Below are 123,313 nucleotides of genomic sequence, written 5' to 3'. Positions count from 1 at the left end.
TATTTAATATATACTTTTATTATTTATTGGTAAATAGTAAAAAATTTTATAAATATATTATATAAAATTAATTAAATTTTTATTTTAATTTAATAATATTATTATATAATATATAATAATTAATTAAAATTTACAATATAACTTTTATAAATATAATTTAATTAAATTATATATTTTTTATTTATATTATAATTTATTAAAAATCTTTTAATAATTTTATTAATATTTATATTAGTTATAATTTATATAATATTAAGGCTATTTTTAATTGGTTTTATATTTTATTTAATTTATTAAATATATAATTATTTGTTTATATTAGTTTTAAGTTAAATAATAAAATAATTTTATTTTTTACTTTATATTTTATAAATATTTTATTTTTGGTTTTAAAAATTACTTTTAATTATATTAATTTTACCTTATATTTTTAAATATTATATATAATATTATATATATTTATTTGGTAAAAATTAATTTTACCATTTAATAATTTTTATTTATTTATTAAATTTTTAAATACCAATTTAAATATATTTAATTTAATAACATTAAAATTTTTGGTATTTAAGTTTATTATAAATTTTTAAAATAGTATTATTAATAATAATAATAATAATAATAATATTTTTATTAATAAAAAATTTTATTATATTTACTAGAAAACATTATTTAATAATTATATATATTTTTATATTTTATATAATATATTTATTATTATTATATACTTTTTTTTTATATTTTTATTTATATTATTAAATTTTATATTTATTTTACCGCCTATTTTTATTATACGTTTATAAATATTTATTATAATATTATTATAGTTTATAAAAAATCTTATAATAGTTTTTATATTTTTTTAAATTTTAAATTATTTTTTATTTTTAAATATTTTAGTTAATAATAATACGTTAATATAAATATAGTAAATTTTTACCGTTTATTTTTATTTATATATTAACGTTTTATTTATAAAAATAATTATTTATACGTTTTTATATATTAATATAAAAATTTATAATATTATTATTATAAAAAATAATAATATTTAAATAAATTTTATAATATTTATTAATATTTAGAATAATTATATAAGGTTTTGGGGATTATATTTATATTTATATTATTTAGTGGGTTAGGTTGCCTTGTTAGGTGTGGCCTGTACGTTTCGTGGCAACGGATCCATACCGGGTGAAGTTAGGACCTAACATCCTGGCAGCACGTACATGTACCTAGAGCATGTACCTAGAGCATGCTGCATGCCGCATGCCGCGAACCGCGACCGCTCCATCTTTGAGATACCTTCGACTTTCATACCATTTATGAGTTTCGACAATACCCGATAGACTCGATTTTTTATGCAGGGAAACACCAGCGGTTAATAGAATGTTTGCGAAACATTGAATAAAGAGTATAAAAGTCACCCTTAAAATTATCATCTACATAGCAATCAAGCACTTTTGTTGTAGACCCCCTTGTTCTTTCAACTTGTCGGAAACCTCCAAAATGTTTAGGTTTGTCGACGGGGAACCTCAAAAGAGATAGCATATTACCTATTAGATCCTTTAAAGTGTTCTTTGGTATGCGAGAAGATATATTGATAAGGCCGATGCCATGGGCACGATGAAGGACAATAGTGGCGATTCGTTTGCCACCTACCAAAGCCGATTACCGACGGCAAGGTCCTCACATAGTCGTGGTAGTTACGAGGTCGGCGAATCTAGCGCGGCTGCAAGCCTTAATGAGCCTTTAACAGGTACAACGACCCTATCCTATTCTTCTCGCATAGACCCCGACGAATCGAACTCGAGCTCCCATGCGCCGGATCAAGGAGGTAGGGACCTGAATCATGAGGTGCATAGACGGCGCCGGTCACATAAGCCCCGGTCGAGTGGAGGCTTTTTACTCGCCAATCCCGTTATCAACGAACCGCCTAAACCAAGGTCGAAGAGTCGGGATGATGGTCGTAGGCAATCACGTTTACCGGTAGATAGCCGCAAGGGAAAGGGGTCTCTTGCTGTACCGGATAAGTTGAATGCAACGGGTATCCCTCGGATGGGAGTGGGTATTGATGGGCAGGAAATGAGGAGATCAAGCGATAGTCAAACACGGCGAACGATAAGTCCAATCTCTGATGAAGAGAGACGGCATAGTCATAGTGGACGAGGAATCTCAAGGATCCCAACTCCAACTCCGCGACCAAGCACAGCTCCCCTTGATGTCGATTCTACTCAGATTGTGAACATGGCTCTCAACTTGAGTGAATCGAGGCGTATGTCAGAAAGGAGAAATATGTCGAGTCCTATCCCTCCTCGACTTGCTCAAATTCCTGACAGTCTGGCTGGGGGTAGTCTTAAGCAGCACTTACAGCAACAGAGAAGGACTTCTCGCAACATTTCGCCAAGACCTGACAAAGGTCTGTCCCCGAGGATTATATCGGCATCGACAATGGCTAGCCCGTTGCAGTCTTTTGATCATGATGGTAGCTATCAGTACCATTTCTCGTCTTCAACTCTTAATCGGGCTCAGAAGGCGAAGGAATATCTTGAATTAATGGCTCAATACAGAAGGTTACTACAATTTCTCCCACCACTTAAACAGGATGTCCGCTCCCGACCTTCGTCTTCTAATCTTTCAACTCCCTCCGCATCTCTTGGATCACCCCTGAACCCTCTTACTGGCGCACCACAAATCTCACTAGGTCGGGCTTATAACCCCCTTCAATATATTCGGAACCGAAAGGTTCGAGCCCGGGAACGCAAAGCTATTGATGGAGAGGCGCAAGGCTTCTCAGATATTTCAAGGGTGACGGATTGGATCGACGAAGCAGCAACATCCGCAGCGACGTCGGCCCTATCACTTGGGTCTACTTCACTTCCTCATTTCCCGGGAGCACACGAACGTCCTGATCAAGACCTCCCCCCTTCTAATATCCCGAGACCGATCTCAACAATAGCGAAACCTAAACGGCTAAGAATCGATTGGACTATCGATCCTGCAGATATGCTTGCGGATGCCTACTGGCTAGAACAAGTAGATAACAAATATCTCCTTGAAGACCGTCACTATTCCAAGATTTTCCCGCGAAAGCCGGAAGCACAAGTTCCAACATCTTACCAGGCAAATGAACCTGGTACATCTGCTCTTTCGGCATCCTCTACTAAGGAAGGTGACATAGGCGATATAGCTGCTGCTTCAGAGACAGACCATACAAGTCCAACCAAAGTGGAGTTCGAGATGCCTTCTTTAAGCGCACGGGAGCGTGCCCGTCAAAAGCTTCAAGATCTAAGAGGAATGCACCACAAACCGAATAATGCCTCCCATAGCCATGACTTCCTAAGATTTAGAAAGGGTTCATTGTCAGATACGTCGGATAGTGAGAGTGATCGCAAGAGACGAAACCGTACCGGTACTATTAGTGCTAACGGCACGGATCTACTTGAAAAACAGATGATGGAGATGTTGGCAAAGGAAGTCAACGAGGAGCAGAAAATCTCGGATGAGGTTGATATTGGACGCCTCAAGCAGCTGCCTGCAAACATGGCGATTCCTGAGAAGACATCCAATACTCCGGAGCAGATGCATAGTCGCAGGGATTCACGAGTTGAGATCATTGATAACTACGATAAAGTCAGCCGTGGGAGAGCATTACAAGGGTCTCCGGCAGGATCGGGGCGTGCCAGTCTTGAGGTCCCCGGTCAGAATTATAGATTATCGGTGGACTTGGACTCTTCTCGGCCAGAGTCGCCAGAGATAAGACCGCGAGGCCGTAATATTTATATGCCAACTATTGGCATGGATATTTCCCCGCCTGATAGCCGACCAGGGTCTCCCGGCCGAAAGCCTTTCTCAAGGGTTAAGAGTATCTTCCGCGATCGTAGTAAGGAGCGAGAGCGTGGTGCTGATAATTTAGTCCGTGATAAGGGTGACAAGGTGGATAGTCCTACCGAGCAGCCTGAGCTACTAAGCCCTTCTACTGGGACTACGGAGCGATTTGGTTCGCCTGATCGGCGTAGGTCTAAGAGCCTCACACGCAAGCTCAACCCACGAAATACCAACGAGAGCCATAAATCACACCGTAGCATGGGAAGTATTAAACTAAAACCTGATGAGCAGGTCGGTCTTCGAACTATTTTTAAAGGAGGCGCCAAATTAGATGGCATGATACGGGGTGGCGTTTCTAAGGTCACTGATTTCTTATGGAAGAAGGATTCTGATGATTCGGACGATTCGTCATCCTCGTCGAGCGAAGATTCAGAGGAGGACTCTAAGAGAGGTAGAATTAGGAATTCTTTTACCTTGTCTCGTAGTAACTCGCGACGTCGGGATGAGAGTAACCGCCAGAAGAATTACCTGGAGGTCATGCCTCCTTTCAAATCGGCGTCAATATCCTACGATAAGCCGATCTCTAGAGAGCTGGAACCCCTTGCTCTAACGCACACTACATCACGACCTACTAGATCGCCTAGATTTGATCGACTGAAACCGCCTCGTATCGACATCCGCAAGGCTTCACCTCCGTCGGAACTGGAATATACTAAGCCTCATCTGCTCCGCGACTCAGATGTCTCCGATACGGAATCACGTCCACGCGACTCGAGCGATAAGCCGCGGGATATCTTAATAGACTTGACTGATATACCCTCTCTTCCGGCTTCGCAGAACCGATACCGACCCCGACTCGGTTCTCGGACGTTCTCGGAGAGTGCCCGCCACTGGTCAATCTCGAACGGTAGCCAAGTACCCCAAGGCACACATATTTCTAGGCGCGAGATCGCACGTACCCGCGCGCTGATCCTGTGTTCCGGCATCAAGGCGATGGAAATTTCACGGCGTGCGCACGAGCCATGTATGCTTTCTACGCTTGACGACAAGACCGTCGGGTTACCGTGGACAGGCATTCGCCAGTTCCTACCGGACAAATCATCTAGCATCGTTGTGTCGGAGGCGCAGCTATACCCGGCTACAGCGCAGATACTCTCGGAGAGCATCGCCCGCTCGATCCAGGCCTCGGAGACCAGCAGAGCGCGGTTTGCGGGTGAGACCGTACCGGCGCTGTACCGGCGCGTGGATGTCTTACACGACCGCGTAGGCGGCGACTTGATGGAGATGACGCGACGTGCGGCGGACGAAGCGGACGAGGTCAACCGCGACCTGGTGGATGCGCAGCGACTTAAGGCGAAGCGTGTGACGGACACTATGGACAAGATGCTGCGACGCCGAAGACGTCGGTTCCGGTGGGCTCGCCGCGCAGGTTGGCTCGCCGTCGAATGGGTGCTCGTCGGGTTCATGTGGTACGTCTGGTTCGTAGTCATGCTGGCCCGTATAGTGCTAGGTGTAGGAAAGGGTATCGTGAGCGTCGTGAGGTGGCTTCTCTGGCTATAGCCTCGAGAGAGAGAATATCCAGACGGCGAGATACCACGTTATTCTTGGGTTTTGATGCGTTGAGCACCGAGTATAAGAGAAGGATTTGTTTGGACGATGATCTTTTGGTGATGATACCCCCTTTTGTGGTTGTGTTGCGTTTTTTTCCTTTTCTTTTCTGTCTAACTCCCTTTTCTCTTATGACTCTTTATTACTACTTATTACACTACACTACTACCGACTTAGCCCACACGGGCGAATTTTTTACTTTTACTTGTCTATTTTATGTATCTCATGTAAAACATACATGTCCAACTGTTATCAGTACTACCTACCTACCTACCTACGTTTCCTTACAGTGTTATCGTTTCTTTTAGCGTGGTTTATTCAGTCTTTGGAGTAGAGAGTAGAGCAGAGCACGGCAGAGTGTGCCTGCGAGAAAGAAGAGAAGAGAAGAGAGGTATACTACCTATGTTGTGCGTAGAGGAAGAATCACAGTTTTGTGGTGTGGATGGAGTCGGCATGAGCTCGGAGTACTACTAATAATTATGCATTGCGCGGATTGGGAAAAAAATGGGATCAGAAGACCAGTTGTACGCACGTGTACGATATACGCACTTCTATTACCGGGTGTTTTTTTAGCTGTAGGATTGTGTAATAATAATATTAAGTTTCTGCTCATGGCTGCGTTCCTTAATCTAGAATTACATATGTATTTGGAGCTCATGGCTTAAAGAGAAATACGTCATGCAGATATACCTGAGCAGCGAGAGTGAAATAGGGGCAAGCTACCTAGTTAGGAGGTAGGTAGATAATAGAATCGGGACTTGGGCCATATTACCATTAATGCTTTGTTTCCTGTACAGTGACACCTCGGATGACAAACTACCAAATGCAAACTCCAAACGAATATGTAAATACACGACATGCAGACAACAACAAGGTGAAGACAAATTATGCAATTATGCTAGAGCGTAATGTCGAATGGGCCAACCGGGTCGAAGGGACAATATAAAGTAAAAATACACAAGACCCTTCGGCATATCCTCCTTTATCCGTTTACTCGATCCTCTTCTTTCCCTCTTCAGCGTTGAGATAGCGCGCAGTGCTTAATCCGCGCTCGTGTCGAGCTACGAACGGGCCGAGCAGCGCGTCGTTGTGGATCTTGGTGATGGTGTTCTGGTAGCCCTCAGTGGCCCAGGGTCGCGGGTTGAGCTTGGGCCAGTTGACCTGTAGTATTCTGTCAGTACTATATTTGGGATACAGATATTTTTATAGAACTAAAAAGACAAAGCAGAGGGGGAAAGGAACTTACGTAGAGCATCCCGTTATTAATAACGAAGTTGAAACTCCAGGCGGCGACCAACAACCAGAATAAGATGAAGAGCCTAATAGTCCACACGGTCGAGCCCGGAAGACGCCTTGTGAAGAGGCCTACGAATACGAAAAATATGCTGAAGGCGAGAATGTAGGGGATGCTCTGGATGAGGACAGGTCTGCGGTCCGCAAATATAAACGAGGAGCCGATGTTAGCGGCAGCAGGCTCGTAGGCACCTAGGAAGAGGTCGAAGGCGTCCTGTCTGGGGCCGTCTCGGAAATTGTTTAGGTAGAATCTCGTAACGGCAATGTTGCCATCTTGCATGATACCCGCCTTTGTACGCTTGCCTGTACGGGTAATATCCGTCTTCATAGCACCAGTGCCCGCATACGATTTGGACACAGTATCGGCGTTATCAGCCCAAATGTTTCGGAAGAGGAATTCAAAAGCTGTGTCTGCAGTGGCGAAAGTCTCGCCTCGCTGGAGCAGACCAAGGTCGACAAACATGCGGTCTAGTGTCCATCGCGCTAGCATGCTCTGAACAACATTTGTGCGGTCGAGAGAGTCCATGCAGTTCGTCCGAACAACGCTGGTCTGGAAGTTTCTAGTTTCAAGACCACCATTAGCAGGCATATCTACACCGCGGAAGTACTGCTGCTTTATGAGAGCATCTTGAAGCTGCTCGACGAGTAACATGGCCTTATGCATCTGCATGCCCTTGGTCTCGTGGTGATAGTCGAAGTAGACATAATGTAGACGATCGTATTCCTGTTTCGAGGAACTGGGCTCGATAATGTGGAACTTCTCGTCAGTGATCGCGTCACCTTTGACTTTGTCTGCTGCCGACGAAACAAGCATCTGCACCATCTGTTCGTAGGCTTCCTTTATTCGCTTTTCGCGCCCACCCTGGTTGACTAGGTTGACTAAGTAATTGTCTCCATAAATCCGAATCTGCTCGTCAAAGTGCTTTTTAGCTGCTGGAAGGGCTGTTTCGATACCCCTGACCTGAAGCTTAGGGGTATATTTGAGTGCATTTATTTCAGCCCAGTATACAGGCACGCTGCCTCGTGTTTGCACGTAAGATAATACCTGCGTCTCTGCCCCTTCCGAAGTACGGTATTTGCCGCTTTGCATATCGGTGCTCCCAGCATATCCACCCAGACCTCGACCTGTGTCATTTAAAACGACAATCTGTTCGGTTTCATTGTAATTGGCGGCATGTCCCTCTTCATCAAGACCTCGGGTGAAGTATCTGGTTCCGGCTCGGTGTCTTGCTTTACGAGTGATAAGGACAAGAGTCAGGGGGGTGTTCTTAAATGTAGTTGGTCGGATCTCGAGTGTTCCCCATATAACTGGTAAGATATAAGGGTCAGCACCCGGTTGGGGTCCTGGTTGCGATCGGTTGCCGGTTCTTCGATAGTTGATGAGGTCTGATTGCACAAATCTATTCCAGAAGAAACGATCGTCGGCTCGCATCCAGAGTGGGCTCGAGTTGTCCATGGTAGCTTGTCTCTGGAAACTGTTTGTGAGGTCGAGAGAATAGGAGAAGTACATAGGACCCTTCATGATATAAGTCTTGAGAAGCGATAGGAACTGGTCCTCATCTGGGTCGCGGATCTGTCGCTCGCGCATAGGGAGAAACTCGGTCGAGATAATCTTATAAACCATGTGGCCCTTAAGACGGCCCATAGGCTGGCTCTTTGTAATGACGATAACATACTTGTCTGCGCTGTGTTAGTCTTGAATAGATAGGTATATATATATATATATCCATAAGGAGTTAATCGGAGAAATACCAAGTCTAAGTCTAAGAAAGCCTAGTATACCAGGTATACTAGAAACACGAGATACACGCTTGCTAGGGAAGTGAGAAGATTCGCTTAATCTCACATCACCCGTAGGACGGTCAACGATAAGAGCCGGGGCATTAGGGGAGGAGGGTGATGTAAAAGTATAGGAGTCTGCTGCGACGTGGACATTAATGTCCCGGTAGGGGAGCGTCATGATGGGCTAGCTGTATGATGGTGATGCTCAGCACGCACTTATAACAGAATGGGAAGAATAGAGGGAGAAATCAACATGTAAGGACAACAAGGTGTGTAAAGAGGGTGAGACGACTGTGAGAACACGTCGTTTTGGTAGTTGAAGCGAAGTTTGCGCAGCTTTCTTTAATCCCTATGGGTTTGCCGCTGATGAAATAGTGTACATCTATATTTCCCGAAAGGGGATTTCGACAGCTGGACCGGTCGCAAAGATGCCAAGATGTTAGATGCCAAGAAGGGTAACAAGGTCTATGTATTTCCAGGATGTGCACGGTCCATATACATTTGATAAGGATCCCTTTCCCCTGTCTTATCGAACTTAGTATTACATACGGATCTGTACATAGTAACTTTAAATCACCTAAGGAAATACCGTATAAGTGAATCATTGTAGTTAAAGAGCACTACAAATCACTACCGTAAGGTTAATCACGTGCTATTTAACCAACTAAACGATAAGGGGCAGCTCACCGTATATCATTCACTTGATGCATGTGCTTTCCACTGTAGCCACCTGCAACGCACCGACTACCCGAGCCTGACGACGTGTTGCTCCACCGCCGCTCACCTGCTCAGCCACTCATCATTCAGAGCGCAATGGACTCTTGAACAACCTTTAGCTTCCTTCAACATCGCAACGTAGTCAAGGCAGTAATCAATCAACACACTTTACACTTTAACCCATCTTATTCCGAACAACCTCTCGTTTATCTACGAAACTAATTTCATACCCAAACGTCTTTTTCTTTCTCGTATGAACATTTAGAGTCAGATTACTACTTTACGACCTGTCTTCCATTACCCCCCGGTTACTACGTTGTCGATTCTATACCGTTAGGATTGACGATAATAATTCCCTTCCGATAAGACAGACCCCATAAAGTCTCCATTATCAATCGCCGACTCTGTCTCCCCTTAATCCCTGTCCGTTTCGACTTCCATCTCTTCCGAAAGACTCGAGATATCTTCAGATCCCGTTCACTGTCTGTCATGGCTTCTCGACCAGGGCCCGCAGCTAGGGGTGGTGTGACCGGCCGCTTCGCGCAGTTTAAGTTAGTACTATTAGGTATGTATTACGGCTTTCGATATTTGCAGCATCGTATGCTAATTAGGACACAGGAGAATCTGCGGTCGGAAAGGTACCTAATTATTTTACCAGCAAGCCCATTTTAGGCAGCATCGTTTGCTAACTCTTCCAAAAAAAAAAACAGAGCTCCATAGTCTTGAGATTTGTGAAGGTAAATGGCTTCTTCATGTGCTCTATAAAATGCATTTGTCTAATTTCTACCTAGGATCAATTCGACTCGTATCGCGAATCCACCATCGGCGCTGCTTTCCTAACACAAACCATTTCCTTAGATGAGAACACTACCGTTAAGTTTGAGATCTGGGATACTGCTGGCCAGGAGCGGTACAAGTCCCTTGCGCCCATGTACTACCGTAATGCGAACTGCGCCGTCGTTGTCTATGATATCACCCAATCTGTACGCCCCCTAGAAACAAAGAAATAATGATTAGGTGGACTGACAATAAATATAGGCATCCCTCGATAAGGCAAAGGCTTGGGTAAAGGAATTGCAAAGACAAGCGAACGAGAACATTATCATTGCCCTTGCCGGAAACAAACTAGATTTAGTTAACGAACAACCCGATAAGCGAGCTGTCTCGACTGCTGATGCTGAGGCGTATGCAAACGAGGCAGGATTATTGTTCTTCGAAACTTCAGCCAAAACTGCGGAGAATGTCCGGGAACTATTTACTGCCATCGCGAAGAAGTTACCGCTCGACCAGGTCGGTCCCCGACATACCAGACCTGGACAGCGACCGGGAGGTGTTAGCTTGGCTCCGGAAGGTGCAAATACACAATCGGGAGGGCCTTGCGCATGTTAGAGGCAGTTCTTGGAGCTACTGGATACTATCGATACCTGGAACAGCAAATCCACTCGTAGCCTACTGATCTATGTGGTACTGGCCCACCTGTTCACTACTATGATTGGGTTTTCAAGCATTATGTTATTGATGTCATGCAAAGCTCGAGCAAGGGCACTCTATCAGGCTCTGCAGGACTGTTCAGGTCAAACTACTATCCAGACTCGACTTTAAATAGAGACTGGATGCATTTCAGAAGCATGAAGACAGGCGTGAGATACTCAAGTGTATATTTCATTGGGAGTTTCTTGGCAGGAGGGCATACATCGTTTTTTTAATACCTGGATTTTTTGTTAATCGAGTTCTCAAGGTACAGGCTTGGCTGCTGGATGCATTGCAGTCAGTCATGAGCTAGAGGTACGTATGCGTATGCGTGTGGTTTGAGACGAACTTAGGACTGAGACTGAACGTTGCCGGGCTACTACGTATATAGCTCGACGAATAATGCAATAGAGTAACATTTCTTCATGACGAGATGAGATATACTACTATATCAACTTTGATAAGATATTTGTACTGTGATTTGTATATGACGTAGATACCTATAATTTGTATGTACTATGTATAGTTTCTTGTAAAACTTGGGAGTGTGATGCTGTAATGCTGCATGTGGTGATGCTGGAAGGAATTAATGATTACATAATATTAATATTAAAAAATCGTACCTAGGTACCTATGTACATACCAGGTCCCACTAGACCGAGTACTTTGCGCTTGCCGGGATTGTCCTATGCCCAACTCAACTTACCTCGAAAACGACGTGCAGCTTAAAAAAAGCTTCCCGAGGTTTTTACATCATATAATCCCTCGCCAACCACAACAATCCTAGTCACAACGTAGTAACGGCAATCGCATTTTGAAGGCCCACTCGATGCCCTCATGTTGCGGATATCGTTGCGATCTGTCAGGGCCGTAGGCAGTAGGCCTGTTGCTGCTGCTATCGGCCATCAATGGCAGCCCGCGATCGCACGATCGGCTGGTGCAGCTGGGAGGGTATGAAGTCACCAAATATGGCATAACGCCGACATAACCTTTATAATACTCCAAGCTAACATCAATTGAAACCAGAGATACTATGCCGATAATAAGAAACCCTCAATAAACGATCCTACACCTGCGAAACTGCCTACTTCTGAGACCACCACTGCGGCGTCGAGCGACCCCCCCGCGCTGAAAACTGAATCTAGGATTGCTTCTTCAACAATCGACTCTAAGGAAATTCCCCAGACGCCCCCTCCACCTCCGCCTGTATCAGAATCTTTGATAGAAAAAGCCAGCCCTAAACCTACCCCGCCCCCGCCGGCGCCCGTGAGAAAGAAGAAGGGATTCTTCCGTCGATTGTATAATTATGTCGTGACTTTAATACTCCTAGGAGCCATAACCTTCGGTGGTGGAGTATGGTATTCACGCATAAGCGACAACTTCCACGACTTTTTCACCGAATATATACCATTTGGTGAACAAGCCGTGCTTTACTTTGAAGAGCTCGACTATAAGAAGAGATATCCCGGAGGTCTGACAATTGGTGGCCGGGGTAAAGATACCGGGGCTCAAGTTAAAATATCGCCGCAAAGTGGCGCATCTTGGAGAGTTGCAGACGCCGGCGAACCGGCAGGCAGACAGTCAAGTGCCATGCGGGATATTACTGCTAGTAAAAATGCTGCCGCTTCAAACCCTGAGAAGAAAAATGCCCCTGCCGAAGCGAAGCCTGCGGCAAAACCCGCCGAGCCAAAGGCTGCAGTTCCGGAGCCTACTCCATCTGTGGCTTCTAAGGTCGTAGAGAAAGCTGAAGCGCCGAAGAAGGAAACCGTCGGCTTCGTAGCCCCCGAAGTCGACGAGCCTTCTCGATTCCCCCCTCCTGCTCCCATTGACCCTCTAAAGGTCAATGACGCCGACGAGCCTGTAGTCCAGGACCTAGTCAAGATGCTTAACGATATCATCACTGTCGTTAACGCTGATAATGCCGATGACCGCTTTGCGTCCACTATCGGAAAGGCTAAGAACGAGCTCAACAAGGTGGGCTCCAAGATCCGTGAGCTAAAGGCCCAGGTTGAAAAAGATGCTGCCTCGCAAGTGGCGAGTAAAGTTAAGGACTTCGAGGGTGCAGCCATCGAGTTGGTTAGCCGTGTTGAGAAGGTTATGAATGCACAAGAGAAACAGTGGAGGGCAGAGTTTGAGGAAGAGATGCAACGCATCCAGGCTGCATATGACTCAAGAATCAAGACAGAAATAGAGCGGGAAAAGCAGATCAATGACGCGAAGCTTAACAACATGCTGCTCGAGCAGGCTGTCGATCTAAAACGCCAGTTCTTGCGGGAAGTCAAAAGCCGTGTCGAGGAAGAGCGAAATAGCAGACTCGGCAAGCTAGAACAATTAAATAACGCTGTCAGGGAACTGGAGCAGCTCACGACTGGATGGAACGATGTTGTCGACACGAACCTCAAGACCCAGCAGCTGCATGTCGCTGTCGAGGCTGTGCGCGCCAGTCTCAGTGACACTGAGCACCCACGACCTTTCGTTCGGGAGCTAGTCGCCCTGAAGGAGATCGCTACGGATGACTCAGTGGTCAACGCAGCCATCGGTTCGATCAACCCGTCAGCGTATCAACGTGGCATTGCTACACCTTCTCAACTGATCGACCGCTTCCGTCGCGTTGCGCTTGAGGTGAGGAAGGCTAGTTTACTACCGGATGATGCAGGCGTAGCTTCTCATGCATCAAGCTGGGTATTGAGCAAGGTCCTCTTCAAGAAGCAAGGCTTAGCAGCTGGTGACGATGTTGAGAGTATTCTCACCCGAACTCAGACGCTTCTTGAGGAGGGCGACCTGGATGCCGCAGCACGCGAGATGAACGGTCTACAAGGGTGGGCCAAGACGTTGAGCCGAGACTGGTTAGCGGAAGTTAGGAAGGTGCTCGAGGTGCAACAGGCATTAGAGGTAAGTTTTCTACATGTTATCAAGTAATTCGTGTATAGGTATACTAACAAACGGGAATTAGGTTATTTCTACCGAAGCTTGGTTACAGAGCTTGAGAGTAGAGTAAGCTGGGGGGACATAAGAGACGGAAGCATATCCTTTTCTTTCCTTTTACTTTGTCACCTGTCCCTTGTACATTCTACCTACTTACCTACCCAACCTACTTTGCCCTTGTCTCTAGAGGAAAGAAAATAAAGGGGGGACGGGAAGGGCGGCTGATTAGCCTGTGTATGAGATAATAACAAGAAATAGACGGCAGGTATATCCTGCTTTTGAACTGTTTCATGTCTTGCGGTGTATAAGTGTGTATGCTAAGAGTGACTTGATGGTTTTGTAAGTGGTCTAGATAGAACTATACTATAAACATGGGATATTTTGCATGCCGTTGTTAAATAAGAAGTACCGTTTACTAGCTTAGAGGGGTAGGATCTTTCGCATTTCTTGTGGTTTTTAAGATATAATCTTGTTCATGTTGAATACAATCAGTCAACCCTTATAGAGACTAGATACTACGTAAGCCACCTTAAAAGCTAAATGACCCTTTGTCTACTTTTGTATCGAGTCTATTGCTGTCGACGTTACATGTAGTCGTCACACACGAAGCCTTATAGTGTACGTAATGGATTAACATTGTAGTCTTGTGTGGTCTTATGGAAAAGGAGGTTGGAACTAAATCGCGAGCATTGTTAACTTCTCCAATATGATAAAGAAACGACTGAGGCTTTAAGACATATAATACCTATCTGATGAGACCGACGCTAGTGTTGACATATTGATATCAGTTTAGTAGTTAGTATGCGTGCATATACTACCCACTCAACTAAGCCAAAATTTAAGGGAAAATGGACTTGTTACGTAACTAGACGTATAACCAACCATATGTTAACCGGGCCTTCGATTGAATAATTCGTTAGGGATACGACCGGGTATATGTGGCCGCTCTTGTTCTATAATTTAGTGTTGCGGTGTAAGTTGTGGAGAGTCATATGCGTACCATATCCAATAGTAAAGTCTCTCAGGGTCTACAATGACGGCTTTGGTAGATTAAAGATATTCGGTTTTATATTAGATCTAGACCAATCGTATTATTTATACATGTTATGTTACGGCTTTATTATAGTCATTCTAATGATTAACCCTGGAGACACGTGCCAAGCTACTGTACGCCCCGTTGGCGCATAGCTGGCGGCAGGCAACTTATTCGAGGCGTATTTGAGTATAGGTAAGGCTGATGTATCCAGAATAGCAATACCCGAGATATTGGCAAGGATCTGCACTACTAGGGCTTATCCTTTGTATGTCACTTCGTATGTGTAACCCCATTTCTATCTCTTACATCGTATTTAATAGACATGATATCTACCATATGTTGACCTCCTGAACTTTATTAAGTTTGTATCAATATAAAACATTTTGATAAGAGCTACAATGGGTATTCTTAACCAGCTTACCCCTGAGTTGGAGGAGGTCGACGTTATCGTCGTAGGAGGCATGGCTAATATTATCCTTGGTAGCCTGAGGGCATAAAAGTCATCTATAAACTAACCGCTCACAGGAGGAACCGCTGGTTGCATTGTTGCTTCGAGGCTTAGCGATGCTGACCGTGACCTGTCGGTTTTGGTGATCGAAAGTGGACAGAATAACTATAATGTGCCCACGATCATCCACCCGATTCTCTTCATGGGCAATTTGGCGCCTACTAGCACGGCAACATTATTTTACCAGGCCGGCAAAGAGGAAAAGGTAGGTAACAGGCAACTGGTTGTGCCAGCCGGCGGCATCCTCGGCGGTGGCTCATCTATAAATTTTATGATGTACAGCCGGGCGCAGCGATCAGACTTTGACTCTTGGAATATGCCTGGCTGGTCTGCAGATGAGATGATACCGTATCTAAAGAAGGTATCTAACAACATAGTATAGTTGTTGTAAATCTTAGCTGATGGGCTTCATAGCTCGAGACGTATCACGGTCCCGGCTCTAAAGATACTCACGGAGAAGATGGACCAGTACAGATCTCAGGCGGCACATACCGTGCTATTACATCCGAGAATAATTTCATCGAGGCTGCTGCAAAGATTGGCTGGCCTGAGATTGAAGACTTTCAAAACCTGGATTCCATCAACGGTACCCAACGGGCTGCACGTTTCATTTCACCAGATGGTAAACGCCAGGATTCTGCCCATGCATATCTGCATCCTCGACTTCAAGACGGCAAGCATCCGAATCTAAATGTCCTGGTGGAGTCTCAGGTCATACGAGTTATTATCGATGACAACAGAAATGCTATTGGGGTTGAGTACCGACCCAATCCTAAATTCCAGAACGATACCTCGGTCCGGAGCATCCGTGCCCGCAAGATGGTGATTATATCGAGCGGCACTATGGGAACTCCCTCCATACTGGAGAGATCTGGCATAGGTAGTCCGGAAATCCTGAACCGAGTTGGTATCCCGGTCATATCTGATCTTCCTGGAGTTGGCAACAATTACCAAGACCACCATCTGCTCGCATACCCATATAGGACAAGCTTGGCACCGGAAGAGACAGCCGACGCAATCATACGGGGTACTCTCAGCGTCGAAGAACTTGTTAAAACCAAGGATCCCAGAGCTGGCTGGAATGCTCAGGATGTCACTTGTAAGATCCGACCAACAGATGCGGAGGTCGCAGAACTTGGCCCTGAGTTTCAAACGGCATGGGAACGAGACTTTAAGGCTAAGCCAGACAAGCCACTAGCATTAATGGCTCTCGTCAGCGGGTAAGAAATCGGCCTCGCCTACCAGAGATGCATATGCTGATTATAAGCAGATTCTCTGGTGATCCGAGTAGCGTACCAGTAGGGCAGTACACTTCTCTGACAGCATTTACTGTATATCCGTATTCTCGTGGCCACGTACATATTACGGGCATAAGTGTAGATGACCCAGTAGACTTCAAGACTGGATTCTTTACTGATGCTCATGACATCGATATTAAAAAGCACATCTGGATTTATAAAAAGCAAAGGGAAATATTGCGTCGAATGGATATGTATCGGGGCGAGGTAGCTACTGCACACCCCCAATTCGCCCCCGACTCCAATGCAGCATGCACCGAGTTGAGTAACAATCCTCTCGCTAACGTAGGATTGATCGAATATAACGCAGAGGACAACGCAGTCATCGAGAAATGGTTGCGTAAAAACATAGGTACCACTTGGCACTCTCTAGGTACATGTAAGATGGCACCTATTGAGGCAGGAGGCGTTGTAAACGAGAACCTGAGCGTTTATAGAGTCAATAGGCTAAAGCTTGTAGACTTAAGTATTCCACCATGTAACGTAGCTGCCAATACGGCAAACACAGCCTTTGCGATAGGCGAGAAAGCAGCCGATATATTTATTAGGGAGCTTGGCCTTAGTGATAGAGATACTCGACAAGAATGTGGCAATCGAGAGGGGCGGCAATAGTTGAGCAGAAAGACGTCAATCGTTTAGCAAATTACGCTCAACATTATATCTCGCATAACTTTGTCGTTCCTTGATAGAAATTTCTCATTTCTTTTAAGAGAATTTATTTTAATTATTTCTCGCTGTGGTTGTTAAGAAACACGTTTATGAAAAAGGTGATGTCGCTTAAACCCTGAAATCCGCACTTTTAATAACGTCTAGTAATCATCTCCACATTAATGAGGCGTAAATACCTATGTATTGGATAAATTAACTAGGTAGGTATTTTCGGGCACTTCGGGCAGCCCTGGGATCTGCTTCTGCGCCTTGCCACTTCGGGTATTGAAAAAACACCAATTATAATAACTCGTATTATATATAACTCAATCAACAGAATTACTGTTATTGTATATAAAACAAGGTGTATGAACTATATTTTCTTGTCGCCCAGTCAACTTAGTACGACAAACCTCTTTCTCAAACATTAGAACCTTCTGATATGTCTTCCAGCCTGGCTGAAGTATGGTATGGTGATTCTATTTGACTGAAGTTTTACTGCATACGTAGAAATATAATTCTTGATGTATGCATCAGACTTTTGTAATCAGCCTAACTATGTACCTTTGACACAATCGATTATACCTATTACGAAGGCAATTAGTGATATAATGAGCTTGCCACGAGGGGTTGCTTACATTCGGATTCTATAATAATTACCCCCTACTCCCCTATCTATTCACTACGCCTAATTACTTATTTCCCCTTACGTTCCACGGCCTCGAGTAAACTGCTCATTCTAAACCATATACATGGATTCCTATATAGATTGTAGAAATCGTGACGTCGAAGCATCCCTTCCAGCGAGTAGAATGCCAAGGCCATTACAAGAGATTATCCGTATCCCCAAAGATGATGCCCTCCTACGACAGCAAATCCAGCAGATTGACGGGGATAAAGTACAAAGAGTTGCTATATTAAGCTTTCGGGGACTACAGCTTTATCGCATTGCAAAACTGCAAGCGGAGCTTGTGAAGAAACAGAATACTATGATGAATCCTAAGAATGAAGAGTTTGAGGTTCAGTCAGATACGGAAGATGATCAGAAAGAGGGGAAGCAGATAGATGAACTGGTCCAGAGATATGGTGAGCTGAAAATGATACTATGCAGAGACTTGGAAGTCACTTGGCTCATTCTCTAGCTGCTAACGATATCTAGCGGATGCTGTTCGGAACTACGAGACGTTATCGCAAACCATCGAGTTTGATGAGAACCTCTCGTATGAATTCCTTGGCGGAATGCAGGAATTTAAGGTGATAAAGAGAACAAACAATACTACCTGGAAAATTCCATCGTGGCTAAATGGGTATAGCGGTCAACCTAGTACTATATTACGATATTCGGTTGGACCCCTAGGATTCCGCGAGCTTGATAAGGGGAGGATGTTCCAAAGGCGAATTCTAGAAAGAATTAGATCACGACTTCATATGGCTATCTTTGGGGGCACAGCTCTGATTGCACCGGTGATATTTATGACTCTTAAGCCGACGATTGCCGGGAATCTGGCTGCGGCATCGATATCTACGGCGATATTTGCGATTATCATGGTGGTATTTGCAACTGACGCAAGTGGAAAGGATGTGCTAGCTTCTACAGCAGCGTATGCGGCAGTTATGGTTGTTTTTGTAGGGACTAGTTTACAAGCACTTTTGTGAGGATATGAGTAAAAGGTGAAAAATGAACTGTCAAATAAGCTAATGATATGGTTACTTCATAAAATACATTAGATATTAGGTATTATAGTTCGTATCTAATTTAAAAAAGAAATATTTACAAAACAAAGATAATTAACACTTAAACACTAACTTACTTCTAACGGGGTTATAGTATTAAACTACATAGGTACTATGGTTCTCGCTTGTCCCTCTTTATCTTGGATAAAGTTGTTTTCTGTCTGCGTGATGACACCCCCATCTATCTGGCCGATTGTGCTCGCAATGTTGGGCTCCGATCCAGGAATTGTCTCCATGTGATGTTTGGAAATGGAGTTATACGCAACAGCTCGCCGATGCCTATCTGTTCCTCTTCATGTTCCTCATATGCTCAAATAGGAATTATGTCTCCTTTAGTTTCTTCAATACGTACCCCTTTAATATTTTTATAAGCCAAAGCATGTTAGCTGTTTCATTGGGTGATTAATGTATTAAAACTTAAAAGTGGCATGGTAACGTACACTTATGACAATGCAGCATTCACTTCACCAATTTAGTCTTGAACGATACTTCAATACATCACTTATTCCTGCCTACAATACATTCTAAAACGTATGAACAGAATGTATCGTTCGAAATTCCCCTATTCAGTAAGAATAGGCCGTTGATAGCAACAGGCGCAGCGAGCGAGAAACTGCATGCATATGCAGTAATTCAAAAGGAGGGTGAATGGTACGCTTTGGGAAAAGGGATGTCGAGGTTGAGAAGCAGGCTCTGAAACAATTTAAAGTCAGCTGAATAGTATCGAAGAGCTATAGTAATATATGGCGTAAATCACCCATTTCCCTATTAGTGTCTCTGGATCACCTGGGTAGCGTTGCAAGGGTATATAAGTACTAATGAATGTCTTTATGAATATCTCCAATTAAGTCTCTTCACAATCTCTCTATATTCTAACAAATATAGAGTAAAATATCAACATATACAATACAACCACTCATGTTTTGAGCGTATATTTCCGTGATCACCAACATGAACCCAACTGAACGAATCAAAGCCCTGCAGCCGGCATGGGCCTTCGGTATAGGTGACCTCAAAAGAATTTGGGATGATTGTCACTTCAAATATGTGGTAGGAGATCATCAATTAACAGATGATGACATCTGCTTTATAACAGAGCACCTGATACGGACCATTTCGTTGTTGTCTTTTATTCGCAGTCCGTCGGATAAAACGCGTGACAATGTTTTTAAATGGGTCAAAGGGAGGAAGGAGATCGACAAGAAACTTTCGACAGTTACAGATGACGATGAAGACCTAGCCTGGCTCAGTGACGAAGATATCATGAACCCATTCATGGCCCTACGCGCGCATTTCACTGCTCCCATTCTTAAAGCAGGTACAGACATAACGTTGGAAAGAAACCAGAGGATGCCATATCATGAAGATGATGGGAAAACGGATGTGGCTGCCTATGATATAGCTAATGGACATCTTATACAGAGTGGCGTAGTAGGTTTTGAGTCCTTATACTGAATTGTAGAAGAAAATTAACTTAAAATACCTAGGTACTAAATCCTGCAGAAACAAGAGTTCGGGTTTGGAGAAAAAGGCTGCGTATCCCAGAGGCTCAAACAGAGATCGACATACTCAAAAAACTACGAAGTGCCCTGGATAAGGAGACCACCGAAATTCAAATTTCAACTTGCATTTGCATGGTAAAATCCAGCGATAATGAACATATACAATCCCTATCACTGGATGCACAGCTCGGAGATTTGGATCGCATACTACTTGATACTGTGCCTGGAGATTGTTCTCTCATGAGGGACTGCTTGGTTCAAATAACGGGGGTTGCTGGTGCGATTGAATTTTTGCATCGAATGTCGGAATCAAATGATCCGACAATGAATGGCATGACCTATTGCCATCTTGACCTGAAACCCCAAAATATCATAGGATTTAGAGGTGGAGAATCACCTTATCCTGTTGGGATTTGGAAAGTTATAGATTTTGGTATCTCAAAAGTCAGGAGAGCAAGAACCTTCTTGTGGGCCCCCGAGCAACGCGTAACACACACAGTATCTACAACGACGAAGCAGCTAGGAGGGACATATCAACCACCTGAAGTTAATGACCAGAATGAGCAGCACATGGGACGCAGGAGTGATATATGGTCCTTAGGTTGCATATTTACTGAGGTGCTCGCCGCCAACCTCGGGAAAATGCAGGAGTTGCGGGCCGATTTGATAGCATGTCACACCGAAAATGACGGTCTCCCACAGAACAATCCATATTTCTTCTATAAGAAAAGCCAACGTTCGAACTGTTTACCCCTTGGCTCGACCTTTGAACTGAATAGAGTTTTCGTTCGCAAGTTGAATGAGATTCCTAACGATGCTATAGAAACGCATCGCGCCGTCTTGTTGCAATGCAAGGATCTGATTGAAAAAATGGTAGTCATCAAGCGAATCAAAAGAATGAAGTCTGGACCGGTATTGGAGAAGCTGAATGGAATAGTAGGAACCTCGACAAACTTCTAGGGATAGTCCCCTACGAAGAGCTCGAAAGGAATTCGCTTTTATGGAAATGGCAAAGATTTCATATAATATTATGTCCGGGTAGATACATTATTTCCTAGATATATTTAGTGAATAGCAATATATAAATTCACTGACAACCACATCAACTATTCCAACACATCTAATAGTATTTAATCAGAGCATTTTAGCTACTTTATTCAGTAATATCATTAGATTAGGTATACACATAATATTATATTTCCTTAGCCCTAAAGGGAGTTGGATCGTTATTTCGGGGTGTTGACGAGAGACGTAGTAAGTGAGAACACCAGGCAATAAAAGGGGGTGGATGGCTTACCTAAGATTGATTTTGCGGCTGATTTTTCTGCGGCTGTTCGTATCTCCCGAAGTGCTGACTTGCATCAGGTATTACGTACGTTATGTAGTAGTATTTACACGCTTATCCACCTTACTCTTTGGGAATGATATAGGAGATTCCACCAATTAACTTCAAATGACTCTAGTGTCCCGAGAGATAAGGGTGCATTGATAAACGCCCGAGTTGTCCGAATTTTGCGCGGGTGAGGTTCTGGAATCGCAACGGGAAAAGAAAAAAAGAATTCCCAAAGGGATCGACCTTATATGATGAGTACATATATGCACAAGGTAACCTGAATAGGAAGACAAATCCGAATGCGCCTTAGTTGCGGCTCACTTTCAACAGCCACATATTTATTTAGAGAAATAAAGTATCTTAATAAGGGTACCTCCTATGTAAGTGCCGACTGAGTGGAACCGTTTTAGAGCGGTACGGAAAACAACCAAATAAAAAACGTAAAAGTCTGTAAAATTAGGTAAAATGTTGCCTTCTACGTAAGAACGTGACTTTGAGGAACTTAAGGCTATCATATCGTACTAGGTACTTTATGAAGTCGTAGCAGATGCTCGTATCAATTTGGTCCCGTTGCTAATACTAACTGGCTAATGGCTTTCTGTTCAACGTCTATTCAACGCCTATCCATAACGTGCTTACTCAAACCTTTACCTCTCATTCTCTTTCCTCTCAACATCACCACAACTACCCGGCGCCTCTCCTCAACTATGGCGCGGACATACGAGGCGGCGCTCGCGCACCTTGACTCCATCCAGTCAAACCGCGCCGTCACATCCCTGTTCACCCCTCCCGTCTCCGCATCATCTCCCGCCCCCTCCGCCAAGGACCTCAATGCCCTTGCCATCCCCGAGATGCTTTCCTGGCTAGGCCGGGCGGGGCTAACACAGGACGATCTCGCCCGGCTCCGCTGCGTCCACGTCGCCGGGACTAAAGGAAAAGGCTCTGTGTGCGCGTACCTAACCTCCATCCTGACGCGGGAGCCTCTCGCTGGTAGGGTTGGCACGTACACGTCGCCGCACCTGGTCTCTGTGCGTGAGCGCATCCAGCTTGATGGGCGGCCGATTAGTCGGGAGTTGTTTGCGAGGTATTTCTTCGAGGTGTGGGATGCGCTTACTAATACCGCGCGGGATGAGGCAGTGCACTCGGGGAAGGATATCTCGATTGCAGAGCTCGAGGGTCCGGCTACAAAGCCTTTCTATTTCCGGTTCTTAACAATTCTAGCCTTTCATGCGTTCTTGCGGGAGGGAGTTAAGAGCGCAGTAGTGGAGTGCGGCATTGGTGGCGAGTACGACTCTACGAACGTGTTGCCGGCTGAGGCCGTGACCGCTTCGGTGATTTCGCAGCTGGGCATCGATCACGTGGGTATGCTCGGTGGCACACTACCGGAGATTGCGTGGAACAAAGCGGGCGTGATGAAGCCAGGACGGAAATGCTTCACTCGGAAACTGCTGTCCGGAGAGGGCGAAGAGACTATGCGTGTGTTACGCGAACGAGCTACGGAGAAGAGCGCCACGTTAGTGGGTGTAGAAGACCAAGAAGTTGAGAAATGGGGAGGTATCCGAGGAGCTGAAGCAAGTAGCCTTGAAGGCGAGTTCCAGAAGTACAACCAGGCGTTAGCAGCGAAGGCTGCAGCCGAGCATCTAAGGGTTCTGGATGGAAACCCAGATACCTCACCAGAGGAGAAGTTGACAGCTCTAACTGAACGCTTCTCCGATGGTTTACGGTTAGCAAGACTCCAAGGACGTTCTGAAACAAGAGAATACGGTGACTTCACATGGCTTATCGACGGAGCACACACCGCTGAAAGCCTGGAGGAAGTAGCCAAGTGGTTTTCGGGGAAACGCAAAGCTTTAGCTGGTGACGCGAAAGTGGTCTTGCTATTCAACCAGCAAGAACGCGATGTAGCAAGTCTTCTAAACAGTCTGCACAGGGGAATTGAAAAAGAGTCAGGGGTTCCCGAGGGCACTATCTTCGACTACGCCATATTCACTCGGAACGATCTACAACGTAGAACAGCCGAGGAGTCCGAGCGGGACTTAGCTGTCCAGCAAGCTGCCGCAGATGCCATGGAGAAGCTGTCTCCACGGACGGAGACTGCTGTCGTAGAAAGCGTTGATGAAGCAGTCGGGAAGATAAAAGCTACAGAACTTTGTGACGGCCTCAAAGTCGTTGTTCTGGCTACCGGGAGCTTCCATCTTGTGGGCGCCTTGCTTAGGACATTAGAACCAGATTTAGAGTTATGAATCACTCATCTAGGCAGGTAAGCTTGATACGTAGGTAGGTAGGTAAGACAGGTTCTGGTGACTTGGACATAATGAAAACGGAGTTTAAGAGGCAATAGATTATGGGTCTCAGGACTAAATCGTAGACGCCGTAACAGCTGTACTTTCAACAATAGGCCATAAATATACATTTTCAGAATTTCAGTTGCTTAAATCTTCGATGTTGCTCAAATAGTTATAACTAGCCGATATAATACTCAATGAAACCTTTGTATGATTCTCCTCTATACGGGTTGAGCCGCCGTAGATCCCGATCTATTTTTCTAGGGTATACCCATCTCTCGTTGAAACTAGAGCCCTTTTACATAACCAACCCATATAGAAAATCGACCGTTGCCGGTCACAAGGCATCAGCGCCTTCTAATATGCCCAAAGCACCGCCCACCAGATGCAAACTACCTGTAATGAAAGCTTGTATTGTTTCATTTTCGCCTAAGGGTGTCTTGCTGAGATCCCGGACATAATCGATCGCCTCTTCTATCGTCGGCACGACAGTTATCTTTGCCGTCGGGTCTAATAAGGACCATTTCTCCGCAAAGGCGCGCTGCGCTGTTAGAGCTTTGATGGCTACGGGGTCATATTGGTGGTTCACAAAGTCCCGCTTATATCCAGTGCTAGCGTAAGTTACGTTTGTGCAAAAGACGACGTGCTCGAACGTCCCTTGCCCCTGGGCTCTGAGAGCAGAGACTATGCCCTCGAGGAAGTGGATGGCTTCGTCACGTCCTTGCTGGTTGAAAATCAAGGCTTTCGGGCCAGTTCGCTTCGCGCACTCACCTGCAAACCATCTTGTCGCCATCTTGAGACTATCTACGGTATGTGCTCCGTCAACATGCCAGATGATTGGCCCCTCGGCCTTGACTTCGCATCTACCCCTCCATACAACTTTTTCAAGACCGTCAACGAATTCTTTACTTAAAGCCGACGAATTTGGTGTGAAGTTAGGGTCGATTTTTTGCAATGCGGCTTCCGCTAGGGCGACTCCCAAGCTGGCATTCTTTTTCTGGAATAGCGCATCTGGTCGGACTTTAACGTCCTTCAGTCTGGGGTCGACATCCAAAACCTTCAGCGGCACGCCTTTTTCTTTGGCTCTTTCCTGAAGTACGATGGAGGCTTCGGGTACTTGCTCAATAGTGAAAGCAGCACTGCCCGGCTTCATGATACCGGCCTTATGCCAAGCAATCTTCTCTATCGTTTCCCCGAGTGCAAAGACGTGATCTATACCCAGAGTGCTAATACCAGATGCCAAAGGGTGTGCTACGATGTTCGTCGCATCGAACTCGCCACCAATACCTGTCTCATATACAGCAACATCAATATTCTCTTGGAGGAATAAATGATAGCTCATTAGTGTTAAATAACGGGAATAGACCGGTCTCGTAGGCATGGGGATGTCAAGCCTCTGGTCTATTACCCTCTGGCCATCGCGTTCTTCAGCTTCCCCAAGCTTGTCCCATACCTCGAAAAAGTAATGAGCGAAGACGTCCTCGCTGACAGGAACGTCGTTGATCCTAATTCGTTCGCGCACAGCAATCAAGTGTGGACTCGTAAATAAGCCAATCCTACGAGGTACTGTATGTGCTCGCTGATAGTGCAAGAGGATGGATGCTGCAAATGCGCACGTACTTCCTTTGCCCTTAGTACCCGCGACGTGCAGAACATTCAACCGGTCGAGGTCGGAGGAAGTGTAGCCAATGCGTCGCAAGTACTCATGCATTTCGGCGATGGAGGCGGCATCTGGGCGGATGCCAGCCTTGCGGCGGGCCTCGACGATAGCATACGGAGTTTGAAGGGAATTCAGCGCATCGATAGCGTCCTGAGGGAATATATGGTCAGCTTTCATCCGTATCCCCACGGGGTTGGACTAGGGTATGGGCTAGTTACGTTGTATGTTCTACCACCTTGTGTAGCCATTGTGCGGCAATAAATCGATATCGCACTCTTTCTTATATGTGGAGAGAAAGAGTATAGACTAATGCGTCGGAACACATAATGCATTCCTAGAGACCTAGGTCTGCACCTGGTCTTTAGTAGGTAAGCTTCTGTATTCCTGCTGTATCCGTATGCCGTATGACAGAGATGACGAAAATTAGATAAAAAGAGGGTCAGCAGCGATATCGCCTACGAACTCCCCCAATTCTTACCCCACCTTCTCCAAATTACACAATAGTTACATTGCACAGGTAAACTCTATGTTAGTTCATGTGGTTGGATCAAACCTCCATAGAAAGTATATTTAACAATCTAAATAGGAATCTTAATATCAAATAGGTATAACCTTTGATGAAACTACCTGCCTTTTTATAAGATCCTTGAATTTTAGAGAAGAGATTGTTTGTTTTTTCTATTATATTCAGACTGCTATTAAGGTAGAGTTGAGAAGGCATGTAAGTAGTAACTTAGAGATTGAAAATACTACCCGGGTTGACCAGTTAAGTCTCATCACAACTTTGTTACCTTCAGGATATCTCCAATAGACAAGTACCTAAGTAATTCGAGAAGAGAAAAATAACTTGCCTAATAACAAGTAAGATATTGCTCTAAATAACCCCTATAGTTTAGATTAGTGCCTATATGTACATACTATTAGGTAATGTCGTTGCTATGAGAAATTGGCTCTCAAACAGATAACCTAGGCAAGTGCAAAGTACAACAGTCGAAGTTGCACTTTCTAAATAAATCATTATGCACCACACCTGGAAACTGCGAAGCAATTTGGGATCTATTTGTTAGGTACTTCCTAGAGTTACTTTTCAAACATAATGTTAGGAAGGCACTTCCTTCTAATTTGTTACAGGTAAACATTAGGTACCTAAACAAACTTTATAAAACAGAGGAGAGGTCATAAGAATTCAATCTCTTTTCCAACCAACCTTTTTCTCCTCTGTATTTCATTTCTCTTCCACATCCTTAAATTCAACAGCCTCTCCAAACTCCAACTTCTACAACTACTTAGTAGCTAATACAACTATTCAATTAACACTTCATCTACATATACGACAGCATTTATTCAAATCCTAAAACGCCGTCGTGGGCGTCTTGAGCGCTTAGTAAAGTCTAGTTTTATCTCAAACTCTACAGTCACGATGGAGCCTGATGATACGAACACGGCATTGTTTCGCGCAGAGAACTATAAACCTATCTGAAGCAATGTCAGGACAGCTGTCTCGAAGTAGCTCCTATTACGCATCTTAGCACCTACACTGTGCGTTGGCGCCAATCTATAATGAGCCTTTTCAATGAAGCGATCTACTTAAGCTAGTAGACCTTCTATCTTAGGAATACAACTTCGTTCAGATCATAGACATGGCCTTACAAGGCAACTACCTAACCGCAAACAATAATACGAGTTGTTGTCAATCAACATGTACGATACCCAGGCAATAATCTTTTAACGGCCAACAACTCCTCAGGAAAAGGGAAATCACGAATGCCACTACTGATTATTTCGAACGTTTACTGAAAAATTCACTACGCGAACAACTGTACGAGCGAAGGAAGACTGTTAAATAAACTGTCCAACCTGTTCATTCATACGACGACCGTTGCACCTTAAATCATTCTTCCTGGTGTCTATTATCCCGCTCGTATTCTACATTCGCCTACTTCGCAACGATCTATGCTTCTATCTCCAAGCAGTTTTGGCATAGCTAAACTTGGCATGAACGGGGAGCTCTCAAAGTTAAAAGGGCTTACAATCTAATAACATAAGCATACGCTGTTTAATACATTTGCAACCACTGCCTGGCTTTCCCCATACAGCGTCGGTAGCGACAGACATAATAGGAGCACTTATGGGCGTGTATAGTCCACGGCTTTAATGTAGCCTCATTCGCCCTTTATCCCCAGTAGCGCTTGATAGAGCCCGGAGCCCTTCGGTACAGGGGAGAAATTGACAACATCGACGGCACTAGCGGTTCTCGTAGCCACGATAGACTCCAGTTAGAGTTCGGTCACATTCTCACAGGTTTGGAAGGATCCCTATGCTGGGGACTCCGACAAAATTTTGAGGCCAATTCGGATTTAAACTGCTGTGAATAGCGTGGTTGATGATCTAGAGAAGTTCCCCGGATATGCGTAAGAAACGATTGTTATAGACCAGCTCAGTCTATCTCACCATTGAAGGAGCGCGAGGCACGGATGTCTTCATTAAGCTGTGCGATATCCTCAAGCAAGACACGTCTCGGGAGAAGTCGCAAGAGATACGCAGAGAGCTAAAATATTTATGAGCACGTACAAGCAGCCGGTGGTGCAGTAGACATGGAGACACTACGCCGTCTATTTACGAGTACCGCAAGTCCTAGATGCGGATGAAGTTTTATATTATTCATTGTTAAGATACCTCGAGATGACACAAGCTTGATGTTATCATGTATGTGATCCGATCCATGTGCGTCTATCACGGGCTCTGCCTTGGTATTCAGCCATCTCTAGTGCCTTGGATGTGTGTCAGGGTATTCAGTGTAAAAATCAGATACCGACAGGAAGATAGCTTTTCTTCTTCCAAACATTCATGGTTATGGGAGAAATCTTTATCATAGTGACGGAGTATGTGGTTAGAAAGTAGCCACTTCATAATATATTGTGTTATGGATAATTGGCATGTTCATGTTTAGAATACAAATATGTAACGTTGAATATCGACGATATATGAAAATTAGATGGGTAGAATGCTTCTTAATGACATTTTCAGCGTGTTATAAATTTCGTTCTATCAGGATTATGGTAGTTGTGGGAGATTGCGTCGAGTGTTACCTCTCTTAGTATGAGTGTATTTTTGATAGGCTTGATTAAACCCTATGCACCCTAATTGATTTGCTTAGCTATGCTAGAAGCTGTCATACATTATATGATATGGCCAATGACCTAAGAACCAGGTGAGAAACGTGGCTCTTAGTATATTATAGTCATTACCGTAGGGCGCTTCGGAGAGGCCAAATTAGCCCACCCGATACTACTTACCGTAGAGAGCGAGGTAACATCCGAAATTATATGCATATCAAAGCTTATGAATAGCGGAAGACTCGTAAATCACGCCCGAGGCTTTTGCATAGCGTTCAAGATGCTCTCCCAGACCCATGGGGCGCGCGTCGCGGTGTTACCCTGGGCGTTGAAATCGCCCACAGCGCGGAACCGGTACCACTTCCTCGCGGCATTCTCAGCAGCAGTGTCCCGGGCGAGGTTAACGATACCGAACCTTCGGGACACAGGGCGCAGGTCCGACAGCTTGACGCGGCTCACGCGCGGCTTGGCGATGAAGCTCATGGTCGTGATGTCGAGCTCCGTGTTTGCGGGGATCGCACGTGCGAAGCGCCGCAGCATGTCCTCCGACTGCCGCGCTACGGGCGGTAGGCGCATGTGGATGAAGGACACGAAGGGGGAGGTGGTGTATGCTACGAAGACTAGGGGGATGATGGCGGAGAGGGTTGCTGTGGTTTGGGGTTAGTAAGGTATGGACGGGATTGAACGGGCATTGGGTAATAAGGGGGCATACTGCGGAGCACGGTGGGCGATAAGCCTTCCCGGTCGAAGTACGCTGGGGTCACGACGAAGCTGAAGAAGGCGAAGATGAAGAGTGTTGAGATCTTCAGGCAGGCTAGGAAGGTTATCCGGCCTGTGCCGGCGTGGTACACGCAGAGGTTCTCTGGGAAAGCTATGGAGTAGTTAGTACATTAGAAAACAGTCTAATATAGAGAGACTGACCGAATCTGGGTGTTGGCGGTTTGGGACTAGCCGTGGCGTTTGCTTTAGCTGCCCTCGTCGTGTTTGTTGCAGTCGTCTCCAATCTCATACCCAGGATCCGAAAATTCTGCCTTACGGGCGAAAGATTACGGGGGGCTACATTTTGGAAGTTGGTAGTACTGCATCTCAATGGAATCCGTTGAGCCCTTCTTATGGCTCCGAGGATTAACATGATTGAGAGGCTTCGATGTGAAGCTGCTCTTATAGCTCTTGGTGGTGTCTAAGTGAAGTGAAGCTCATTAAGATTTACGCGATTTATGCCAGCTGAAGCGGCATTTGGCAGTTGTTGCCAGGTGGCTCTAGCTATAATTTTGGAATTTTCACTGTACTTATTATCGTCGTCGACGCGATACTATTTAAGACTATTTGATATAATGGTGATTCAATTTGACTCATTACTACATACATATGTTACACATCTAATGGAAACTGGGACGTATGATGATATGATTATTATATTCTGCGAGTACCTCGTTATGCTAGGTAGTCCCTAGTTCATACGGAACTCATACTTGTCTGTATTTATGCCATGTATTTATGTTTTCTTCAACCGAGACTCTTAGCCAACCACTCCTGCCACTGCTCCTTAGTCCACGACGAACTAATATCATTTGCGACAATGCCGTCGTAGATAACAGTGGGGCTGACGTGCACTCCTACCAGTCTTCCGTACCGGATCTGCAGTTTCAAATCGTTGGTGACCTTATTTCCGGTATTGCCAATACTACCCTCCGGGACCTTGTCCGGGATGACAAGCAAGTTGTACAGCGCCTGCTCGTCAATGCCGACCGTTGCAGCTAGCTTGGCTAGTCGGCGATAGGTATCGTTGCGGAGCTCATTGACGACGGGCTCATCGAAATACTCTAGTTGCGCCTTAAATAAGGCGTCGCTAAAGTCCCAGTACCGATCGGGTGCGAGTTGTAATACGGCGACGCCTGCCTCATGCACCAACGTCGACGACGGGTGCCAGGGCTGGATCTGCTGCCGGAAGATGATCTGCAGGCTGCTGGCCCACTTGGGGTTTTCCTTGATGAGGGGCACGACCGAATGATAGAATGTCTTGAACTGCTTGGCTGAGAACGGACACACGTAGTCGAGGAACAGCTCGAGGGTGTGGACGGCCGGGGGCACGCCGGTTGTGGTGGAGGAAGGTTGTCCGAAGAGCAATCGTTGACCAGCGAATTTGGGGTTTAATGCCATGGTTGATTTTGTACTTGAGAATTGGCGAAAGCTTGAAGAAGTAAATGTAGCCAGAAGCTGTTTGGAGGGATAGAATTGGGTTTTATTATAAGTAAGAGGGGAGAAACTCCGAGCTAGACGCATCGGAGACTGATAAGTGACGGGGCCGAGTTAAGTAGTTGATGCTTTAGGACGGAGAGATGCCGAATAATAGGAAATGCATTCAGTGACGCCATATGTTGTGATAACTCTAGTATAGCGGGGTAACTGCAGCATAGCTACCCCTATGCAAGACACTTACTAATATTGGTAAAGTAAGGGAGGTGATGTATAAGTTTAGTATTAGAGCTCACCGAGGCATGTGAATGTACAATTTCAAACACTGGCATACGACTGGAGTAAGCTGTAATTTTATCATTTACTCACACCGAACAAAACATAAAAGTTCTTAACCATTTCAATAAAAAGTTGCTATTGGGGCAATCGAAATTTGCTACTTAAACGGTATTCTTCGCTATAATGCCTCTAGCAAATTCTCCAAACGTGATGTGCTGATCCAAGTCAACTTCATCTTCGAGATTTGGCTGTGTGAAGACGGCTAGTGTATTTCGAGCAACACCTTTCGCGTACGCTCCCCTTACTGAGTGCTCCACAGCCTTAAACTTGCCCCGGGTAATTCTTTCAAGTGCCTCGCCGGTCTGAAAGGCGATACAATCCCGAGGGATTTTGACTTGGACCGGCACACCCTTTCTGTCTTTAATCCAGAGTCCAGCTTGTGGATCCGGCGATGCGGGCAATTCCTCCAATGTCGGTAGCAAGTCTGGTACTTTCCCGCTGGAACTGGGGACCTTTGCGTTTGTCTTTAGCTCGTCAACGAACATAGCGGACGTTAGGCCCGTCAAGCAGCCGTGGTCCTTGTGAACTGCACACCAATTATCCTCTTCTTGGCTCTTTACCATGGCCTCTTCAGGCATCGGGTAGTAGTGTAGGAGTCTAGCTTTCGTCGTGGAGGAAGACTTGACTACCTTCTCCAAGTAAGCTGAAGGGTACCCTGGGATTTCTTTTTCGGCAAACCTATCACAAGCCCGCGCAACTAATACAGCTGTGTCGATTATGAGTCTACACATCTGTTCCATCGTAGGCTTGAAACCAGGCAGCATCTCGCTGGGTGGCCATGAGTTTGGCGCCAAATACTCGGGGAACTCTTTTAGAGGAAACTGTTCCGTCGGTTTCGCGGACTCTAAAGACGGGTCTACGTAAAATGCGCAGTTGGCATAAAAGGAGCCCTTGTATTCGTCGGCCCCTCCGTCCTTAAGTTTTTCTCTACCTTTAGACCACCCTACTAAATACTTGGCAGCCTCGTTTGTGAACTTATCTAAAATTCTGTAAGAAACCTTCCGAGCGACTGAGAATACCTACAATCTATTCGTTCCTAACGTACCAAAGTCTGCCTCTGGTAAGTTGCCCATGTACGAGGCATATGACAGCAGCTGGTGTCTTAACCCTGGAAACTCTGCCGGGACATCTTTGACGACAAGAATTCCTAGCGACTCCGGGCCAAAGGCTTCTTGCAGCGTTTCAAAAGAGATGTTTCCTAGATGATGAGCAACGGACACTCTCTCTGGGTAGTTTTATACTGCAACGCTTACCACTCTTGAGATCGGCTAATGATATGACAACCGGTTGTGCTGTCGCCATATTTAGTCGTTAGGGAAGTTTTAAAGAGTATGAAAACCACGGTTAATTTAGGATAACTCTGCAGAAACCGAAGCTGAGCTGGGTAGATTTGTAGACATCCAAGAATATTAAAAGTGTTTCGATATCTTTTTACGGCTTCGCCCTAAGGATACCGTCGGCATTTCACCAATAATACTTGCCTGACCACCGGCGCATTCCGAGCTATCATAGGAGCTTCCCGTTAAATACTTAGCGATAGTTCCTAGAGTATCTGTATTAGGGGATAGTAAACGATTCGACGATTATGCCACAAGAAAATAAACAGAATGTTGGAAATGCTAAAGAGTTGAATTGAGTGTTTAACATTCTGTAATTAATGAAATATAACTCTGGAGAGTTTGGCGGCCGTTTTATTTTAATAAGCCAATGTACTTAGGTACTTTGTACCGAGTGACGCCAGTGCTTTTCTTATCGGAGCTCCCTTTTATCCAAACAATCACATACACCTAAACATCAACAACCTATCTCGTTTTTCCACCTATACATCGCCAATACGCACCAGAAAGTAATTGGAGATCAGGTGATACCAACATGGTCAAACCACTATCTTTTAAGGGCGATAAGAAGCCCAAGAAAAGAAAGCGTACTGAAGCAGACCCGTCAGCTGAAGAAGCAGGTTCTAGCAGTCTTGCAGTCGCCACGACAGCCGAGGGTGCAGAAAACGATGATAGCTGGGTATCAGCTGATGCCGTCGGAGATGTTCAAGGTCCGGTCATGATTGTACTTCCAACAGAACCTCCGACCTGCCTGGCTTGCGATGCCAATGGCAAGATCTTCACCGACCCCATCGTGAACATCATCGACGCGAATCCTACCAGCGCCGAACCCCACGACGTGCGCCAGGTTTGGGTTGCAAATAAGATCTACGGCACCGAGAACTTTAGGTTTAAAGGCCGTTATGGAAAGTATGTGCTTATTCCTGCTGCTTTTGTTTGTTTTTCAATCGCTAATGTAATGTGCTGCTGTCTAGGTACCTCAGCTGCGACAAATATGGCATCCTTAGTGCGATATCCGAAGCTATATCGCCGCTTGAAACGTGGTCCGTGATTCCGACCTCCGAGACGCCGGGTACATTCCAGATCCAGTCGCAAAGTGAAACTTTCTTAACTATCAAGGAGCCTACGAAGGCAAACGGCACACCTGAGGTTCGTGGAGATGCTACAGAAATAAGCTTCGATACTACATTAAGGATTCGCATGCAAGCGCGCTTCAAACCTCGACTTAAGGCAACGAAGGAGGAAAAGGCGAAGGAAAGGATTAGTCGAAAGGAGCTTGAGGATGCTGTGGGTAGGCGACTCAACGAGGATGAAGTTAGAAATCTGAAGAGAGCGAGAAGGGAGGGCGATTACTACGAGCAGCTACTAGATCTAAAGTCCAAGAACAAGCACGACAAATACTCTTGAGAGGGATGGACGAAATTATTGGATTATGCGTTCGGCTTCCATGCTTTGATAAATCCGTCCTCGCCGGCGCTAAAGACCGTCTGCGCCTCGTCGTAGAAGCAGAAACTACGGACAATTTCCGAAGAATGGGCCCCGGGTAGGCTGACACTATTATCTCGATCTAGATTCCACTCTTGGCCTTTTGTCAAGTGGATCAACTGGAATGCTTGTTGGCTGCACATGTCCTAGGGTTAGCGCGGATACAAGAGCCATTTTGGTACAGGCTGAACTTACTCGTGTGCACCAGCGCCAATCACGGCTCCGGCCCCATTCGACTTCGCAGTGACGTTGGCAATATACTGGCAGCCAAGGACCTCTCGCATATCTCCAAAATCAGTTGTTGCTGCTCCATTTTCGTGGGTTTCGGCAACATCATAAAGCGCTAGCTTCTCATCGTGGGACAATGCGTATACTTCAGTATCGTTCAGGAACCCTGCGTGGTGGATGGAGGCATCGTGATTGAAGGTCTGGATTATAACCTCGTCCTCATCAGTGATTCTTGTATCACAGATATTTACAAGACCATCTGTCGATCCTGACAGGAGAATGTTGTGGTCATTAGGATGGAAATTCAACTAAGTTGCGTTAGTGTTGGGTATCGACCATTCGTACCACGTAGAGCAAACCTCTGTCACATCGTCGCTGTGGACTTCCTTATAGTGAAGCTTTGGGGTGGGAGTTGAGCGAACATCCCTAAACATCCAGGTATAAGCATATTACAACAAAGAATTACGACACTCATCCGGCACACTCACCATATTAATATGGATGCTTGGTGATCCTGCAGTTCGGTTCCAGCTGTAACTGAGAAGCCAGCACTTGAGCATGCTAAAGACAATACGGAGACTCGATTATCTATATAAATCCTCAGCATTGCGTCTATAAAATACAAGTACACGGCTACCAATCTACCGCGATGAACGAACCTGTTAGTCTTGCTACCTCAGCCTGTCGCGCATCCTGCCTTAGATCCCACATCGATACGCTGCCATCCTCGCCCGCCGTACACACTATAGCGCTCCCTGCGTCATATGCCTTGGCACAAGTGATGTTGCCGTGTCGCGTTAGAAGATTGAGCTGGGGTCCTGCTTTTAGACTTGTGGGATTAAACAAGGATAGCTTCTGATCCGAGGAGATAGTTGCCGGACCTGCTGTGAGGGGGATGATGTCGAGAACGTAGACTTCCTCACGAAGTGGTATCCTGTATCCGTCTACGCAATTAAGAGGATACATGGCGTTTCTTCTTACCTCTACTAAGAGGTTTTAGTATTTAGTAGACCGCCTAAATTCAGGTTATTTGTTCCTGAAGTACCTAATGATTAATGAGTTGCGGAGGTCAGTTGTATATAATCTAGTGCTAGCAAACTAGATGAAATGCTTTTTGAACCTTGACTTTTGAACCTTGTTTTGCTTTAGCATGCTCATGTCATCTGTGAAATATAGATATTCGCACTAATTCAGCCTTATGAAGATAAGATCCGATACTGAAACTTTTACCTTAGGTAACTAAGTAGCTATAGCTCCACAGGTTGTGGCGCAACATTGACCAATCGGAGGCAAATTCATCTCTTAGCCAAGCTAGACGGAGACCCGTCGCTTCTCAACGTATGCAAGTTGTACCATTGTTTGTACCGATCGATCTGGACAGCTTGTAAGTTCTAAGCCCCGAACGACTTCCTTTCATACGACAACTTATCCACAAACACAACACTTAATGATTACCTCCTTGGAGATCATGATATTAATACAGCATTTAAAACCTTGCTCTTAGCAGAATATCTACCATGAGGCGTTGGTTCGTCTCAGCGCTCCGTAAGTTTTACCTTATAAATCTAATATCTCTGTAAGCTATGTGCGCTAATCCCTGCTTCGAATAGTGCTTTTGCAGGTTATCGCCTTTACATCCGCCGCCGAACAACAAGTATTAGAGGATGATACTACGACCGCAAATCTTCAACAAGCCGCCGATACCGATGTAGTTCAAGGCGAGCAACATGCTTGGACCCCCTACCAAAGCGGTAAGGCGCCGTAACTATATGATTCTGGAACGAGCGGCGGGGATCTAACGTGGAATAGGATGGGAGCTTGTCCATGAGGCGATGACCGAATTTCGAAAGATTAAAACACCTTATTTACACAGAAAAACAAAAAAGCCAACCAGCGTTTTTGGGATAATATTCCATTATTTACCAAAGATCTTACCGAGCCTACGAGTTAGCGCTCCTCCCCAAGAACATGCGCCACCAGTTATCACCGGTCCCCTCCTCGAAGGTGTCAAGCTTCTACAGCAATCGGCCGATCAGAATAACACAGATGCGATTTACCTACTAGCGCAGTTCAACTTCTTCGGAAATTATTCCCACCCGAGAAATTTCAAGACCGCGTTCGATCACTACTACCGACTGGCTTCGTATGGGAACAGTTCCGCGCAGTATATGGTGGGGTTGATATATGCGACAGGACTGGGGGATGCGGTAGATCGGGATCAATCGAAGGCTCTTCTATACCATACATTTGCCGCCGATGCGGGGCATACGAGGTCGGAAATGACCCTCGCGGCCCGTCATGTTAGCGGTGTTGGTGTACCTAAGAGTTGCGAGATGGCTTGCAAGTATTACAAGAGGGTGGCGGACAAGGCCATGGTTTGGTTCCGATCAGGACCACCTGGTGGAATGGCCCTCACACCGGAAGCGCATCGGCTATCTGACGATGTAGGTGGTGTGTATGGCGAGGGGGCCAGCGTTGTAAGTTCCGGCATCAACGCTCTGAAGGCTGACCCCAGTTCTCACGCCTACGCCGCCATCGACGACGTCATTGAATACCTTGATTTAATGTCCCAGAAGGGCGATTTTAAGGCCTCGTTCAATTTAGGGAGACTTTATTATGAAGGGCAGCGGGGTCTCGAAAGAAACGTCGATCTAGCTCGACGATACTTTGCCGCTGTAACAACGATGTATTGGCGCACCAAAGATGGCCGTCCCGTTGACCAACCCAAGCCTCAATTGGAGAAATATGCCAGTAAGTCTGCCGGCTACATCGGTCGGATGTGGTTGCGTGGAGAGGGAGTCAGACAAGATTTTAAGCTGGCCAGGGGATGGTTCGAGCGCGGAATTAAACATGGCGATGCCCAGTCCCAATGGGGCTTGGGTATTATGAATCTTCACGGCCTTGGTATCCCTAAGAATGTTTCTAAGGCCACGGAGCTTTTTAAGGCTTCAGCAGACCAGGACTTTAGCCTTTCTCACGTGGCCCTGGGGGCTCTCCACCTCGACCAGGGCACTCCTGACGACCTGAAAATTGCCAACTCTTACTTCGAAGCGGCTGCTCGGTGGGCCAATATTGAGGCGCAGTACTATCTAGCCGAGATGATGCATCACGGGGTTGGGAGAGACAAAACGTGTGGCATGGCTATGGTATATTATAAGAGCGTCGCCGAGAGGGCAGAGCCTCTAGTATCATCTTGGGCGGAAGCTAACCAGGCTTACGAAGAAGGTGACTACGAGCTTGCCTTCCTCGATTATCTTATTGCTGCGGAGCAAGGATACGAAAAGGCGCAGAACAATGTCGCTTTTATGCTAGACCCGTCCCAGTCACGACTACCCCTACCACCATGGCTACACCGCCAGCCGGCAAAGCCTAACCTGCTTCAGAATTCTGCTCTGGCTCTGATCTACTGGACCAGATCGGCTATACAATCCAACATCGATTCACTTGTTAAAATGGGCGATTATTATCTAGATGGTATCGGTACTGAAACAGCATTTGACAAAGCCGCTCAGTGCTATGGTGGTGCATCGGAGTACTTCCAAAGCGCGCAAGCCCTCTACAACCTTGGCTGGATGCACGAGAACGGAGTTGGTTTAACGCAGGACTTTCACCTTGCTAAGAGATACTACGACCAAGCCCTCGAGGCTAATGAAGAAGCCTACCTGCCGGTGACCTTAAGCCTCCTTAAACTCCGAGCGCGCAGTGCTTGGAATACGTTCACCCATGGCCGGATCAACTCAATACAAGACGAACCTTGTAAGTATTATTCGTTTTCTTACTTCCTCTCTCTCGCCGTCTACATGTAGACTAACACGTATATCCGAACAGCGCCCAGAAAGGACTGGTCTCTCAGCGAGTGGATCGCCAACTTCCTCCAGGAAGATATTTACTACGAGGAGGGGTACGAAGCCTTCGACGAGGGCATGATCACAGGCAGCGATGGGGAACCCCTGAATGACGGCCTCGAGGACGTAGACGCTGTGGTCGAAAGTTTGATCATTCTTGGACTGGTCGGCGCTATAATCATCCTCATGTACTACCGCGCGCGCAGACAGCAGGCGCACGCCGAGGCTGAGGCCGAGGCTGCAAGACAAGGTCAGCAAGGAGGAGGTGGTGTACAACAGCAGCAACAGGCGCAGGGACAGCAAGGAGGTGGTTTGTTTGCGCAGCCGGACGCCCCAGATTTCGGACAGTGGGCTGCGGGGGCTGTAGGTCAATAGGAGAGACGGCTATAGCCTACCTAGGCCCTTAATTATGCGTGTAGTATATAATGAATGAATGAATAGAGTGTTCAATCATAAAGATTTGCTTAGGCCTTATATTTTAGTTCAACGTTAGCGTAGCAGGACGGGGTAGTAAGCTAGTTTAAATTTTACGACCCAGCTCTTGACTCTTACATAGACGTCTACCTTTAAGATGATTTTAGATTTGACATGATCAGGAGACCATCAGATATGCTGGTATGGCAAGTTACACAAGAGGTACAGATCATGTCATTCTTCTTTCCTTTTCCTAAGACCTTCCCCCTGCCAAATCACCGAAACTTCTCTCTTAATCATCCAACCTCATAGGTATGATGGAAGGCACATATGTACACGTACAAGTGAAGAAGGTGCGAGTAATGACTGCTGCATGAAACACATATAATTTAGGTGCGTGACCCAGACTCCAAAACCTTTCCATCTACATCAAGAACCTTCTAGTAAAACCCCTTTCTCATATATTCTACCTTCCTCTTCGACTATCAAGACAATCACTATGTCGAAGCGCAAAATGGACCAGCTAAATAAATTTCCAAACGAAATCTACTGGGCTGATGGACCACAGAAGCGTACGAAACCTGATGCTACTGAAGACGATGTTGAAATGAAAGATGCCACTAGCAACCATGTCGAACTTGAATCTAGAGAAGATAAAGCGACATCTGACGAAATGGATATTTCCCGTACGGATATCGCGGCTGCTTTTCCTCGAGAGATGATCGAAGAACTTGGTATTCCACAGTTATGGGCAAAACGCTGCGATAGCCCCGCCCCGTCACCACTCAGTGACGACCTGTGTGTTGTATATACTGTCACGAATTCCACTATCAACAGATACGAAAATGTTGAAAATCACGAAGAGCTTCATATTGGGGACGTAGAGTTAGAAGTTGAGGGGACGTATAACACTGCAAAATCTGCTAATTCGCGAGTCATGGAAGTATTCTACGATACCTGTATAGCACATGGCTGGAATCTCGATTTTGAGATGAATAGAGTTGAGACAAGCGAGTATCCTAAACCTAGTAAAGTTGAATGGTGGATAGACTCTGATGGGCTCCTGTCGCTGCGGGCTACCCATAAGCATAACCACGAGCTTTGTCTAGTCTGCGCCACTAAAGAGTAGATTAAGATGCAATGGCGTCCCAGGGAGTGGCAGTCTAGCCCTAGCAAAATACACGATATTAGATCCGCTACTACTAACAGGCACTCGACGTCTGGTATTATACAATGGTAGGGGCTGTTTCCTGGGGCTGATCTAGCCAGTCTAAACTCGTACCTATTCTCTCGAAATATCATACACATCCAGTATATAATTTTTAATCCAGATCACTCTGAGAATGGAAATTGAAGTAAGTGACTTGCATGCTCTCTGTAGGCGTAATCTGTGCACCTCGCAACACGTTAAATTTCGGTTTTCACCTAACTGAATCAGGAGATGAATAACTTGGTCTCTACCAATAGATAGATAATCAGATGATACAGGTAATCCTGACACTGATTCTAAATTATCTACCTACCTACGTACCTAATCGTTATTCATAAACCTCACCTGAACTACACTTCACCCCCTTTTCCTGAGAAAGACAAAATAACGGGAAATGACACGTCAATAGCACGTCCCAAAGGATAGACTCTCGGAGTCACTGAAAGGATGGGCATTTTGGAAAATATGGTGGAATAAATCTATATAAAGAGGATATCCCCCGGGCTTCCTAGTTATCTTTATGCCCAAACGACCATAGCCATCATAACCACAATTTCAACACCGTCGAACCCTAAAGCGATACTACTTTCAATCAAGTACTTCACTTTGACCCCGGCCTCCAGGCTGAACATCAGAACCATCTATTAGCTCGCGGCTTTGTCGCATTCCTCCTTCGTTTGGATCTACTCCTTACTGCTTCCGCTGTGCTATATAATAGCACATACACAGCTACAATGTGTATAGAGGAGTGGGCTAGCGTTGTTTGCGTGACCTGCGGACGGTTCACCGGGCCAAAGTTTAAAGCGAAAGTTATTCTCTGCAGCAAGGTGGGCAAGGGAAAGAAAGCCGGTTCGTGTGGTACCTTCACGAAGAAGGACGTTATGCACAGCAAGACTGGTTTGTGCGATGCATGTAAGAGTCAGAGGAAGAAGTGATGAGTATACGATGATGGAGGAGCTGCTAAAAGAACCCAGCGCGAGAGCTTGGGTCGTGGTAAATCTTGGATTTACCATGTAGGCGGTGACTACACGGGAATTTGGGTACGTTTATATGTGTTACGCTTTTTGATTTTGATACGTTAGGAATATATTATTATTACTTGCAACGATGCTATGAGATCTTATCACTGTGCAGTATGTTCTGTTGGTGTTAATTATTTAGATTCGACATGTTTACTAAAAGTTAAATGTACAGATATAGAAGTAGATTTTCTTGATATTGACTTCATGTGAGTAACTTACTTTCTTAGTATAAACATAAGTTACCTATATCTATAGGAACCATCCCAGATATAACTGGCAAGTTGAAATCAAATAATGATATGATATACTGGTAATTGCTGACTATAAGTCCCATAACATGAAGCTGCCTAATAGCTACCTGGGTACGGTAGTAAATTCATACGAAGTGTATAGCCGTAAGAGCTTCTGGTAGCCTATCCCTACCCGAAATAGAGATACTCCGAAACCACCAATAGCTTTCAAAAGTCATAATGCTTGATTCAAGAAGCTACTGTATTTTACACATATTACGAATTAGCAACATCTTTCTGCTTGGTCGTCATCAATTATGTAAGGAATCGCACCTTTAATGTTACCTCATGACGTACAGGTGTTTTAAAGACTGTAACGTGAAGTGTTATCCTGCGTTATTGACGGAATATTGGCCTTTATGAGAGTGCCACGTGGTCGAATCCTGGATTATTGGCTCCAATATATCAGGTAAGTACTGCATAAAGCGCTCTATATTATACATTTGAACCCGGGATTGAATATCTCAACAATGCTACATTAACTCATAAGCTCCTATCATAGGGTTACACCAAGCCTACCTACACCTAAGACAATTTGGTTGTAGTTGTTACTCAACCCCCAACATAAAGAGTGTCGATCCGCTCTCTATTAAACATATAACTACCAACTTTAACTTTTAATTCTTGGTTATAATAATAAGCTGATTGTTTGGAGTTATTGTTGGTTGGTTATTTCTCAAGTCGAAAGATGACGGGAAAGTAAAGGAAGAGTGTGGAGGAACATACAGTTGGCTTCCTGGATCAAGAAAAAGAAAGGGGTAGTTAATGATTAAAATAGTATAGTTTTAATTCTCATGGTTGTAGGTTGCTGCATGAGCACCAACGTTGCCACCAACTGCAGTTAAAGTCATTAAATTGATCGACCAACATTTCTTACATCATTCCTTGAATGCCTCTAAGCTTACTTACGTTGGGTCTTGGTTCAATAGACTTGTTTTAATTGGAGTATATACTGCAGTTGGTTTAAAAAGCAAAGAATATTGTTCAGCTGCAGTACTATAGGTGACCGAAAAAAAAGCCGTCGCGTCAAAGGAGGTTAGGATGAAGTACAGAAACTGGCTCGGCATGACATCAGAGTAAGAGAGCTTACATCAACTATTGTGATCAATCAGATTAATGTCGGCCTTACTCGCTTTGAGATTCGGTCAGCGGAACATGTATTATACACCAAATCGTCTTGAATGCGACTGAACGAGTATTCATATTCACTAAGAATTCGCGTAAAACCACACAGCTTGATACACGCCGCCATGTTAATATCGCGATAGACTGGTACAAGTTAAAAGGGGATAATTCATTTACAGACTAGCTTTATTGTATGCTATCCGTATTCGCTATCCAATAGCGAAGTCGCCAGAGCCAAGTTTGGCCTGCGGCGTAGTATACATATAAGAAAGGCAGCTTGGCTAAATTGAAGCTATTTACAGGGGTTGACCCACGTGGTATCCCTGACCTCCCATTCCCCATCCTATTCCGTATCCCCTTGGCGCTATTCGTCATTATCATGAACCATTAAAACTTCCTCGAGGTTACTCCATCAAAAAATATGTGATCTCGAATCTGAGCGTCTGCATCGTGTTACGTGCATTGCTCTGGAAAGCTCCGCCGGGCTGCGTGGCCTCCATCATCGATGTAACTAACATCTTGACCTGTGTCTAACTATATCACATGTCTGCCCTTTCAATCCACGTCCTTGGTAACAAAGGCTATAGCGTCCTCGACCGAGGCGGTTGCCTCAGCTGTTAAGCCGACCATCCTATGTGATAGGATGAGGTCGTGTGGTGCGTGCTTTATCGTGTGGAATTTCACCTTGTTGCCTTCTATCCCCTCCATTGCCTCTGCGAACTGCTTGTTTTCGTCGTAGAAAACTTCGGCTTCTCCAGACTGGATATATACTGGCACGCTCGTCCTGAATGGGTGCGTCATAGGGGAAAAGTATGGTGCTACTTCGGGTGTCATTCCACCTTCGGGGACGTACTTCTCGTATCCAGTCTGGAGGACGGGGTAGTTGATACAGTCGGTTCGTAGCTTAGGAGACTCTCCGTATTGGCCCTTAGAGTCGTCGGTTACGTGAATCCACGGTGAGTATGCCAGCACACCACCTGGTAGTGGAAGCTTCTGACTTTCTTCTAGGTATCTTAATAATCCCACAGCAACGTTGCCTCCAGCCGAGTCTCCTAGGAAGATGATGTCTTTCGGATCGATGCCGAGGTCTAGTATGTAATTGTAAAAGGTAAGGGCGTCTTGGATTGCGGCTGGAAATCGGCCGGCGGGGGAGGTGGCAAGTCGATATTGAGCTAGGAATACCCTGGCCCCTGGAACACGTCTTACCAGGTCCGATACGATATTGGACCCCTCATAAGGATCAAAAGCAAAAACAAAAGCACCTCCAGGGAAAAGAAGGAGGACTTTCGACTTGTCAATGGTTACCGGACCACCTAGACCCGCATCCCAAAGACCTTTTAGAGGCACCGGCTTGATAGCTGCTGAAGATAAGACGCCGGAGTAAAGCTCGTCCTCACCAGGCTCGACGTAGGCAAATCGTTCTTTAGCCTTCTCTGGAGTTAAGGGTCGGAGGCTTGAAAGACCGATTACAGAGACGAGGTTGAAGAATATGCGTATAATGTAAGTGGCTACACTTGTTCGTATGGTCCATTGTCGTATAGGTCGTAATGAAGGGATAGTATAATATAATATAAGTGAGATTAATACAAATGGAAGTTTTAAGGTAAAGTATATTATATAAAGAGCTTTAAGCGGTTGGGTGGAGCGTGACAATGCCATCGTGGACATACACTATGTAGTACACTATGAAGAGATAGCAGGACGAGTAAGAGTAGAGGTGAAGATGTGAAGATGTCCGATGCACAGAAGAAGGAAAGGTGAGGCAACATTGTCGAATATAAGTAAGTCAATATATGTGCCAAACCGAAGCCACCTACGTACAAGGCAGGCAAGTGATCAATCACCTTTGTTCTACCTCTCACCATGAACAGGAAATCACTCTTGTTTCGGGATTCGGCCTATACACCTAGCATAAGCACGTGTAATACCATGAAGCCATCACTACTACGGAGCATATAACTACTGTGTTGCAATGCAGATGGTTGTTGTGCATGTTTGGACTTTCCCGCATATGTGGGCCACAAGGTAGGATCGTGTTGCGGACGATGCAACCAAGGGTCGTACCGCGCACGCTTGATTTTATTAGAATCCTCTAATTGGTGTTAGCTTGTGGAAAGAGCGGCAGTTATGCCATGTGTATGAAAGTAGGTATGTTGTACGCCTACCAGCCTGCTTCTAACCATGGGCAAAGTACCCAGACAGGTTATTCGGTAATGCTATATAGATTTGATCGACGAAACGGGTTTGTGTTATAGTATTTGCTTTTTTATGATAGTTATAACTACACTAACTATTGAATAGAACGTATACTATTGATGATATTATTACTGATAAACATAATCGATCGTTTTTTTCCCCAGCTCCTCTTACCCCGATCTCTTCACTAATATTACATGGCATCTCGTAACGTTGTCCGTGAGCTCCATGCCATGGTGCCATCAGTATAAACAAAAGGGGTAATAAATTCGGCCCCCCAGAGATAGCCGTTGGTCTGTGTTTCTATAAGCTTAAGTAGTGGAGTTATAGACCCACGTGGAAAGGGTCTCTTAAGCCTTAAGGTGATCCGTACGCTACAAGGCTAACCAGGTTGGTGATACCGCGATCAGGGGGCGGAGATACAAGTGAGAGATACTATAAGAACGAGCAATGATTGGTCTGTTCTCTCGGAGACAAGGATCTTCACGTGGGGGCGTCTGAATGTATGCAACTACATCCCCGATGTGATAAGTCTGTCACAGGACAAATATACCATGTTCTCGTCGCATATTATTGCGACGCAGCATGCATCGTAGCCCTAGATGTAGCTCTCCCCCGATCTAGTGGGGTATCCCCGAAACATAATTCAAAATCGTAATTATTTTATTCACAGTATATATCTAACTGTATTGACAATGCCTGCTTGTCCGAGCTCCCCGTACCCTACCTTTGTTTTGCAGCACAGACCTTATACCCTGCTTATGGTCTGAGATGCCAGGAAACTCAAACAATACGCAAGTGGCTTATGCCTCGGTCTTAATGAGAGGGAGAATACTTTTGGAAATGATAGCCAGGTCTAATATGCGAGATTCAGCTCTGATAAGCGAAAAATTGACATTTTATGTGACTTATCGTATATTGCCATGCGACAAGATGTATCGGATTTCGGATTACGTGGGCGTTGATGCTTGTTTGGTTTACTTTTGGTAGTTTCTTCCGTACGAAGCAATTTCCAATTATGTGAATCCGAATATGCCGATCATCTATGTATAGGAGAGAGACCTCGGCATTAAGCATTTCGGCATCGGCTCTGCTATACATTTACAATAATTATCTCCTATCTTTCGTGATGATGTCGCGAAAAGTGTTCCGCTCCACGCCATGGTTTTTGTTTGGCTCATAAGAAACGAGCCGAGTACGAACTTACGAACTTACGAACCCATGCAGCCAACAAATGTAACTAATAGTGCAACCCTACAACCCTAATATGCTCAGGTCGGTTGAGCGGGTACCCGAATATGTCGATCTCGGTCCGATAGTTGGTCGGGAAATCGTTAATTCATTGTCCCTTTGCCGGCGGCACTCCCGCAAGCTAGAGTCCCTTATATATTCCAAGCCTAGTACGGATTACGGTGGACTAAGATCATATGTGGGGGGTTTTATTAAGTTCCCGTTCTCACCGGCGTTAGTGTCGCCAATCCCGCTTGCGATCTATAGATAGGTACCTAGGTACCTTGTATTATCTTGCCGATCTTGCAGTTGCACGGTGTTAGTGCTGGTTTTTGGCCTCCTCTCCTCGCACTTAGAGGGTATTACGCTTCAATTAAGGAATCGGGCAAGATACCTAGATAAAAATAGCGTATTGGATTCAAAGGACTAATAAAAGATTATTCTAACTTCTGCAATATTTTTAAAATATATAAGGGAAACCCTCCTGATCGAGGTATCTCGAATCAATTCTTACCTACCTAACTACTGCCTGTTTTTTCTTAATTAAAGTGCGGTATCTATTGGGTGCGGGGAGTTGAGTTTACGATGACAGCGCAAGTATTATTTTAATGATCTAATACACACTTCTTCGTAGAAAGACACCAAATGAATGTTGATCTTAGGCTTAAAGCCTTGCTTAAGTAAGTGACATAGACCTTTCATAAACTTATCTTGTTCCAACCCATAAAATAGTAAGAAATCCCCCAAACTTACCTCTTTTTAAATTTAACTAATCGACAGAAGGGTTAAAAATGGCGAAAGTTATGTAAGATACAACACAGAGAGTATCATCCGCTAAAATATTATGAAGGGGTGTATTTATGCCGGCATCTTTCTGCTTGGCCATTTGCCTGTGCCGCTTACATCTTATAATTGACCTATCAGCGAACCTTGTACGTAGACACCGCCGCACCGACAGCACCAGCCTTCTTTTGGAAGCATGACTTTTTATTCATTTATGGACCTTTAGATGAAGATCGAGCAACATGTGATCTTTGTTGTTGTTGTTTTTTGTCTTGCTTTAAGTTTAAATCTATTCAATTCGCTTGAGGCCATCGCGTCCACCCACCGGACCGATGGGTTCTATTATAACTACGACACCGCATTCCACTACCTCCACCGGACAGGAGAATCTGCGTACCTGTGCTGTTTTGATTGGTCTGACTTCTATCGTTGTTCTCCTAAGAATCTGGGTGAGAATCAGTCAGCTTCAATGTCTTAAAGGCCACGACTGGTTATGTATCGTGTCCCTGATTCTTTATTGCGCCCAATGTGGTCTCATAATCGACTGTAGGCGCTTGTTCCTAAATCACTGGTTCCTTTACCAGGACTTAGACTGAATATCAATTTAGTTATCGTCAGACATGGCGCGTTTGAAACCGGTCCCCCTTTAGAGCCTCCCGAGGTGGCCGAACTTCTGAGAGTAAGTTGCGCTCAACCAACACCAATTAGAAAACGATAAGGGACTAAATGGCAAAAAGATGACTTGGATCTGCGAGTTCTTGTTTAGCGGAATCATTACTACTGTGAAATTGAGCATCTTGTGGTTTTACTACTCAATATTCTCAGTAAACAAGACCTGCAAGCGAGCAACCTTAACCACAGCCGTTTTATGTATCATCTGGTTCATTGTCTCTATATCGATCATAACATTTCAATGCGACCCTATCGATGCGTTCTGGACTCAGCTTAACTCGGAACTGTATTGCCTCAATTCAACCGACTTCCTTCTAGGGTATGAAACAACGAATCTACTCCTAGATGTGGTAATCCTCTGCATTCCTTTTGGCATGTTGAAAAAGCTCCAGTTATCTATGACCAGGAGGATCTCTCTTTTGGTTATTTTTGTATTGGGAGGACTGTAAGTTGCTTGAAGTTCCTAGGTCGGCTTAAACTAACAAGCATAGCGTTTGTGTTGCAAGCATCGTTCGCTTGACAGCAATATATCCACTTCCAGACCCAACCAAGAATTGTAAGTTGCTCTTTTAGTTATTACCTACATCTCTCAGACATACTAATAACTTTACAGTTGACTTTAGTGTCCTTATACTATGGGGAGAAATACAGTCAGGTGTAGCTATCCTCTGTGCCTGCCTCCCTACACTTGGGCCCCTCTTTAGCGACGATTCTAAGGCTATAAGGGCAATTCGAAATTGGTACGGGTTATCAGTTGCGAATTCGACTAGAACCCGGGGCGTTAGCGGGAATCAGGCAAGGGGTCCCCATCCGAACATGCCAGTACATGATTGGCCCGAAGTCGAAGATCCACAGGCGTCTAGGAGCTGGATTCGTGTTGACGAGAGCATCTCTGATACATATCCTCTAAAGCCAGTTAAACATTATAGTGACAGCTCGACAGATCGGGACCCGGAACGGCAGTAGCTTAGTGGATCTGAGTCACTTAGATAAGTTTATTACTACTATGTCTAACGACAGGGTCAGAAGGAAAGCTGGTTCTTATAAATCTCCCTGAAGAAATGCGGCGTATAAAACTATCCTACCTTAATTTGCATGTTAGAAAGCCTATGATGTATGAATATGGCGTTCAAGCGGAAATGAAGTTGTGTGCTCATTCTATACCCAAGCAACTGCCTACTTATCTTTTAGTAGATATATCTTCACAACATATTTAAACCAAGTTATTATATCGAAATAAATTCTTGACCAAGGATGGAAACCATGCTAAGTCGAAGCGCGAACGTCAACAACACACAGTCATAGAAAAGCGATTTCATTGGTATTCGGCGAGGCCTAGATTCTCTAGCCATATATGTATTGCAAACATCAATGCCCTGACAATTTAGATAATTACATGACTTTATGAGATTCAAGGCTCAGATCAACTGAACATACCTATGGGGAGACCCCCTCGTGTATTAATATAACATACACACGAAAAAATCGACAAGTGCGTATACACGCATAGATAAGAATAAGTATGTAAACGACTAATAGTAGGACCTTAACACCCCAAAATGAGGCCATTTACAATATTGTTGCCCCTTAATTTCGGGGATAGTAAGGGGGTAGAGTTTGTGGTATAATATCATGTGACATGATGTGATCTTTATGGCCAGTGCACATAGCAACCTCAAAAGTATCTAATTTTTAAGTCTACCACTAGAGTTACTAGTAATTCTTAACAATAAAATTAACGACTCCAAAACCCTTCCTATTACGCCGGTTTAAACCCACCATAGTATGTTTTGGCTGGAGGACCTCTCTTGCTGTGGCCTGAAGAGAGAGCGCTGTCTGCTGCTGCGTCGATCTCTCAGGTGCCCTTTCATCGTTGAAAGGGGACTTGAGAACCAATCTGAGAGAGGATATAGTGCCCTGGAATCTTTAGACTGCGCAAGTTTCTTAAATTGAGTAGTGGTAGCCTACTATAAAAGACCTATGACAGCTACGCCCTCTAAAAGATACACCTCTAGAGGAACCATATTCGTGAGCTTTAATAGCATGATAATATAATGACTACCGATTCATTCGGAACTAGGTGTGTATTACAAAATACTAAGAGTGTGGAAGAAGGATAGGAATATCTAGAATACTAGGCTCTGAAACTAAGGGAGAAGTATCGTTCTAATATCCGGATGAATTCTATCTTCATATATTTATCTGTCTTTTTAAGGCGTATATATGCTTCTTTTTCTTAGGAGTTGTGTGCTCACGAAACTCATAATTTCATAAATTCACTAGAGTACGATATGTGAAAAGGGGGTGAAACAAACTCCTGAATTGAGAACTCTAAATATACATAGGTTAGGTACTCTAGGAGGCACTTATATGGACGTGCACTTGATTGCTAATGTAGTGTCATCGGTACTTGATATGAATAATTCGATAACCTTTACTTGAAGCTTAAGCCTATCGTCTCTAATAATATTTCATATTAAAGTCAACCGTATAACAATGTCTTGAATACCCAAGTGAAAGTTGCTGGCATTGCGATAGGGGATAGGGGATAGGGGCTAGGGGCTATCTGAATATTGAACGGGTTAGCTACTTGAGAGAGGCATTATTTACTTGATAAAATGTATCAAGATTCTGAGTTAGTATACTTGAAATCAGATGAATATCTCTCTTAATTAGAGGATAGTTGTTTAAAAGCTTTAATGCATAGGGGGCAAATCCTCCTATGCAGGTAGGCAGCAATCCCCTGTTACTCCCCTCAGCCCCCTCAATTTTCGATCGGCAAAGAGTCATAACAATCGTCAAGAGAACATCTCTCGCGAATCATGTTGGAATAATTAATATTTTAAAAGGGGTATTACGGAGCGTCAGACTACCTTACAGAGGTACCTACATATCTAAGTTAATATCTTATAAGATCATTGACTTTGTTTTCCAGCAGCAGAGAACCATCATATTCCCCTACTTGGCAGTTGACACTGGCCAATGAAATTGCCACATGCTCTCTACTGCCTATATATAGGGGCGACTACCGTTGCAGGTACCTGGCCAAAGTTTTCTGACTTACCATTCTACTTCCAACAACTTAGCGAACTTCTTCAAAATATAATGGCGAACTCGCTGATCCCCACTTTCATCCTTGATACAGACCACCCATGGCTATCTGAAAACCATGGTTGGCTTGAGTCGTATCCTGATGTCGCCAGTGCTCTATGTGACAAGTCTTCCCCGCTATGGACTGACCCATCCCCTGGGCACGAGATCCCAACTGATCTCTTCAGCCGCATCAACATCGATAATAATAAAGTTGGTATCGACCGGTTGGGATGGGATAATGCTGTTTCGCGTCTTAAAGAGTTGCGCAACTGCACCGCCGCTCTTGAGGACGTTAGATACTTAGATGTATACATTTACGTACATACCGGCAAATTCTCTGACCCGCTCGTTGACCCAGAAATGCCATCCGAACTCCCGGGCTTGTTTGCGGAAGTATTGACATCCATGCCGCATTTAGAGAGACTGAATTGGGGACTCGACACAGACCACACGATAGCTTTCAGAGACGAGTTTTTACAACGGAATTTAACGCTTCCTAGCATTCGACACCTAGTTCCTAGCGCACAGAGCCATTACCTTCTACCCATGTGTCCCGGCCTAGAGACTCTGGAGGCCGGTAATTTCCATCTCGATAGCTGGAATGAGGGGTATCGCGAGGATCGTGAAGACCGCGATTCGAAGTTTGATATAGTGCGCGCCGCCTCTTCCGTGAATAGTCTTAAAGAGTTCTTGATGCTAGGTGACTGGACACCTAAGAGACTTGAAGGTAATTAAACTTCCCCCAATCATTTATATGCGTATTTGGCTGATATAAATACAGAAGTTTTGGAGGCTATGCCTAACCTAGTAAAGTTGACGATACAGGGTCCATTGGAATCTGGTAGACATTGGAGAGAGGACATAAATTCCAAAGAAGAAACTAAGGAGGAAGGGCGACTTTTCAAGGTCAGTTTTAACGTTCTATTGTTAATATAAGCGCATTACATTTTAACCAAGTCATAGGAATACTTGTCCATAATCTCTAGATTTCCCAAGCTCGAGCAGTTACATCTACCCGACTCATCAGATTTACGTCTAGGCTTTAACGGTGGACATTGGTGTGGCCACGCCTATAGAGGACCAGGTGGAAGGCGTTACGGGCGTTCCGTAGTAAAGCAACGCGTCGATACCACTGAACTGGCTGCTGACATGGTGATGAAAGTCCTCCCACACCTCAAAATTCTAAGCATTGGTGAAACTCAAGCAAACTTCACCCAGAATGATAACGGAGACTTGGAAATAGTGTGGCCCTGGACTGGACGGAAGGAAGAGTATGCATATGAGTTCTTCCCCGAGTAAATCATGATGGTTAAAATAGAATAAAATCCATTTTACATGTAAGTATTCTCGACTTAACTTATGTCTCATTTTCTAAGCCCCCTAAATTATTAAGTAGTACATAAATATTATTTAATGTCATCGCTCTTGTCTTATTTCGTCGGTATTTAGTAACTCCATCGAATTGAGAAGTTGTTACAATATAATGCGAAGGTGCTCGTTAGCAGTTACGGTATCGTTTTGCGAGAGAATCTATAGTAAACAAACAAGAAACTAACAAACTTATACTGTCTACATAAACCCAACGCCACCACCCTTCACAAGTATAAGAATGTTATTCGATTGTAAAATTTCAAACTTCGTCGTATCGTTGTAGACTGGAGAATTAGCCACCCCTTAAATAATTACCCAGCCAGCTAACAATACTAATCTACCGATATTCCCCTTTCGCATTCTCTGTGGCCCGTAGAACTGGACCCTTTATGGATTTATCGAAATTGCCCGGGAAGTGTAATTGCAGTGATGGCTCTGACTCGGTGACAAGATCTAAGACATCGAAGACAATAACATTACTATTAGATTTAACGTAATCTAGGTATATATATCTAATAATTCTATATGGAGCCGGTACGGGAGGTAGTGAGCCATTTGCGACTGCATTTTCAATTGTCTAACTGAAAATTAAATCAACCAATCCACGGGCCCGCGCGTTCTTCAAAAATACCAGGATTCAATCCCTCAGAACGTATAACTGCTTGCTATTCCCGAGCAGTCTATCCATATTATATTTGAGCCCCAGTCGCCAGAGGTGGACCGTTGCGACAGTCTCGTTTTCGGGTGTCCCTGACACAGGGACGTCAACGACGGGGTTTAACCGGGGAAGATCAACGTATTGCTCGGCTGGGATAGTAATGTTAGCATAAATACCTCCTGTCATTGCTATGTTGAGGAATAGGAAACCGCATTTTGACACAGCGTTCAAGCTCACCTCCTGCTTTATCTATGGCCTCAAATTTTTGACGATCTAGCGTCACAAGTTTGTGACGCTTCGGATCGAGGACAGCAACACTGTTCTTGACCATTGTTTAATAACAAGAATTCCAAGGTTGATCAGTAAATATAAAAAATAAAAAGAATTGAGGATATCGAGAGGGCACCGATGCGAGAGTCGATGTAATACTGAACAATTGACGGTTGAAAAGTCGACATCATCTAAGTACTTGTAAAATTGGATTCATTTTGTAGGCTGAATAAGTGCTCACTTCGTGTTACCCACCTATTCCATACGAGTCATATGAGCATTCAAAGGCCCGAGATCATAGTGGCGTCCAACTAACGCCACGATAGCATCGATGGACATATGCCTCCAATTTGTACTACCCAAAACTTCTTCGCTCACCATATCCCAGTCCAATCATCCTTTCGCACGTGTGAATAGAAAATTTCAACCTGCAGAACACTGTTTCTACCGAACTAATGGTGTTCTTGAGTGCAAAAGGAACAATAACTAATCGTAGTGATAATATATTGCCATTAATAGGGGAACTAAAAGAAGCAGAAATTGTGCTCTGCTATTATCCAGGCTCATATTTTTATCGGAATCTATCTTGCTGTCATCATTCACGTGCTGTACGTCTGTTATCAGTATGCAGTTGTTATCTCTACCATAGCTGAGCCTCGTTAACTTCTAGTGAAGAAGCACAGGCGTAGCAAGGCGGAGATCATTGTATTGCATTCCTCTTGTGCTGTGCTATTCCCCTAATCCAATCAAACCTCCCCCAAAGCGCCTCAAACATTGGTGTGTTATACAACCATTTTCTAGTGTCCGATCTGCCTACCGCTTTTTCAAAGGAGTTGCTTGGGCTTAGCGAACTTAGCGGACGTTACTCCGTCTTAAATCCTACCAGCCTATGTATGTAATATGCGGCTTACCATGAAGAAAATGAATCAGTTATGACTCTATCTACTTCCTTTGAGCCCCATCAGAAACAATCGTATACATCATGCTCCTATGAGGGCTTCATAGGCTGATATTGAGTCTACTTATTAATCCAGTATTTTATATACCGACCTTAGGTACTTTTTATAGCGGGATTCCGCAGCGCTTCCATGAAGGCGAGACGAAAATAAAAATATGAATATTGGTAGCCATGATTATCACCATAGAAGACGCCTAGAGTAGTATATAGAGATTAAAATGGCCCGGGAATCTCACATAGTACAACCAACCCAGGGGTGGCATCAAGGGCTTCATAATTAGAGGTATCGGGGATATGCCAACCAAAATTCTCAATACACCGATGCAATGCACTGCTCCAATATAAGGCTGTAAATATCAGAAATTTTATTAGCTATGTAGATTCTTGTCGTTTCTTTTCATGCAATTTCTCTGCCCCTCTCTGCACCATCTGGTGGCTGATGTCTATCGCGATTGAGCCAGTGGGCCATACCCCCTCAGCCACAAACGAACCCAGCAGGCCACTACGAAGGTATCAAGATATTTCCGATGAAGTTCTGGATGGACCATGGGCAAAGAAGACGGTTTTGACATTTGGTAAGAGATTTAATTGGAAACGTCTAAACAGTCTCCGTATTGATGCTTCTGTTGTATCATAGATGGAGGAGGCGTGCGTGGTTACTCTAGCCTCTTAGTCCTGAAGACACTGATGTCAAAGATTAAAGAGATTGAAACAGAGGGCTCCAACAGCATTATCTGCTCTAGTAGGGATTACCCATGGATGGGAGCCCGCACCTCTAGTACAACGACCTCCAATGAAAGCACTCTTGACGACTTTTTGCCTTGCCATTATTTTGACTACATAGCAGGCACATCCACAGGAGGGTAAGTGGGGGTTACTACAGGACACCCCTTGGTATGCTAATATAATACCTCTAGTTTATCAGCTATTATGCTCGGTAGGCTCCGCATGACCGTAGACGAAGCTCTCCAGCAGTACAAGATGTTTGGGGACAGCGTATTTGGAAAAGCAAGATGGTGGCACGCGAGGTCTGGTCTTTGGTTTCCCAGAGCCAAGTATCCATCGAAGAAAGCTAGAAATGCATTCAAGCGGATTATTCACAACAAGATAACGGAGCACGACAAAACTCTACCATACTATCAAGCAGAGATGGAATTATTCAAGTATCGTAAAGACCGGACCAGGACGTATGTAACAAATCTCTATTCAATCCTCTCACAAGCTAGACCTAAATCCGTCTACAAATCATACTAACTAATAAAATGTGTAGTATAGTATTTTCTTTCTCGGTCGATAAGAAAGAAGGCATAGATATGGGATACCTATGGAGGAGTTACAGTCATGAGTCTAGGATAAATACGTCTAATGACACATACCGGCCCATGAATCCTTCATTTGCTCACACGATACCAATATGGCAGGTTGCGCGCGCGACATCTGCTGCCCCGTCGTACTTCGAACCTATCAAGATAGGTGATAAAGAACATTTTGACGGTGGTGTCTTCGCCAATAACCCATCTCTCCGAGTTCTTGAAGAGGTCCGGGCTCTTCATGGCTATTCCCCCAGAATATTTATTAGTATAGGCTGTGGCTTAAAGACGAAAGAAAATGAGAACCAAGAAGGAGGAACTTCTCGCCGCCAAAGTTTCAATGATGGAATTGTGGACTCCGGCAGACGGAAAAGAGAAGCTTTGAAGAAATGGTTCGAACTCTTCCATGGCGTCCGGCGTTTCATGACTGATACAGAAGGCCCAAACGGTGTACAAGGATGGAACAACGAATGTGTTACTCTACAGATTAAGCATCGATGGAGGCTCAACGTTGAGGGAGCACTTGCGAAAGTTGCTTTGGATGACTGGGATCCGCCCAATTCAGGCAAATCAACACTTGATAGAATTAAGAGAGAAACAGACGATTATCTATCTCAACCTAGCATTGAGGAGAAAATTCTCAATATGGCAAGGGAACTCGTTACCATCCGACACGAACGAGCAGAAACTGAACGCTGGGAACGATTTGCGTTAGACGTGACGTATCATTGTCCAGAATCTAGCTGTCGGGGACAATATTCCCGAGGATACACAACCCGACATGATTTCCGGGAGCATGTCATGTTCTGTGGCAGACATGATGATATGCCGAATAGTAAACTGGAAGAATATTTGAATAAATGTCGGAAACTACCTACTCACCATAGGAAATAGGGGTTAAAATATAGAAAATGATATTACTAAATAATAACGAGTGACTTTACATAGACTTAGCAAAGTTTCTACCTAACGCAAGAATCATACGCCTTCATACACCTATAAACAAATCAATTCTAACAGTACTTTAGTATTTGAAAAGTATCTAGTTGCATGGTCATCGCAGAGGGGGTCAGAACCGACCCTGTTAGGTTCCAATAGTATAATGTCAAATGTAACATTCGATACTGCTACAACAGATACTACTACTACACACAACTTATATAGGTACGTTTTCGATTTTATGATAAAACGAAAATTGTGACCAACCAAGACAGACCCCGGAGTAAATGTGTCAGAGATACCCCTTGATGGTTGTCATACGTAGAGTGAATGATAGAAGCAGCAGCAAAGCTGCTGTATAGTAGCCGCGTAGTAGTATGAATCTATTAACGCTTAACCTTCTACTCTCTTTCGAGGGGCGCGCAGCGCCCCTTATATATCTATTCTATGGGGATCTATGCCTGATTCATACTAGTGTCACTTATACCCTGACAAAATGCATACTTATTTCAGTCCTTATCTTACTAGAACTATGTCACATATAAGGCGTAATTGCTAGTTGGCAATTACGACGTTGTTTTTGAGATAAATTAGATATACCTAGGTACTCATTACAGGGCATCGTCAAGATTATCGACGAATAGGATAGATATCCTTCAAATCGGAGGTTGTTACGTCTCTAAGATCTGGTTTGCACCAGTAAGATCCTATCATTCATAATAGTTCACGTTGAAGACATAAAGTAGTGGCAATCGATCTCTATATTTCTAGATATCATCCAAAGCAGCATCGTGACATCTCATATACATCGTGACTAGGTATCTAACACTTCCAAGCCCGATTCCTTTCAGCCTTGACTTAGTTCTCCAAGTAGACGGTCTCGTGGCCGATGTGGATGGTGGACCTGGATAGGTCGACGAAGCTGCCTTGGTCCTTGGCGGCCTTGCTCTCCCACTCGGGGTCGGCGAGGAGGTTCTGGATCAAGTAGATGTCGGGCAGGTAGTACTCGATGGTGATGTCGGCGTCGCTGACCTCCCACTCAGGGCGGACCTTGTCCAGCTCAGCTCGGAATGCGGTGCTCAGCTGAGCGTCGCGGAAGTGCTATTATCTTCTGGTTAGTAAACTGAAGGTTGTGTTTGGGTGGTCGATATATATTAGGAGGACTTACAATGGCGTACTTGACGATACCGTGCTTCTTGATCAAGGGAAGGCCGTTGGCGACTTGGACCTCCTTGAACCATTTGACGAAGTCGGCGTCTGAGACGCCAGCCTTCTTGTAGTGCTCGACAGTGTACTTGATAAGTCCAGACATCTTGAAGATTGTATTTGTTGTAAGTTGTTATGAGTGATGAGTGTTGAGTATTGAGTGTTGATTGATAGAAGTGAATGAGGATGCTGTTTTGTAAAATATCACTACTCAGAGGCGGCAGATATCTCTATCTTTATACTTAACGACGACGTGATTGTATTCTATATAATTTCTACTACTTTCCTTGGATACATCATGTTAGTTACATCGTAGTTGCTCCTGTCATCATATTCATGCGCAATATCTGACAGTTCTCTCAAGCTTTCAGCCGATGACCGAACTCGGTCGAGATGTTTGATTCATGCGATTCCCATTATGTGTGTGCTTACGTACATAGAAGTTGTAAGGGGAAAGTAGATCTCGAAGCTTGTCATACAAGACGACGTTGATAGGCTTAACCACTCGTTCCACATTACCTAATAGAAGTCCTATAAGACGAATATATCTATACGTATCTGAGTGCTTAGCTATCAACACTAGATTGATGAGAATAGATAGTACCTACCAATAAATAAAATGACATAGTCCAAATAAAGGAGATCAGGTACCCAAGTACTATTTAATCTATCGAGTTGGAAAGATTCATATGGGAAGGCATAGTAGCCTAAGTCTTCATTCCTTAGGTAATCTACAACGCAACTGGCGTAAGTATACTCTTTTGCAAGTTGGAAGAATTTGGACGTACCATACCGGTCTACTAACCTGAGAACATGGCACCAATAGGCACGTCAATATGTCGAAGCAGCCTAATAGTACAATGTGATGTTACTTTACACAGGGAGTTGGTCAAAGTCGGGCATAATTAGTTTCTGACGTAAGACAACCTTCGAGAGCTCATTTTGAGGTAAAACATTGTTAAGAAGATATACCACTCAACTTCAACTTCATGCGTTCGTAGTTGGGACGAGTAGGTATTACTATATTATACTATATATAGATAGTTTCAAGAGAAAACTATCTTAAAACGAATATATTTATGAATTTCATGTACCTAAATGGATATATTGAGTTAGGTACCTACAGTGATGATCGTTGGTAGATAATGTTGTTTATGATTGATGTTTGTAGATTTCAGGTGCTCGTTGCGATTGGAGGTTTTCTACCCCGCGGGGGCTAAAGCACCCCTGAACTTGGTAAGTTGCACAGCCCTAAGGGACTTTCAGGTACCCCACTATAAGTGACCTGCAGAGCTGCGTTAACGATACCGAGCTGCAGCAGCCTGTAAGCATATCATCTTACTGCCAGGCACAGTTGCATCCAACTACCGATGAGTTCCAAAAAACATTAACTAGAACTACTATCCTTCAGCTTATACGAAAATGGTGAGAATCTACTATGCACCTAGTCATTTAAGTAATACTTATTACCGACACTTATGCATGCAATGCAACGGCAGTCAAATCTCAATAGGGGCTAATGACAGTATCAAGTTCTAGATTGTGGGAGTTTAAGATCGTGAACACTGATGCCCTATTAAATTTCCTTAGCTTGTAAACACATCACTACCACGCCTCAATCCTAATTCTACTATGATATTACGCAACAAGAAGGATTCCATACTTACCCCTAACTTCAGTTTTTAGTTCCATCTAGAATTCGAACCTCGTCATTGTAGGATCAGTATTTATGCAGAAGCTCAGCTACGCTCATAGGACTCTCAAGTTAATGCTACCTACCTACCTTAGGTACCTACCTCGGTAGACATGGGAAACACTTTCACGGAAAGAATAGATAATAGGGAGATGTAGATGAATTATCAACGCTACGGTATTGTAGGATTGTTAGTCTAATTTACTGTCCCTGGAATAGCAACTATTATTAGATGTGAGTTGCGATGTGTTTGAAGACCCCTAGACTTCATTCGAAGCTGACCGCATCGAAAAAAAGATCCTTTGGATATATAGCATCGCATAAAGGTTATGATGTAGCCCATCTAGTCCTCATCGTACCTACACTCAATTATCAAATTCTATCGTAAGCTTACTTATCCTCCAAATCGGTAGTGTCTAGTAAACGACACATACAGCACCTAAACTATACCTTTTTCACAAGACCGAAGTCTCGGCGGCTACGAAAATGGCATCGGGTTTATTCTTCGATCCTATTGCGCTGCTCCGTATCACCCCCGCCATTTCGTCTACCTGCTCGCTATGGTTCGGCTGGGACCAGTACGAGTTTCTACAACTATTCCTCGACCCAAGCAAACGGGACTTGGTCAATCAACTTTTGCCGTCTTACTTCAGCACCTTCTTCGACCGGGGCGCGCCTCGGGTAGTTGGCCTAGTCTTCATCACCATCGTGTCGTCTGCGGCTAACTTATGGTACGCATCGGACAACCTACTACACGAACGCGGCTCGTTCATTTGGTACTCTGGTGCCATCGCGTTCGCGATTGGCCACCAAGTATACTTCCCTTTCGTTCTTCCTCACATCCGAGCCATCACCGGCGACGCCAAGGAGAAGAATGTGAGTGAGCTTAGGAGCTGGCTCTATGTTCATAATTGGAGGACATTGACGGTGGATTTGGCTGGTTGGGTTTGCTGTGTTGTTGCCGCCGTCAAGACTTTCTCCGCATAGACACTATACCGTTCAGGTAGATGTGACAATGTACACAATTAGTTACCATCTCGGAGAATAAATAGATCATTCTCACACCGCTGTTACACGAATAAAATGGAGGGTTGCAATCGAGTAGATATTTGCCATTATAAACTTAACTGTCTTACTTCGAAGCTTAACCTTGACTCTGCGGGGAACCGAGAACCTGGATGCCGCTCGCCGATCAAAAGGACGATACGGAGAGTTAGTCTCACACCTGGCCAAAGAGGTATTCAATGTAGTCGTCCGGGCTGAGTAAGCTGTTCAACGACAACTAGGATATCACTTTAAGACACCGCATGAGTTATCACCGTGCTGCTCATCAAGTACGAAACTACCAACCATCGGTCCTGACTTATATGTGTAACGCCTATTCAGGAAGTCACAATTCCCTTTTCATGCTACCTGCTCCTTGATCCTCGGATTAAGCTCGTCAGCTTACCCGAAAGTCATTATGCGTAAATCTCAGTCCCGATCGATTGCGGGGGATTCGGCCGAAAAGTGTCGGTCGATACGGCTCAACCATCCCTCCGTGAACTAGCTTGACCGACCTTCAGTTGGTATTTTGAGTTTTATTTACCTAATCGTACTGCCACGTCGAAGTCTGTTGGTTGAGATTTAAACAGATTTTTTTTTTCAATAGAACGAAGCATCTACGAATTACACCATATGACGATATGTCAATTTCGTAGATGTATCCGATAAAATGGTAAATATCGATATCGTAATAGCATCATTCCCAAAATAATTCACCATCCATATCACTATATCAGAATAAAGCTTGGGAAAGAAGCGAAATGATATCATCACACATTCGGCCGAGGTTTGCTCCTCGTTCCCTTACATTCTGCTCTCGACGACCCCGACAGGTAATATTGTAAGCGTAACTATTCCCGAGTCAGCCTTATTTCGGCCGTTACATATGTTTTTTTTTTCACTCTAGCGTATCTAGACGACATCAACGATGGCGCCTCGTACTAAAGAAGAGCTCCTCTCTTACGGAATAATGGACCCAGCCATGGTAGACGTGAGTTTCTATCCGAGATAAGCATCTCATATTCTAAGAGGACTTGCCGACATGACAACAGGCACTAGCCCGTAGTCCGGTCCGGGACCCACTGCCTTCCGATCCGTATTACGGAGATGAGTCCCATTCGGCGCAACGCGCACACCGGGCCACTACTCTGCGTGAAAAACACCACCTCCGCTATGTTCCAGGGCCAATACCGGAGCAGGTTAGCGAGGAGGACCGCAAGATACCCGTGCGTGATGGCAGCGAGATCACGGTGCGCATCTATCGCCCTGTTGTGAAGCCCACGCAAGGAAGCCCCTTAGTCGTGATGTATCACGAGGGCGGGTGGAGCATGGGTGATTTGAGCGACGAAGAGACCAATTGCCGGCTTTTCAGTCGCGATCTAGGGGCTATCTGCGTCAATGTCGACTATCGGTAAGTGAGTTAAGTGAGACGTTTTGGTAACAATGCGGATGCTTCGTGTACAGGTAGAAGCCACGAAGTGTTTCAAACATGAATATAGTATTGGAAGTTAATAGAACATGTATAATAATAGTCTAGGTCCGGAACACCTTTTCCCTACTTGGATTGATGATAGCTGGGATGCGTTGAAATGGGTAAGTATTCCTTTATATTTTTCTACCTACCCGTCATCTATTTACGCAACCCTCCATGTGCTTACCACTACCCTGTACAGGCAGCGCAAAATGCAGCATCTCTCGGCGCAGACCCTTCTCTTGGCTTCATCATCGGCGGTGGTTCAGCCGGAGGTAACATCACGGCTGTTCTCGCGCACATAGCACGGGACGAGAAACTCAACCCACCCTTAACAGGTCAATACCTCTGCGTACCGGCGATAATGTGTCTGACTCCTCCAGCATTGATCTCGCCACAATATCGATCAGAGTACCTTTCACATCCAGATGTCACGTCTAACATAGACCCGGTGCTCAAGATCAAAGCTGGCGCCGAATTCGCCGAGCAAGTGGCTCAGACCCTCAAAGCATCATGGTCCGATCCGCGCATGGTACCCTTCCTGTATGGGGGACTTGAAGGCGGACACCGCGCGCTGCCACCTGCATACTTTCAGGTCTGCGGGCTAGATCCCCTGAGAGATGAAGCTTTGATTTATGAGAAGATTTTAAGAGAGGAGGTAAGCGTAAAAACACGGCTAGACTTGTATAAGGGATTCGGCCATTACTTTTGGACCAATTGGCCGCAACTGGAAAGAAGCCGTGAGTTTGTGGAAGATACCGTCCAGGGTGTGAAATGGCTACTTGAGCAGAAATAATGAACCCGCTTCGGATATCGCTCAGGGGTTAAAGCGCCTCGAGCCGGCCTATTACATAGAATGGACACATGAATTTGAATATTGTTAAATTGTTACAGTCTCATTCAGAAGCACCGAATTTCAACATTACCCTGATCTCCGCTTTCCGGCGATCATTCGCGCCCTTGTCATCATTCACCTCCCTAAAACTTGGAGAAGGTAACCTTAGATCTACCCAATACGGCAATTAGCTATTGTACATCAAGAGCTAGCGCGATGATTTGCTGCTCCTCCGCACTTTATAGAGCATCGTGCATATAGAGCTGGGGATTTTTGGAGACAGCTGTGAGGGGCCTGCACAATCAAGGTATGTGATGTAATATCTCGTACATAAAGGCGTGAGTGACGCCAGCAAAACCTTCAAGGGGATGAGGAATCTATGAATGAATTTTTGGGCTTCAAAAGGAATTTATATACGAATAGATACCTGTTAAACTATCTCTAAAACATCTACATATCAATTGAAATATCTATCTAGTTCCAATCCATCTCTTAATATACTTGACTTGACTTAAGAAAGGATGGCGTCCGAAAGTAAATATCCCGACCTAACAAACTTCAAAGCTCTAAGGTGAACAAGCTCCTCCTTCAACCAATATCTACATGTCAATAATATACTAAACTCCCCCAGCTTCGACTGCTACGGCACACTCATCGACTGGGAAACCGGCTTCATAAGCACCGTCCGGATCCTAACCTCGCAGCTCGCGCCCACACACCCCTTAAACACCGACCCACCAACAGAAGCCATACGGCGCCTCAACGCCATCACCAACGTCTACGAGCACAAGCACCCCACATTTCCATACAACGAGATCCTCGCCCAATCCATCACCGCCTTCGCGCGCGACGAGCTGCAGCTCCCCGGGCTGCCCGACAGCATCGCCGAGCCCTTCGGCAACTCGCCCGGGTCGTGGGCGCCGTTCGCCGACACCATCCCCGGGCTGCTGAAGCTGCAGAAGCGCTACAAGCTCGCCATCCTGTCCAACGTCGACAACAACAACATCGCCGCGACCGTCGACCAGCGGTTGGCGCCCGCGCGCTTCGACGCCGTCTACACGGCGCAGGACATCGGGTCGTACAAGCCGTCGCACAAGAACTTCGAGTATCTGTTTAGCCACCTGCGCGCGGATCTCGGCGTCGACAGGGACGCGGGCGAGCTGCTGCATGTCGCGCGCAGCTTGACGGCGGATCATGTGCCGGCGAAGGAGCTGGGGCTACCGAGCGTGTGGATATCGAGGGGTGGGGAGCGCGAGGACGCGCAGGGGGTGGGGGGCAGTTATACGGAATTGAAGGATAAGGTGGCGTTTGGATGGCGGTTTGATACTTTGGGGGATTTTGCGGACGAGGTTGAGAGGCAGTTTGCTGCGAAGGAGAAGTCGTGATGGATAGGGGATTGCATAGATAGGGGTAATGGGGTAGGTTGTAGATGAAGAGAAATACAGAAATAAAGACCCTCCGTGTAAGAACTACGGTGATAGTGACGCCAAAGTGTATAACTTATTTCTTATGACCAAATAAGACATTATCTCCCTTAATACCATAATATTAAGTGCTCAATCACTCCTCCCACCCATCTTCGTATCCCTATCTTCATCCTCACCACCAGTCTTCCCCTCTCTATCTCTCCCCCGACTCCTCCCTCGTCCCCGCGTATACCCATACCCATGCCCGCTCCTCCTAGTTCTAGACTCCTCACTAACATCATTCGCCCTCCATCCCCGACGAATCTTCACCGGGCGCAGGAACCAATCGACATGCACAGCACCATGCATCTCGTCCTCGCTATCCACCTCCTCCCGCATCCCTGCTCCCATCGCTGTCCCCGTAGCCTCGTCTCCGCTCCCCCCTTCCGACGGCGTGTACCCATGCACCAGCTTCATGTGCCGCAACATATTATACCGGCGTAGGAACCCTTCCCCTTCCGCAGCCCGCGGACAGTCCGAGAACAAACACGTGAAGTACCCCGGCGCCGCGGACGCAGACCGGGACTGAGACCGCGATCGCGATCGCGAGCGGCCGCGTGCGCGCCGCCGAGACGGGCCAGCTGCTTCGTCTTCGGATATTGTTCTCGGATCCATGCTCATAGAACGGGCACGCTGTTGTTCGTCTCCTTCTTCCTCGTCTTCTTCTAGCAAGGGAGGCTGCGGCATTCCCGGAACATACGTAGTTACCCTGCCCAGGGGAGCTTTCCGACCGGATGATGAGACGGCGGGGCCCTCAGCGAGGGTATGCAGCGTCATGCTTTGTCCGAAGAGGTCGGCGCAGCGTCTTGCTGCGCGGTCAACTGCGTCTGATGGGAACCCGGCTAGTGCCGCGGCGCCGAGAACATCTCTCCAGTCTCGGAGGCCGAGACGGGTTCTCGAATGTCCGGATCTTTGACTATTACGGGTTTTGCCTCCGGAAGCAGATGAGGCCTGGGAAGGAGACCGGGTATCTTTATTTGTCTTTCTCTTCCGTCGTGCTAGTCTCCCGCGGCCCGTCTCGGCGGTGGTCTCTTCCCCATCGCCGGAGTTGCCGCTGTCTCCCGCTGGGTCTTCTGCATCAGAATTGACCTTTGGGTCGGAGTCGTCAGAAAATATAGGGATGGGTTTTTTCTGTAATCTTGCGATGCGGATGGTATACTCTCGGTCGGTCTCGCCCTCGAGGCGAGGATATACTTTCTTCGGTCTACCCTTCTTCCTCATACGTTTTCCTTCTTCTTTATTCTGAGATGGCTCTTCCGCCGGTGATACTGTCATCTCCCTCACTTTTGACCGTCTGCGAGATCGATTCTGAGATAAAGATCCAGGTGGCCTGCCTTGGCGCTTTTTCCCATCAGTTGGGATTTGCGAGCCCTGTCTAGATGGTGGCTTTCGGCTACTAGGATGCGAGATATCTGATGCTTCTGAGTCCGCTGAGTCAGACTGGTAACTTATAGCCGATTCTTGTGTATTATGGAGAATAGTGAGTGTCGCGTCTAGCTTGGTGAGGATATGCCGGACGGATGGGCGCAAGAGACTATAAGATAGATCGTCATCTGTCGAGACTATCGGTCTCAATCTCGGTTTCTTATCCGGCTTGCTGGGAAGATCTATTTCAGGTTTGCGCTCGTCAACGTCCATCTTTTCATCCCCACTTATGGGCTCGAGTTTGGCAGACTTGGACCTGGACCTGGACTTTTTACGTCTAGACGATGTAGAAGCCTCCGTCTCTCCGCCTGAATCCTCATCGTTAATATCTTCCTCTAATTCTGAATCTATTTCTTCATCAGACACATCCGGCTTGACCCAGGTCCTAGCGTTGAATTTGTCTTTGGCAGTCTTTAAGATCTCGGCACCGATGATCTCCTCTAGGGCCGTGCTCGGCATATCACGAACTGCCTTTCTCAATGTGAATCTCTCATCTTGACCATTCAATAAACTCCTGACGCTGTCCTGCAATGGTGGGACTTTATCCGCACGCATAGGCCAAGCCGTCCATGTTCGTTGCGGCAACCAGTCGTCGGATTGAACTAGCTGCCCTGTCGCCTCATTGATATCCTTGGTTTTTTTTTAAGTTAGCACGCGTTCAGTCGCTCGTTTGATAGATAGTTAAGTGAACACACTTTATTAGGTACTGGTCCATCTTGCGCTTTCTTATGCCCTTGCTTAAGTGCAAATGCATTGTATAAATGAACTGATAAGTCCCTATCGCGAATCTCCTTCAGCGCTGTTAACGTATCTATTTCCTCGTGGTTGAATCGCTGCCATGTGGACTTAGGACCGTGCCACCTATTAGCCCGCACATCCTCATCTGAAAAATCATCAGAGTCGTCGCCTTGTAAATATTCATCCGACTCGTCCGCAGCTGATGCCATGTTGCTTGTGTTTGTCTTCTTATACTAGATTTAATTAAGCTGTAATGAGAAACAGGTATCGACGTGTTAATCGACCGTGAGACTAGGTCATAGTTAAATATGTTGATTATGTTAATTACGTTGATTTTGGATAGTTTTAATCACAATAACATTTACCAATTGAAAACATAAAATTTTCCAATCAACTAGAACCACAAAATCCAACATACATAGGACCATGATACTATTCCCGGTAAAATATTTATTTCAATAGTCACATTTAATATAGGTGCAATCATAGTCATTCCGCAAAAAATATTTGCGGTGGTATTATCAAAACAGCTACCCGATGTACCACTATATAAACATCTACGCCTTTTCCTTTGCCTTCTGCTTTTCCAGTTTTCTCCTTTTCTCCCTAAGCTTTTGGTCTTCTGCGCTCTTCTTATTGTTAGTGTACTGCATTTGCTCAAACAGCTTTCTCTTCTTCTTGCTAAGCATTCCCTTCGCCCTCTCGAGCTCTTCCGCCTCTTCCTTGGCTTGCTTCGCAAGTCGCTTTCTCGCTTCCACCTTAGCCTTAGACTGAGCGTTTGCAGGGGTTTGTTTGATCGGCTTGCCCGTTAATTCAGCTTCGAGCTCCCGCTGGTACTGCAATTCGGCAGCTTGCTCATCGTCTTCTGACTCATTCGCTGCCTTCTCCTCGTCCGAGAATCCACCAAAAGATTCCTTATCACCATCTTCATCCTCCTCATCATCTGATTGAGCAATATCCATGCTATCAGCCGCGCTTTGTATTTTCTTAACCGCAAGGCTACCATCATTTTCTTCAGCATCTACTTCCTCATCTTCATCTTCATCTATCTCTTCCTCGCTATCCTCCAATGCCTCGCCTTCGGTCTGTTGCTCTTCTAGCGGTATTGTCGGATCATAAGCTCCTTGAGTATTCTGTACAAATGGACTCAAATGAGGTGGTAATTGAGCTCCGGGGGCGTAGAGGTCTGGTCGTTTCAATTCCCCATCGTTGATACTATCCCAAACCCATTGTGGTTGGACGTAAATTCGGCCAGGCATCCTTTGGTTTGATGCAAGCTTCTGTGCCGTCTGGTTGTCCTCGCCATCGCCATCCTCTTCCGTAACAGCTTGTATGACTGGACGGTCGACTATTTGATGTGTGATAGATGGGTCCCGTTCGTTGGTTGTGTATGCGCCCTCGCCCAGGACGGCATCCCAGCCAACACGCTTGCAACCAAACGCACGAAGTATGAGTTCCAGAGACTGTCTTGGTGTTTCTCGAGATAAGTAGAACGTACAGTTCGCAAAAAGCGACTCGGGTTCGCTTCCTGAGTGGCTTGGCTGGGGTAGAATATCACCTCCCGGTGCGGCTGGCTCGAACTTGTCAATCGCATTTGCCATAGCCTCATCTTTATCAGCGTCAATCTCAACTCGATCTCCATCGACGTCTACTTGTCGCATTTCTTTAATAAGCTTGTTTACTTCGGCCTGGGTCTTAGGGTCCGGTCCGGTCTCTGCGTCACCGTTCGTCAGCTGCGCCGGAGCTTCGTTTGATACGGCTGTTGCAAGATTTCCTTCGAGCTGGAAAGCGCCAAGTTCACCAGCTGCATCATCTTTGGTCTGGTCAAACTTGGGCGGGTATTTCAAGCCAACTGAAGTGTATAACCGGAAGTTGACAAAACCTAAGAGGGTCATGTAAAATTCGATAAAAGTGCCCATGATCCTGAAATCGACATCTCCTACAACTCTCTGGTTGAACTTGTACGGCACAAGCCATAGGACATCCTCGCCTTGGATATTCGCCTGATAGTAAATACCCTTGATCGATAAGAAAGACTTGCGCAAGCTCTGCGATACGATCAAGTAATGTTCAAATTCTAGGCAAAGTCGTTCACAACGCGCGATCATCTTAGCCGGAACTGTGGATGTAGATGGGAGGTTCGCAAAAAGGAATAACATAGAGAGACAGTCGTCAAGGTCGCGTACCGCATCAACGAAAGTCGGGTATCGTTCTCGGATGACATGGTCGAGAGTATATCGCGGTTTGCCTGTCTTCTCAGGCCTTGAAGCATTGCGCTCGAGTCGGCCTGCATCGTTGACATCGCCACGGCCAAGCGCCCTTGAGATCTTCTTCTCAAGCACTTTCTGCTCTCTAAACTTCTGTAGTAAAGGTTCGTGCAAAAGGTATTGGATGTCCTTAGCATAGTAGAAGGTGGTGGAAGCCGTCGAACTTTTGGAAGCCTTCTTCCTATTTCTCGGTTCTCGGGGGAATATTCTGAAATCTAAGTTAGTAGATATTCGACCATGTGAGTCCTCATTGCTCAATTGGTATAGGAGTTGCCTTACCCTTTCCAAATGCATAGCTTTCGAAAATCCGGAAGACTGATCTGGAGCTTCTTCACAGCTTGTGTTCTCGTGATATAGTTTTTAGCATTTCCTGCCTCACCCTTCTTCTTTATCCTTCCCATCTTGGCGATTTGGATTTGATTAGTGGTCTTGTTTTGTGTCCTTTTTTCAAAGTAATTGAGTAGTCGAACACCCAGATATGTATCGACTTATAGGCGAATTGGATTAGAAAAAAGTTCGGCGGGGCGCAACTTTTTTTCTTTTGCTAGCTCTGAAGATTAGAATTGCCGTTCCTGACCGCTTTCTGGGGTCCGAGGCTAATCCTAAGTTGGTCTAGTATATGTTATCGATAATGATAGCTGCCACCAATGCAATTCCTCAAAAGCAAACAGATCCCTGTCCTTGCCCTGAAATACGTCCAGCTGGAAAGAGCCAAGAAAGACACGGGATAGGTTGAGAGGTCGTGACTCCAAATTTTGACAATTACGAACAATTAAGCAGCAACATTCATTCAACTTAGTAATCCTGGATTCTCGAGTCCAACTTTGAGTCCAACTCTCTAAGTTCAACTTTAAGTGTGGATCCGTAATAACAACTAAACCATCGTCGACGATGGCATTGCATTATGAAACGCGATAAAATGCATTTCCAAGAGACAGCCGGTCTATATACCGCCGCTGCTCTGCTACGACTAACACTATTCGCTTTCTTTCCTGGACTTCCCGATTTGCTGACAGCCCGCGTCGAGATCTCGACTCCCGTAACAAGCTTCAAGCGACGTAAGATGGATTCACTCATTGTTATTTCTCCCCGAAGATACTGGTTCATAAGCTTACCGTCTCTACAGTACAAGAGGGCCTATTCCTCTATAATCATAATGTCTCGCCGTACGATGGCGGCGTCTACCACCAAGCACCACTGCTTCTCCCGCTCTTCTCTCTGCTCCCAGACCCTTCAACGTATCCCATATTCGCATATATCCTCTACATTATAGTCGACCTACTTAGCGCAGATGCGCTTTACAAGATCGCTGAGTCGGGAGAAGCCAGCGCATCGAAACTTTTTACCTCGGCCCGTAAGGAAAGGAGATGGAGTGGTTATATCGTTGCGGCCATGTATGTCATTATACTGCAACTATTAAGTATTATATGAGTCTTGACTAATACGAACTCCGTATAGCTTCCTCTTTAACCCATTCACAATCGCGACATGCATGGGTCGGCCTACCAATGTCTTTACCACATGCGCCATACTACATGCGATTGTAAAAGCAATAGCTGGCAACCCCTTTACCTCTATGCTAGCTCTCTCTTTCGCTACTTACCTCTCCATGTATCCTATCTTACTCCTCCCTCCGTTAATACTCTTGGCATACGACCGGCAGCATGCCTCAAGAAAGACCTCGTCGCTGTTACAATTCGCCGGCATCAATGTAGCAGCTATTAGTCTGTGTCTCTCGGTCCTACTCTTCGGCTCCTATCTCCTGACCGGGTCCTGGGAATTCCTTGCTTCGACCTACGGGATCCAATTGACGCTGACTGACCTAACACCAAACGTTGGACTGTGGTGGTACTTCTTTATTGAGATGTTCGACAGCTTTCGCGCCTTCTTCCTTGGCGTATTCTGGTTGCACCTATCATGTTACGTGGGGGGACTATCGATTCGCATCCGATCGCAACCACTCGCCGTGCTAACTATACTCCTCGGAATATTCGCCATATTCAAGCCATATCCCAATATTGCGGATACGAGTTTATTCCTTGCCATGGTGCCGCTGTTCAGGCATGTATTTCCGCTTCTACGATACAGTTTCTTAGCAGCCTCAACCATACTCTATTCTTCATTCTTAGGCCCTTCCTTCTATTACCTATGGATCTATGCTGGTAGTGGAAACGCAAACTTCTTCTACGCTATTACTCTAGTTTGGAGCCTGGGCCAGAGTCTGCTGGTCAGCGACTTGACATTTGCAGTACTCCGGGATGAGTGGGAGATAGAACGGCCCGAGATGGTTGGGAAAGAAATCCGACAAGTTTAGTAGCCTTGTCGGTGTTGCTAGTCTAATATCGGCGTAGTGTGATTACTAGAAAGATACTCAGTATAGACCATATTCGAGAACCATAAGGGGGACTAGAACTTTAGTATGAATATCATATGAATACAATAAATTTTGTCAGGTATTATATCCATTCACTTTGAACCATACTAATTACAAAATTGCATTTCTACTAACACCAGATGGATAAGCCCTTTAACTCTGGCGTTGTAAATTATGCATTGTTAGAAAGAAGTGTTGCATCAGTTCAACCAAGTAACTACCTGTTACCCTTCAACTATCCTCCGCCTCGAATCTCATTTGCTTTAGCGATTATACCCAAGGTATTCGACATCCATAACTACCTAAGTTAAGTATAGGTAGATCTACAATCTTGAACAGATTTCAAACCGAATAGTAGCCAACGGTTAACAAAGTGAAGGGGGATCATTATCAAAGTAGTTGGTTCCCAGAACAACTCGATTTTGTATTATTCACCTCATCCACTGTATTTCTATATGTATAAGAGAGTAGAGAGGAGAGTAGTAGAAAATTAACTAAAAATAGTTACAATATAATAGTCACTGTCACAAATAAGAGAGAATATGATATTCTTGTGAGCAATGACTCTCATTCAAAGACAAGAAAAATGTTCTAAGACTAACTCGCTAAGCCAAAATTTCTACTTCATCAGTTGACACCTAATACATATAGACTACTTCAAGTCTAGCAATCTAAAGCCACAAACACTGTCCCCTAAGAAGTCTATACTAAGTCGTTATTATGCAATAGCTAGCTTTCTAACTACTTCTCAGTATTTAAGGACACGCACCAAGAGCTTCGTATGATACCGAAGATCAAGCTTAGGTACATATCAGGCATTGCGAATAGGAGCCAACGTCCACGTCTACACGTGATGAGAAGGGACAGATACCACACCAAAGCTTCTAGAATAATAACATGATCTCCCGAGTTATGCAAACACCAAACAAGTGCGTAATCACCAGCAAAAGTACAGTACTTCGCTGCCAGCCAAGATCTTCTAGAAGCCTATTAAGGAATCCGCATCTGCGTCTGACATACCTTAGGTACCTATTTACACAAAAGTACATACCTACCTTCACGCGTCTGTGCATTCTATAAAAATAGGAGTCGTGTAAGAGCGGCGCTTCGATTTAGCGCTCCTACGGAACTTCTCCATCTATCTTACTAAGTTCGCAGTGCGTATAAGAAAATCAGATTCACGAAGACGGGCAAGCAGCAGAGCCTCATCCATCAAGGATTACTCGCGCATAAGAACGACATATGGTTATAACATGAGATGTATGCTTACTTAGGTACCTATGCTATTAGATTTAACATGATGTGGGTTTCGTATAGGAGCAAGCGTAATTTCTTTTAAACGAGAGGGCACAGTTCACCTTAACACATAGAAACAGCCCTTAGCCGTAAATTCTCTCAACCTAGTGGTATCTAATGCCTAAACGCCGAACAAATCCAGGCTAACCTCCAGTCATTACACATGAGTTCACATCATAAGTGTCCCGCAATTGTGTAGTTACGCAAGCATGGTTCACTTCGACTGGTCGTGGAGCTCAAAGTCAGACTCGGCCACGGAATACATATCCCTCCTTGGGGATGCGCCGGGCTCAGAGTCAATGGCGACAGTCACATCCATGTTAGTCCTTCCGTATATGGTATCGCGTCTAGACGGAAAACTCTTGGGCTGTTCTCATATAGGTAACCCGTCTAATATCGAACCTATCTCGCCAAATTGGTGTAGTCCGGCTTTCTTTTCCTTTACTGCTTCGAAACGATGCGTATTGGCACCGAAGGGTGACAACGCGCGAAAGAGCGCCATAAAGCCTAGCGCGGCCACGCTCGTGACAGCTCCCCCGGCGGCGAATATCAGCTGAGTAGGATCTCTCACGTCATCGCTGTCCCGGGTATCGACGCTGTCTTTGTGCCACTTTCGCCAACTGTCCCCGACGCCTGGGATGGCTTCGACTGATCCTTCAGCAAAGCGACCAATCAGACCCAACGCACCCCTCGCCTTGGGCTCCCTCCACGGCAATTCCTGATAGTTTCCATAGGAACGTAGCTCTGTCACGAATACGACTAAGCGACTATAGGATTTTTCTAGCGCATTTTTAAGAATGGGATGCGGCGTTTGCACGCGCATTAACTCGAGGTATCCATAGGCTAAGAAATCGATGGATGACGGCTTGTCATCCCGCAGGAAGAAGCTCTTGTCTCCACGAAGTTCATCTAAGACGGAATAAAAGTCCTCTGCGAAATGCTGGAATCGGATAGCAGCCGTGTGCTCAGGTTGCATAGTTTTACGGGGACCAAGACGATCTCGAAGTCGGAGAAACCCAGTTGACGTTGTTTCAGCTGGACCACCAGATGAGGATTCCTCTGTATCTACTTCAGCCGCGAGGTAGCCAATGCCAAGATGTTCAGCCCTCTCAACAGCAGCGGCACGGACAGCTGGAGGGATAGTCCACGTGAGCGGAAATGGAAGCAGGGATGAATAGGCAGGTCGAGTCATCTCAACCCATGCCCTAGGCGAGACATAAAGCGACATGGCAAGCAGACCAGACCCGCGAGTCGCTAGAAAAGAGGCGCAGGCGAGGGAATCAGCCCTCTGCAGCGGTGTGAGGTCATTGTCAAAATGGAAAATCCCGTGTTTAGCAAGATACGAAACGATATCCGAATATCCAGAAGTCCAACTACCTTTGTGATTCAAGGCGGGGAGGCGGTCTATCAATTGTGTTTGATCAGCTGCCAATCCTCGGTGACTAGACGAAGAGATGTTTGAGGTGGATATCATGAGATTTGTTTAATTAGGGGAGGATCAAGATGGGGCCGTACAATCTGAGCTGACCGCAGCGTCATTGCTGGCGATCAGGGTCCAATCTTGGCGGGGAATGCAGCTACGGAAGCATGTAACGGCGGCTAGACATTCGGGATCGATAGAATCAAGCCCGAATGCTGAACCCCAAACATGAAGTTCAAGGGCCATTTAGGAACTTTTAGGACGTCGGTCGTATCCAAGGCTGAAAAAGAGAGAGCGGCTAGGATTCAGCTTGGGTTGGCAGGTTGGTGGAGAGGAGCCAGTAACAATGCCCAACGCCCAACCATCCAATAGAAAGGGTCGAATAGTGTGATATGAGCTTCAATATGCAGTTGTAGTGACCAAGTGATAATTGATCAAGTAATAAAATAACAAAATAATAATTATAGTTAGTTCGGCTTCGAAAATTACTAAAATCGTAACCGAAGATCCAGTAAACGAAAGCGTCTGGCACGAGAGGCAACCCCCCCAGACCCCGGACTTCGTATATGTGCACGGATTATCGGGTTGCGAACCGTATCTCAAGAACAAACTTGATCTATGAACGTGATATGAAGATTTCGTTATCCCATTAGAGCTGGAACTGCAGTCGATCGTCCCTTATTAATTCCTTAGTTGATTCTAAACCTGTAAAACTCGTGGTGTTGGGAACATTTTTGAAAATCATCCCCCAGATTTGGTTATCGCTCCGTTTCAGGGTCTAGTTGCAGTTGCTGCACGTGTTGATAAGCGCGAAGAATCCCTACAATATTTCATTGACGTCATTATTACAATTCGAACGGCCGAAGACGAACTGCTATCGGCCGGTCATTTCCATTTTCTGTAAGTGCCCGTAGTGTACCACGATACATGTGACGATACATGTACGATGTATCGTACAAGCTCGAGGCTAGACGAGGCTATTCCCGGTAAAATACCCAGCTCTTTCATTTAACTTGACAGAATTTCTAACGCCGTTGTTACTTTAATATTTAAAAGTATCTTTTTTCGCCTCCCCCTGATGATCCAGGGGGTGGCAAAAAGAAGTAGAAGTGGAAGTAGAAGAAAAGAAGAAAAGAAGAACAGATGGAAAAAATGAAAACGAAACATTAATCTTAGAAGTTACACTAACCAGAAGTAGACGCGTTGCCGGACGCGCATTGGTGTGAAGTTTTGAAATAGTAAGTGCAAAGCCGATATACCGCCAATCCACTTACATTAGGTCTTACGAAGAGCCGACGGGAAGAGATCATCGAGTTAGCCTCGTCGCTTGTGTCCGCCTCCCCGAATTACTAAAAAACCTCTGCCTTGATATTAACTTGTGTTTAACTTGGAACAAGTGATAAGATGATAAACACCATACATAGATTGAAACTGTCTATCGGCTCAAGTCAATCCCGTCTGGGCTAGGCTAAGATATGTTAGGGTTAGGTATGTATGTACAAGTACCTTATTCCCCCATCATGACGATCCGTGGGGGGAAAAGGAGAAAAGGAAAGAAAAGCCAACCACGCCTATGAGAGACATGGCATCGGACTATCATTAAGGATTGACCTATTCGTAATGAAAATCACTTGCGTCGACGATTTCTTGCAGGATTGAGTCACGCGGTCTGTTACTGTATGTCTCTAAATTGATAAGTGTTTCTTAATATTGGTTGCTTTAAGTCTTATGTGATTTCTTGGTTGCTTTGCATAACCCTAGGTTAGATGCCTTGGAAACTTGGGTATAAGACACCATTTAAGTATAACTAAGAGAACCATGTAAGCCAAAAATGGGCGGGCTTGTAAAGATTCCGCCCCACTCCGCTCACCCGCCGCGGCGCTGCGTTCCGTCTTCGTGACGGATATGGTGTATCCGTTCCTTGGAGTGCAGCTTGTATATTACCTATTTAGCTACATCATGTAGCTAGCCGCTGGTTCGGGTTTGATATCTGCAGTATACAGAGGCTAAGCTAAGGATTAAGGGATTGATTAGTATTCATTCCTATAATGGATCCCTACTACTTCTATGCAATGCCGCCTAATGCCTAGCATTTACTACTGATATAGCGCTTTTGTTCCACCTGAGGCAACGCAGGGTAGTCGATAGTAGTCTAAATACGTTGTCAATATGTAAGTCTAACGTGCTGCTGACCGCTTTTGGTGGTTAGTAACTTGGAGATGTGATATTGTCACGAGTCATGCGTACATGAAGCTCAATACCCACCCACCTAATAATAATGTAGCCGTCTGAACGGTGTAGTGAATGACGAGCTGGTCTTGACATACTCAAGTCATGTACATACCCGCCACGTTGGTTCACCGAATCATCATAGATACCAAACATAGTAATATGCTTCCATAGTCATACAGCGGTATCTAGCATACGGATGGTCTAACGCTTAGTCTAGCCGGCAATTTGAGCTTCTTGCATCAAGCTCAGATCCCGGAGATCTAAGGAAATGGCATAAACTCAATTTCCTACTGTGGTTATTAAGATGATCAAATCATGGTGACCGTTTTTGAGACAATGATGCAAGGGATAGATATCCGACGGATTGCGAATAGCCCCTCTTCTTCTCCCTAGCGGGCCGCGCGCGTGCCGTAGGTGTCTAGACCCGAATATTTGGTTGGAGTCTTCGCATTTTTAAATCCTAGATGGTGAATCGACTAGCTCTGATTCACCGACTTTGTATGGCCCTTACGTCCCGCCGCCGCGATAGAAAAACAATGACTCGCATCGGTTAGGCATGTCAATGTCAAGTGTGCAAGCGTGTCGGCCCACTTATAGAATTATAAAATTACCCAAAATAGGAAATCAATGCATGAAGTTCATGACCGAAATCATAACCGAAGCCGGGGGGATAAGACTGGATCAAGCACTTTAGAGCAATAATTGGAGAAAATGTAGCTTATTTGAAAATAACTGCCGCGAAGACAGCTTCATTATAATTTGACTAGTCAAAATGCATTGCAAGTATGAGTGAAAATAGTCTTCATATCATTCCAATGGGCCAGATTGCTTCAGCGCAAATCTCCCCGGTATCATTCATGGTAAATTCCGTTCACCAACCCTCCCAAATCCATGCCCGTATCGTGAAAGTCTGCCGTCATTCTCCCGCGAGGGTATCCAACGCACGCGAGGCCATTCTTTGCAGAAGATGCCTCGACGATGCTATCTCTATAAGTACAGTTGACAACATAAACGATGCGAAATACCAAAACACCCCATGATCACTAATATGATCCCGTTATTCCCAATCAGAAATGATTGATATAACTTTCCATCCAATGCGTTACGGCCGATGAAAGGACCGATATTATTAAAAGTTTGTTATGCCCCATGAAAATAGTACAGATCAACCCCCGGGGCGATGTTGAGTGAATGTATAACGGAGTTGATCCCATTGAGCCCAGCTCTGGAGATGTGCGGAGCAGGTGTTACGAGCGGAATGCAGAATTAGGAAGATCGCGATGCGTATTCGATAATATGGTACGTTGGCGGCTTCATGGTGGCATGGATGATTCTGCATTCTGCATTCCGCCGCTCATTAAATGTCGATGCAGGGTTCGTGCATGTGTCCGCGAACGAACGATGTCGTAGCAGTGCCAGGGGTGCGGAAAGCAGGAGCGAATTTTTGAGGCGCGCATAAAAATGCAACGCTCCGCTTGCAATCACTTGCATACCCGAATGCACCTTTGTATGATGAAAGTCGAGAGCTGGAAAAGGGTAGAATGGAAGTGAGCGGAACCCTAAGAATTCCTCCCCGATGGCACATCGTCCAATGACGATTGCCTATGTTATTCTGGTCGCCTCGATTCTATCCTTAACTGTTGCTTCTATCGAGGCTTTCTGTGTCCTCTTCGTCGATATGTGGTTGTCGACGGCCGGCACTTATCGGCGAGTCTGGAGGACTCGAGTGCAAATAATTCACTAATGGGCCCCCAGCTTAGCCACTCTTCGGCAGAGGAGGCAGAGGTCGGCTGGGCGGGGGACCCGGGCAAGGCGGGAGCTGAGAAGGTCGCTGCGAGGACATATCGAATTCGGGGGTCATGCCGGCCATTTTGATATATAGGGGTTGTTTATAAGATAACTTATAAATGAGTTAAGGTAGCTAGTAGCTGAGGCGCAAGCGTCAAAATATGTAAGATGAGCTTTTAGATGTAGTTGTTCAGGTATATAGATATATAGCTGTGTCAGTTATGATCTTGTTGGTCTGTCAGATGAATTCGAGATGGATGAGAGATCTGGGGGAGATGGGAGCAGGCCGCCTTATGTATAATTATCGTCTTCTAGCTAGATGAGAGAGAGATACCTAGCCATTCCAAGGCTTATTGTAATAATTAACTAGTACCATAGTACAACAAGACATTACGAAGTACACCGCCAGACTTCAGGTACATTAGTTAACAAGTATCAAAATCTATTAATCTCGCAGTAAGATTACCCGTGCGGACCAGGTATGGGAGGTACATTTGTCGAGCCATGTTGAACCGTGTCGCAAAGCTTCACGAGCGAGCGACAAAAATAATCCCCCCAATAACCCTGGTCCCTATTAGGGCCACAGTGACGCAGCCCAAAATGGAGACAGGGAATAAGAAGGACTTGGCTAAGTTGGACGGGGGTGGCCTGTAAATACAAGAATACTTAGATGTAGAAGATATGCATGTTATGTATCTCACCCATGGAAGAAAATGAAACAAGCATAAGCCCCTTGACAACCCTGTCAAGTTCAGCATGTGCTACATCTGATCCTTGTCAAGACATTTTGTCCAATGTACTGTACATTCATGGCGCGCATAGAGGTTGATTAATTGCACCTGAAATTGAGCACTGCACTACCTAAAATAGCAGGTTACGCATTACCAGACCGGGACAAGCCTGGTTGATATTATCTTTTTTTTTTTTAGTCTTGCATTATTTATTTTGAATAGTGTTATTTAATTTGTTATGGAGAGACATGATAATTTTTTTTTTCTCTTGAAGCGGTCAATATAATGAAATCGTACTATGTTAAAACTAGTCAAAGCGTCTCCGAGAGCATTCCATTCATTCCATAGATCTAAGGACCTCGGACTAATAACTCTCCACTTCATGGAAGACTCATAGAACATTTGAAGAGATTCCACTTCATTGTCGTGGCTCCACAAACGTCACGAACAATCTTAACAGAATTTTCGCGTTGTGGGATATTACGTTGGGGACAAGATTTCGATCCAAGTCAAAGCTTTTTTTTCTCTGCCAGGGGTGGTGGATCCTCTCATTACGGGCGAACCGTGTACGTATCGAACGACGGCGTTGCGGTGAATAGAGACCATAAAAAATAATCTGTAAAAAATAAAAAATAAGAAAAATGGCGTTCGGTTATATTCGTATTAAACGAGTATTAACTTATCACAGACAACCCACTAAGAATTGAACCGGGCTAAACTGACGGCAGTTCCAAAGTTAAGAGTTAATTGGCATCGTCTTCACGCAAACTGATGTTGTTCGATAACCCTTCGGTGCTACTCGTGTTATGATATTACAATGCTGGATAATATGGGATGTAACATGTAGGTGTATGTAAGTGTTAAGGCCTAGTGCTGCGATGGAGATCGCTTTTTTCTAATTTGATGAATGCCGAGAGCCTGTAACTTGCGACGTCAAGTTGAATCTCGTCATTTATCAGCATGCAAGGAGTGGTCAGCTGGCCTCGAAACCCTGAACGACATCTGACAAAAGCTGGCCTAAAACCCCTGCATTCCAGCCCTAATCCCTCTGGCTCAACTGAATTTATGTGCTAGACTCGTTCGGCTCGTTACAGCTTCTGTCCCCCATTAGGCAATTAATGGAGAAGAAGCAAAAGTCCAGTTTATCATGACAGCAGCCAGCCACCGGCGATCATCCTTAGGGGCGCCGCAAGGTCTAGATGGGGACAGATCTCGGCGATACAAGTCTGACATTTACAAATATTAGAAGCTACTTTTTTTTTTTTTTTTTTTTTTTTTTTTTTATCTTAGCCATGGCGTTCATTCACTTACCTAAATTCCGCACTCAGCATCGTCAAAATTTCTGATTTAGATATGTCGCCGGTCTAATACTACTAGCTCTATCATAGTCCCGGGCAGTCCGGAGTCCGGACGCGTAATAAAAAGTTCAGAGCGCGCCAGTCACCCGCGATCAGATAATAGCTTGTGAATCAGCTTGTGAATCCGAGCTGAATTTCAAGATCGCGATAGCGAGCAAATGAACCGGGGTGTTATCTGGCTTCTCAGCTAATATATACCTACCTATACATACCACAGGTACGCACCCAGGACACCTAAGATCAAGGGTAGTTTTTCGCGAACACAGGGGGTAGTAGGTTATGTAGTTATCGCACGCAACGTTCCTGTACTATAAACTCCCCAATACCAATTGAACTATCACTTTGATGTCATTGATATATAATTCTTCATCACGATCCGCAACGCTATGGATTCATAGTTCGGAGTTAAATCTAGTGGTTTTGCTTTAGCCCCATAGGTAGATTTCGTCCGGCATGTGAAGAAATTTCTTCTCCGAGAACAGAGAGAAGCGGATAGTACGAGCGAGTAGCGCAAACGAAAACACCAATGGACCCCCTGTCAGAGTTCGTCAAAATCCTTCTGCATCTTGCATATGTATGTATACTGGCTATATGATCGTTTGATATACATACATACAGTAAACTTGCGCTTGAAGACGGGGCCGAGATGCTGTCGTGCCCAAGTTAAAGAAGTTTGGGTCAAACCTGAGGGGATGACTCATGATGTGTTGGCTGTGGTTCGTTTTAGACACGGTAATCGGCAGGCCGCTGTTGAGGGGACTCGCTGACCGCCGAGCTACGTCGGGCACTCATCTGTGGATGTTCCGTAGACTAAAATGCTAGGAACGATAACCTTAGGATCATCCATCTGCAGATGGGGTTGCTGGTATTTCGACGCCACCAACTTTTATCCTTGACATCTCACAGGGCTGATGATGGTGATGTACAAGTACCCCATACTCTTTCGTCAATACGTAGTATACGTAATCCCCTGTCGAGTATCATCCGTGAATATTGAACTTTCAGGGTCTTGTATATGTAGAATCTTCGAATGCTACTGCCTTGACAGATTCAAAAATGGAGGCCTGATAATCACAAGTCGATACACGTAGAGCTGCCGATATTCTATCAACGTGATTCTCATGCGACGGGGGAGTATTACAACATGTTACAGTTAACTTGACGCAGTAGTACATACGTGATACAACCCACCCGCCAGGTTTTAATATATGCAACTCAGTAACGATGCCGTCGTTATTGATAATTGCTACATAGCATTATTGTATCTTAAAATAGACATTATTAGAACTAGTGATGCGGGATAAACCCCATTCGTATAGGATAAACATAAGACTTGAATAAGAGATATTCGGCATTCATAACACGAGCTAACAGGACTTTAATGAACGGGCATATATTAAATATGCCGAGGTTATGAACGTTAGAATCCGTGAAGACCCCTAAAGTGGAAAAATCGTCGCTGAGGCTGGGATCTACTAGTTGATACATAGGTAGACTAGAAGCCTCGCTTTTTCGGTGAATAATTTCCCATCCCGATAAATTCCACTTTGTGGTCGGACGAATTCAGCATTCCAAGGTGAGGCGAGTCCGATCCATAAGGGCCGGGGGTTGATTATCAGGGTTAGGGCCTTGATCTTCGAGGCCAAGCTGGCCTTCGTTTGATTAAAGTGGAATCTAATCTACCGAAGTTCTTCTCACCGTCTTCTAGAAGAATTCCACGATCGTCTTGGCATTTCTCCTTTCTTTCGTGACCTCACAGTCCCACGTAGCGGCTTTCACCGGTTCCACCATATCACCCTTCTGAATCTTAGCGTAACCGTTTCACCAATTCTAGACAGAAATTTTGGACATATTAGCTGATTAGACAGCTGAACCAAGATGAAAGTAGGTTAGTTAGTTTTATGTAATACGCGTTCTTCAAGGCATCAAAATTAAATGTGACAAGGATAGTTGGACAGATGCCTTGTTTCTTGGCAGACGATAGACTAGGTTACTCGTTTAAGATATCTCACTAGGTTCCAATACCTTGTTAAATATCTAGTGTAGCTATGTATATAGATAGCATCAGTATAAATGATAAGTCGTCCATAGCTTGCGATAATAGTCATCCGATATATACACATAGGCCCAATCCTTAGCTTACTACGGTACTCGGCAGAGCAGGTAAGGTAAGTTACCGGTGCATTGGGTCTAGCGATATCACTAGGAATTAACAAGCTGGAGTATGTATTCCCATGGGCTAATCACGATTCGGATCCTTCGTTCGTCGGGACGTAAGGTACCTACGGAGGAACCGGCTCGTCGATAACCGGCGATCTCGGAGTAATCCTCGAGACTTCCACCGAATTATATTCTATAGCACATGTATGTATTCGCTGAAGACACGATCTGAGTATCTTTTCCGTTAGGAGGTATAGCTACGAAAATCGCGAAAATCGCAGCAAATTTGTAATATAGCAGTTACATACCAGCCAGATCAGCAAGCGCTCGGATATATCTCACTCATCAACTTCGATTATATACATGGATACCTACACACCTAAATCCTTCGAAACTCCTCCCAACCGTTCTCCAATCGATTAACTAAGCCTATCGGAGCACAAGCTTAGTTACCATAGGTAGGTACAATACCACCACGTGAAATGGGGTATGACAGCCTTATGAAGTGAAGAGGATTTGGGATACCTAGTCTCATGCATGCGTATGTAGGACCTCCAACGTGGTAAGCCACGCCGCGCGGTGGCTCTACGCTTTAGCAAGTATCACCAAGGCTGAGATAGAGGTTTGCCGTCTTCCATGCACCGTAGATGTAGGTGTGTTGCAGACATGCATGCCGATTCTAGCTGCAGATGATTGTTCCTCTTTGGGGGTCTGAGCACAAGCTCTCATCATCAGCGATTCCAGTCTATCGTATCTCCTACTCGCAAATTCCCTAGCGTCGTATCTCCTCAGTTGGTGATACAGTTGCGAGGTCGCTCCAGCATATGCATAGAAACAATCAATGGCTAATACATTTCGTCATTCCAAGGCTCAGCCTATTCTCACCGCTACAATCACAAACACCAAAGGTCACCAGATATTAAGCTGAAGGGAATCAGCTCCTTGGCAGTGACCGTCGGTATTCATAGCCATTGAGAAAACCGTAACGAGATAGGATTTACCATTGCGGATGCTACGGATCTCCAGACGTAAGATCGATATGTATGTAGTTAAGTACATTTATAAACATGTACTTACACATAACCAGCTGAACTACTTGAGTTCGGGTTTACTGATCGGCCAATAGAGGAGTGTTGATCACCCGGCTTTGAAACATCAATAGCTCATCAGATACGTGATTCACTTAGACCTGAGAACAGACCACCATGCAGACATCTTTCCCCCGCGATATCACTCATCTCCCACGTGGGAGACAGGGGGGCTGTGAGATATCTCCCCTGAACATCCATCATTTCCTCGTCCAATAGGTGGTCCGAGCATACGAATAAGTTGCGACGAACGAGGTGGTCTGATCATCGGTCACGATGGGAATCATACAAGTGCATGCTTACCACATATCGTACATACAGACAAGTGAGTAAGCGAGCCTTCTTCGACACGGGAAGTCGATACAACCATGCATTGCCGAACCTACCCTTAAGCGATGCTGGGTATGTATAAAGCTGGCCCGCACATGATGGCATCTTACACTTTAACTGTCGCAAGGAGGCTTAATAATTGTTTGTGCGTGACCCTGGTACATCTGCAACCCCGTCGTCGCCCGCGATGATGTTATTGCTTACCTATAATTGTAATGATCTATAACGGTATTGATAGGTAGTTAGTAATTATCGAATTTATCCATGAAACTACTAGTCTTCTTCCAGAAATGCTCCCGCGTAGCAGATAGAAAGGCATGCGCGTCCCTCAAGCCATTATCCAGGTCTTATGGTTGCCAACTACTACTAGGCTCGAGAAAGGAAAGAAGAGGTAATCCGAGCACACCCTCTTTTCCAATGTCTCGGAGTTGGTGTACCGCGAAACCATTGATCTGCCCATGATATTACCGTATAAGGCCAGGATTGTGGGGGATATGCGAGGTATCGACTTGTCTTAGTGTGGCGTCAACTTCGCTGGGAATTCCAATTCTATCACGTCTGACAGGTACAAGGACTCGAACCACAATCGTTAGCCCTGGCCAGCACGGACCATAAGATCTCTAACTGCTAACGATATTGGCATTAAACAAAGCTCTAAAAACAAAGACCCGTTATACCTTTTTCTCGCACGAAATTACCCATTCCTAGGTAGCTTGGCTATGCGCCAACCCCTTCTGTTCTGGTCACGCGGCCACTAAAACCGACCAAGGACGGATAAGCGGGAGCTTTAGTCCATTAACTCCATCAATTCTATTAACAAGAGTCGGTCTGACAGGTACGAATTAGGTCAACGACGATCGACCCCTCCATAACTAATATGAAGTGGTGGGCAGCACTCTATTATCGCATCAAAGGGAACATAATAGTAGCAGTGGGGGTTGTTTAGCAATAGTGCAACACATACGCAGTCACACATGCGTTACGGAGTAATAATAGTTGTAGCTGCAAGATGCTAAGTGGCTGAACAAGCCACCGTCGTATTTGAAAGTTCAATAACAAATACTATCCGGGTACATGATCGGCGCGGACCCCAAGTCTCGTTATCATACGACACGGAATGTAAGGCCGATGTGGGATCGCACCATGGTCTGTGATGAGGGGAGTAAAGGAAGTAGAGGGGGAATAAGGAGCCCGAAAGGCGAAGCCTGCCGAGGGAATCCGACGCTCTGGGTTGCCAAGCGTCGTGATCTGCAATCTCGCGACACACGTGTCCCTGGCGGCACAGTCCCAATGGTATGTGACTTGGGCTGGGCTGGCTGGGCAGGCTGGACCTGAAAATGCAGCCAGATAAGCTCGATGAGGGGATATCAGCCGTGATGACGGAGAGGGTTCGATATCCTCCCTCGACCAATCCCGTGTCTCGATCTATCCCCGATCCTCCAATAACAGGCTCTCCCAAGGAACATCTCTCCCGCGCTACCCACACTTATGTGTGTCACATCAGTCAGGGCAGAGGGGCAAAGATGATGATAGTTGTAAGACTATGTAGAAGAGGGTGGGTAAAAGACGGTACGGCACGGCACCGTTGAGACTGATGTGGTGATACCTCCACTTTCCCTCCACTTTCTTCCTCTCTTCCCTTACCTACTCATATCCATACACGCGGAGTATATCCTTCTGGGGATTGAGCAACTTAGCTAGTGAAACACCGACGGAGCCGAAGTTCCCTTAGATAAATTTCTCTATCGTCAGCTGACGAACACCACCTCGTAGCATCGGTGTTATTAGACCCTGTCCTGCTAATGCAAACCCTGGCTGCAATATCCGATAGCTGGGTCATAATAAATGAGAAAAATATGTCGTCAGAAAAGAAAAGAAAAAAGATAAAAAATCCCCGTAATTCCCGAGGAATCCCTAACTCAGCGGACTTGATCCTAGTAACAACTGGGCGAGAAAGGAAAAAGAAAATAATTATGTACTGTACTTACAGATATCTTACGTAGCAGTGCAGACAGGCTGAGTAGAACCCAGGGGGTTTGCCGCACACAAACGAAGAAGGCTGACGAATCAGTTGCTTTAACCTATTTGAATGTACCTACCGACATACATACAAACACACTGGTGCTAATCCAGCCCAACTCAACCCGTAAGCATCTAAACGCCACGCCCAGACTACCTAACCTAACCTTGCTTACAACATTGCAAGTGGAATGCGCATAAACAATATGGCTTACGCGCGTTTGTTCTATAGTCTCCTCTGAACGGGGATAATGGAGTAACGGAGAACCGAGCATATTAACGCGCGCAACCAGGTACAATCTTCACCAAGCTGTTGTTTGCTGACTCCGTTTACACCTACTAACTCAGAGTAGAAGAGCGCTTACGGGGGGTGGGGGTGACTCAGAAATATCTCCAGTAGCCGCCTTCCGTATGCACTCCGCCGCAACCGGGATACGCGTATCCGATTTACGGGAGCCTAGGACCAGGTCCGTCCGGGGTTCTGGGGCTGCGGCGAGGGATTCGTTTGGCGCTGGGTACGAACGATGCGATGGCAGCACCCCCCCTCTCTTTCCCTCCCCTCCCCTCCCCAACCTAGGTAGAGATCCCGCAAATAGATAAAGGTAACCCTCTCACGAGTATCTCCTAGCCTGTGTTCTCCGGACAAACACGGAAACCTGAGGCACGAGACAAACATCGGCCGCCGAGACGGCCGGACTGCGGGGATATCGTGGAGACCGGATGGAGCTGTAGGCCGTAAAGGCGACCGCCCTGTTTGCTGCCTACCTCCATATATACCTATCTACCTAACTCTACCTCATGTAGGTACGTAGTAGGTATTTGCTAACCACGTCGCAATTTGGGCGTTCATATGCGTACATACCCAGCGCTAGATTGAGAAGCTTAAAATAGTTGTTCGTAAATCGATACGTCGCATACATAGTCCTGCATACTGTGGTTTCTGCATTAAGAGGTTGAGAAATAACTGCATTTTGGAAAGGCTTGATTCGGCGCATATATTATTGACACTCCTCATGTACAATATTGTTCGTTAAAGCTACCTAGTTATAAAAATCAAATCATGATTTGTATTAACCACCTACCATTGGTAATACTAAGTTGGTATAGTTCTCTCCTTGAGAGGTATGTTTAAACTTGAGCCAATGTACTCTAATGTGCTCGTCCAATTATTCTTCACCGTATGTACGTTGGTGCAGGCCTGCAATGCACCGCTTATATTACCACAGTAGTCCCCCTTTAAGCCATTGACGAATAGGATGTAAGTAAGGATAAACGTCTTAGTAAGTTCTAAAAATGAACAGATTTAATTCTCTTATGGCTGATTATACATTACCCTTGTTTTTGTGAGTTTAGTTCTGCGTGGCAATTGAAATTAAAATCAAACACCGAACACTGTCATCACTTTGGTTAGTTAACGCTCCGGAGTTGCGGAAATAGGGAAACAATAGGGGCTGTTAAGACTTTTACAATTAGTTCCTTTTTGATGTATACAAATCAAATGACTATTTTATCTCCAAATAACTTATAGTCTATAGTCTATAGTCTACGATGGCATATTCAACAGTCTTAACTTTTAGCTTCCAGTTCTAATTAGCGGTATATCTTATTCTAATTACCTAAAAAATATTGTATCCTCAATTACGATAGCCTGTACCGAGGCTAAAGTCGAACTCTGCCTGTAGGTGCGGAAAACGGGAGCCTCTCCTATAAGCCATCAACTCCGATTTGAAGTTGAGGGTATAAACTGGATCCGGAGTTCTGGTTCGGCCACAAGGAACCTTACTCTTTTCAAAATTTTGTAGACTAAGTCTACTCCAGCCTTAATTTTACAATTTTGTTGTTATGTAGAGTACAATAGTCTAAAAATAATCCCCTTTTCAAATGCCGGGAAACAAATAATTATTAGATCACGATGACTCTCTTCCTCCTTCCAAGAACAAATCATAGGACTATGACCTTTCGCCACCTTCAAGAGTATGAGGCCTACAGATCCAATCTCTTACGTACAGTAAAGCTAATCCAATAGAATTCAACGATGTTGTCTCTTAATAGGAGTTCCTACTCGAAGAAACAGGGAAACCCTCAAATCACGGCATATAGGGGTTGGGGGCTAGATAAGCGGTGTAGTTTAGCATTATAAGCTATCTGCATACTATTCTGCATAGTATTCTGCATCAAAAATGCGTCGTTTTTAAATCGGCGTCTTGATTGCTTAGTCTATCTCATAAAAAGGGGCTGGTGTAGTCTTGCATATACTACGTGGCAGAGAGAGGTATCTACATAGAGGCAACGTGCGAAGTCTATGAAGTCTTCATGCTTCCAGAGACATAAGATGATGAATCCCACCCTGCGGATCCCATGGTAAAATAAATTGTGTATGCCTTGCTCGCGTTGCACCGCAGAAGGATCTGAGTTTGTTTTTCCTGAAGACCGGCAATCAATGGATGGTTTCTACAGCCTCTGTTTCAAGCCCACATACACACCGCATCGAGTGATCTGCCATCTCCAAGATGACATTGTATATCGAATAGATCGCTCTGGAACTACATGCGACCACATGCATCTAGTAAGCCACTGCGTATATGTGTTGGCAGATATTCATTAAAATTACAGCGGTCGACTGGATTCTATAACCCACGTGGTCAAATTTTAGGATTAGGGTGACGTGCATGAATGCTACCGCGACAGCCGCGAATCCGTTGTGGGCACCGTTCACGACATGTCTGCGCCCGCCGGTACTTGGGTAGATATGATGAAGTTCTCCATCATGGCCTGGCCTCCGCCCCCATGTTTCGTCGCATGGCTTCCGCCCGTACCCGACGTCCTGCCGCGTCCCGCAGGTTGGGGGCCGGCGCCGATGTTACCTTCGCGGCGCTTGACGACGAGGCACAGCACGCGTCCGTAAATAGAAAATCCCTCGTACGAGATGTCCATAGCCAGTTTTTTCTTATCATCGTCGTCTTCGGCATTGTCACCCTCCGGCGTTGCTGCTCCCCCTCTGCGTCTCTTGGCTGGTGGCGGCCGCGTGCTAGCGTCGTCATTTGGTTCATCATTGACGAATAGGCTGTCGTCTTCACCATCTTGGCTATCAGATACAATCTCCACATCATTGTTTTGATCATCATTTACGTCGCGATCTGCGTCTGTTTCTGTATTCCTACGGCCGCGCTTGGGTCGCCTGCCGCTGCTAGTATCCGCAGTTTCGTCTACCGCCGGAATCGCGGCCAAGGTAGCAGCAGTATCTTCATCGTCGCTCTCCTCATGTCTAATGAGTGGACCAAATTCTGTTGTAGCATCGACGTCGACAGGTACCTCATTCGTCTCACCAATCAGACGACCCGAGTTCGATGTAAGCTTTGTTTGCGTAGTATCATGGAAATGCTTATGTTTTGTGAGGAGCGCGTGGCGGGTAGCTGTCTCGGTGAGGAATATGGATACCTCGAAATCATCTATAATGTGTTACAAACTGCGGGAACGTGGTATATCTTTAGAAGTAGAAGGACTGCAGAGTGGCGTAAGGGATAAAGTACAGTATATTCTACACGTTTAGGAATTTGTAGTGATGACATAGAATAGGTAACTATTCATGTATGTGACTTACCTTCTATCACTACATCCTTGATTCCCTTCTTCTTGGTACTTCGCTTTCGACTTCTTTCTCGCTCTTCACGTAATTTAGGTAATACAAGCGGCCTCACGCTCTCGATGACTCTTGGCAGTACGGGATTCCTCGGGTTAAGGAGCCAAGTGTGGACGAGTGCAGGATTATCAAGGTATATGCGACATTCAAGGACTGAATATTTGGTTATGCGGAGATATCGGCGAATGGGCGCCATAGCGGGATGGATCGTGACGCATTTCGCGATATAAATTCGTGCATTTGGAGGATTCCAATTAGTTTAGGTACCTCCTAAACATAACGAATTGTAGGATGCAATGATTATGAGATCACTCTCTTTATCGATAATGATCTACATAGACACTGAATTTGAGTGCCTTGCATATGTGGCTGAGGCTCAAATAATCTAGGGCATGATTTAATTGGATCAAAGCTATTCGGCCTTGCTTGATCAATTAGTGGTGGCTTAAGCTTTATCGATAAGTGTTTGCACCAATAATTCTTAGGAAAGCTTCAAAGAAATAAAAGTCAAATGCATTAAATTTTATGATACGATATGCTCATGTATTGTTAATATATCACTCTTAGTTTTTAAACTAAGACAATGAACTTGATATTATCATGCAGAAATCATGGTCTACAACTTTGAGATTGCCGAACTCTAAGTTCCCGTATGTTAATTATTCTGAAATTCTCATGCTCGAGCTGACCGTGGGCCAGTCCGAGACCTCTCCCTAGATTACGGGAGTTGTATATTCAACGATGCGCCGATGATCTATATGAATGGCAGAGGCTTAATCGCCCTTCCGATAATACTTTCGTAATTCATGATGGCCCTCCTTATGCTAATGGTGATCTCCATGTTGGCCACGCCTTAAATAAGATCCTCAAGGATATGATTCTAAGGGTCAAAATACAACAAGGTCAGCAAGAGTATAGGCAAAACATATATCATACTTTTAAGTAACGTGGAACTTAACTTAGGGTATATATATAGGCCGAAGAGTGGAATATACTCCAGGATGGGATTGCCATGGACTTCCTATTGAGCTGAAAGCTCTCGAGAGATCTCAGGGGTCGAAACTTGGGCCCGTTGAAGTTCGAAAGTCAGCTCGAAACCTAGCTTCCAATACGGTTCTGAAGCAAATGAAGAGCTTTAGATCCTACGGGGTTATGGGTGATTGGGACCAAAGATGGACTACGATGGATGCGACGTTCGAGATCCGGCAACTCCGCCTATTTCAGCAGATGGTTAAGAAGGGCTTGATTTATCGCAGATTCAAACCAGTCTACTGGTCACCTTCATCAGGGACTGCCCTTGCCGAGGCAGAGTTGGAGTACCGCGACGATCATATATCACATGCGGCTTGGGTTAGATTCCCTATAACGGAAGATTGGAAGAAGCTTTCGGAATTTGAAAGTGTGCGGGACAACGTTCCGGGACAGCTATACGCCGTAATATGGACCACTACTCCATGGACATTACCAGCAAACAGGGCTATCGCTGTAGAGGATAAACTAGAATATTGTATTGTTCGTTATGGGAATGATGCTCTGCTGGTTGCTAAGAGTCGTCTTGATACTCTTGCGTCTAAGATTGGCGCTGAGGATGTCGAAGTACTTGGGACCTTCGAAGGCGCGCAATTAACGGCTTTAAAGTATACCAATCGGCTTCGTGGAAAGGATGCTCCTCTTCAACCTCTTATACACGCAGATTTCGTATCAGCAGACTCGGGGTCGGGACTCGTACATCTTGCACCAGGCCACGGGTTCGATGATTACGAAGTCTGTCGGAAACTCGATATAGACGTGGTAGCTCCCATTGACGACCAAGGAAGATTTACTTCAGATGCTTTCCCTGATTCTCCTGAACTACTTCAGTCTGCCCCTTCTGTAAATGAGGGCGGGGGCCGAAACGTTCTCGATCTTCTTAAGCCTCACGGGGACGTTTTATGGGTAGAAAGACACCAACATAAGTATCCATATGACTGGAGGACAAAGAAACCGGTAATTATTCGGGCTACCGAGCAATGGTTTGCCGACGTTGGATCTATTAAGCAAGAAGCCCTTGCAGCTCTCAGTGACGTTCGATTTATCCCAGAGTCTGGTAGAAAGCGTCTTGAGAGCTTTGTCCAAGGCCGAAGTGAGTGGTGTATATCACGACAGCGAGCTTGGGGTGTTCCGATCCCGTCTTTGTATGACGAAGCGGGTTCGGCTGTGATGAATGGGGAAGTGGTCGAACACATTATATCTGTTATTCATCAACGAGGAACTCAGGCTTGGTGGTCAGATGCCCCTGACGATGAAGTTTGGATTCCGTCCTCTCTAAAGGGAAAGGGGGAATACCGACGCGGGACCGATACCATGGATGTATGGTTTGATAGCGGAAGTAGTTGGACGATGATGCCAGGTCGCGCAGATGTTTATCTCGAAGGTTCCGACCAGCATCGCGGTTGGTTCCAATCTAGTCTCCTTACACGAATTGCCGCAGGAACCCAGGTAGACACCAGCTTTGAGAAAAGTGCTCCTTTTAAACAGTTAATCACTCATGGATTTACGCTCGACCAAGCTGGAAAAAAGATGTCCAAGTCGCTAGGGAATATCATCGAACCTCAACAAGTTATGGATGGTACCCTCTTGCCGCCAATCAAACGGAAAAAGGGAAACACGGCACCCCAAGGACAACCCGCTTACGACGCTATGGGCCCCGATGCTCTAAGATTGTGGGTTGCAAGTAGTGATTATACGCATGATGTTGCTATCGGAACTCCCGTGCTAAGTGCTATTCATACTGCGCTGATCAAATACCGTACCATCGTAAAGATGCTTCTTGGATCCGTGCACAAATCTGCTCGAACAGCACCTCTGACCGCGACAGATCATATTGCCATCCTACAACTACAAGACACGATGCAAGAAGTGGGCAATGCGTTTGACAACTACGAATTTTATAAGGGATTCGCTGCCTTGAACAGGTGGATAACAAACGATCTCTCCGCCTTCTATCTCGAATCTCTAAAAGACCGGCTATATTGTGGTGATGGCGGAGGTGTCATTGAGCCTTTACTCACCGGGCTTCTGAGGATGCTGACACCAGTGACACCACTGCTCGTTGAAGAAGCGTGGGATCACCGCCCAGATTGGATGAAAGAAGACTCGTAGGTCCGACCAAATTCCTCGTATTTGCACCATGCTAATAGTAAAATATATAGGTCTTTGACTCATCCATTTCACCAACTCTACAGCAATCCCATTATTGAACCTAACCGCCTCACCCGCGACTTAACCACACTGCGGAAAGATATCCCGGTGCTTATGTCGGTCCATACCGCTGTCAAGTCAACCCTCGAAGCTGCCAGGAGCGACAAGGTCCTGGGTTCGTCTCTGCAGAGCAATGTTTTTGTCGAGGTTCCCGATATCCAGATACAGAGGGTGTTAGAATCCTACGCAGACGAACTGGAAAGCATGTTCGTTGTTTCGTCCGTCGCAATTAATACCAAGTCCCCACTAGAGACCGAGTGGACCTATACTCGGGAGTTCGAAGTGGGTGGGATTAAAGGGACGGTGGTGGTACTGCCCCCGAAACATGCCAAATGTCCCCGATGCTGGCGATATGTTTCACCAAAGGAAGATAGCCTGTGCGGGCGGTGTGAGGATGCGGTGGCGAGTTAGTATACTGTAAATTAGCTATATCCTATTAATTGTGATGAATACATAGGCAAAGATCTCCAAGTGTTAGGTAGCTTGCCCTATAGTTCCTACCTCCCTAGCTGTGTAACCCCTTGATGATGAAGTGGCTTTTCTCATCCAATGTAGCTTTGGAAGTCCTAGAGAGCAGAGTGGCGGAGCTGTATGTCGAGTTACTTGACTCAATTTATTTACCATTACCATATCGCTACTTAATATATTGCCTCGTCTTATCTTTCTTTTAAAATCCTTCCTATGTAATGTTGCTTATTGGGGAAAACTTCGTATTTGATATCTTCAGTGTCAAATAAACTCAGAGTTTATAGTCAGTCACCTTCATACTTGCTATGGCCTCAAAAACGCAAAGCATACTTCCTACTCCTCCTGAAAACCCGACTGACAGGCATGTTACAAGCACGCCTTATCACGAATCCTGGATGAAATCGTGTAAATATCCCGAATCTCTTGCTATTATGTTGGTTGCTAATAATATATTAGTCCGTGAGTGGTGCGACTGTACACACTGCCAGACTGGGGGCCTCATACACCCCGTCTATGTCAAGGTACTTCAAACCTTTCTACAAACCACTGGCCGTCCTGCTTTGGTAGCCCAAGCTTTTATTACAATGATTTATCAGCCACTTTACTATAACCAGCTACAGACCTTTGACATCTCTACTGATGCTGAGATGATAAGCTGGGTAAAGGTTTCAATGCCGGTTAGGTGGGTGGGTTTTATTGTGGTGAGCGTCCTTGCTGTTGCTCATACGCTTGTTGTTTTGGGAGTCTTGATTGCCTTTATGATGTCAACAAAATATTTGAAGCTTAAGGACCCGTGGTCGATTTTTGCGTATGCATCGAACGGCGAATTAGCAGATATAATAGAGGAAGCAAAGCGGTTAAATGCTGAGAATTGCGTTGAGCATATTAAAGAACAGGGGGTGGAGAACGAAGTAGTTGGCCTAGGACCCGATGATAACCAAAATATCGGGATTCGAAAAAGGATACAGGGCGCTCAACAGTCGGACGTAGAGGATTTGGAGTAGAGTTATGGTATATTATTATTGGACTCAAAAGGAGTAATGAACATGCAAACGATAAGTGGGATGCACGCGGGAATACAATTTTTGTATATGTACTACTTCCTCCAGATGTCTTCCTGGAGAAGTTGTTCAATAAAGTAGAAGAATAAGTGCTTGTCGTTTCAAATGCAATAGAGGAGGAGAGTACAATGGAGAATCTGGATCTCCCCTCCCCCTTTTATCAAAATTAATAAGAACGATTAATTGAAGAGCCTAACCTAACAAGATACTGTTGCTATTCTACATATAAATGATATGGATAAAATATAAAACACATCTAGGAATATCGACTAGCGATGCCGAGTATTCATCGAATCATAATCCTTCTCGCATCAAACCTTTTGTAAACATGTAAAATATAAGATATAATAGTAGCTCGGATAGAATATTAAGGGCGGTAGCCCGAACACCGTAAGTATTCGAGGTGAATACTACAATGAGGCCAGTATAGAAAAGAAGAATACTCTAGATGAAAGAGAGGGGGTTGACCAACGAGGAGGTAAAATATACATGAATTATGCCGCCAATTTATTGATAAAAGGAAAAGTATGAAAAAAAAGGATCTGCAATGGATTCAGAGTGTAGTAAATGTGATGATGATGAGAAATCGAGCATCAGCGCCAACTTGTTGTAGATGCAGCCTTGCCGGATATATTCGTGTATTGCTAAATCGGCTGAGCGCGGTAGATATTTTGCCCAATGATAATGTCGTTAAATAGACAGTTGGAGATATTACTAGAAGAGGAATTCTCGCCGGAGAGTGATATAATCGATGCCGTGGATTAAAGGTTATCGCAGCGCGGACGCTGATCTTTTTGATCAATCAAAGTATATCCGCTTATTGAGATGATTAGATTGGTGTTACGAGACGAAGAGTCTGCGTTAAGAACGAGGTCCATCCGGTAAGTTAGGAACGAAGACCGCGCGGTCGAGAAGACGCCAGATACGCCAGCGGTTCTCGAGTTCTTTCTCTCCGTGCAGGATGCCGCCCGGCTCAAACAAGTCGTTCTGGCCTAGCTGGCGGCAAAGCAGCTCCCAGTCCAAGTCTCTTATAATGTTGAAGGGCTCGCCGGGTGTTTCAGCTCTGAACTTCTTGTCTACTTTGAACAGATATCTCTCGTCGATATCGAACAGCCACGGGATTAATCTACCGCTTAGCAGCTCCTCCATCCACCACTTGGACGGCAATATGCGCGTGCAGACGAGTTGTTCACGATTAAGGTAGTAGAATGGTTTTAATTTCTCGGTGATCATATCTTGAATCTCGACGGGTAGAGATTCTGTCACCCTGTGCCGTACACCTTGATATGCTGGGCCCGGCATGCTAAAGTGCCTGGGAAGGCGTAGCAAGTGTTTTAGGATGATTGGTGTCGTTATCATTTTATTGCCAGAGGGATTAGCTTCTTGAACGGGTGTCCATGGCCTGCAATGGTCGACGTAAGTCTTATACGTATTCAGATGGATCGTGAACAAACAACAAAGGTAGTTACTTGACTCTTCAATCGGTAATTGGAGGACCCCTCTACTCCACTGGCGGGCCATCCAAGCGCGCTGCATCCAGATTTCGTAGAATTGACCGATGCGAGAGGGGATCCCATATTCATTGCTGCCCCGGGAGAACTTGGTGAAGTGAAGATCGCTGCTGGACCGAAATTGGCAAAACCTCTCAGCTAGGCCAAAGCAAGCATGATGAATTGGGATATACATCGCTGAGTGCCTGGTGTCGACTGAAACCGACCCTCCTTCTTGGAGATCGAAACCACTTCCGCCGCCGCGGAATCTCCAAACTTGAAAAAGCCTGACTGGGTCCGGCTCTTGAAAACGAGATTCTTTCGCGGTTTGAGGATCTACACGCCGCTTTAAAAAGCCATTTTCCGCCTTGACGAGCCACGGGTGCATCCAACTTCGTTCGTTGACATGTCTGCCAAGCGCGTTTGGGACCTAGAGAATCAAATTAGAGAATCCTTCCCTTTTCCGTGCAAAAGAAATATATTTATATTTCCGGGATTTAAGGCGACTTACTGTTGGGACGCATATGCCACCGCACACAACACAATTCATGATATCATTACAGTTAGGATTTGCTATCTCTGGGTCCGGATGGTGAGAAGGACCAGTGAAAGTGGGAAGCAGGGGCATCGGCAAGCGACCCAACGGTGGATGGAAGGCCATTGCTGTTAGAGGAGTCGTCTAAGATGTCTAAGATAATCGCATCGTTTGTGCTGTATTGTGTGGTAGAAAGGTAGGTACCTAGGTATGGATGAGAAATAAAACATAAATGTTTCGATCAAGTCTGGACATAGGGACGGACGGTAAGGCGACTTTTATATAATGGAAGGGTACGGACATAGGTGAGACCGTGCTCTCTAAACTTTGGAAATAATTTGAAGATTTTTTCCTTAGGTAGGAGGTAGGAGATGGCAGTGATAGCAAGAGTAGTGGTCGGATCTATTAGGCTTCAGGAATAGTCTGTCATTAGTACCTGTCCGATGAATTTTAAATGTGCTAAGACGTGAATAGCATCATGAATAGTTGGGCGTAGCGAAAACTCTAACCTCAATGAAATAACCATAAGTGAGACAAGAGTATAGCACCTAAGGTACCTAAGTTGAAAAAATATAATTCTTGTTCCTATTCTAAACAAGGGCAGTCAAGAGTCAAGGGGTATCTAGTATACTAGCCGTGTTGATGAACCAAGACAGGAGAGAAAGCTCCAAAGAGAATATATCAAGCCATGACCCTTTCCGTAACGCAGAAAACAAATCCGCACGTCCACTTCGCTGCTACTATTTGACTCCTATCTAACTCCTATAATTCAAACGCCTATCACTTCCAAATTGCCGCAGCAATTTTTGCACTGACCATCTGCCACCCAATGATTAAATTCCAAAAGCATTTATTCGTCATGCTCTCTAGTTCAGCCTTGGGCTCTTCCTTCTTGAGATACTTTGCGCGAATATCTCTCTACCACCTCCAGGGACCACCGATGAGAGTAGGGGTATATTTTCGCGCCCTTCGGCAGGCATCGACTGCTTACTCACTTTTGATGATCGTGTCGTCCTGCTCTTCTTAAATACGGGCATCGTGAAATCTCCGTCTGTGTTCGCGACCGTATCCATTACCCCTGGGCCGACGTTAGCTCCGAACCTATGGACTGTGGCGTTGGCGCGGGCATCAAGACTGATCGCGCCTGTCGCGTTAAGATTAAGGTTTGGGTGCACCTCTCGTAAACTCATTGATAAAGGGTTCTGATCGCGTTCCGACAGTGGGAACGCGGTATCTGACGAGAAAGGTCTAGATGGAGATCTGTTTTCTGACAAACTCGGATCAGAGTCGGAAAAGACTTTAGCTTTACTGGGTGACGGCTCGCCATTTAACTCTCTAAGTAGTGCTTCGTGCGGCCTAGTATATGGAAGCTCTGAAGGGTATTCATAAGTCGTCTTCCGGGGTGTATCCCCAGTCGGTTGGTATTCTTGGAGAACTGTACTGTTTATATCTTCCCGAAGATCAGACAGAGGCTGGCAAAGACTTTCCGAAAGGGGTTCCATGGAGTTTTGCGCATTGATAACATCAATCTCCATCTCCGAGCCAAGGGTTTGGACCCTAGAATAGGTACTCTTGAAATGGTTGGCGATATTTCCGTATGAACTTTTGACGGTACTAGATAAGCTCTCCACCGAGTCCGCGTGATCGTCGTGATGTAGTGCATTTTGCGAACGAGCACGAGAAACGAAGTCGTCAAGGGACGTCATCTGCTCATGAAGATCCTTCATTTGTTCGTCGACAACTCGCACTGTCTCGGCATGTACTGACTTGGTTGTGTCCTGTATTGAAGTGCTATGTATGTTTGCAATCTGTTATACTGTTAGTGATGCTACCGGTAGAAGAATTTGAAGGGGTGTCTTACTGTCCAATCATCCTTGAGCTTAGTTTTCAAGGTTTCCCGAGAATTGGCAACTTCATCAAGAAGTTTGGTTTCTTTCTCGTTCCAATTATCCATCCCCTGCGAATATTGCGCCATGCTGCTTTCTAGCGCAGTACTATTGCCTTGCACACTCTGCTGTATAGAAACAGCCTTGTTTGCCAGACGCGATTCCTGAATTTCAGCTTGGGAATTGATGAGGCTTGTGATCTGCGCTAGGAGATTCTGTCGTTCCTCAGCCGCTTGTCTCCGCTCTTCGTTGACGACTTTTTGCAGCTGTGTCGAGATAGCAGTGTTCGTTTGGATGATAGTATTGCTCGCCTGGTGAAGTTGCTCCCGGAGATTGTCCGACTCTTTCTTTTGGGAAGTGATGTGTTTTAACAACTCTTCAAATATGGACTTGAAGTCCTTACCAAGCGAAGAATATGATGTGTGCAGCTGATTATGGAAAACCCCCAGTTCGCTGAGGACATCCTGGGATATTCGTTCGGCTGCTGTCGCAATAGCCTGAAGGCTCTCGCCCACCTTTTCTTTGATGTGGTCCCGGACTTCTTTGATCTCTTCGAGTATTTCATCCATCTCTTCTTTAGAATTTTCCTTCTGTTGAATTAATTCTCTCTTAGATTGGGCGAAGAGCTCTAGGTTCTGATCGAGGAATGATTGGGTGGTGGTCAATTTCTGTAGTTCGCCCTGTACGAATGAATGCATCCGCTCCGAAATACTCGATATATGTTGCTGTTGCTCATTACGAAACTCTTCCACGCGGCCTTCTACTAATGAAGTCACGTCCGATACCTCGCCTTGAGCTGTCCTCCAATTCATCCGGTTTAAAGATTGGAGATCCGATTTTCTTTTGTTCTTGGCATGTAGACTACCGACGTCTTTGACAGTCTTATGAATTGTAGTGATAAGCTCTCCACCAATCATCTGCATCTGCTCTTCGGTCCTCTGATGTGCCTTACGTAGGTGGGCTTCTTCGGCAAGACTCTTGCGGGCCGCCTCCAGCACTAACTCGGTTTGATCGAGAACCCCCTTCGTCTCGTCAAGTTGGGCCTTAGTAGCATCGTGGTCCTTCTTCAAGCCCATGAAACTGGAAGTTAAGGAGAGGAGTTCCTGGACTTTATTTCGTAGGTTGGATTCGAGGGTTTCAATTTTGGCGGCCTGCTCCTCATTTCGAATTCTACGAGATTCGCTCTCAGCAGTCATTCCTTCGTAACTCTCATTGGATAAGTAGACGCCATTTCGTTGACGGGTCACGATCAACTCGCTTCGTAGTCGCTCGATCTCATTTGTAAATTCTTTAAGAAGGGTTTCTTTATTGATTCTCTGATTGGTCTGGGGCTTATTTCGGATGTTCTTTGCTCTAAAGGCATAGTCGAGAGTCGATATGGTCTCTTCAAGATTGCTCTTCGCTGGTGAGATGGTGGCGATGATGCAGGTCTTCGTACGGCCACCTAGAGAGTCTTGTAGTAGTCTGGTCAATTTAGATTCTCGATATGGGATATGTGAACTGTGGTCAACTAGCGCGTTGATAACGCGCCCGAGAGTAAGCAAACTTTTGTTGATTAAACCAGCCTCCGCAGCTCTCTTATTCTCGGCCCCGGAACGCTGAATATTCTCGCTACCGGCAAGATCCACGAGATTTAACTTTCCAGCACTGACGTACTCGGCACCATCTTCGGTTTCCTTAACACATGCCGTGATAGTAAACACGGTATGGCTTCGACTACTCAGGTCGTTGCATTTGGTCGCCGCCACTTGTCGCTTCAGACTACCATCCTGCAAGAGCTTGATACCCTCTGCGGCGTTTTTGATGTGTGTCTCTTGCATGCCCTGGACAACTGTAGTGGCGTGACCTCTTCGAGACGCGTCGTCGAATATTTTTAGTTTAGCAGTTTCTTCGACAGAGATTAAGTCCCGAAGTTCCTCGTTGTACAGCTCAATAAAGGAGCATTTGACAAAGCTATCGGTATTCTCTGCATCTAATTTGTGGAAGAGCGAGTGTAAGACTCGCGGGATGATTCCGGCATCGTCAGAAAGAAGACCCAAGGTAGTGTTCATGTCACCAGACATGGTATATGTTTTGCCAGTACCGGTTTGACCATAAGCGAATATAGTGCAATTGTATCCACCAAGCATCTAGGTGGGAGTTAGCTGGGTGTTTGAACAAATTATTAGCTCACGCGACATACCTCTTCGAGTATGGGTTTGACGACATCATCATATAGCACGCTCTGATCGGCAGCTTGGGAGAAGACACGGTCAAAGTTATAGGTCTTATTGCTCAAGGCACTTGGACCCATAGATAATTCGACCAATTTACCCTTCACACCCTCGGTAGAGACCACGACGGCACTGTTCTCTCGCACCTCTCGATCATTACGTCCTCGGCATCTTACAACAACGTCGATATTCGTCTCTGCGCCCGCTTCTATCTCGTAATCGCGCTCCTTACGTTTAGCACCTAAGGTGGCAGCAGATGATAACGAGTCGGCTGGCGAAGGTGCTGCATTCCTGGGAATTCTTCCAGCGACGGCAGCATGATGATGAAGGGCTTGGTTTCGAAGCGACGGAGTTCTATTCGTGGGTTGTCGAATACCGGAGCGGGCAGAAGAAGAAGTAGTTCCAGAACGAGCAGAAGCAGAAGTACTAGGGCGAGTGCTAGAAGCCGTAGGGGGCCTTTCGCTCCTATAAGAGCGGCCCTGCATCGCGGCTGTCTGTCGTAATTTGATTTAGTGGGATATTGGATATAAGCTGGTATTTTAAGCTAACAAATAAGGTTGAGCTGCGTTAACACAGAGCAAAGCGAAGTAGGTGATTTGACAAGGGAAGAGATAATAGCTCATGGGTGATATTGAAGAATTGATTAATTTGCTAAAGAGATAGAACTTGTGTGACGGAATAAGATCTTCGGCTTTGCATGAGGATAAGGTGTACGGTGGGAAGTGGGACGTATAGGGTTTGTACATAGAAGTTAAGTTCGGTCAATAATTGTGCAAGGAAGAGAGACGCGACATGATGTTGTATTCTGCGAAGTCTGTGCTTTCCGCTAATGTTATTGAGAGACCCACTTAAAGTATCAATACATTACTTAACCTGGAATATGCGCCTAATGCTGTTGCTGGGACAACAATCATACATCCATTGATAGAGCTTAGATAAGCTAGATAATGTTGGGCGGGGTAGGATGAAAGCCAGATAGTGTAAAGCCCACCAACTACCTTAGCTGAGGTAATGCAAGGCTAATGCTACCTAGGTACCTCATAGGCGTATGTTGCAGCGTGCCTGACCTGTGCATTGAGGTACCATGTATCATGTACGATCCATATCAAATGACGTCCCAGCGCATCTGATCCATCTCTTGCATCTTCTGCATCTGACAATTATCCCCCCTTTGCGCTTGTAGCCTTTCGAGCCAAGCGGCTTGACTTGAGGCAATCATATATCTATCATACATGTAATCATCATATACATCTTGACCATATCGGCTCTGCTCTTTATGGAGATACCTGGAGCCGGTTTGACGTAGCTAATTATTTACTTGACTTAAGTCTAGTAGCTGATATTTCATCGCACTCCCTGACACATTTTATTCTCACTGGGCCCTATTAGATTCAATTTCAATATGTCGTCGCTATTTACCGCGGCTCTTCACCCTAGTGTTGGCCTAGGTTTTCTCGGTAAGTATCTAATCTAGTTGATATCGTATATTGTTATTGATAAACTGATGAAGGTACTAATCATCTCTTCTCCAGTTCTCGGTGCTTCGCTCCACGATATCCTCACGCGACTAAAGGCTGAACCGCAGCGTTACCCCAAATTAGACCTTGCCTACTCTGCTACCAACCCTGTTGGTGAACCCGTCACTGTCAGCCTTCCCGCGAACGGTATACGATTACGATTCGATGGTCCCGAACAGCGGCTTCGCCTCGTCGAGATTATCGACTTTACCAAAAATCGTATCACCTATCAGGACAAGGATATCGCTAAGCCCGTAACTTCCCAAGGAGTAGTAGGATCCCCTAGGTTAGGCGGAGATGGAACAGCCGGTCCGGCATTTAAGAACATCTACCACCGCCTATTTGGTCCAACGTATGCTGGAGAATATATCCCTCCTGCGGATTCGGGTCACGGAAATGCCATGGGCACCTATATACTGTCCTATCCTGGGGTAGCATTTAGTTTTCCCTTGCCGAAGTCGGCTTACTCTCCGAATAAGGACGTCGTCTCTTTGCTCTCTTCACCTGTAAGCCAGACGGCTATTTCTGTTGCGATATTCAGTGGGAAATCCTGGGCTCATGCCCGTGAGACTCTGTGGGACGAGATTCTCCCAAGCGTCAAGTCGGCGTTTGTGTTTAATAAGAGTAAAGAGGTCGTTCCTGATGAAGTCTCCCTAGTCAAGATACATGGCGGTGGTAGGCTTCAGTTGTTCAGGAAATGGACCAACATGTCAGTATGGATTAATTTAGGGGAGACCACACCCCAAGACCTAGTAGCAGAGCTGGGACCACCCGATGCTATATATCGGAAGAATGACCAAAGGATGTATATCCACAAGACTCGTACCGCAAGTCATAGCCGATCTAGATCGAACGGCGGTGAATATAGGCGTCCAGATGATCTGACCGATACTGATCAATCTTCGGCACACACCGGATCGGATGACTCCGAAGACGAGGCAATCGAAGATGAGATCGTGGGTAACGTATCAGGCGAATGCTTTTACAATTATTTCTATCTGGGGTTTGATATCCTAGTATCGCCACCTCAACCTCCTTCGCGTACACCTCCATCCCAAATCGCTGCGTTGAAAGGGAAGGAGGTGCCCGGAGCGAACTCGTTCAAGAGTGCTACAGCGGATCGGCTGGTGGCTACCAAAATGGTACTCCACGCGAATGTGCCTGGATCGTACCCATTCAATAGGCATCGCCGTTGCCGTTGGGAAATTCAGTATCTTGCGACGGAGAACGCAGATGACGTTATAGACTCCGAAACGCCGTTTGATGAGATTGAAGAGCGGCTAAGGAAAGAATGGAAGAGCACATACCCGTCCGAGGAGGATGCCAAGAGGCGTCAACGAGGTATGGTCCTAAATCGTGGATGGGGAGATAGCCCTGGAAGCAGTTGTGAGTTTTTAGGGGGCTGGGAAGATAGTAGTGGGGGAGTGGCAGCGAAGAAGTTTGACGGAAACGAAGATTCTACAACTACGTTGTATGGATTCCCTGGGATGGTTTTTGAGGTATTGAAGAATGGGTTTGTGAGCGCGGTTACGGTTTATTAGATTCATGGGCTTGAGCATTGGAGTTTGTGGTTGTCCTTTCATTTTCTTTGGGTAGCGCTTAGAATATCCCTAGGAAATTGAACAGCGAGTTATCGCATCTATCATAATATCAGCTAAAGTACATGTACTTGATGTTTGTTATAGCTATCAACCGGCTATACTTACTAAATGTACTATCCATTTGAATATTTTATACGCATTATGCAGCAATAAGCGTACGGCAAACGGGTTTGGCGAGGACTTCGTTTCTGCCGTCCCTTCTATCGTAGTAATCTTAAAAGAGGCGATTGCTATTGGAATTAAGCTGCTACTATCTATGTTAGAATACCATAGTTGGCAATTTAAAGTAATAGATAATTCTTATATGAATATAGATCCTTGCCAGGAGGCATACAATAAATACAATCTCTGCCTCTTTAATTTGTTGTGGCGAATGAAACATTAAGAAATACTGTTTGAACAATAACCTTCTTATTGACATCCTACGGCTCAAGTCCATGATCGCATCTTCTCCGCCGCCGCTTGCCCTAACATCATAGCTGTAGCGCCACCTAAGATTTCAAAGACAGCCAAATCGACTTTGAGCGTTTTAATGAACCAATTCCGCAGCTCTACCGCGATGAGGGAATCTACCCCGTAGTTATGCAAGGGTTGGTTTAGATCAAAGCTTTCCCGTGACATAGAGAAGATTGTTCCAACTTTCATCGCCAGTCCATTTGCCAAAATGTCTGCTGCTTCGCTTAGCGATTCTGAAGCAGCTACTTTCTCGGCTAACTTAGAACCGTTGTCGGTCGTGGCATCAGCATCGGTAGAAATAGGGGTAGCTGTTGTCATCTGTTGAAGATTTGCGAACATTGGTTCGTATGTCCAACTTGACGGTTCCAGGCCACGACTTATGATGTTTTGGGGCAGGTCGAGACCAAGAACAAGCTGGGACCGCGTCGGATCAAGTGGAAGAGATTTATCGCAGAAATGTTCGAGGAGAGCTAGGACCTCGGCCTCGTCGATTGGCAACATTTGCTTGATTTTAGCAAATCGGATCAGAAAGTCCTGGTTTTCCGCAAGATATCCGTCGCCGCTAAGAATACCGAGATCTAAAGATATCACCTTTTCTCCTCGACTCAATCGGTATTTGGCCAGCTCATCTTGGAATGTATTGCCGACCGCATAATTTGACTGCCCTTGGGACCCAATGATGCCAGATATAGACGAGAACATGATAAAAAAGTCCAAGTCCCGTGGTAGTAGTTGATGTAGGTTCCACGACCCACGGATCTTCGGCTTTAGAGATGCAGTCCAAGCTTCGTGGCTCATATTCTCGAATATGGAGTCCTAATTCAGATTAGCATAATACTCGATTGACAATAGGATGGGATCTCTTACTCTAATATCCATTGCTGCTTGAATGCACCCCTTAATCGGCGGCATATGGAGTTTGCAATAATCAATCACTGCGCCCAAAGATGCTGCTTCGGAGATATCGCACGGAGGCGTATAAACTGTTGCCCCCTTTTTCTCTAGACTTCGTATGAAGCCTACCGAATTGTCGTCTCGCGGTCCCGCGCGGGATAGTAAGACGAGATTTCTAGCCCCTTTTGAAACCATCCACTTGGAGATACTTCTGCCTTGTCCGCCGAGACCACCAGCAATCACGAACGTCTCGTCTTGGCTGAATGTCCAGCTCGATATATGAGTAACCGCTGCCTATATTCATATTAGCTTGTTAATAATTTAGTTCAGAGAAGTCTTTTATTCTTACCAAGACACTATCGTTCGGGTCAACCTCGACAACGACTTTTCCGGAGTTGGCACCGGTTTGAAGATAGCGAAAGGCGGCTTCTACTTGGGATATAGGGAACGCTTTTACTGGCGAGGGTAGCTGTAAAACGCCTTTGTTGAAGAGATCGGAAATGGCCACCAAAGAATCTCGTATGAGTTTCGGCTTTTCTCGAACCATAGCTGCTATGTCAACGGCGCTAAATGATACGTTCCGAGCGAATTGAAACATCGGTAGCTTGTTGTGAGAGAATATATCTTTCTTTCCGATTTCAATGAATCTCCCAAAGGAGGCAACACATTCCCATGAAGCAATTAGAGCATCACCCGCCAACGAGTTGAGCACAACATCGACACCCCTATTCCGTGTGAGACGCCGAATCCCATCGGCAAAGGAGAGATCCCTACTGTTGAGGATATTATCCATAGGGATATCGTATAGAGTATTAATAAGCTCCTTTTTGGGTGAGCTCACTGTCGTGAAGACTTGCGCGCCGCACGTTTTGGCGATTTGAATAGCCGCTTGCCCTGTTCCACCTGCACCGGAATGTATGAGAATTGATTCTCCTTGACTAAGTTTCGCAACGACAACGAGTGAATGGTAAGCCGTAACAAAATTCGCTGATAGTGCGCTGGCGTCACTAAATGTCATTCCGGTTGGTATCTTCATGGCTAACATGCCTAGACATCGGAGTCGGCTCCTAAATGTATCTATAGCACATACGAAGACGCAATCGCCCCGTTGGAAGCCGCTTTCGGAACCCGCGCTTATGACTACACCAGCGCATTCGCATCCCATTGAATCATCTGGGACGCGTCCTAGAGCTACGAGGCAATCTTTGAAGTTGACGCCTATAGCTTTTACGTCAACCTCTATCTCATCATTAGCGAGTTGGTTTGGTTCGTGAACTTCTTCAAAGTGCAATGTATCTAAGAGTCCTGACTGTCGTACTTTCAACTTTAGGTTACGTTCCCCAAAGCGCTGCAATCTTTGGACGGGTTCTGATGAAAGCTCGTATATTCGTTTATTTAGCGAGTCGCACTCGTAGACTCTGGGAATATGAAGTAGTTCTCCAATTTGAATCAGTTCTGGTTCGTAAGATTTCGATCCTACCCCATCCAGAAAGTTCCATAACGCACTCTCAATGTTTGCTTCCAAGGTCGCCGTGTGCGAGGTATCGATGCTGACTGTTGCGAAAATATGGTCATTGTTTTCCATTCTCAGAGTTCTGGCTAGGCCTTGAACAGCACCAATGGAAGGGACTTCGTCTAAAGATGGATCGATCTCCGATATCCATAATATGTGTTTATATCGATTGACTGTTCTATGGAATAGCGAATATTCCTCTTTGTCTAAATTTTCAAGCGATAGCCACTGGTGACGTGGCACGACAATGACCAAGTAGGGAGTAGAATCTACCAGTGTAGATACTTCGCCAAAACAACTTTCACGTACATCCATTATGCCGATGGACCTGAGCTTCGTAGCAATTAGATCCTTTAGTGGAGATTGAAGCGGCTTGTCGAAGCCGCTGATGATGAAAATAGGTATGCCTTTGGCGAACTCTAGCTTTCGGAACTCCATTGATGTTTCTACGTTAGACGAGACGAAAACTGTTGTAAACTGGCTTCCTTCGAAATCAGAGGCATGAGATGTGAGATCGACTCCAGACATGCCACTTAATTCCAGCTCTTGAGACCATCGCGCCTCTCCTTCACAAAAATCAGATTCCTGTCGGACTTCCTCCGCTGTATTCATATTAGTATTGCGACTATGAGGGTTTCTAAGAATTATATACCTTGCCACAGTTCGGGAACATAAGGACAAGTTAAGTGTTTTATGATGGAGATTGGATGAACGAAGTCAATAATCAATAACTTCCCGCCGCTATTTTGTTTAATATGATTAGCATTCAAGACTTTATCTGATATTTAACTTTTAACGTACTCTCGTAGCAACTTTCGGAGGCGTTCTAGTGGAAGCTGTGCAGTATCCACGTTATGAGGTAACTGCGGGTATACATCTGTTAGATAACGACGTTCGATCACATTTAATATATAGACACTTATACTTTAAGAAGACTTACATTCACAGCTATGACAAGATCATAGGACTTCTCTTCGTACCCTTGATGAACCGGGTCTTGTTCGACATTGAATGAACGTGCTTGAGCTTTCGCCAGCGTACCTAATCTTCCCAAAATAGATTTGGCCCTTGATTCCGAAGAGTCGGTGATATCATAGTGTGAGAACCGGTAAAGAGTGCCCTCCGATGTTTGTATGGCGAATGAATCAATGATAGACTCTGTAATTGATATATTACCGGCTCCTGTTTGTAATATCTTCATGGCAGGGCTTTTATGAGTTACAGTGTCAATATATCTGTGTAGTGGGTTATAGAATCTAGAGTCTTTGATCAATAGTCTATGATACTCCTCGATAGTTTTGTCTTGGTCAAACTTTTCATTGGGATCTGCTGTTCCTAGAAAAAGGCGGACGAGATGATCGCTAAAATCGAGAAATATCTTTCCAACACTACTGCATGACTTGATATAATCTCTCAATCCATTGAATGAGGAGTCGTCGGTGTGGTCTATCCAATCCGTAGGAAAGTCTAATGGTAGGTGCTGCATAGTCGAAGGAATATGACTTATCATTCGGGCATACTGATTTTGAAAGTTCCTCTTTGCTGTGAAATCGGATGATGCATTTACTCCATTTACTGCTTTAACGACTGATATAAATATAAACAATGTCAAATTGTGAAAGAGCTTGTTTGCCCAGGCTTCACTGTGAGTGTTATCTTGCATATGTCGTGCTAATACAGCAGGGTTGGCTAGATCGAGATTAGGCTTGTATATGAGGTCGTAGCATAACCTCCTTACTTGTGATTGACCTGTCGGTTCGTGATTCTGGGCGTTGTCTATGACCAAGGTAGTCTCAATATTTTCCGCCTCGATGAGCCGTATTGTTTTACCTTCGTTCATAGCATAGATATTGGAACTTCTAAACCTGGAGCTTATGGGATGGCCTGTTGTGTAGATCTGTAACGTATCTTCATTTGCTATTTCGTTGAAGCCAGAACCGGAAATCCATATTCTGGTTAGATATGTAGGAAGCCACGTTGTAGTCTTGTTACCATTCTTTCGAATACCACCGAAAACAGCTAGTTGGAGGATTTCATCGAGTACGCATGGATGAACTATTGCGAAGCTTTTGTTGGAATGGTCAATTGCAGGGTTTTGTAATTGCATTTTGGCCACTCCTTCTTCGTTGGAGTTGTTCCATAATGATTGCCGAACACCCTGGAAGAAAGGGCCGTACTGGTATCCGTTCTTGCGCAGAGTAGTGTAGAAGTCTGTCGAGTCAATCTTGGTGTGATCTGAAGAAGTTACTGATCTAATAAGATTCCGCTTGTAGTCAACTTGCTGTTTTTCTTCACCACATTCAAACCGATTTTGCAGAGAGAAAGTCGCTTTTATGGATCCCCGGCAAATTTCTGTGAACTTCTCCTTATATGCAAATAGGGAAAATGTAGCCCAAGAGCTTGATCTTTCCGAAGGGTCTTGTATAAGCTTGAGATGAAACTGCACTTCAACACCGCTGTCGTCTGTGGGTATGGGAAGCGCCGTGTGAAAATGCACATCTTTTAGCTCATATGCTGTTATCGTACGATCATCCGACACTTTAGTGATACCTTCAATTGCCATCACAATCATAGCCGCAGCAGGATATAAGACTTCGTTATTGATCTAATATTCATGTTAGCAATGGTTTAGTGAATCGAAAGGCTCATATAGTATTACTTGATGATCCTCTAGCCACGAAATTGACGATTTCTTTAGATTGTTCCTCCAGCGGGGCTCCAGCGGGTTCCAGTCCGCGGCTGGAAGCCCTAGGAGTTCATGATGTGGGTATAACGGGAGTCGAATATTCTTCGCAATACGTGGCTCGCTCCAATATAGCTGTGAATGGTCGTAAGGATACTCGGGTAATGTTATCAATGTTTTAGATAGCCTACCTGACGCTTCGAAAGGACCATTGACAAGCTGTAAGTCAATATCAAAGCCGCGACAGTGAAGATTACCTATCAACTCGAGCAAAGTAGTATCGGATGCTTTCCCCCTTACTAGGGCAGAGTTGTATGAAACTTGGAATTTCGGCAATGCAACAGACATCCCTATATCGCGAATCGGTCCTTGTAAAGCACAATGTGGGCCGACCTCAACCAGGTTGGATATCCTGACATATTGACGATGACTCAGATCAATCTTCTTTGCTGCCCTTCTCGCAGAGTTGCGATATAGACGTTCGATGGCATTATCAAAGCGCACCGGAGAGACCATGTTTGTAATCCAGTACTCAGGTCTTCGAAGCTCAGCTCCCGAAACGAAGTCTCCAGTGACTGATGATATCATATTCACATAATGAGAAGGACTATCCCCTTCGACCAGTCTGCCGATGAGCTGTTTATAAGTTGATGAGATTGAGATCATATGGGAAGTGTGATAGGCAACGGGGACCTTTAGTATCCTGGCAAACAACCCCCTTTTCTCTAAGCGGGTCTGTAAATCTCGGATAAGGGGCTCATCACCTGCAACAGTTGTGCTATTGGGGCTATTGAAACAGGCTATCGACAATGTACCGCCTTGTGTGTCTCCCAAAACCTCGTTAATATACGGGCGTAATGTAGATTCGGATAATCCTACAGCCATCATTGCGCCCTGAGATTTATCTACTGAAGAAGCGGCGAGTTCGCTTGAAAGAAGGCCGCGGAAATACGCAAGTTTCAATGCAGACTGGCGACAAATAGCTCCGATCGTATACGCTGCTGCAATTTCACCGCTTGAATGTCCGACAGAAATAGTTGGATGGATACCAAATGATCGCAGAAGATCGACGATGGCAATTTGTACTATAGTGCAGAGCGGCTGCGCGAATCGAGGGTCATGAATGCTTATTTCATCCCCATAGTTCCCAAGTAATATATCTGAATAAACTAGTAAGATTCGAAATCCATAATAGGTACATACTTAAATAGGCTTGCTTACCACTAGCTTTCCAAGAACACCCAATAGTTTGGAGAAACTTATCCGCCTGAGAAATACAATTCTTGAAGACTGTATAAGGAAAAAGCTCCCTAGCCATTCCGACCCATTGTGCCCCTTGGCCTGTGAAAACAAATGCTATTTTTCGATTGGGCGTTGATAGGATGGGCTCTATTGTGGCAGATAGTTGCTTTGCAAGGTGAGATGCGGATTTGGCGATTGCATAAAATCTCCATGAATGTATGCTACGCTTTTGAGTGAGCATATATGCTAGAGTTATGAGATCTCCTCGAGTCATTTCGCCGTTATTTACTCCTTTATCAATATGCTTCTGATAGGCTCTGGCCATACGTAGTGTGGCATCTCGATCCGCAGCAGACCAGACAAAGAGAAGTTTGCTACGACGAGAGAGGCCATTTTCAGATCTAGCTGCTAAGTGGGAGCTTAGCATATGTTCGCTGGATAGGTTGGTTGACGTGCAATGCCTGCCTGCCAACCCCCTAGATTCTAGATAATGGAATGCGTCATCTAGGATAACATGCGCATTTGTCCCTCCAAATCCGAAGCTATTGACGCTGGCGCGGCGTAACCCTATGCTTGGCCATGGTATCGGAGTTTTTGGGAACTAAACCACATTTTAATAAATAAGCAGGTACCTAACTTGGTCATAGTATAACAAACGTACTGTACCTTTAAGTTTAGAAACTCAGTATCAATATTTTCATTGATGTTTTCGAGCTCTGCTACGGGAGGAATGATACCATTTTCTAGAATCAGAATGGTTTTGATTACTCCGGCAATTCCTGCTGCACCTTCGAGGTGTCCGATATTTGCTTTCACGGCCCCTCTAGTAAGGTATTAGTCAAAATGGTATTGGCAGGGGAAGAACAGAGAGCTGGCTTACACAACCAAGGGATTACTTGGATCTCTACCTGAACGAAATGCATCTCCGATGGCGCTTGCTTCTAAAGGATCTCCTGAAGCTGTCCCAGTGCCATGAGCTTCGAAGTATCGCGTTTGGGACATATCGAGGTTTGCCTTGTGATATGTATTCTGTATAAGCTGTCTTTGCATTTCCTTGTTTGGTTGTGCAAGATTAGTATGCCCATTTTGATTCGTGCCTACGGCCCGAATCACAGCACGAATTATATCGCCATCTCGTACAGCTGCGTCTACGGGTTTTATGATGAGGACACCAAACCCTTCGCCTCGACCGTATCCATTCGCTCGAGAATCGAAGCTGTGGCATACGCCATCCGGGGATAGGAAGCCGAGGTTAGAAAGACTTATGAAAAGATCAGTTGTCAATAAAAGGTTGCAGCCAGCGACAATGCCCTGGAGACCAGTTAGCAAATTCAATAAAATAACGTGATATAACGAAATAATATTAGTTGTATACGAACCATCTTTGATCGACCATCTATTATAGATTGGCAAGCTAAATCTAAAGCTACGAGGCTACTAGAGCAGGCAGTATCGACAGTAATGCTGGGGCCTGTCAAGCCGAAAAATGTGCTGATCCTATTGGACAACATACTACCCGCCATTCCAGTAGCAGCATATTTAGGCAAGTTATCCGGGTCCTTTGCATAGTTCAGAGCATAGTCTGTAGTAAAGCAGCCGGTGTGCACAGACGTATCTGAGTTATTGATCATCGCCATCGGAATCCCGGCTGAGAGGTACTTAATGTTAATAGGACAATTGTATACGACATGGGTTGGAATAGCTGGATACTAGAGTATTATGTATAGATATATCATACCATTCTCAAGAGCACGGTAAGTAGTTTCCAGAAGTATTCTTTGCTGGGGGTCCATTGCTGCTGCTTCCTCGGACGTCATCATAAAGAACCGGGCATCGAATGAACTGATGTTTCTTCGTATAAAAGAAGCTTTCTGGGGCCGAATCTGCATGAGGGTTACTATGCCGAGAGTCCCTTACATCATGTTATATCAGGGGTAAAATATGGGACCAGTATTAAACTTGATAGGGCTGTGAAAATAACGCGTTACTTACGGTTCCTGTTCCATCATTGCCACCATCGTGATGTCTAGAATTACAAAGACGTTCCGGAGGAAACTCGGAGGCTACACATTTACCAGATATTAAAAGGTCCCAGAACGATTCCGTAGAGTTGGCCTCTGGCAGTAGGAAGGAGAGGCCGATAATAGCAATGTCACATAGTCCATGAGTCGTTGTACTATTGGTCTTAGACGAACTAGATCGTCTAGATGTCGGTCTCATTGGAATACCGGGGATTTGGTATTCGTCTTGGATTTAGGGTAATATTGCCTACACTATGTAGCAGTTGCCGAAGCAAGGGATTGAAGACGGGAAGGTGTTTACCGAAATGCGGATGTCGAGAGAAGCCGGTAGTGTATGTGATTGGCGTAGTACGAACGATGAGCAGAATTCACATAATACCATACTACCTCATACACTACCCACCATCATCATCACCATCTTCCAATGAATCGGCCATGTCATATTACAACCATAGTACTTCATATGCATAAATGATTGCAACCATAGGTAGGCTTTCGTGTTACACAGTTATCACTTACGTGTGCGTATACGTATAATACAGTGTCTAGAAGGATCGAAGAACTTTTCTTCGTTATATGAGTTGTTGTATGTCAAGAGCTCATGGGGTTTAAGTCTGACTTTATCGAGCATGATGAATTGAATGCTAAAAAAGATGTTTCGTTGTAGATTTTTAAAATGGAGCCCCGCCCCGATCCAATACCCTCCACAGTGCATCTTGTACCTTCTCTCCCGGTAGCCCCTATTATGTATTACCGTCTTTGCACCATCCTTCCCGGCTCCAGGATGTGAGACAGCTTCTATTTCTCCACCAGACAGAACGAATTAAAACTTGGGTTCAGCTCACTCTTTGCAGAATCCTGGCCCCAACGTAACGAATATTTTTCTAATAGGTAACTGTGTGCCGACCCTTGAATTATCATACACCATTCCCACCAGGCTAGGCACCTTAGTTACTTAGATAAAAAATGCGCTTTCTATGTCTACACGGGTCGGGAACCAATTCGCAGGTGAGCTAGTACTCAATATCATTTCGCGGCATGTTTGTTAAGCAACTCTTTAGATTTTTGAGACCCAGACTGGTGAGCCTTTAAGAGGTCTACGAAGCTTCGACATTAGACCCCGCAAAACTAATCTATTTTTAAAGCTGCCCTTCGTTATGAGTTGGGGGATCGCCATACGTACGAGTTCGTGGAGGGCGCCTTACTAAGCATAGGGGCACCCGAACTCGACGGAATGATTTCCTCAAAGGATGAATTCTTCTCGTATATCGATCTAGATAATAAGGAGACCTTCATATCAATACTTACAGATCTCGACAATTATGTCTCAGAGGAAGGGCCATTCGATGCTGTTTTGGCTTTTTCTCAAGGAGCTATGGTTGCAGCAACCTATATTGTTTGGAAAGCAAGGCAAACCCCCAAGCAACAACCGATAGCTTCCCTCTTCAAGTGCGCCATATTCTTTTCTGCATGGAATGCGTATGATCCCGACCTCTTTTCACAGGGGATACTTCGTCCTTTGACATCATTGACTGATAATGGGGCAATTCATATCCCCACGGCCCATATATGGGGACTAGGTGATCCCTCTTCAACCATGGCTTCTAATGTAAGCGGGATTTGTGTACCAGAAATGAGACAAGTTTATGTTCATTCTGGTAGCCACGAAATTCCAGGAGCTAGGATGAGTACCGCAGTCAAACTTAGTGTGAGGATAATCCGCAGGGTTGTTTCGCTAGCTATGGAGATCGATCACCAAGCAAAGCGAAATATCCATAATATGTAATAATCAGATTCATGACCCGTGGTGTTACCTCAGGAAACCGACACTCGTATATTTAAAAGAAATCAAGATCATTCAACCCTGATCGGATTCCTTCGCCACATCAACGCTATACTAAGCACGGATGCAACTGCGAATCCAAGCACAACATGCATTTCGAGATTAAAACCCCTAACAAATATATTTCTAATGCTAGGCTGTAATTGCTTTGGAAGTTCGTAGATAGAGGCTGTCGATTGAAAGATTCGGTCGATTTGAGAAGATGTTAGCGAGCTGGACAGTTCATCTTTTACCCATCCATTACCCACCGCAGTGGTGATGGGAACTACAAAAGCGCTGCCGAGAAAGCGAAATTGAGTTCCAGCTGCAGATGCTATCGCTGTTTTAACTATTAGCTATATTTTCGTGGCGTTGATATATCATGAATAATCGAGGTCCTTACCTAAATCCCTCTTTTCTGTCACATAGGGTGTCAGCAATGTTACTATTCCTATACTCATGCCCATCCCTAAACCAACTAGAACTTCGAGCCCATATAGAGGGTCCCAGTCTGGATTATCAACAGGGCCTCGGGAGATGAAAATAAGCCCCAAAATTTGTAAGATTGAGGCGACGAGAGCTGAGTATAGTGGGGGGACGCGTCGGTTCATAGAGATAGACGCAGTAAGAATAACACCAAGAGGTCCACATAATACAAATGGCAGTAACCTTACGCCAGCTTCGAGTGGGCTAGCTCCTACTGTTGTCTGGTACCGGATAGGAAGTTGGATAATGCACGTTATACTGACCGATCCGGTCGTAAAAGAATTCCTTCCATAACATCGTTAACGACATTATAGTAGTTAGAAGTGGAGATACAATAACTTACACTAGAAGGCCAATTATCTCTCGACTTTGACAGAACCTCCAAGGGAAAATGGGTTCCACCGGACTCGTGGGGCGGGTAAAGTACCACTGGCTGACGAAGAATACCACCCATATGACAACCGAAACACAAATCGGAACAATAACGGTAGCAGATGCCCAGGATAATAGTGAAGCAGCTTGTTCAAGCCCGCTTATAAGCAGTGTTAGTGCTGTAAGCATGAGAAGTGCCCCAGTGAAGTCAAGAGCCTTGAATTTGAGCTGTGGCTTCCTTCGCGGGAGACCCTGATATGGGTAATCGTTCGGCACCATGAAGAAAACCACGACTGCTACGAGAACCCCTGATGGAACACTTCGTTAAAGTTAATACTATGCGGATCTAAGATAGGACTGCAACTTACTTGAGGAGAAATACCCATCGCCATGTTGACCCCTGAGATATCAAGCCGCCAAAGATAGGCCCCAAGGCATTTCCAAGCGCTGCTGCACCAGCTGACACAGACGCGATTTGGGCGAGTTTATCAGGTGGTTTCAACTCGTAGAGCATAACTATGGCTACTGCATAGACACCTCCAGCTCCGAGGCCTTGGAACACGCGACAAGTTATTCTATATGAGTGTTAAATAAGGACACAAGAAGAGGAAGAAAGGAGTGGGTGAATGATGAAAAGAGTACGGACAATTGAACCATAGTCTGAGCTGCACCACATCCTCCCGCAAATGCGCTGAAGACAATTAGAGAAGCAACGTAGGCCGGTTTGCGTCCTACATGGTCGCTGACTTTTGCCCATAGCACTAACCCAGCTGATTATTCAATTAAGCAGCAGGACATCAGAAAATCGGAATCGAACTTCTTACATATATATGTTATTAAATATGCGGTAACCACCCAACTGGCCCTTACGAAATCATTGAGATCGTTGGTAATGGAAACGAGAGCAGTGCCGATAATGGTGAGTTCAAGGTTGACGAGGAAGAGTGCAAAACCTAGCCTTTATCTGAGTTAGCGAATAGCTCCCCTAAAATAAGTTTTTGGGGAAATACGCTGTTATTATAACGTGAGACTTCCATCCCGTTATATAATTAAATCCATTCTCGCCTTGGCCCTGTATAGAGGCTTCATTTCCGCTTTGTGGCCCGTCGGTCAATTCTTCCATTACAAATTTAGAACCGGGTTCGATCACACTAGTACCACAAGTCATTGTAAGAACCATAAAAAGGGTCTAGTAAGCTTAACAAAGTTGATTATGGCACACCCGGATTGAAACGTCTATATAAAGATAGAGGTGCTTTCAAGCCAGAGTTATAGGAAAAGTGATGAGGGAAGATAGATATTGTACTTTGAAAGGGCATTGTAATTCATAGTTAGCTATATGAGTGATATAAATAAAAAACCGACAGTAGGTTGAAGACTCCCTTGCGTTGGTTAGTTAGTCTGGTAGTGAACTAATAACCAACAGACAAGGGATCCAAAGCCCCGGGTACGATCCTACGCCACCATAGAACTTCTAAGATATAATATATAATACAAAGTCTAAGGTGTCGATTTTTAGTTATAATGTAGTTTAAAATCAACCATTGAATCAATACAAAGTTGATTCACATGTTTACCACGAATCTAAGATTTCAGTGTACCCACCTCTTGAAGCACCATGCTATCTACTGGCCCGAATAAAACGCTCCCAAGATCACTTTCATATTTTCAGGACTTATACCCGTTGGTTTATATCATACACAGAGTGAATATCAAGTAGGTAGATCAGGTGGTAGATAGTATTGCACTAGTAACGCCTGGCCTTCTACTCTCTTACGAGGGTGCTGCGCGCCCCTTATATAGTAGATAGAGCCACTATGTTTCTAAAATGAAGGGCTCATTATCCCGCAGTATATGCAAACTTTTTTTAGGTTCGATAACAGCAGTCTGTTTCTATAAACCAGGTGTATATAGAAAGTTAACTTAGGTATATGATGTGCACCTAGATTGAGTACCTAAAGCAGTTACCATCTCCACTCATACTTCTTCTACTTTACTAAGTCTTGCTAAAGGAATTAAGGTAATATATCTTGATGTATTTGGATATATAATTTTATCAACGTGATCTCTCGTCTGCTAGTAAGGGAGATTGCTATTAATGAACATTATATGACATTCTGAAAGGTGGTTGGGGGCATTTACGTCAGGGGAAACCGAGCTAACTATGACATGTTGATAATGGAATTTACCCCTTGTAAAGTATTACTTCAAAATACGTAACTACTTGAATTATACGTTTATCCCATAATCCACTATATTCAGCAGCCGCGGTAACGAGTTTGGCTCAAGAGGCTAATGGCACGATCAAACACAAAATCGATAGTTTACCATGGTTACACTAATAGCTCTATGGTAGAGACTTCTGATAAGCATCACCATCAAAATCCCGACTTTGCAAGAGATGATATTAAGTGGCGGGGATATAATATTAATTCAATACACATATCCTAGAGAGCTACTCAGTACAGCCCCAAAGACCACATAAAACCTATTGAATCTTGAAACATCCCTTTAGAGTACCATAATGATCAGGGTGTATTTTCTTATTATTATACTCGATTTTCCCGAATGCTGGGAAGCCATGAACTCTGTTTACCCTGTTGATCTGTTACTAAATCCTCATCACGACTTTCTGTTACCATAATATCGGTGGTGCAGACGATTCCGTATTGCTGATCTGTAGGCCTACCAGTCTCAAATCTGCCTAAGACCGTAGAGTTTGACTCGTCAATGTGATGGTACTGGCGGGGATCTGATCCGAGCCCTGCAGGCGTCCATATATCCTCACTCTTTCTTGCAGGGCGTCTAACCCAGTAAGAGACATGTGAGCTTGCCCAAGAGTTAACTGCAGAAGCCCACTTGAGTTTAAAGCCCCGAAATAGCTTTGGTACCACGGGCGCGCAGAATATCATTGTACCGCATGTCGATTCGGCAATGGCCCAGAGCGCCACTGCGGAGTAATGATAGGTTAAGTCATTCGACTCGACCCAATTAATTATGGCCGCGAAAAGGCCTATCGCAGCAATGCAAGCACTGTGTTGTTTTACTCTATTAGCATGCCTAACTCCGTGAAGCTCGAGTGCACCGAACCCACAAGATACCGACGGCGAAAACTGTAGAAAGTCCGAACTTTTTAGCATCCGACATTTTCAGTTTCCAGATAATTCCCTGCGGTAATATCAAAATGGCGATGTTGAGTACGACGTTAGTGGCAGTGGCAGCAATGTTGATGGCTTTCAGGTCGATGCAGGTTCCCGCCACAGTTTTATCCCAGATCCTTTTATAAGGAGTACAAGATAAATTTAGCGCAATTATAAGGGAGGCGTAAAATAAAGGGGTAAATATAAGCAAGACTTTGCAGCACCGATGGAAAGTGGTCCTTGTATTTGCGGCGGAGAATATGTGAATCCATTCAAGAAGGATAGCCGACTTCATCAGCGCGGTGCTGGCAGCCCAGAAGCACATACCCATAAATATGACCTAAAAGCTTTTAGTATACCTTAGGTGACAGTTAGAAACTGCGTACATCGAACCGTACCTTGAGATATTCAGCTATATCCCTTCCGCGAAAATCCCACTCGTGTATAAAGATTCCCGTAGCTCCAAAGATCCGGCGCAGGGACCCCACGGCTGTAATGACCCAAAATGGCTACAATCTAGTCAATTTGACTCAGCAAATGGGGTTTTTGTTCTGGTCTTACGTATGCTAAAATCATTAAATCTGTCGGTTCTTAATTAGCATCGCATAGCCTTACAAGTTAACGGGACTCACAGTCTCCAATATGCTGCTGTCTCATCTTAAAAAATCTCATGTATATTCTAATCCCTAGAAAGGTTGATCCTACTACTAAGCAGAGAAAGATCGAAACTAGAGATATGGTGTTCTTGTTCAATGGGTGTTCGAAGTTCGGATGAACACCGTCTGGCGGCTTCAGGGCGGGACTATCCAGGGCAATCTCAAGGTCGGCAGGTGATAAATTAGAAAAGTCAAGGTTTGACATCTTGGGCTCTTGAACAGGTTGTAAGATAAGATAGTATCTTCAAACAAAGGTGAAAAGGAGAACATGTAAGAGATGGGTTTTGCTTAAGAGCGACGTTTGATGATCGGACATGTTCCGAAAATATAAGCCTGGGGAGTTAGACTGGGATTGGAGTGCTTAGTATATGTTGGATGTCGGTTACCAACGCAGTCATACCATCAGTAGCGAGGGTGGCGGAACTTTTGATGTCTTGCTGGCTACCTGTAGGCTGAGTTGATCGGCAGCTGGTAATGCATATTGGCGGTGATACAGATATAAACCTTGGGTTACATCCAAGTGTCCAACACTGACTACCGAACTTTGACTCTCGACAAATCGTATCTTCCCCATACATATAATGATGTACTTTAACGGGTGTGTAATATAGAAATTTTTATTATTTGGTATTGCTATTCCGACTGGATTCCGTCCCTTTGTTCTCAATGCATTATTGTGCTAAGAGGTACCTAAGTAAATTCAAAGAAGTATACGTAATGTATGTGAAATAAGCGATATATCGCCGAACGGTAATTTCAAAGATAGGAGGTAGTAAAGTGTTTGATGAGTTAGCTCTTTGCTCCAACATCTTAAATATACTGACATCGGAAGTGGAGCTCGGAGTTTCCAATGAATACTACGTAGATGGTTGATTAGTCCTATTTACCGCCCAAGTTCATTTGATGGCCAGTGTTGGTTGCAACACTGCTCACTATGCATAGACTCACATCTACCAACCATTCAGAGCGCGTTTTTAATACACTCTCGCGAAGACACAGGAATTAAAAGTTTTGTAGCTTTCATTTCCTAGATTAACCGCGGGCCTAACCTTGGGTACCTAGTTTATTCTTAGGTCGAATATTAAAGGCTTTTAAGATATCTCGGATAATTTCTGATCTTTTCCCTATTGGTAAGAGGCTCAACTTGCGTCACGAAGAGAAAGCGCTAATATTCCTCCTGTGGCGCTTATCACATATTATTGTCTTGCGTAGGTACCTAGGTATCTATACGTTTTTAGGCTACGGTGCGTAGTGCGTAGTGCGTAGAACCATACGGTACCCCCCATATTATGTGGAATATGCTAGTGTTCAAATAGAAATACTTATAGAATATTTATTTACCTTGCATGTACTTGGTGTTTTATAAAAAGGAATTATACAAGTTGATCAACTGCCTAACTACCTCCTAAACTACCTAGTTACATTAATACTTTAACTTAGCCAACTATATGCCTCTTGGAATTAATACAAATTTATCTATGAACGAAATTATCGGGAGAAACATCTATTATATCTACGAAAAGGTAGTGTTTCATAGAAAGTGAAAAGGAATGATTTTTTGAACGGCGCGGACGTGGATGTTTTATATTTAGCGATCTGAAATGATCTCTACAGTAGACCATTGGAAATATATCCCCGGGGGTGACATTGTTAAAGCTACGGACGTATGAATAGGTAAGTACTTGATTCGCCTTTTGAAACACGATAACCGAGTACGGGCGGCCTTTTTACAATCCCTCCGATTCGGCCCCCACTTTCGGCCCCCACTAGACCCCGCCCCCGTGTTGCGGGCCCCGCATTAATCTTTTGTCCACCAAGGCAGCAAGGGATATAGTAAGCTTAGATATAGCCTTTACTTCGTGTTACCTTAATACTCATTGTGTAAGACATTGTTCGTATACCTAGCCATTTAAACTCTAAGTCTCGGAAGTCTTTGTATACCTACCTAGATATGGTGGCAGCCTCAAGCCGAAATCGATCTAGCTTGTAAAACTACTACGTCCTTTTATGGCTGTAAATCACATGCTATCAAAGTCAGGAGAAGGATAAGGTGCACCCACATTTATACAGATAGTAGTCGGATAAACAAGGCACGTTCTTATATCTTCGAAAGCTGTAAAATATTTGTTGGTGTTGAAATGGGTGGTCAAAGGACTGCTTTCAGGTACAGTATAACTATGGTATCTTGGTATGGAATGTATAGGTACCTACCTAATATAAAAAGGACCTCCCTTCTCAGCCATACTGTTGGTATACTTAGTCAATATAGAATCACGGCTCATATACTGTATTTTTCAGCAATTAATTCCAATAGCTGCTTTGTTAAGCTTCTGTCGTCGCTTACATTGCCTATAAATGGTAGGCTCTAAGAAATGCTTATTAAGCTGAAAAGATACCTTCTTTGTCTATACTATACAGTGAACTAATTATATTTTCCTAGTGACAACCAGATAGAAAATGCATAAAAGTGCCTTTAGCCTTGTTCGTACATCTGTGCTTTTAAGTCTTGCATAATGAAATTCAATTGGCGTAGTTTACTTTTAAGCTAAAGTAAGTGCTATAAATTATCTAGGTCTTCTAGATATTATCGATATTATATAGTTACGATGCTATCAGATAATTGCCTTTAAACATATACGACAGTCACGTCAAACTAGTTACTTGGGTGAATTTGAATATGATTTGAGTATCACCGACACCATACCACTCCAAGCTATCGACACCGGTGGTTCTCATTAGTGGTTAGAAAATTAATTTTACTATAATGGTAAGACATCTCAGATAAACACTAAAGTAAGGCCTTGCGATTTGGCTTGTTTAGCCCCAAGGGTATCAAGGGTAGCTACACCGCTCCACTTGTGTTGCTAGTTTATAAGCTTAAAATAAACGCATAAATCACGAATAGACTCGAAAGTCATAGAAATAACTTCATTATACCACGAGGAGCTTTAAAAATAAGCCATGGGAGTCCTTAAATATGTATACTAAAAGCATTCTGCATTTTAAAGGTCTCGTCCTAGATCACAGAACTGTAGTTGACTTAACTTATGGGTATAATTATTGGATGGTAATGTTCCAATGACCAAGATCTAGGAACATATTAACTTTAAATTCTAATTAAGACGTTATATGAGATATCTACCATATCACTTGGGAGGTATTTAAGTTATAAGTCGGCAGAGTAAATTTTTTTTATCGGACTTAACAGGCTCACCGCCGTCTCCCGAGCTTCGTCTAGAGTTATGAGGCCATTTGGATCCGGGCGAAAGTGGGTCGCCGGCGTAAATCCGGGGCAAATAGATTTCGGAAGTGAAAGTAAAATTAAACGTCGCAGGTAAGACATACTAACTATCACCTTTATCGAGTCGACTTAGATTTAGACTCCGCTTATCAGACTACTTTTATTTAGAACACCTAATGTGTATATTATGTGTAGGGCATAGACATGAAGGTAACATTAAGCTGTGGATTTAAACACTATACATGACCTGTATATTGCGTGTCGGTTTGATTTTCCAGTGCTATGTGAGGAGAGGGAGATACCGGTTATATGCATTTCATATAAAGACATTATGTCTTGTATCTAAATACAGACAATAAAAGGAATAAGTATCTCTCATTTCGTCATTCCGGCATAGTTACCTGGATCATATTATCAATCTTGGATGATGAACTGGAGAAGTTTTAACCAATGAATCATTGATTGATTGTTACATTAGGTGTTGTTATGAGTAGTGATGATACACTGCTGAACAATTAATCATTTCTCTACTTCTAGACTTTTCCGTTTGCAAACAACTCCCTGTCATTGTAGTACGTCCGGTATATGCGTCTCGGATGTTGTGACTGTGTAGTTTATTTTGCTGTTACACAGACTATATCTTCCCCTTTTTTTATATTTATCAGCATACGAACAGAGTATAATGCAACATTTTCTCACGGGATTGTTTTTATTCAACTGTACATATCCATTATTTGCGCATATATATAAATATATACTCTGGCTAAAGCATACCTAATACGTGAATAATGAGTCATGTGTAGGATTCATAGGATTTCATGATCTGTAGGTTTTTACTGATCCCAATCTCTATGATTACGTGGAGACTGAGTATTGAAATGCCGGGATAGTAACCCAACCCCAGCTAGTCTCTTACGCACTGGCGCCTTTTTGCATGCGAGCTAATCCTTCACATAAGCGCGAGTTTAGTATTTAACTTTCCATCGTTTCCAAGCTAAAACATGGCAGTTCCATGTCTTCTACACCGCAGTTTCCCGAGCACTAAGGCATACATAATGGCTTTCAAGACAGCAATTGTAAGAAGAGCTTCTACCCCCTATTAGACTCTTCCAGAAGGCTAACCTGTCATAGTTGGTCATCGTTCTAGCGGCGCTGTCGCCAAGCCTCTATGACTTGGCACAGAAGTTATTGTTAATGTACAGCAATGCGCCGGAGCGGTTTTTAACCATAAATAACCTCAACTCCTCTGAGATAAAGTTTTCAGACACCATTAGAAGCTGTGAAGATGCCCTACTAGTTGAATCTAAAGGCCTTGCTATTGTTGCTTGCGACTCTGGACGGGAGGTGTGGAATGCGGTAATGGTAAGTCTTATTATTTAGCCTAACTATACGTGATCCGCTTCAAGCCACTCGTTTAGCCCACATATTCTAAACTTCAACAGGGAGTCTTCATTCCGGGGCCAGTAGCTAACGCCGAGATCTATGCCTACAACTATGGCAGTTCCGGCATTCCCGACTCTGAGTCGTTGACCCGTTTTGAGATACTGGGATACGAGCCTGGTGCAGATTTCCATACATTAGGTATGGCTTACGACGAAGATACTTCAACTCTCTTTGTTACAAACCATCGTAAAGAGGGTAGAACTATCGAGTTATTCAACTTAGATCTTGATACATTCACGGCCAAGCATTTCCGAACAATCCGTCATCCTCTTTTTCGTAACCCAAATTCGATTGCTCTACTCAATAGCCAGGAGTTTCTTGTTACGAATGATCACCACTTCCTCATGGAGGATTCTCGCTTCCTTTCTACAGCGGAGACCCTCCTAGGTCTCCCTCTCGCTACTGTCTTACATGTCGACATATCACCCCTTTTGGAGGATCCCGCTACGCCTGCCAAGGTAAATATCGTTGCTCGTCTCCCTTTCCCGAACGGTATCGAGATCGTAAACGAAACTACTGTGGCCATAGCCTCAACTACCAGCACGGCAGTATATTTTTACACTATTACGAAACCCAAGTCAGTCAACACAACTTCTCCCACACTTACTTATAAATCAAAAATCAAGTTCCCTTTCTGGGTTGACAACATTCAAATCTCGGAAAGTGGGACTATATTTGCTGCCGGTCATCCCCATCCCCCGACGCTAAGTAAGTATGCCTTTTCCCGCCACGACTGCGGCTCGCCTGAGATATTGGCTGCCGCAGATCCCTCATTCCAAGAGTACTGTAGAACAGCCCGAGCATTTTCTGGGGTTTCTAAGTGGACTGAGTCAGGAGGTGTCGAACATATTTACTTTAGCGACGAGTACCCTAGTAGTTCTACAGCAGTGTTCGACTCCAATAGGAAAGTCGGAATAATCACAGGTTTATATGCCAATGGGATACTCGTCTGGAGGGAATGAGGTGGCTCGTACCATTTATTATATCTCAGGAAAATATTAAGCCCAGCCGAAGGGTCGATTTATTTTTGGGACTGGG

The 123,313-nt window shown here is 44.9% G+C and overlaps 33 protein-coding genes across 35 annotated transcripts; 17 read left to right on the top strand and 16 right to left on the bottom strand.

The window, feature by feature from the left end:
• Positions 1 to 1,617: 1,617 nt before the first annotated feature.
• Positions 1,618 to 5,388, top strand: GL218_06231 (uncharacterized protein; the record flags this gene model as incomplete). The annotated part of the gene is made up of 1 exon (XM_033582936.1): positions 1,618 to 5,388. The coding sequence occupies one exon, from the start codon at positions 1,618 to 1,620 to the stop codon at positions 5,386 to 5,388; it is 3,771 nt and encodes a 1,256-aa protein (XP_033434069.1).
• A 1,038-nt stretch (positions 5,389 to 6,426) lies between these two features.
• GL218_06230 (Phosphoinositide phosphatase SAC1) lies at positions 6,427 to 8,689 on the bottom strand (the record flags this gene model as incomplete). The annotated part of the gene is made up of 3 exons (XM_033582935.1): positions 6,427 to 6,597; positions 6,683 to 8,409; positions 8,482 to 8,689. 3 exons carry the CDS (start codon positions 8,687 to 8,689, stop codon positions 6,427 to 6,429), a joined length of 2,106 nt encoding a protein of 701 aa, XP_033434070.1.
• Positions 8,690 to 9,717: 1,028 nt separating this feature from the next.
• On the top strand, positions 9,718 to 10,617 carry GL218_06229 (GTP-binding protein ypt5; the record flags this gene model as incomplete). 2 transcript variants are annotated; one of them, XM_033582933.1, is made up of 5 exons in its annotated part: positions 9,718 to 9,793; positions 9,847 to 9,866; positions 9,939 to 9,965; positions 10,020 to 10,211; positions 10,267 to 10,617. In XM_033582933.1, the coding sequence occupies 5 exons, from the start codon at positions 9,718 to 9,720 to the stop codon at positions 10,615 to 10,617; spliced, it is 666 nt and encodes a 221-aa protein (XP_033433848.1). The 2 variants fall into 2 exon arrangements, with proteins under 2 accessions (XP_033433848.1, XP_033433847.1); XM_033582934.1 differs by lacking the exon at positions 9,939 to 9,965.
• A 918-nt stretch (positions 10,618 to 11,535) lies between these two features.
• GL218_06228 (MICOS complex subunit mic60) lies at positions 11,536 to 13,696 on the top strand (the record flags this gene model as incomplete). The annotated part of the gene is made up of 3 exons (XM_033582932.1): positions 11,536 to 11,649; positions 11,725 to 13,590; positions 13,652 to 13,696. The coding sequence occupies 3 exons, from the start codon at positions 11,536 to 11,538 to the stop codon at positions 13,694 to 13,696; spliced, it is 2,025 nt and encodes a 674-aa protein (XP_033433846.1).
• A 1,361-nt stretch (positions 13,697 to 15,057) lies between these two features.
• Positions 15,058 to 17,077, top strand: GL218_06227 (Alcohol oxidase; the record flags this gene model as incomplete). The annotated part of the gene is made up of 4 exons (XM_033582931.1): positions 15,058 to 15,139; positions 15,185 to 15,528; positions 15,582 to 16,387; positions 16,438 to 17,077. The coding sequence occupies 4 exons, from the start codon at positions 15,058 to 15,060 to the stop codon at positions 17,075 to 17,077; spliced, it is 1,872 nt and encodes a 623-aa protein (XP_033433855.1).
• A 5,312-nt stretch (positions 17,078 to 22,389) lies between these two features.
• On the top strand, positions 22,390 to 23,925 carry GL218_06226 (Folylpolyglutamate synthase; the record flags this gene model as incomplete). Its single annotated transcript, XM_033582930.1, has 1 exon — positions 22,390 to 23,925. One exon carries the CDS (start codon positions 22,390 to 22,392, stop codon positions 23,923 to 23,925), a length of 1,536 nt encoding a protein of 511 aa, XP_033433854.1.
• A 379-nt stretch (positions 23,926 to 24,304) lies between these two features.
• GL218_06225 (Folylpolyglutamate synthase) lies at positions 24,305 to 25,875 on the bottom strand (the record flags this gene model as incomplete). Its single annotated transcript, XM_033582929.1, has 2 exons — positions 24,305 to 25,777; positions 25,846 to 25,875. The coding sequence occupies 2 exons, from the start codon at positions 25,873 to 25,875 to the stop codon at positions 24,305 to 24,307; spliced, it is 1,503 nt and encodes a 500-aa protein (XP_033433857.1).
• Positions 25,876 to 28,992: 3,117 nt separating this feature from the next.
• Positions 28,993 to 29,875, bottom strand: GL218_06224 (uncharacterized protein; the record flags this gene model as incomplete). Its single annotated transcript, XM_033582928.1, has 3 exons — positions 28,993 to 29,390; positions 29,456 to 29,614; positions 29,665 to 29,875. 3 exons carry the CDS (start codon positions 29,873 to 29,875, stop codon positions 28,993 to 28,995), a joined length of 768 nt encoding a protein of 255 aa, XP_033433856.1.
• A 374-nt stretch (positions 29,876 to 30,249) lies between these two features.
• GL218_06223 (uncharacterized protein) lies at positions 30,250 to 30,903 on the bottom strand (the record flags this gene model as incomplete). Its single annotated transcript, XM_033582927.1, has 1 exon — positions 30,250 to 30,903. One exon carries the CDS (start codon positions 30,901 to 30,903, stop codon positions 30,250 to 30,252), a length of 654 nt encoding a protein of 217 aa, XP_033433850.1.
• A 476-nt stretch (positions 30,904 to 31,379) lies between these two features.
• GL218_06222 (uncharacterized protein) lies at positions 31,380 to 32,580 on the bottom strand (the record flags this gene model as incomplete). The annotated part of the gene is made up of 3 exons (XM_033582926.1): positions 31,380 to 32,257; positions 32,324 to 32,476; positions 32,532 to 32,580. The coding sequence occupies 3 exons, from the start codon at positions 32,578 to 32,580 to the stop codon at positions 31,380 to 31,382; spliced, it is 1,080 nt and encodes a 359-aa protein (XP_033433849.1).
• A 570-nt stretch (positions 32,581 to 33,150) lies between these two features.
• On the top strand, positions 33,151 to 34,022 carry GL218_06221 (Protein frg1; the record flags this gene model as incomplete). Its single annotated transcript, XM_033582925.1, has 2 exons — positions 33,151 to 33,524; positions 33,590 to 34,022. 2 exons carry the CDS (start codon positions 33,151 to 33,153, stop codon positions 34,020 to 34,022), a joined length of 807 nt encoding a protein of 268 aa, XP_033433853.1.
• A 23-nt stretch (positions 34,023 to 34,045) lies between these two features.
• On the bottom strand, positions 34,046 to 35,294 carry GL218_06220 (uncharacterized protein; the record flags this gene model as incomplete). Of its 2 annotated transcripts, none has more annotated exons than XM_033582923.1 (5): positions 34,046 to 34,235; positions 34,296 to 34,636; positions 34,688 to 34,754; positions 34,817 to 34,916; positions 34,988 to 35,294. In XM_033582923.1, 5 exons carry the CDS (start codon positions 35,292 to 35,294, stop codon positions 34,046 to 34,048), a joined length of 1,005 nt encoding a protein of 334 aa, XP_033433851.1. The 2 variants fall into 2 exon arrangements, with proteins under 2 accessions (XP_033433851.1, XP_033433852.1); XM_033582924.1 differs by having other exon boundaries at positions 34,817 to 34,859.
• A 551-nt stretch (positions 35,295 to 35,845) lies between these two features.
• GL218_06219 (Protein sel-1 like protein 1) lies at positions 35,846 to 38,548 on the top strand (the record flags this gene model as incomplete). Its single annotated transcript, XM_033582922.1, has 4 exons — positions 35,846 to 35,873; positions 35,939 to 36,079; positions 36,138 to 38,084; positions 38,157 to 38,548. The coding sequence occupies 4 exons, from the start codon at positions 35,846 to 35,848 to the stop codon at positions 38,546 to 38,548; spliced, it is 2,508 nt and encodes an 835-aa protein (XP_033434096.1).
• Positions 38,549 to 39,086: 538 nt separating this feature from the next.
• GL218_06218 (uncharacterized protein) lies at positions 39,087 to 39,716 on the top strand (the record flags this gene model as incomplete). The annotated part of the gene is made up of 1 exon (XM_033582921.1): positions 39,087 to 39,716. One exon carries the CDS (start codon positions 39,087 to 39,089, stop codon positions 39,714 to 39,716), a length of 630 nt encoding a protein of 209 aa, XP_033434097.1.
• A 3,073-nt stretch (positions 39,717 to 42,789) lies between these two features.
• On the bottom strand, positions 42,790 to 43,893 carry GL218_06217 (Esterase; the record flags this gene model as incomplete). Its single annotated transcript, XM_033582920.1, has 1 exon — positions 42,790 to 43,893. One exon carries the CDS (start codon positions 43,891 to 43,893, stop codon positions 42,790 to 42,792), a length of 1,104 nt encoding a protein of 367 aa, XP_033434098.1.
• Positions 43,894 to 50,220: 6,327 nt separating this feature from the next.
• GL218_06216 (uncharacterized protein) lies at positions 50,221 to 50,943 on the top strand (the record flags this gene model as incomplete). Its single annotated transcript, XM_033582919.1, has 1 exon — positions 50,221 to 50,943. The coding sequence occupies one exon, from the start codon at positions 50,221 to 50,223 to the stop codon at positions 50,941 to 50,943; it is 723 nt and encodes a 240-aa protein (XP_033434099.1).
• A 5,629-nt stretch (positions 50,944 to 56,572) lies between these two features.
• On the bottom strand, positions 56,573 to 57,026 carry GL218_06215 (uncharacterized protein; the record flags this gene model as incomplete). The annotated part of the gene is made up of 2 exons (XM_033582918.1): positions 56,573 to 56,815; positions 56,883 to 57,026. 2 exons carry the CDS (start codon positions 57,024 to 57,026, stop codon positions 56,573 to 56,575), a joined length of 387 nt encoding a protein of 128 aa, XP_033434100.1.
• A 2,073-nt stretch (positions 57,027 to 59,099) lies between these two features.
• GL218_06214 (uncharacterized protein) lies at positions 59,100 to 59,600 on the top strand (the record flags this gene model as incomplete). The annotated part of the gene is made up of 1 exon (XM_033582917.1): positions 59,100 to 59,600. One exon carries the CDS (start codon positions 59,100 to 59,102, stop codon positions 59,598 to 59,600), a length of 501 nt encoding a protein of 166 aa, XP_033434101.1.
• A 985-nt stretch (positions 59,601 to 60,585) lies between these two features.
• GL218_06213 (AB hydrolase superfamily protein B1A11.02) lies at positions 60,586 to 61,924 on the top strand (the record flags this gene model as incomplete). The annotated part of the gene is made up of 4 exons (XM_033582916.1): positions 60,586 to 60,648; positions 60,710 to 61,068; positions 61,190 to 61,250; positions 61,331 to 61,924. The coding sequence occupies 4 exons, from the start codon at positions 60,586 to 60,588 to the stop codon at positions 61,922 to 61,924; spliced, it is 1,077 nt and encodes a 358-aa protein (XP_033434102.1).
• Positions 61,925 to 62,484: 560 nt separating this feature from the next.
• Positions 62,485 to 63,348, top strand: GL218_06212 (putative had-superfamily hydrolase protein; the record flags this gene model as incomplete). The annotated part of the gene is made up of 2 exons (XM_033582915.1): positions 62,485 to 62,534; positions 62,595 to 63,348. 2 exons carry the CDS (start codon positions 62,485 to 62,487, stop codon positions 63,346 to 63,348), a joined length of 804 nt encoding a protein of 267 aa, XP_033434103.1.
• A 171-nt stretch (positions 63,349 to 63,519) lies between these two features.
• GL218_06211 (uncharacterized protein) lies at positions 63,520 to 65,409 on the bottom strand (the record flags this gene model as incomplete). Its single annotated transcript, XM_033582914.1, has 1 exon — positions 63,520 to 65,409. The coding sequence occupies one exon, from the start codon at positions 65,407 to 65,409 to the stop codon at positions 63,520 to 63,522; it is 1,890 nt and encodes a 629-aa protein (XP_033434104.1).
• A 740-nt stretch (positions 65,410 to 66,149) lies between these two features.
• On the bottom strand, positions 66,150 to 68,260 carry GL218_06210 (Pescadillo like protein; the record flags this gene model as incomplete). Its single annotated transcript, XM_033582913.1, has 2 exons — positions 66,150 to 68,067; positions 68,139 to 68,260. 2 exons carry the CDS (start codon positions 68,258 to 68,260, stop codon positions 66,150 to 66,152), a joined length of 2,040 nt encoding a protein of 679 aa, XP_033434105.1.
• A 518-nt stretch (positions 68,261 to 68,778) lies between these two features.
• Positions 68,779 to 70,173, top strand: GL218_06209 (Phosphatidylinositol glycan anchor biosynthesis class U protein; the record flags this gene model as incomplete). Its single annotated transcript, XM_033582912.1, has 3 exons — positions 68,779 to 68,917; positions 68,986 to 69,253; positions 69,318 to 70,173. 3 exons carry the CDS (start codon positions 68,779 to 68,781, stop codon positions 70,171 to 70,173), a joined length of 1,263 nt encoding a protein of 420 aa, XP_033433878.1.
• A 1,729-nt stretch (positions 70,174 to 71,902) lies between these two features.
• On the bottom strand, positions 71,903 to 73,195 carry GL218_06208 (uncharacterized protein; the record flags this gene model as incomplete). The annotated part of the gene is made up of 2 exons (XM_033582911.1): positions 71,903 to 72,933; positions 73,045 to 73,195. 2 exons carry the CDS (start codon positions 73,193 to 73,195, stop codon positions 71,903 to 71,905), a joined length of 1,182 nt encoding a protein of 393 aa, XP_033433877.1.
• Positions 73,196 to 87,367: 14,172 nt separating this feature from the next.
• On the bottom strand, positions 87,368 to 88,491 carry GL218_06207 (uncharacterized protein; the record flags this gene model as incomplete). Its single annotated transcript, XM_033582910.1, has 2 exons — positions 87,368 to 88,104; positions 88,257 to 88,491. The coding sequence occupies 2 exons, from the start codon at positions 88,489 to 88,491 to the stop codon at positions 87,368 to 87,370; spliced, it is 972 nt and encodes a 323-aa protein (XP_033433876.1).
• A 404-nt stretch (positions 88,492 to 88,895) lies between these two features.
• On the top strand, positions 88,896 to 91,946 carry GL218_06206 (Isoleucine-tRNA ligase; the record flags this gene model as incomplete). Its single annotated transcript, XM_033582909.1, has 4 exons — positions 88,896 to 88,945; positions 88,995 to 89,197; positions 89,272 to 91,432; positions 91,487 to 91,946. 4 exons carry the CDS (start codon positions 88,896 to 88,898, stop codon positions 91,944 to 91,946), a joined length of 2,874 nt encoding a protein of 957 aa, XP_033433875.1.
• A 1,979-nt stretch (positions 91,947 to 93,925) lies between these two features.
• On the bottom strand, positions 93,926 to 94,297 carry GL218_06205 (uncharacterized protein; the record flags this gene model as incomplete). The annotated part of the gene is made up of 1 exon (XM_033582908.1): positions 93,926 to 94,297. The coding sequence occupies one exon, from the start codon at positions 94,295 to 94,297 to the stop codon at positions 93,926 to 93,928; it is 372 nt and encodes a 123-aa protein (XP_033433874.1).
• Positions 94,298 to 95,955: 1,658 nt separating this feature from the next.
• Positions 95,956 to 99,673, bottom strand: GL218_06204 (Kinesin-like protein bimC; the record flags this gene model as incomplete). Its single annotated transcript, XM_033582907.1, has 3 exons — positions 95,956 to 96,897; positions 96,951 to 99,104; positions 99,158 to 99,673. 3 exons carry the CDS (start codon positions 99,671 to 99,673, stop codon positions 95,956 to 95,958), a joined length of 3,612 nt encoding a protein of 1,203 aa, XP_033433873.1.
• A 917-nt stretch (positions 99,674 to 100,590) lies between these two features.
• On the top strand, positions 100,591 to 102,246 carry GL218_06203 (uncharacterized protein; the record flags this gene model as incomplete). Its single annotated transcript, XM_033582906.1, has 2 exons — positions 100,591 to 100,645; positions 100,721 to 102,246. The coding sequence occupies 2 exons, from the start codon at positions 100,591 to 100,593 to the stop codon at positions 102,244 to 102,246; spliced, it is 1,581 nt and encodes a 526-aa protein (XP_033433872.1).
• Positions 102,247 to 102,735: 489 nt separating this feature from the next.
• GL218_06202 (Lovastatin diketide synthase LovF) lies at positions 102,736 to 111,314 on the bottom strand (the record flags this gene model as incomplete). The annotated part of the gene is made up of 8 exons (XM_033582905.1): positions 102,736 to 103,578; positions 103,630 to 103,950; positions 104,006 to 104,663; positions 109,756 to 109,917; positions 109,975 to 110,405; positions 110,474 to 110,742; positions 110,833 to 110,977; positions 111,087 to 111,314. The coding sequence occupies 8 exons, from the start codon at positions 111,312 to 111,314 to the stop codon at positions 102,736 to 102,738; spliced, it is 3,057 nt and encodes a 1,018-aa protein (XP_033433871.1).
• A 767-nt stretch (positions 111,315 to 112,081) lies between these two features.
• Positions 112,082 to 112,798, top strand: GL218_06201 (putative Uncharacterized hydrolase C22A12.06c; the record flags this gene model as incomplete). Its single annotated transcript, XM_033582904.1, has 4 exons — positions 112,082 to 112,123; positions 112,177 to 112,195; positions 112,261 to 112,724; positions 112,778 to 112,798. The coding sequence occupies 4 exons, from the start codon at positions 112,082 to 112,084 to the stop codon at positions 112,796 to 112,798; spliced, it is 546 nt and encodes a 181-aa protein (XP_033433870.1).
• A 4,057-nt stretch (positions 112,799 to 116,855) lies between these two features.
• Positions 116,856 to 117,796, bottom strand: GL218_06200 (uncharacterized protein; the record flags this gene model as incomplete). Its single annotated transcript, XM_033582903.1, has 4 exons — positions 116,856 to 117,275; positions 117,334 to 117,444; positions 117,497 to 117,516; positions 117,568 to 117,796. The coding sequence occupies 4 exons, from the start codon at positions 117,794 to 117,796 to the stop codon at positions 116,856 to 116,858; spliced, it is 780 nt and encodes a 259-aa protein (XP_033433869.1).
• Positions 117,797 to 121,887: 4,091 nt separating this feature from the next.
• Positions 121,888 to 123,237, top strand: GL218_06199 (Serum paraoxonase/arylesterase 1; the record flags this gene model as incomplete). Its single annotated transcript, XM_033582902.1, has 3 exons — positions 121,888 to 121,908; positions 121,964 to 122,194; positions 122,275 to 123,237. 3 exons carry the CDS (start codon positions 121,888 to 121,890, stop codon positions 123,235 to 123,237), a joined length of 1,215 nt encoding a protein of 404 aa, XP_033433814.1.
• Positions 123,238 to 123,313: the final 76 nt, after the last annotated feature.

The sequence above is a fragment of the Daldinia childiae genome (genome assembly GCF_008694065.1).
Source record: "Daldinia childiae strain JS-1345 chromosome Unknown Scaffold6, whole genome shotgun sequence".
Lineage (NCBI taxonomy): Eukaryota > Fungi > Ascomycota > Sordariomycetes > Xylariales > Hypoxylaceae > Daldinia > Daldinia childiae.
The sequence above is the reverse complement of the archived record's forward strand: the minus strand, read 5'-3'. Positions and strand labels throughout refer to the sequence as shown.